The sequence below is a fragment of the Oncorhynchus gorbuscha genome, linkage group LG26 (assembly GCF_021184085.1).
Source record: "Oncorhynchus gorbuscha isolate QuinsamMale2020 ecotype Even-year linkage group LG26, OgorEven_v1.0, whole genome shotgun sequence".
Lineage (NCBI taxonomy): Eukaryota > Metazoa > Chordata > Actinopteri > Salmoniformes > Salmonidae > Oncorhynchus > Oncorhynchus gorbuscha.
In genome coordinates, this window is record NC_060198.1 from 10,027,911 (window position 1) to 10,172,089 (window position 144,179).

The following is a 144,179-nucleotide window of genomic DNA, read 5'->3' on the forward strand; positions in this document are numbered from 1 at the left end:
CCTCCAGTATTTATGCTGCAGTAGTTTGTGTCGGGGGGCTAGGGTCAGTTTGTTATATCTGGAGTACTTCTCCTGTCCTATCCGGTGTCCTGTGGGAATTTAAGTATGCCCTCTCTAATTCTCTCTTTTCTCTCTTTCTTTCTCTCTCTCGGAGGACCTGAGCCCTAGGACCATGCCTCAAGACTACCTGACATGATGACTCCTTGCTGTCCCCAGTCCACCTGGCTGTGCTGCTGCTCCAGTTTCAACTGTTCTGCCTGTGATTATTATTATTTGACCATGCTGGTCATTTATGAACATTTGAACATCTTGGCCATGTTCTGTTATAATCTCCACCCGGCACAACCAGAAGAGGACTGGCCACCCCACATAGCCTGGTTCCTCTCTAGGTTTCTTCCTAGCTTTTAGCCTTTCTAGGGAGTTTTTCCTAGCCACCGTGCTTCTACACCTACATTGCTTGCTGTTTGGGGTTTTAGGCTGGGTTTCTGTACAGCACTTTGAGATATCAGCTGATGTACGAAGGGCTATATAAATACATTTTATTTTATTTGGATTGCTAAATTAATCTTATACCTGTAGCAGCATGGAATGATGTTATGATTTGTATTATTGGTGTGTGGAACTTTGATAGTCACCTCTCTATTCAGTAGGGTGAAAAGCGCAGAGTTGGGGACACTCAGGCTCTAGTATGGTTGTTGTCTCTTGGTACTCCCATGTCAGACTGATCATCGCTGTAGCATTTAGCATACGTCAAGTCATGCCTTTGGAAATGTCACTTTGAACGGAGCGGCAGCCACCGTCTGCATTTTGATTACTCCTAGGCCTAATCTCCAGACTGGAGGATTCAGGATTCATGATCAATACCAAAAACCTGGCCTATCATCTATCATCCTGCACCAGACAGGGAACCAGTGATGGGTTCCTTGTCTATTGCATATAGTGCATTAGTTACAATTTTCTTTACATTATTTTTTATTTTATTTAACCTTTATTTAACTAGGCAAGTCAGTTTAGAACACGTTCTTGTTTACAATGACGGCCTAGGAACGGTGGGTTCAGGGGCAGAACGACAGATTTTTACCTTGTAAGCTCGGGGATTCGATCTAGCAACCTTTCGGTTACTGGCCCAATGCTCTAACCACTAGGCTACCTGCCGACCCAAAATACTAAGTAGTGCACTATATAGGGAATAGTGTGCCATTTGGGGTCAAAAGTAGTGCACTATATAGGGGATAGGGAGCCATTTCGTGTCAAAAGTAGTGCACTAAGGGAATAGGGTGCCATTTTCAGACGTAATGACAAGGGAGGGAGTGTAAACAAAGATTCACTTTTTGGCTTGTCGTTCAGTGAATTGTTTGGCTTTTCACCCGGTCATATTTATTTTGTTAATTCCTAATTCCACAAGATAAGGCAATTAACTGAAAATTGGGAGAGGGGTTTTCGTGTCGTGAGAACTGATAAATTGTAGACTTTTTGGAAAAGCTGGATTGTCATTTATATGTACTTTTCTTCTGACCTGGTTCAAGATCTGTTTCTGCAGTCTTGAGAGCTTGAATGTTTAGCTCTCCAATGACCATAGGAGATGGCAAGACAGCACAAACAGATCTGGGACCAGGCTAGTATTCTTCATCATCATAACACATGGAATATCTCTGTCTGTTTCTTAAAGAAACGCCAAACCTATTGAGATTTGCTTTGGACAATTGGTTCCTGATTGTGTCTGTCTCTCAGTTTTGACTGTCTAAAAATGTTTCAGAAGGGAGTGATACTTCCCCTCATGGCAAGCATGTTTAAAGTATAACATTTTTAAAATGTTAAACTGTAGCCAAAGCACATGCATCAAATATATATGTAGCCACAATAGTGTGTGGGCGCAGATATACAGTAACTTGTGTGTGGGAGTGTCTCTGCTAGCAAGATCTCACGGCAGGCAAGAAATGAAAACCTTCTGTGGAACACACGTGATTGAACTGGAATTAAAACAAAAGACATGATCACAGGGTGCTTAAATGAAGAAAAGAAAGAATGGGAAAGAAAGACTGAGGAGAGGAGTATCCCAGGAGAGCAGAAGAGAGGAAAAAGTGAGTGATTGCCAGCGCCGCAGTCCATCCGCCTCACCTCATGTCTGGATTTCCTCTTAACAGAATATCAACCAGACCTTTCTCATTGCCGCCCCTCCATCAGACGGCTAGCTTAAATGTGAAAGCAATTAGGGAAATTGGCCCTAGTCAAAGAATCATCCGAGACACCTAAAAAAAAAGAATTGCAGCACTGGTTAAGATTGTCCCGAATGGCACCCTATTCCCTATGTAGTGCACTACTTTTGACTGGCTCTGGTCAAACGTAGTGGACTATGTAGGGAAAAGGGTGCCATTTAGGATCTAAACTCAGAATAGATGTCAGTTGTTTACCCTTTTGTTCTTCTCTGCATTCACGTCCAGCTACTTGCCACTCACTATTAAAGTGGGAGGTGTGATGGTGTCCTACGTGGGGGCATACATCTCCATCTCTCTTTTTAAAGTGCACTAATGACTTTGTGGTGAGAGTTCTGCAAATGTGGATGTTAGTTCTGCATTAGCCTGCCTGGATGGCAGGCTTGCTCTGATGCTGGCAGGTGCTTGCAAAATGCACTCTACAAAAGTGCAGTATTGTAATGTGAATAACCTCACACCTACCTACAGTATATACAGTGACCTCAAAGTATTGGGACAGTGGCACATACCCCTCCAAAATGCTAACCTCCCCTGTTATTGTAATGGTGAGAGGTTAGCATGTCTTGGGGGTAGGATATTTGTGCATCAAATTTTCTCACTCATCATTATTCACAATTAATTCAGGATTCATGGTAGCATCCACATTAAAGTAGAAGTGTTTAGAAACATATATTCTTATTTACAATAAAATTGAGTCTAAAATGACATAACTTTATTTACAATGAATTTCTACGGGGCACAAGATAATCAGAAACTTAACCAAAACAAACAGCAAATGCATCCAACAAATGTGTAGTCACAAGTTTGATGTAGTCATTGCCCTCTGAATATTGGACTAAATACTTAATTTTTTACTACTTTAATACACAAGAAGTGCATTTGTCCAAATTATTTTTGTCCCCAAAAATGGGGGGGGGACTATGTACAAAAAGGGTTGTAATTTCTGAACTGTTCACCCAATATGGATGAACATACACTCAAATGAAAGTTAGCAGTCTGCACTTTAACCTCATAGTTTTACTTTTGGAGCTCACTGTATGTGTGGCAGTATTACAAGTTTGTTATCACATGAAAACTCCAAGGAATGCAACCTTCTCTGCTCACCTCCCTTAACCCCCAAGATTAAACAGCTGTTTTTCCCATTCAGCTAGAGTTGGCTTTCGCAATAGCTTTGCGCAGCTTGCCTTGAATAGGAATAAACTTTGTCTGGGTTCTGGCTTTCTCATTGACAGTCTCTGCTGTGATCTATGGGGCTGTGCAGTCTAGTCTAGGCTGTTCTCACTGGTCAATTCTCCCCTTTGTGGACCACAACTTTGACCTATTCCCACTGTGTGCATACTGCACGATGCATGGTCATTTCCATAAGAAAAGAGGCATCGAGAATGAGTTGGGGCCACAATCCTTTCTTGAATCTGAGAAGCAGAACAAGGGGAATAGTCGTCCTTCATCAATCAATTGTCAATTAGTCTGGAATTGAAATATGCTCCTTCTTGGTGGACTTCATGTGACTTCAAGATTTTGAGGAAGGTAATGTGATAGAATCAAGGGCCCTTGTAAAATTATTTATTCTTCTAGCATAAACTTCTAATTTGCAAACTAATCACATACTATTTTGATACATTATTGAAAGCATTTAGCCTTTTGTTCACATTACTAAATTTGTTTTGCATTGCTGTAAATATAAACATAGGCTGTGTAAATCACCAATAACAGAAATAACCTATATGGTAGTCACTGCCACATAGTGGGGTTCTGTAGCTCAGTTGGTAGAGCATGGCGCTTGTAACGCCAGGGTAGTGGGTTCAATCCCCGGGACCACCCATACGTAGAATGTATGCACACATGACTGTAAGTCGCTTTGGATAAAATCGTCTGCTAAATGGCATATATATTATTATTATATATTATTTACCACACATATGCAACTGAATAGTGTCCAAGGTAGGCTGCAAATAAAACATGCACTATTTTATCATCCTCTATCTGTCCCTGTCCATCATTTATTCTGGTGAGCAAATCAGACTGCCATTGTCAAGGGTACGACGGGGCGGGATCATGCTGTGTTGTTAGTGGGAGATCGCGTGGATTGGCTGCTTGGGCATGGGGGCCACTTCCTACATTATTTCTGCTCAGAGGAGAGAGCGAGCGGTCTTAGTTTGAACAAAATGGCTGCAAGAACGCTGTCAACGAGAGCTCACTGAACGCATTATGACTGTCCACTCCTACATTTGGATTTTTCGCGAATGTATTTTCTTGGATTCGTTTTTCAATTTGCATTCGTAGTAGCAAGGTCGTCGGTCAGATGTTGTTGCTAACCTGCTAGCTCCTCAGCTAGCGGCCTAAACACAACTTATTTCATTTTGCACTTTAACCCAAGTTGGATAGCTAGCTAGCAATTTTCGTCGACAATTTACTGAAATCTGCCTGTTTTCTTTAATTTGCAAATGACTCCTTACAACAGTCGATGACTAATGCCAACTAGCTAACATTAACTCCGCTACTTTTTGAGTCGAATTGTTTCTGTTGCTTTTTCGTTTAGCTGCTTTTTTCGATCTTTTTTTTCTATAACGTGATACTTTTGACGTTTAGCATTGTTTTGTGTTGCGAAAATTGTCCTTTTAGTGCATCGTTGCGCTAAAATGCAAAGTTCTTGCTGTGTGTTTGTCAAGTATCGATCTCGGTATTTTTTTGTTATGAAGCTGCTCTAACTGTTATCCAGTCAGTCAGTAAGCCCCATGCAGCAGGAGAGCTGACGGTGGCTAATGCTAGCTAGCTGGAGAACTGCGAAGACTGAATTCCTGATTTGTCATTTACGGGTATTTTTTTTTTTCGGGAAAGGCACAGCAGAATGCTTTTCTGCATCATCTTCTGCCATGCACCGACTTTGTATTGAAAGCTGCCAAAGCTCAACGTGTGATTACGCAAGGTAATGAATACTTTATTGATATCCAAAACCACAGCTTGTTTGACAAGCGGCCACATACATTGTGTTCTATTATTATGTGACTCGAGGACTTAACACTGCCGTTAGTGTTGTTCTACTCTTCAGTTTTCATAGTTACGTTGCTTTTATTTACTAACTTATATTAACTGATGACTTGTAGCAATACGTTATGGGAAAGGGTAACGTCAGCTATATTGTTTTGCTTTACAGTCAACGAGCCAATGTCAATGATGGTAGCTAGGCTGATAAGACTTGATGCCAACAAGCTGAAGCTTTAAATATAACTACAAGGGTAGCGTGCATTGCTGATCGGCTTAGCTCCACGGTTATAAAGAATTTAATGAGAACTCGTTAGTAACGTTAGCTGTTATTGACAGGGCTTGCCTTCTCTAAAACACACCATGATTTATTTATCCATTGGTTTGGATGGAAATGCACGAGAGTTTTGTTTTCAGAATCGCAAACCAGGAACACCGGAGGCAGGTTATATCATCTAATTAACGGTCAGTTTAGCGCGGGTTGAAATGGCACTGGAATGGACTGGCTGCCCTTGTTCGAGCGAATACAATTGTTGTAGGCAAAGCGCAGATTTTGGGAATACTTTCCATGTCAAATAAGTCAGTTGACTGTCCTATTCATCCTGGAATATAGGCAAAAGGCCACACAGGCCCCCACACACCGTCATATTTGAGACGTTCATTATTCCTCTGATTCCATTCCATCGAATTGCTACAATAATGTGGACTGCACTGTGCAGTGTTTGTGTATTTGTTAGACATCACTACCCCCTTTTCATACAGTAGAGGAAGATATGAGTTGATTGATTGCTTTCCCCCTACTATCCCTATGCATCCACCCATCCCAAGGTGCTGGAGTAAATCCTATAGCCTCCACCACCCATCTTATCTCAATCTTCATGCACCAGTGGGGCAATAATGAAATGCAAAGCGACCGGGGAGTGGGGGACATGGTGGGTATATAGAATGCTTAACGCGCTTACCGGGAGGAGTGTGACCATTTCATGTCAATCTGAAGGCTCTGGCTGCCAATTGGTTAACGTGCTGCAGTTCTTAATCAGTTTGTGAAGATTCCGCCCTGCGGAGCCCTAGCCCAACTGACAGCCCCCAAACCGAACCCTACACCCCAGCAACCTTTCTCTCCCTGTGTCAGGGGGACGGGGCCCCCCTCCCTCACCACCCCTGTTCAACCCCCCTGGGCATTCATGGGGGAGGGGATGGGAAAATTGTCAAGACGTTTTAGGGGTCTGTAAGCACTCAGTGGAAGTGAAAAGGGTCTGTAGGGGGGTTAAGGGGCGTTATGTCAGTTGCCATACTGTTTGGTGGCTTAAGGTTTCTGCATGCTTTGGTTCAGCTGGCCGAACGAGTGTGCTCGCATACTCTCTTAAATGACCTTCACTTGAACATCTTAAAAAGGCTGAAATGGTACTTTGTCCCTCTGGAGATGCCGTAACAGTATACATTCCTCAAAATAGTCTGAATGAATCTAGGATAACTCCACAAATGTTGATGTTTTTGCCAAGGAGATCTTAGTCACGCAATTTGACATCTATCTAAGATGTTTGGTGCAGTATTTCTCAAGTGTGTTTTTGAGAAAATATTGCACCACACATTGTTTATGGACAACAAACACTTAATTGAAGAATCCCTACTGTTGACTGGCGAAGGGGCGTAGACTTCAGCTCTGCGAACAGCCGGGGAAAACCCTTGCAGAAGACCAAAACGAGAAAAAAAAGTCACAATTGTCATCATGTATGCACAAACGGTTTGTGATTGGAAGCATGTGGACACCATTAACCTCTCCAGACAACAGCAGGTGATAGGGCAATGGAAAGGAAGGGGCAGTCTAGGGACCGACTGGGCATGTTTCTTAACATAATGAGGATGTTGGCTACTTATGACGTTCCTGTAACCTACAGGTGTTATTTCGACCTTCAGTTACAATGTTATTTTTTTCCCAGGTAAAAAAGCATGATTTTATTAAACTATTTGACTTGACTATTCTGGTAGATGTTATAAAACGGTGTAGAGCTGTGCTTGGGGAATGAAATGTGCATGGGACTGGAGAGGGAGCTGTTTCATTACCAGACTGATTACGACATGTTTGTTTTGATTAGAGTCTTGTAAAGGAGCCGAGGGATGGCTGCCTAGCAACACTACACCAAAACCCTTATCTCCTGTTCAGAAGGATCATTTGTTTGAAATTAGAGTGAAGGCTGCCTGAGGCGGATGTAAAAACACAAGCCGCTTTGGATTCTCCGTCGATGTCCTCAACGGCCTTGCAGACAAAACGTCATGAGCAGAGTAGGCAAACCCACGGGGTGCCATTTGCCTCAGTCTATCCATCCAGATCCCACACTGATCTCGGTCTCGCCCAGGCTTCCGCGCACCGCTGCAATACTAAGCCTGGCGATTACGAGCCTTTAAAAAAAAAAACACACAGGCCTGATGGATAACATGCTCTCTCTCTGTGCCAAGGGGTCGTCATGGCTGAGGCTGGTCGGGGGCTGGCGGTAGAGGGGCGTCAACAGTGAAATCAACTTAATTCAAAGAAGGCTTCTGCCAAACCCATTATCCTATAGCAGTATGGTGTTCTTGATAAGTCCCGGGGTAAAGCTTGAGCCAAACAGCTGTTGTCTGACTGGTGTAATGTAATCAAAATTGGAATGAATTGAAGATCTTTCAATGGGGTGGGCGGTGGTGGCTAGTTTAGTTCCTTTCCTGCCAACACTTGTGTAAGTTCTTACAAAGCCAGTCTTCCTCGAAAGTAAACAAAATCAATATGTCATTACTTCAAGGGGAGTCGGCCTCTTGTGTGTGAGGCCAGGAGAGGTTGAAAGTGGGAAATGGAAACCCTTCCCTCAAGGACCCCAGTGCCATAACCGTTGCTTATGTGGAGGGGGTGGGTGAGGTCGATCGGCCAGGACCCCTAATGTAGAAGGCTGTAACTTACTAACTAACCATGGTACAGCCTGCCTGCGCTAGTCTGGTCCATGTGAGAGGGGAGGGCCTGGCAGGGGCACAGGAATGGGGGTCGGAGTGGGGAGCCCAGGCAGGAACTGTGTCTGGCAGCGATCTAGGGGAATGTCCAGTCGGTTTCAAGGCCGGGGCTGGTGGGGGCCTCCCTCTCCTCCCTGTTATGTTGGCTAATTGGAGAGACGTGAGGCAGAGGGGCATCATCACATGTAGAGGGCAGAGAGAAGCTGGACTGAGCGTACTGTTTCTGTCAGACTATTAGACAATGTAATGACAACTTACATTTGGGATAGCCCATGTTTGTTTGCAGTTATGTGGATAACTTAAGTTATATTAGGCTACATGCTGTGGGATAAGTCTTGTGTGTGCGCTAAGGCTTTTCCAGGTTAGGTTGAGACTTTGTTTATTTTGAACATACCTGTCAAATCCCCACCTGCATCTTCATTGATGCTTGTCTGAATCAGCCCAGTGACATGAATGGCATTCATACTTGGCATAGTTTGACTGCATAGTGTTGAGTGCTTTAAGCGTACATGGCAATTGAGTCTTGTTTGTTCACTTCACTTTTGAATGGCAAAATATTTCAACATTGGCTTGCATTTCCAGTTGGAGTTATTGTTTGTTTTTAGCCTACATTTTTATTTGATTTATTTCACCTTTACTTAACCAGGTAGGCAAGTTGAGAACAAGTTCTCATTTACAATTGCGACCTGGCCAAGATAAAGCAAAGCAGTTCGACAGATACAATGACAGAGTTACACATGGAGTAAAACAAACATACAGTCAATAATACAGTATAAACAAGTCTATATACAATGTGAGCTAATGAGGTGAGAAGGGAGGTAAAGGTAAAAAAGGCCATGGTGGCAAAGTAAATACAATATAGCAAGTAAAACACTGGAATGGTAGTTTTGCAATGGAAGAATGTGCAAAGTAGAAATAAAAATAATGGGGTGCAAAGGAGCAAAATAAAGAAATTAATTAATTAAATACAGTTGGGAAAGAGGTAGTTGTTTGGGCTAAATTATAGGTGGGCTATGTACAGGTGCAGTAATCTGTAAGATGCTCTGACAGTTGGTGCTTAAAGCTAGTGAGGGAGATAAGTGTTTCCAGTTTCAGAGATTTTTGTAGTTCGTTCCAGTCATTGGCAGCAGAGAACTGAAGGAGAGGCGGCCAAAGAAAGAATTGGTTTTGGGGGTGACTAGAGAGATATACCTGCTGGAGCGTGTGCTACAGGTGGGAGATGCTATGGTGACCAGCGAGCTGAGATAAGGGGGGGCTTTACCTAGCAGGGTCTTGTGGATGACATGGAGCCAGTGGGTTTGGCGACGAGTATGAAGCGAGGGCCAGCCAACGAGAGCGTACAGGTCGCAATGGTGGGTAGTATATGGGGCTTTGGTGACAAAACGGATTGCACTGTGATAGACTGCATCCAATTTGTTGTGTAGGGTATTGGAGGCTATTTTGTAAATGACATCGCTGAAGTCGAGGATTGGTAGGATGGTCAGTTTTACAAGGGTATGTTTGGCAGCATGAGTGAAGGATGCTTTGTTGCGAAATAGGAAGCCAATTCTAGATTTAACTTTGGATTGGAGATGTTTGATATGGGTCTGGAAGGAGAGTTTACAGTCTAACCAGACACCTAAGTATTTGTAGTTGTCCACGTATTGTAAGTCAGAGCTGTCCAGAGTAGTGATGTTGGACAGGCGAGTAGGTGCAGGTAGCGATCGGTTGAAGAGCATGCATTTAGTTTTACTAAGAGCAATTGGAGGCCACGGAAGGAGAGTTGTATGGCATTGAAGCTTGCCTGGAGGGTTGTTAACAGTGTCCAAAGAAGGGCCGGAAGTATACAGAATGGTGTCGTCTGCGTAGAGGTGGATCAGAGACTCACCTCAGCTGTTTTTCTCAGCCTTTTCCAATACTTCATGGATTTCCATGAGTAGAACACGGCACAGAATGACAAACAGCTTTTGCAATAATAATGGGTAACTTCAGTATCTTGATAAGATGGCCTCTTTGTCCTATTGCACATTAGCTAAATTCCCATCCATCTTGTCAGCCATGAAGGCATTAGTAAGTTAACAGATCCCCCCCGTCTGTCTCCTCGCAGCACCTTTCAAACACATCAGATCTGAGCTATATTATTTTTCCTCTTTCTCAGACTGTTTTTTTATTTTGACAGATCCTGTCTCTCTCTGCTGTGGTTGGCAGCAATGAAAGGCAGACAGTCAATGTCAGAGCAACCTTGAGGGAATGTAGTCAACTGGCTCCATTCAGGAGACCAACTGTTTGCCTTTTTCTTCTGTCGGTTTCATTTCGTTGAGTCCTCGACGCTTTGACAGTTTTATTAGACTATAGTAGTACTGGAACAAGGCAGTCCAATGCCTAGTTAGTAGATACTAGTCTTCGCTTTGCAGCTTTAGTTTACATTCGTCTTGGTCCTGATAAACATCTTGATCTGTATAGTTATCTTGCTGAAGTAATAAAAACAGCATATCATTAACAAAAGCTGAAGTTGTTGAGGTTAAGGTTGCTTCAGCACTGTTGTCAACCAGCCAATGTTCCACTCTATCTTGAGTTGCAGTAGAATGACCGTCTCACAAATAGACCCACTTTTCTCTCACCTCTCCAATGGCCTATGTGGCTTGTCAACCCAGCTGAAGTACAGGTTATCAGACTACAGTGCTCTACTAAGAGCTTTTCTCAATTACCGTTATGGTCATGTAACTCTTCTCAGCCTAAGAAAAAAGTACTAGGTTACTTTTCCTTATTGTCGGCGTCACGGTCCACAATCCACATTTCTCTGGCTGCTTTTAGACAGGCAGCCCAATTCTGGTATTTTTTCTCTCCTTCTGACCAATCGGATCAGCTTCGAAAAAGATCTGATGTGAAAAGACCAATTAGTGGGGAAAAATATTAGAATTGGCCTGCCTGTCTTAACACAGCCATTGACAGCCTCGTCCTTTAGGCTCCCGAGTGGCGCAGTGGTCTAAGGCGTCACCGCAGATCCTGGTTCGATCCCAGGCTGTATCACAACCGGCCGTGATCGAGAGTCCCCATAGGTTGGCACATAATTGGCCCAGCGTCGTACGGGTTAGGGGAGGGCCTGGCCCGAGTAGGCCGTCATCGTAAATAAGAATTTATTCTTAACGGACTTGTCTAGTTAAATAAATAAAATAATAAAAGTCTAGAAACTGACGGACTCCCCATGCCTTCTCTATACACTGCAGTATCCCCGATAGTCTAGTCTATATGCCTTCGGCACAACAGAAGCTTTTTTATCAACTTAAAGTTGGAGTTCTTTACCTAATGAACTGCCAGAACATAAGTTCCCTGTTGACTTGGCGAGGAAGCAGCTAGCGAAGACATTGACGTCTAATTTCTAAAAGAAAACTTCAAAGAAATGTTATTCTTAGCTTTCCGTTGGGCTCTCGCCGGCAGCCAGCAACCAAGAGTATGAAAACCACCCCCCTCTTTTCTATTCATTGAGTCAGCCCAGCAGCATAGTTGAGATAGCTGTTTGTTCCCACTCATAAGGGCAGGCGGCATATTTCTACATGCTGATCTCCACCTGGCTTTAAAGCAGCAGGCCACTGGTGCCTGGAATGAGCGGAATGCTCCAAAACTGAGATTGACACTGTTTTTATTCAGTTGGGGAATTTACAGGCGTGTTTTCCCGTCCATCAGCATTAAAGCCGCAATGAGCCGGTGAAACAATAACAAAGCCAACTCCCCACCCCGGTTTCTGTAAAAATCTGAGGGATGGGGCTGGAGAAATGTAACCACCTTCAAATTCATAGACAGAGCTATGGATGCAAGGACTGACCACCCATGACATTTACTTGTTTACAAACATTGAATTAAAACAAGCTTATTTTTGGTTCTGATGTGGTACGACAGTTAAACTACGGGCATGAGGCATTTATAAGTATATTTCTCAAGAATCAATGGGTACATGTCATTCATTTAGAAGTGTAAGCCCGACTAAACGAAGGCTCGTGCCAGAGCTGGTCAAAAGCTGTGCACTTTATAGGGAGTAGGGGCTCTTGCCAAAAGCAGTGCACTATATAGGGAATGGGGTGCCAATTTGGACACAGCCTAAGACTACTTTAGTCTCCTCATTCTTTAATAGTGGCTGTTTATTTATTACTCTCCAGCCAGGTTGTGGCTAGCCACCCTGGATAATGGCCGTGTGAAAGGGCTCAGGAGAGCTGTGGCTTTTCTAATGCCTGGCTGCAGGAAAGCAAAAGGAAGGGGGGTGGAGACTGGTGGCTTCACCCCCCTGTCTTCCCTTCCTCATCCTCCATGGCTTTGCTCCGTTGTTCGTGCAGTGTTAGCCGGAAGGGCTCCGGAGCACGCCGCAGCACTGTTTGCCTTGCGGCCATCGTGGCAACCTTGTCTCTGTGTCAGGGACGTCTAGTTCTGCTCTGCACACTGCCCTACAGCCTGAGCCGGGCTCTCTCTCTCTCTCTCTCTCTCTCTCTCGCACGCACTCTCTCGCCCCCTCTTCTCCTCAGGCTCTCCTCCTTGCTTGCTCACCCAAGGTGCGTGGATATAATTAAGCTTCTCTTTTCTCCATATCTCTCTTTCTCGCCTTCCTCTATCTTGCTGTGTTTTTCCTCTGCTCCACAGTGAGCTTTCGCTCTCCCTTCACAGATGCTCTCCTCTCTCCCTCTGCTCTCCTCTCTCCCTCTGCTCTCTTCTCCTATCGCCCTCTCCCTCTGCTCTCTTCTCCTATCGCCCTCTCCCGACGGCTGTCGTTCTTAATTGGTGTTGCTCTGCCTGTCTTTTCATCCTCCGGTTTTCCCCTCTTCCTCCCCGGTGTGAGCAGCAGCTCCCGCATCTCTCTGTGAACATGTCTCAGACTCCCTGTGCCGCTGTGCCTCTTTCTCTCACACACACACACACACACACACACACACACACACACACACACACACACACACACACACACACACACACACACACACACACACCAGTTAATCCCTCTTAACAAGCGCTGCTATTTTTGTATAGCAGGATCCTCACAGACCATATAAGTCTTTCCTCCCTGTTATGCTTTCTGTCTGCTTTGATTCTGGTCATGCAGAGTTTATATGCGGCACACAGATGGAAGGAGACCTTTGCAATGCGACGCCCTTGAATGCTCAACTCCGCTACTATTTTTATCCAAACACAATTGTTAGACGTGTGCTATAAAGCTGCACAACAAATCCATCTGTATATGAGAAGAGTGTAATCCAGAAACATGGGGAAGGGCGATATACATGTATCTAGGCTATAGGTCTTCCACAGTATCCAACACAGGCATATGACACTGTATAGACTTACTAGACTGGAGTGCCAGGCAGGTTCAGAGAGCGCTGCTTCACCAGAGTATGTCAGCTTGTCGCTCGCTGTGTGGGGTGCCTCTGCCAGGCAGGTGTTGGGTTGGCTGGGGATCAAGTTGCGTGTCAGCCTGACTCTGGGGGTGACGGTGTCAGCAGCTCAGTGGGGACACAAGGGCACAGTCACACTGCCCTTGTCATTTCCCCTGAACTGGTGCCCCCTCTGTCTGCATTGCTATCTCTCTGTCTTGTTCTGTCATTGGACAACAATGCTATTTCATCATCTATACTGTACATTTCTCTTTCTCGCTTTTCATTCTCTCATCCCCTTTTGCTTTTCTCGTTTTCTTCCTCTCACCTGGCTCCCTTGAGGGTAATTAGAAGTGAGAAGCAGGGCACCATGCTCACCACCACCCCTTGTGACTCTGTCCTGTCTCTGGAGGGAACTCCTGTGAGGAGGAACTCCTGGGGCAGCCAGAGCGGTTGCTTCAGCGTCGTAGCTGAAGACAGTACAGTCTCTGTCTTAGTCGGCACAATTATGCTGCTTTTTTGGCTCTTTTCGGATTAGGCCCAGCTGCTTGTTAAATCTTCAAATTGTACTGTGCTTTCTAGGATTTAGATTGAACGGCAACTACTTTGGGTTTAGTGTGAGACAGTTACAACACTAAGACTCTGTTAGGGACAGAGCACTGGCACCGTGCTGTCATGTTAAATCTCTGGCTCAGACCAGACGAGTAGAACATTGACTTGAATGGGGATGCCTGTTCTATTGAATCCATTTCTATGACGGACATTAGTGGACATTCGGCACAATAACAATAAATGATTTTCATTTGGTCTGTGCTGCGGTGCAGAAAGTGATATCTGTGGCATGATATTTGGGAATAGCCGACATAGGCTAAATGTTTTATTTAACCTTTTAGTTTGACCGGAAGTCGTGCTGAGACCACGGTCTCTTTTACAGACGAGTCCTGTAATTACCCAAAATATAGGCTGCACATCAATAAATTAGGTTTCGATTTCCAATGCTTCTCCTATGGAGGAGTGGGGCACAGCAGTGAACAATGGCTTGTTGTGATCTTGGATACAGGACCAGCCAGGTGGTTGTACTGTACCGCGTGGTGTGTTAAGTCAACCTCTACTAGCCTGCTACCAAAATAGACCGACCATCATCCTTTATCAGTTTCCTTAACCGTGTATTATCTAGGATTATGAGGTCAATAAATAAATACGAGCGGTGTGCTATTATTGTCATAACCCTTCCCCCGCTTCCGTCTCCTCCGTCATGAGCTGGCCCACCAGATGGGCTGTATGGGAGATCCCATGTTAACAACAGCCAGGACGGCGGTAGGCTAGTAGTCACGAAGCAGTAGATGGACTGAGTCGGAAGCTCTCTTTCTGAAAATTCCAGCACACAAAGGGTTCCGCCGGATATTTTTATGTCCCGATCCAATGTCCCCTTCCCCCTCCTTCCACCCCTTTCTATTCCGAGGGTTATTTCAACATTCAGAACAGTGCCAGCTAGCCTGCCCCCCTCCCTTCCTACTTTTTGGACTGGTGCCAAGGAATATCAGAGCAGGGGGGATGGTGGGGTGAGATGCCAGTTAGACTGACGGGGCATTGTGATTGGTCGAGGGGGTAGTAGGGGGCTGGTGAAGGGGGAGTGGTAGCCTATGGGGCTATTGGATTGTTAGCGCCCTGCAGGAGCGCTGGTCTGGTTAATAGGCAGATCTGAGAGAGGAGACACTATTGAGCTTCTACTTATTACCAGGCAGAGAACCAACCGGCCTTTCTGCCTGATTAGATACTAGTGCACCACACACACAGTTCCCCCTAAAAATGAATGTGTTTGATAGTGAGTTGTACTGTCCTCCCTCAGTCATTACAGCTGTATTCGTCCTCTTTCAGTATTCCCTACTGTTAAGCAGTACACTAGCTGTACTGTAGATTGACAGTTGTTAATGGCCATGCCTGCCAATTTCTTTCTCTCACAATCTCTTGTCTGTCTCCCTCTCTTGCACTCTCTCCATTTCATTTAAGGGGCTTTATTGGCATGGGGAAACATGTGTACATTGCCAAAGCAAGTGAAATGGATAATAAACAAAACTGAAATAAACAATAACATATTTACAGTAAACATTACTGTAAACATTACACATTACAGTTCCAAAAGAATAGACATTTCAGATGTCTATATACAGTGTTGTAATGATGTACAAAAGGGAAAATGAATAAACACGTTGTATTTACAATGGTGTTTGTTCACTGGTTGCCCTTAACTTGAGGCAACAGGCCCCTCACTCTCTCTGTGTCAGAACATGGCTGTCCCTGTGGACATTCCTCCCCACCATTACTCACTCTTAGCCTGCCTCTGCCTGTCACTTTGATTGACAGTTCCATTCCCCTACGAACAGGCACCACACCGGGAGACGTGCCTGTCATTACTCTCCGTTCATTATTATGATAATTCATCAATGTATTCATATGCAGGCCCCTATGGACACGATCTGCAGACACTTTGTCTGAGGCTGGAGGAACTCTGGTCAGCTCCTGTGTGTGTTTGTTTATGCCCTTCGTATTCCTGAGGACAGAGCACAATGCCCGAGTGTGTGTGTGTGTGTGTGTGTGGAGGGAGTTGAAGAGTACAGTGAGATCCCAGAGTCCCACGATAGTATGCTGGATTTGCAGTGAGAGAAACAACCAGGCATTTGGAAGGTGTCTAGTATTGCCCACACTTGAGTTTCCCCATTGACCAGATGATAACCAGAATGTCCACAGTGAGTGGCACTTACTTAGCTGGCAACACTGACCAGATTGGAATAGCTAACCTGCATTAGCAGGCTTTAGACACACAAACACAAACGCACACACAGGCTCCCCCAGTCCTCTCTTCATACCTTTAATAGTTTCCAGGAACCGTCACCAAACTTCAGCCAAAACAAATTAAGGCTTAAATAAACCACTTTCTCTCGCTGGCTCTCCAGCTATCTGGTCTCTCCTTTGGCTGCCTGGCAGACCACTGCAGACAGACTTTGGGAAAGGTTTTGAGTTTGTTCTTTTCTCATTCTTTCCTATTTTTTCTATCCCCCCCCCCCCCCCATTTCTCCCTCTGTCAGTTTCCAGGTGTCTCTCTATCTCCCCCCCACCCCCAATCTCTCTCTAGCCATGAAGGAAATTGCATTTAAGAAGCAAATCGATGTGTTACTTCTGCAATGCTGAATGTGCTTGGCGTCTGAAGGTCTTCTCTGGAAAGTGTTTGCTAGCTCTGACATTGACCTCTAAGCAGATGAAAGGGAAATTGTAGCGCTAGGTTTCTGAACGTAAAGCCTGCTGCTCCTCTCTGCCCTGTTCTGAAAACCTCTCCCTTTCTGTTTGCAGCTGAGAGACGCTAACAACACGAGAGAGAACCATTTGATGGAAGAAAATAAAAAGCAAGAAAAGACCAAGAAGGAAGCTGCTCAGAAACAGGTGAGTTGTGTGTGTTAAGTCTGTCTCTCTGTCTCGCGCTCTCCTCAAACCGAGTACCTCCTTCTGAAAAATGTCTCCATCAGTTTACACCTTCTCCCTCCCCCCTCTCCTCCATTCACCTCTTCCCCAGGTAGGTGTGTTCAGTATAGTCCCTATATGACTGAGTGTGGGAGTACCTCGCTAGTTTATCCTCGTGGATTATCCTAGAGCCCGTAACCCTGTAGGCAGCTCACTGCCAGGTGTATAGACTCTATTTAAAGACCGATTAGAGCTGGCACGGTAGCTACACACACTGCTCTGTTGGAAACACTAGAGCCTGGCTCTGGTAACCAAGGAGATGTTGCTGTCGCACATAGACACACGCCATTCACGCACATTCATACAATTGTACACACAGGCATATAAAAACACAATGATATGCACAAACATACACTAGAGCCCGACAGATAAATCGGTTGACCGATTATTATCGGACAAATGCGCTGATATTATATACGTAGAAGGAACGTTTTCAATGTTTGCCCGAAGAGGGCGCTCTAAGAGCTACTCCTTGAACATCCTTCAGCCCGCCAGGACGCGAGATAGTGGGCATGATGGCTTTCCACAGCCAGCGACGGTGTATTTAAATGAGTAAATACTCAATGTACCCTTTACCAAGCAAGGAGCACTGTCCTCATCGTGTGCTCATTTAGCTAGCTAGCCAGCACGGTAGTTAGCCTAGCTAGTTAGCTAGCAGTCTGCGCTACTTATGTAGTTCTTCTAGCTAGCAATCTGTGCTACATATGCGCAAACACTGGACTGACGCCGGAGTGAACACTGACTAATGCGTGAGATATCTGAGATATCTGTGAACATGTGTGACTAAAACTTTAGATGCACTATTGTAAAGTGACTGTTCCACTGGATGTCATAAGGTGAATGCACCAATTTGTAAGTCGCTCTGTATAAGAGCGTCTGCTAAATGACTTAAATGTAAAAAATGTAAATGTAAAACCAGTGCGGCAAGCATTTTCCAGCATGAGCGTTTTCAGTCATCAGCGCATGCCATTTGCTGTTGAAATATATAGCCAAATACATACATTATTGTATTGAATAACATTATAATTCACATTATGGTTTCAGTAAGAACATTTTTTATAATGTACAGCTAGCGTGTGCTTTGCGAGGTTGCCATAGTGTTTCTTTATTTACCTGTTGTAAAGCACTGTAGGGAATCAACTCAATTCAAATGCTGACATCTAGTGGCGACATTAGGAACTTTCAGCCTTTTTTATTAATGTGCTTATGGTGCTTTAGTTGTACCTACGGTCAACTGAACAAGTGTTTTTGTATTTACTTTTGTATTCATAGAGGATATAGTGGCTTTTTGGTGGTTATATAAACCACAACTAAAATGATATTTTAATAATATAAATTTTTATATTTAGTTAATAAATAATAATTTATAGCATCTGTAAAAAAAAGTTTTTCATTCCTCCACCTAAAAAAAAACAAAAAAACATTGGAACGTATATCGGTAATCGGTGACCTTTGCCTCCCTAGAATCAGACCCAAAAATCCCATATTGATCGAGTTATCACTTCCCATATAGACAAAATCCCATATAGACAGTCTGTAGTTATCACTTCCACTAGCCAGCAGCCATGCCAAGGCACTTTCTAGCAGTCTTCCCAGGTGGGGTTGTTTTGCTCTTGAAGACGGAGGTGTTTTACCTTGCATGTCTCGTCAGGCCCACACAGCCTACTGCCAGTTGTGTCTCAATGTCTCAGAGCCCTACATTTTCAACTCATTTCAATCGGATTTTCATTTGAGATGTTTAGCCATTTGTTGTATGTATATATGTGATTTGTGGGCTGCATCCAATTTGGCAGCCTGCAATTGTAATGATCTACTGGGAACATAATTTCTCATGTTTACTTTGATTATGAGTTTAACAGTTTCTTTTCCTGTTGTGTAAAAGTACACACGTTGCTTCCTGTAATGCGCTAATGTTTTAGTTAATGACAAACTTTTATGACGTGCCTTTTTGCTAGCTACACATTAATCATTGAACAAAAGCAACATGTTTACAGCTGTTGACTTTCTCTCTCTCTCTCCCTGTGTGTCTTCTAGGCTGCTGACCTGAAAACCAAAGGTGAGTGGAATGACTAACTGCCACTCATAGCCGCACAGCTTTTCTTTCTTTTTGTTTGAAATACTTGAAAATGATTGAGCCACACGGCCCTAATCAGCTCTGATTAAGGGAGGTCACATAAAGGTGTGTGTATATATACAGACAAGGGCTGTGTAGTAGCAGGGCCCCTGTAACCTACAGCTATCGAGTCAGTCCAGCGTCCTCGAACACACACTGATGCACAGTGACTACTCCTCTGAGATCAGCAGTGCTGGCCAATGATTTGTGAGGCGGGCACCCAGGTGGGAGCTCCTAACAGTGGGGGGGGGGGGTTGGGGATGAATGGGGATGGTAAGGAGTTCAGTCAGTTCCAGGAGCGACAGTCTTTAAGGGGCATCTTGCCTCACGGTACCTTGATCCACGCTGTCCCAGCAGCATGTGTGGTCACATCGGTAGTATGTGAAGTATGTTTGCTATTTCTGCGTCCGTTTCCATTTGGCGTGTTTTTTTACTTTATTTAATTTAACCATTTAACTAAGCAAGTCGATTAAGATCAAAATCTTATTTACAGTGGTGGCCAAACCCTCCCCCAACCCCTGACGACCCTGGGCCAATTGTGCGCCGCCCTATTGGACTCCCAATCGCGGCCGGTTGTGATACAGCCCGGGATCGAACCAGGATCTGTGGTGATGCAGTGCCTTAGACTGCTGCTCCACTTGGTCCCCCATGTCAAACGTTTCCTATTGTATTTAGCCAACGAATTAGTCTGGCGTGTGTGAACAATCTGTGTCATTGCGTGTGAAGAAGCCAGGGGGTCGTTGTTAGTGCGTGTAGGTGTTAAACCCCTGCAGGCAGGCATTAGACAGATGGGGGCCAGGGCTTTGGTCCACTCTAAAGCCAATTAGAGCATCTGTTCAGGTTGCATTGGTCAGCACCTCGCCCTCTAAAAGGTGTGTGTTTGTGTTACCAGGGATCGGCCCCAACACACACCAGGCGGTCTAACCGCTAACTAACGGCCCTCGCCAATAGCCATTGGGGATTGGTCCGTTGGCGTTGTGTAGAGGTCAATGGCCCTTTCTTGACCTCTGACCTCATTTAGGTCTGTCTCAATATCTCTGTGGGGGGAGGGTAGACTCTGCTCTGTCTGGTGTTGGTGAGTCACCCAGTGTGAAGGGACCATTTTAAGCCGAGGGGTGACTGAGGGTGTCTTTCAATAGACTGAGAAGGTTAGTTTGAAGTCAAATGACAGGGGTGTAAAATCTGAGAGGGAGAAAGGGAGGAAGGAAGGAAGTGGGTGAGTGAGAAAGGAAGTGGGGTGAGTGTGTTCAAGCGTCAGCCTACAGAGAATATGATCAAAAAGGAACTTGTAGAGCTGAAACTAATAAATGGACACCGTACAGCCTACTTTCAAAGTAAGCAAGAGAAAATGCTCTCCGCTTAATCTGCTGCAGGGCCCACTAAGTAGCATATGACTGTTTTACTTCAGTTAGCATCCATGTGTGTGAGGGCAAATCAGTATGCAGCTGTGATGTCTCTTCATTCATATTAATGATCACTCAAACATAACGTGGAACAAAGAAGTTTGTACACCCCCCCCCCCCCCCAGCCTCATCACCTCTCCCTCCTCCCTTCCTCTCACATTTCAATTTGTTTGTGGTAATCGATCTTGCCTGGCGCGTTCATATGTATGAAAATTAGATAAGGCGCTGCGGAATTAACTCCTGTGCCTCCCCCCATTAGCCATGGAGCTCCAGTGAGACCGGGGACCAGCCACCAGACGTCCCCCATCCAGGCAGTCCCTGTTGGGGTAGAATGAGAGCGCCTCAGCCCTCTATTAGTATGGAGGGCAGGTGAACGCTGATTATTCCCCACAATCAAACCCCATCGTGCTGCGCACACACACAATAATGCACAATGCCCCCCACCCCCACACACACACACACACACACACCTAGCTCCCCCATCCCTACAGGGACCGGGAGACTTTCAATCCAGTTCTCCCTGTAATTGGAGAAAATGCTTAGTGTGGAACTTCCCAGGCAAGGATATGCTTTTAAATCCATTGCCACACTAACTTTCTGTATGCACACGTAAACACACACATTCAAAAAGTTATGAGAATACACGGAACTGGCCCAGAGTGATGCAAATGCAATTCATGGAAACAGGTGGCTGCTTCCGAGTTTTCGTGAGCGAAAGCCATCAGTAATACCCGGGTACACGTGACTCGTTCTCTACCCAGCCCTGGTGTGATCAGAACAACAGCGCCTGCCTTTTTAAAGTGTTGAGGAACTAAATGTAATGAGTGTCAAATTCCCATCTACATTTCCCATTAAGGCGTCGGCATGCTTCATTTCGGCTGGCTGCTAGCCGAAGTCGGCTAGGCGACCCGAGCGAATGTGCTTGAATACTCCCTTAAGACATTCGCTTGAAAAAGAGAAAAGGGCGGCAATAGTAGTCCGCATTGTCCATTTTGAGACGCTGTCGCCAGTATACACTTCCTTAAAATAGCCACAATTAATCTGAGAGCTCTTAGTTGTGCATTTTTTTACATCTAAGCATGACGTTTGGTGCAGTATTTCTCAATGAGGAAATGTGCAGGAAAAAGCGTTGTCTCTCGTTGAATCCCTACTGTTGACCAATCACCGACGAAGGGGCGTGGACATCGGCTACTGACTTTGGCTTGCCTCTGGAAGAAAAAACAATTATGTGCATCGAACTGCCCCAAAATAACCTTACCAAATAAAAACGATGAACAGAAACAATGTCGTATTATTTATTATATGCACGTACTCTTCCGAACTGTTTTCGGGTGGGAAGCATGAGGACACCGTTACCCATGCTGTTTTCTCCCCTTCCCGGGAGACCCCCTGCCCTGCTACCATGGCGACCCACCAATTGCCACGGTGACTGACATATTTACACGGCGTCACCGCGGCCACAGGAGAACTGCATTATTTCCACACGGGAAACCGGACGACATCGCGTCGTCATATGCATATTGGGATTAATTTGCGATTTCACATTCAATTAATTGTGTCAACACTTTTTAGTCGTATTTCTTGAATCGCAATCTAATTGGGGGATAATTGACTTTCCCGCGGGAGGGAGGGGCGCCGTCGCCTTCCTGTGTCGAACTGCAACATTTAATAAATACTCTGTAAATTAATAGTGAGTGACTGGGTCCTGGTTTACGTCCCGTGGATTTATGGATGCGAAGGATAATTGTTTTCTCTTTGCTTGCATGTCAAGTCGAGGGGGTTGATTAGGGGTGGAGAGGAGGGGGTGAAGGGAGGGGACAAAGAGAGAAAGAGATGGGGGGGGGGGGGGGGTTCTGCATGTATTCATGTTGGATTATCACTCACACGCTGCAGACAGAAGAGGCAATTCAATACCCCCCCCCAGTTATACCACAGCTGAGAGGGCTCATGTCACATTTAAAGGCAGATTAATAGTGAAGTGTATTTGCTGATGTTAATGGTGTTTAACGAAGAGGCTTCTTTGTATGGTGGAGAGGGTGTGTGTTGCTGTGCAGGGACTTCCTGGTGTGTCTGGAAGAGGCAGTCTTTTGCTTCAGGTTCTGCCTCTTCATGTCCAAACCACCATTCAGCCATTTCTTTTGTGTGTTGACGAGGATTTACTGACTCATCATATCTACGTGGGAAGCATTGGCTCGGTGGTATACACCCGACTCCTAAGGCACGTGGATAGAAGCTGTCCTTGTGCGCATATCGAGGATCAGCTTACCTTCTCACCATAAGGTGTAGAAAATACACATCTGACCTTAGATCAGTCTTTGGGCAACCTTCTACTTTGGATAAACTGTATGGATAAGGAAAGACTGACTGAATCCTATCTAAGTGTGGGACTTGGTGTTATCTACCCATAGTGAATTATAACAAGCCATCTCTATGAATAGTCTCTATGGATCAACCAGACTCCAAAAACACTTAGAAAGTGTGGAGAGAATGGGTCGACACTGCAGAGAGGGGGGGGGGGGTCACAGGAGGCCCACAGAGCAGAGGTGCATTAGGCATGGGAACAGTGCTTATCTCCATGGTGATGGCCTAGTACCCAGGGAAGGGTGAGGGGTGGAAAGCTGTGCCTTTTTAGTCTGTGTGGGGGGGTTCTCTGACCCGCTACAGGGTTTACTACTGACAGATGGAACCTCAGGACCCCCCCCCCAAATGGTACGCACTCTCACAAGACACTGTCTGGGTGTATCTTAACAAGCAACCATCCCAACTCAAAGCTACTGCTCCTTCACTACCATTAAAATCTATAGCCCCTCTTAACCTTTAGTACTGTCAGTTCTCTCAACTACCCTGTATGCACATTAAACAAGGCCACTAAACACACACGCCTCATCAGTCAAATGGTTTAGTTAAATCTCCGCCACATCACAGTTTCCAACGTGTTTCTTGGATGTGTCTTTTTCATGAAGTCTCATAACGTTTGATTTTCAATGAGAGTCGTGTAAACTCAATTACAAGAGGTTGAAAAACCTCTTCTGTAGTCCACTCGTGTGTTCCACACACAGCCCTACCCCGCTGTAAACACAGTCACGTATTAAAATGTGTCCTCACACAGTGGCAGCACGTAGCTAACCTCTGACCTGGGCGATTCCCAGAACCCTTCAAAGCCAGGCGCGCTCACTCCATAACCGAGCCAATCACAATGGCTCCTTATGCACCAGGGCCTGCCCTCTTGACCATCATCCTTTTCGTTCAGGCTTTTTCTTCTCTTTCGGTGTAATTAACCATTGAGAGTGGGGGACAGGAGGCCATAATTACACCTTTGGCTAGGAGGGATTCTCCATTGAGGGTTTAATGGAATTTACAGTGCGTCTCATTATAATGGTTTATTTAATTGACTCTCCTTTGAACATCATAGTGTTTTTAAGGCTTTAGCGACCCCCAAAGGGTCTAGTATTGCAGTTTGTTTGCTCCCCATCTCGCTCTCACACTCATTTGCGCTCTCTGATTCTGTGTACCATTCTCTGACTCGCTCATTCTCCATTCATTGCCTATTTCATTCTCTACCTTTTACTGTGCCTCTCGCTTTCTGTGTGTTCCTACTATCTCTCAATCTCCCCTCTAAGTCTTTGGTGTATGACAGTGTCACACGTATCACCTGCTATCTCTCCCATCAGATATGCAGGTGAATCTCCCATATATATAAAAAAAAAAAGAATTATCTCACAAATGATGGTGCTAGGGTACTTGACTAGACGGCATTTTAAGATGGCTTTCTCTCATCCTGGTGAAGGGATTTGGTTTCCCCTCGCCTCGGAAATCTCCCACAAAGCACTTTAGCGTCCGTTATGGATTAAAAAGGAACTCTTCCCCAAAAAGGAAAAGACTAATGTTTTGCTCAATCGCTTTGTTTTGAGCTGAGACGTCCTATCGCATCGTAACCGCCACTCATGCTCACACACACTCTCTCGTACACACACACACACACACACACACACACACACACACACACACACACACACACACACACACACACACACACACACACACACACACACACACACACACACACACACACACACACCTACTCTCTCCCGAGATTATTCCAAAGATGGCTACACATTACCCAGTTGGCTGGAATAACAGCAATTTCACATAGACTAGATGAACTGTGATCATTTACACACACCACATAGTGCTTTAATAGCTATTTCATTGTGTTGTAAAAGCACCCGTGTTGTCATAAACAGAGGCTACTGGAGAAGAGAATGGAACACACACCGAACCCCCGACACACTCGCATAATGTGGGCTATCCACACTCACAACGTACACCCCCCCCCCCCCTACGTCATAGAAGCTGTGATTCATAGTGTGAGAGAGAGGCTGCTGGCCTCTGTGTGAGCAGTAACAGCCCAGCAGTCCATCTGCTTCCTCTAATGGATTCAGAGCAGCAGTGAACAATGAGAGAGGCTGAATTGGATGAACGGGGGGAGCACCAGAGAAAGGGAGGGAGGGACCGGTTGAAGGGAGAGAATGCAATGGCTGAGCGGAGGTAGAAGCGGAACAGGAGAGGGTGGGCAATGTGAAAGGCAAGAGAGAGTAGGATGAAGGAGAGGGAGAGAGCCGAGGGATGGGGTGGGCAATGTGAAAGGCAATAGAGAGTAGGATGAAGGAGAGGGAGAGAGCCGAGGGATGGGGTGGGCAATGTGAAAGGCAAGAGAGAGTAGGATGAAGGAGAGGGAGAGAGCCGAGGGATGGGGTGGGCAATGTGAAAGGCAAGAGAGAGTAGGATGAAGGAGAGGGAGAGAGCCGAGGGATGGGGTGGGCAATGTGAAAGGCAAGAGAGAGTAGGATGAAGGAGAGGGAGAGAGCCGAGGGATGGGGTGGGCAATGTGAAAGGCAAGAGAGAGTAGGATGAAGGAGAGGGAGAGAGCCGAGGGATGGGGTGGGCAATGTGAAAGGCAAGAGAGAGTAGGATGAAGGAGAGGGAGAGAGCCGAGGGATGGGGTGGGCAATGTGAAAGGCAAGAGAGTAGGATGAAGGAGAGGGCTAGAGCCGAGGGATGGGGTGGGTTTGTGAGGACGCAGCACCCTGCCTGCTGATTGGCTGTGACTGCGTCAGGCGGGCGGGGGCTGAATTCAATCAGTTGTGTGCGTCACCCACTGCCTGCCTCAGCTCCCAACCAGCTAGCTAGCTCCTGCTGCTGGAGGGTCCAGCTCTGACCAGAGAGGGAGGTTGATCAGTATGCAGTTTGTGTGAGTGCGAGAACCTGGTTGTGTCTGCGCGTATGCCTGGTTGTGTCTGCGCGTATTTGAAGAATATTGAGAGTGTGTGTGTCAGAGGCACAGGGTTGCACAGCTCATGTGCAGAGGGTGCTCTCTTTATAGAAACTGTGTTGGCAGTGGGACAGGCCATTGGCAGGCAGAGGGAATACGTGGGCCTGCCTGCAGTGTTTGCTTTAACCCAACGCTGCTGTAGCGCAGGACAAGCTAGTCAGCCACATCAGTCCTCTACTGTTCTTTTGTGTGGGATTCTACACAGTCCCACCCTGTTAGATATCTCTGGGGTCTCAACTTGGTCAACATGAACCAATGACAGAAAAGCTGCAGTTGTCCTAATTGGTCAGACTGATATGACCTCGAATGTCATTGTGTGCATTTGTATGCGTGTCTTGGCACGAGTCCTGACAGTAGCTCCCGTGTTCCCAGGAGAGTGACATCTGTTCCCTGCTAATCTGTTGCCTGCTAATCTGCATCTCTCCTGTGCCAATCCCTTCGCTTTCTCTCTCGCGCTCTCCGCTCTTCTCTTGGCTGTCTGTGTTGTCTCCTCTCTTTTCTTTCTCCTCCCCTGAGGCATAGCTGCCAGCCAGTTGTTTTTAAAACCGGCCTATGAATTGTCCTCTGCAGCCACCTAGGGAGTATAGAACCACAACGAACAGTATTCACAGTCACCAAACTGATGTAGCAGCTCAGCGCAACACTGAGGTCAGGAAGTGTTGTGAGACAATATGGCTGCCGTGCTCTTCTGCTCAGCATGGACAGGGAGCATACCATATCAGATATGTAGGGTGTTAACCTCTTTCCAATGCAGTTGCTTAATGCTCACACACGCTTGTGCTCCATAAGCCTTGGTGCGGACACACACACACACACACACACACACACACACACACACACACACACACACACACACACACACACACACACACACACACACACACACACACACACACCTGTGCTTCCGTAAGCCTCTGTGCCTTTTCCACTCCAGCCCTCGCGGTTAGCTCTTAGCCTGTCCACCCAGAGGGCTCGGCTAAGCTCCTTTTAGCTACAGTAGGCTGACCCCAGTAGGTCCTGCTAGTACCGACTGCTAATACCACTCAGCCTGGGCAAGGATTGATAAGAGGGCTGTTCTCTCTGGGGAACTAATAGACCAAAGAATGCACAGGGCCAGGCAGAGGTGAGTGTGTGTGTGTGTGTGAGAGAGAACTTGCCCTTTCATGTTGTCTGGGCTGTTTGTCGGTGGTGTTCAAGCACAGGCCGGCTCATAGGGAAGGTTATTACTAAGACTCTACTTTGGAAATGCTAACCACATTTTGCTTGATTTCTACTTAGTAAATAAGGGAAATGTTTTCAATCCATGTTTTTCAGATATTTGGGGTGTAACGTTTTTGAGACTAAAACCTTGCCATATATATTATAAGATTGGAGGTCATTTAATGTTTCAACCTGTGAACATCGGTTCAAATGATCAGTGTGTTCATGTCGCACTCGATCAGGGATATAACACTAACCTCATTCAACCAACAATGTTGTCTTGTAAAGTACAGTGGATTAGTGATGTGTGCTGTGCAGCATTAGCTAATACCTTGCTTCCTGTGTTGTTTGCGTCCTCCTCCAGAGCCAGCTAAGCCCAGCCCCGGTCCCCTCCACCACCCCACCACCTGTGTGACCCTGCCCCAGGCCTCACACCCCCCCTCCTCATCCTCTTCAGTCAGAACCAATGGGAAGCGTGCCCACCCTACCACCCAGCAAACACCACAGCAGCAGACCCCACCTCAGCCTCCGTTGTCGTCCTCAGGCCCCCGCTACCCGCCCCGTGAGGTTCCCCCGCGTTTCCGCCAGCAGGAGCACAAGCAGCTACTGAAGAGGGGCCAGCCACTGCCCGCCGGAGCCCTGATTAGCCTCACCGTGACCCCTGCCGCCGACCCGCTCACCCCCAGTGCCCCTGCTTCTTCTTCCTCCGCAGGCAAGCGCCACACAGGTCAGTTCCCTGCTTATTGAGTGTCACCCGTGGCTCCTTGGCTAGATCTGGTTCCCCAGTAGGAATGTGTCCTGTTTCTCCGTGTAACTTGATAGAGAAGCTGATGTTACTAAATTGGTCCCATGAAATGAAGTGTCACAGGTCATCGTGGGAGATGGGCGAGGCTGTTCAACACGGGGCTCTACGCTGACCTTTACAAGGCACACGTGTGCGCTTAACTTGAAAGAAATGTAGGCGCACACAAATACATTTAGGAGCGCTACGAATAATATTTGAAATATTAAAGCTATAATCCCAAAATGTTCTAGGTGCGCTGAAATTGAAATTCCAGGTCGACAGCAAATATTTAGGCCCATATGCGAGAAATGTTTGCGGTGTTAGAGTCCTGCAACAGGTTGGGGAAGAAGGGAGCGAATCGCAAATCCGTATGATGGGTCCATCTGTGGGTCAGTCCAAATAGCCTTTTTGTTACTGCCCCTGTTCTCTCTATACTCGAGCACTGACATTAGGGAATTGATGATGGTGTGTTACTCTGAGAATCTCCTCCACTCTGACCCATTGGTTCACCTGTGTTTCTACATGGGCTCTGTGCACTGCAGAGAGGCGTTCGCTTGACCCTATTGAAATATGGCCGTGATGGTGTTGAGCCACTGAGTAGGTGCTGTGGCGATTGGAGAGCGCTCGGGACCTTTACCGCCCGCGGTCACCTTTAGTACAAATAATAACTCCCCAGCGACCGGGTCTGTGGACAGCGGAGAAACCTGCCAGGGGGCTTTGATTTAGGGCGAAAGAGAGAGTGGGTGGACAAACAATATGAGCCTTGAGTAGATATGTCTCCAGCATCGTTTCTCCTCCAGTGAGGCAGTGGAGGCGTCACTGCAAGCTGTCTGGGGAACCACTGTGTTAGCCTACAGTCTTCCTTTCTGTGCCTTGACCCTGTGTTAAATGCAGAACATGCAGATAACCGCACCGTGAATGGTTGTACGGCACTTAGAGGACGAGGGCGGAGGGAGACCAAGAGTTTGCTGCGGGTGTCTGTTCACATACTGTTTTATTTTACTCCTCTCTACCCCTCCCTCTGTGGTGCTGTCTTCCATTACTGACTCCCATGTTTACTCTGAGGGGGCTGCCTGCAGCATCACTGTAATCACAATTTCTCTGCAGAGCCCTGGGCAGCACAGGGCATTACAAATGTTGCCACACACACACACACACACACATGCAGTGTGTGTATACGCACTCAAGCGCACACACTGATGGTCTGATAACCTTTTTTTTCTTTTTACTGACTGGCTGGACAGCTCTCCCAGGGGCCCTCTGCGCAACACCGCCCCAGGCAGGAGAGGCCCGAGCTGGGGAAGGCTTTAAGTCCCTGGGGGCTTCTGATCAACTGTCCTTCCCTCTGTCTGTCTGCCTTGTCGTAAATAGCTTATTTTTTCCCCTACAGATGTACTCTACTGCCAATTACAGAAAGAGATACAGCATTAGTTTTGGCATTGACAGTCAGGAATACAGATTTGGGATGGATGCAGTTTTGAGAAGCATGCATTTGATTTTGGTATCGAAATAGGCCAATCTAATTTGTCCCCAGGCGGAATGTGCGACACTATGTATGGAGATGAGCTCTGCTTTTGTGGTCAGCTTCCCTTTGACCTCCCTGCTAGTGAAGTCATCATGGTTCACAGTACAGAGAGGACACAGGCGCTTCCAGCCCCACGAGGCCTACTGTGACTGGACAAGAGTCAGTGAGGAGATCCACTGTTACTGCCTTGACCCAGTTAAGTCCTCTCACATCTGTCTGCCCACAGGCCCAGCTGGCAACACACTAGGACTGGATGGTCCCAACACAATCAACCAATTCAATAATTAATTAATTTTATCTGACCATTTAAAAAAATGCACAAGACTCGAGTGAGAACAACAATGCATAAAAAATCATAGTGAACACAAACACGAGTCATAAGCCTATTTCCATTGTGGCCCTCATTAGACACAACCCCCTCCCCCCTATCCAATACAACAGCTGATGGCATTACAGCCCAGTGAGTGCTGCAGCCTGTATGGCCTCTCGTAGCATAGCAGGTGCTGTAGTGGGGGTCTGAGATGCAAGCCATGCTGTGGGAAACTCACTCAGTCCTCTACAACAGCTGGTTCATTCATGGTTCTCTGTCTCCTATAAGACCCTGGGTGACGTAGCATGTGGCCAGAAGGAATACTGTTGGCTAGATGTTACAATGCGTTGGCCCTGGGCCCTTGGCTTTGTCTTCAATCGCCTGGATGGGGTGGCATATTTGTTCTTTTGATTCCAGTTGCAGACGCTATTGTTTTGTCTGCGGATAAAGACCAATGCGTAACACGTCCCATTGACGACTGTTCAGCCAGGTATTCCCATCAGTGATCACTGCCTAATGTGCTTTAGCCGTAAGGCTATTCCTTTGACCATCGTTGTCAGGGCCACGTAAGTGAAGAATGTTGAGGTGCAGTGCTGTGATAGTATTTGCCCCCTTCCTGATTTCTTTGTTTTCTTTCATTTTTAATCACATTTTCTGGAAAGCTGAGTTTTCAATTTCACAAGCCACACCCAGGCCTGATTACTGCCAGACCTGTTGAATCAAGAAATCACTTAAATAGAACCAGTCTGACAAAGTGAAGTAGGCCAAATGATCTCAAAAAGCAAGACATCATGCCGCAGGCCTCGCTTGCCATAGTTGAGGTCAGTGTTCATGACCCAACCATAAGAAAGAGACCGGTCGAAAATGGCATCCATGGCAGAGTTCCAAGGCGAAAACCACTGCTGACCAGAAATGACAATCGTGTCTCACTTTTGGCACACAAAAAAACATCTTGATGATCCAAGGCTTCTGTGGATTGGCAAGACAAAAGTTGAACCTTTTTGGAAGGTGTGCGTCCTGTTACATCTGGTGTAAAAGTAACACAGCATTTCAGAAAGAACATCATACCAACAGTCAAATATGGTGGTGGTAGTGTGATGGTCTGGGGCTGCTTTGCTGCTTCAGGACCTGGACCACTTGCTGTGATTGATGGAACCATGAATTCTGCTCTCTACCAAAAAATCCCGAAGGAGAATATTCCGGTCATCAGTTCGTGACCTCAAGCTGAAGCACACTTGGGTACTGCAGCAGGACAATGATCCAAAACACACCAGCAAGTTCAACTCCTGAATGGCTTAACAATAACAAAAAGAATGTTTTGGAGTGGCCTAGTCTGGACTTGAATCCGACTGAGATGCTGTGGCTCAAGAACCCTCCAATGTGGCTGAATGAAAACAATTCTGCAAAGAAGAGTGGGCCAAAATTCCTCCACAGCGATGTGAAAGACTCATTGCCAGTTATCGCAAACGCTTGATTGCAGTTGCCGAGGGTGGCACAAACAGTTATTAGGTTTAGGGGGCAATTACTTTGTCACATAGGACCATGAAGGTTCGGATAGCTTTTTTTATCTTAATAAATAAAATCATCACTTAACTGCAATTTGTGTGTACTTGGGTTGTCTTTGTGTAATATTTACATTTGTTTGACCTGAAACATTTAAGTGTGACAAATGTGCAAAAAAAAATCAGAAATCAGGAAGGAGGCAAATACCTTTTCACAGCACTATATGAATGACACTGATTCCACTAGTCAATGGAGTTGGCTAAAGCACATGCCGTTCGAAAGCCAGACTAGGCTAGAGAGAATGCCAGCCCCGCTCTCTCTCTTTCCCCTCTCCTCCAGCCCCTAGTGGCCTCATTAGCCCAGACTCTGCCAGGGAACCAAGAGGAAACTACCTCTCCGGTTTTAAACCCTCCTGTGCCCACTCTCTCTTTTTCTCTCTCTTTGTCTCTCCATTTCTGGAAAACAAACTAGAATCTTTTGATCCCAGAAACCGGAACTCAGAAGTTCCTGAAAGGGGAAAGAGGGTCTATTTTGAGAACAAATGGGATTAAATGGTGCATTTATTGCTTGTGGTGAGTCACGGTGAGGTTTGGCTAGAGATAATGTGGTGAATTGGCAGTGTTGAATGAATGGGAGAATAATGGCATCCGGTTCGGTCCCATTCGTGTGTCTCCTGGCTGCATTTCACAGCTAGCTCCAAGGCTACGCTATTGCTCAAGATGTTGATTACAGGCACTTAATCCTTTTTGGTGCACCGTGTCTTTCTTTTTCTTCATACATATGCCGTCTCTCTGTGTCTCTCCCTTTGCCACTGTCAACCCCTCCCCCCTTCTCCCCGTCACCCTGGCTTTCATAGGGAGAGAAAGGCAGTGTCTAACTTTTGGCTACCTGCTAGTAGCATCCTCATTATCAGCAGCAGCCTGATCTCCTGGTAGTTGTTTCCCCGGCAGGGCTACTGGCATCACTGTCGCCTTGTCTTATTCTGAGTAGTAGACTAGTGCTCTATGATAGGAAGCTGAGCTGCTATATGAAGTGATGTTGTAGATGTAGATGTGTGTGTGCGTGCTGTCACAGCACTGCATCTTTGGTACCAGGGAGCTGCATCAGAACCAAAGAACAGAAGCAGTGTTTTTATTTCTGTCGCCGCTATTCATTCCGCGAGCACCATCGTTACCCACTGCCCTCCTAATTGGGACCAGAATGGAACCAGCTAGACATTACTGACGGCTGAACAGAGACGGAATAGAATTGTCCCCTTTTATTCCCTTGTTGCCTTAGCTTTGGTTTTGTCCCCCGTTTCTCTCGCGCACACCTTTTTCCCCGACGCAGGAAGATTTCTCACTAATCTATTGGAATGCCTACCAGAAATAAGGTTGTACAGAGTTGTAAGGAAAAGAGTGGGCAAGGTTGAGTAGACATACACACTACGCAGCCAGCCTCAATTTCTTGGCATCATGTCAAGGAAGCAGTTGCGATGCTTTGCAGCGAACAGTAGCAGACATATTGAATGGAGGATGGCGATGGCTGTAGCGCCTCACAGCATGGTGTTGCAGCAGCACCAACTCTCTTCAGGTATTTTTCCACTCTACCCCTGACCCCCTTTACAGCTGCCATCAGCTCTTATCTCTTCTTTCTTTCTTTCTCTCTACTCTGGGGTTATTTTGTTTCGCTCGTGGAGTTGTAGTGTCTGTGACAGAAGAAAAAAATAGGGCTGAACTGCACGCTTTTCTGTATAGTTATATGATTGATTTATCATGCAACCTATTATGCCCCTTCAGAGAAAATGTGCGAGGGGGGGGGGCAAATAAATGAAAGGGAGAAAGCATAGGGCAGAGCGAGACTTTCTTGCTGCAGGCGGCAGCCTCTGAGCTCTTGGCTGAGTTTCAGGTCTGCCCGATAAAATGGCGTTCCTTGCTGCTCAGCGGGCTTGAAGACAGACAGACAGAGAGGGGGAGCGACGCTTGTGTGCGTTAGAACCGCTGGTGTTGTCGTTCTACTCTCCACACACACACGTGTGTGTGTGTGTGTATATATATATAAAAATAAAGGGAACACTTAAACACAATGTACCTCCAAGTCAATCACACTTCCGTGAAATCAAACTGTCCACTTAGGAAGCAACACTGATTGACAATACATTTCACATGCTGTTGTGCAAATGGAATAGATAACAGGTGGAAATTATAGGCAATTAGCAAGACACCCTCAATAAAGGAGTGGTTCTGCAGGTGGTAACCACAGACCACTTCTCAGTTCCTCTGCTTCCTGGCTGATGTTTTGGTCACTTTTGAATGCTGGCGGTGCTTTCACTCTTGTGGTAGCATGAGACGGAGTCTACAACCCACACAAGTGGCACAGGTAGTGCTGCTCATCCAGGATGGCACATTAATGCGAGCTGTGGCAAGAAGGTTTGCTGTGTCTGTCAGCATAGTGTCCAGAGCATGGCGGCGCCACCAGGAGACAGGCCAGTACATCAGGAGACGTGGAGGAGGCCGTAGGAGGGCAACAACCCAGAAGCAGGACCGCTACCTCCGCATTTGTGCAAGGAGGAGCCGGAGGAGCACTGCCAGAGCCCTGCAAAATGACTTCCAATAGGCCACAAATGTGCATGTGTCTGCTCAAACGGTCAGAAACAGACTCCATGAGGGTGGTATGGAGGGCCCGACGTCCACAGGTGGGGGTTGTGCTTACAGCCCAACACTGTGCAGGACGTTTGGCATTTGCCAGAGAACACCAAGATTGGCAAATTCGCCACTGGCGCCCTGTGCTCTTCACAGATGAAAGCAGGTTCACACTGAGCACATGTGACAGAATCTGGAGATGCTGTGGAGATGCTGCCTGCAACATCCTCCAGCATGACTGGTTTGGCAGTGGGTCAGTCATGGTTTGGGGTGGCATTTCTTGGGGGGCCGCACAGCCCTCCATGTGCCCGCCAGAGGCAGCCTGACTGCCATTAGGTACTGAGGTGAGATCCTCAGACCCCTTGTGAGACCATATGCTGGTGCTGTTGGCCCTGGGTTCCTCCTAATGCAAGACAATGCTAGACCTCATGTGGCTGGAGTGTGTCAGCAGTTCCTGCAAGATGAAGGCATTGATGCTATGGACTGGCCCGCCCGTTCCCCAGACCTGAATCCAATTGAGCACATCTGGGACATCATGTCTCGCTCCATCCACCAACGCCATGTTGCACCACAGACTGTCCAGGAGTTGGCAGATGCTTTAGTCCAGGTCTGGGAGGAGATCACTCAAGAGACCATCCGCCACATCAGCAGCATGCCCAGGCGTTGTAGGGAGGTCATACAGGCACGTGGAGGCCATACACACTACTGAGCCTCATTTTGACTTGTTTTAAGGACATTACATCAAAGTTGGATCAGCCTGTAGTGTGGTTTTCCACTTTAATTTTGTGTGACTCCAAATCCAGACCTCCATGGGTTGATACATTTGATTTCCATTGATAATTTTTGTGTGATTTTGTTGTCAGCACATTCAACTATGTAAATAAAAAAGTATTTAATAAGAATATTTAATTAATTCAGATCTAGGATGTGTTATTTTAGTGTTCCCTTTATTTTTTTGAGCAGTGTATGTATGCATGTACACACACACACACACACACACACACACACACACACACACACACACACACACTAGCAGCCTTGCAGGTACATGGATTGATATTGTGGGTGTCAGCGACACAATGAGCTTGTGTATGTTAGGTTAGCGGTTAGCTATCTCTGCGATTTGACTGAAAGGCAGGCAGGTGTACGGCACCAAAACAACGGCATTGAAACGGTGCCAAACCTACCAAAGCAAAATCCTGCCAAAGACACTGAATCTTTCTCACCCACACAGGGCTCTGTTGGAACGACTCCTAAAATATGCACGTCATGCAAAACCTCATTGGTTGTTGTGGGCGCTGGCCACTGACATTAGATGTTATGTACTGACTTTGATGTGTTTGTTCTCGAAGGCCGTGAGGAAGAGGTTGTGGTTCAATTGTGGGTTTAAGATGTTACATACCGGGACTATTTAAATCAATGGACAGTTATGATCAATGTGGTATGGATATATGTATTCCTAAGTGAACAAAGCCATAGAAAAGTTGTCCCAAATGGCACCCTATTCCCTTTTTATAGTGCACTACTTTTGAACAGAGCATGTAGGTTGCTTACATAAGGATCCATGGTGTGCTTACATAAGGATCACTCAGCCTAATGCACTCTTTTGTTATATGGCTGGTCTGTCACTGTGCTTTGTGGGATGTGTCTTGGACGTGCAGCTCAGCTTGACCCTAGATGCCCCAGATGTTATTTTCTATTTTTAGTTTTGAAGGAGGGCGGAACCTAACAGCCGGCGGTGCGGAACCTAACAGCCGGCGGTGCGGAACCTAACAGCCGGCGGTGCGGAACCTAACAGCCGGCGGTGCGGAACCTGACAGCCGGCGGTGCGGAACCTAACAGCCGGCGGTGCGGAACCTAACAGCCGGCGGTGCGGAACCTAACAGCCGGCGGTGCGGAACCTAACAGCCGGCGGTGCGGAACCTAACAGCCGGCGGTGCGGAACCTAACAGCCGGCGGTGCGGAACCTAACAGCCGGCGGTGCGGAACCTAACAGCCGGCGGTGCGGAACCTAACGGAACCTAACAGCCGGCGGTGCGGAACCTAACAGCCGGCGGTGCGGAACCTAACAGCCGGCGGTGCGGAACCTAACAGCCGGCGGTGCGGAACCTAACAGCCGGCGAACTTGTTTTTTTTTCTCAAATGTTATAGGAGAAACTTTTAATGGGAAATCTTTTTCAAGTTGAAGTTAGGATTTGAGATGGGAATTTTGTGGTACCTCTGGTTACACTTTCTAGGAAGTATAACGCTGATTGCAGACTCTCTCTGTGTGTGTGTGTGTGTGTGTGCCTTTCTACACACACTGACGACCCTGTGTGATAAGGCAGTCTGAGAAGAGGAGATAAGTATGTTGAGGGGAAAATTGCATTTGGAGGGACTCGGAGGCGCGTTGCGCTGTATCTTAAGCCTAACCACATATCTGTCAGTCAGTGTGTCTCTCAAACGGAAGCTAGTCCCCCACTCACTATTTGACAGGATTGTTTTGACCCAAGCTTTATCTGTGATGGATAAACTCCAGGCGATCATGCAAATCACGGAACGGTCTGATAGAATCCAGTGGACTCCAATAGCGAGCTAATTGAGAAGGTAAGAATCTCCATTTGAAATGGGGTGATGACCAAATATGACCCACCCCACTGTTTCACACTGTCAAAGGAAAGCTGGAGGCTATATGTTTTCTATATGTCTAAGACGACTTTGACATTGTAAATGCTTTTGTTTCATAGATAATATAGCTAGCAATGGGATACCATTTATTTTTGATAAAGCAATTGATGAGCTAATTGGATTTGTGAATTACAAAAACAAATAGATTATAAGAATACAGCCTTCAACAATATGCAGTTTCATAACGTAAGCAGGGTTGAGGTCAATCTCATTTCTATTCAATCTGAATTGACTCTGATTGAAATGCAATTGGCCCCGGCCCTGCGCTAAAGTCATGAAGATGAGTGGTAACAACCGTGTTCTTAGGTCCTCTCTGTAGATAAGACCAGTTTAGTGGTTGGATTTGCATGGTGGTTGGTGGATCAATACCTCCTCTCTTCTCTCCAGCAGCATTAATAAGGCCATTGATTACCTGCCTATTATTAGTTGTTACCGGGACTTGTTTTTCTCATCGGCTTTAATGAGTGTTTGTCTGTAGGCTGAGGCGATGTTCCACAGTGTGGGCTAGACTTATCTTGTTTTTCTCCTGCTTTTAGTATGAGGAAATAAAATAAGCATTTGAAAGATACAATTGAAGAAAGCAGAGTAATGTGTGTACTCTGCAGTAGAGGTCGACCGATTTATTGGATGACCAAAAAGCCGATACCGACTAATCGGCCGCTTTTTTTTTTCTTTTTTCTCCCCCCTCCCCTCTTCCCCCAATGTATTTTATTTTACCTTTATTTAACTAGGCAAGTCAATGACGGCCTAGGAACAGTGGGTTAACTGCCTGTTCAGGGGCAGAACGGCAGCTCGGGGATTTGAACAACTCGGATTTACAACAATACTGAATGAACACTTATTTTAACTTAATATAATACATCAATAAAATCAATTTAGCTTCAAATAAGTAATGAAACCTGTTCAATTTGGTTTAAATAATGCTGTGTTGAGGAAGAAAGTAAAAGTGCAATATGTGCCATGTAAGAAAGCTAATGTTGAAGTTCCTTGCTCAGAACATGAGAACATATGAAAGCTGGTGGTTCCTTTTAACATGAGTCTTCAATATTCCCAAGTAAGAAGTTTTAGGTTGTAGTTATTATAGGAATTATAGGACTATTTCCCTTTGACTATTGTATGTTCTTATAGGCACTTTAGTATCGCAAGTGTAACAATATAGCTTCCGTCCCTCTCCTGCTTGACGCACAACGAAGAGCTGCTGGCAAAACGCACGAAAGTGCTGTTTGAAAGAATGTTTACGTGCCTGCTTCTGCCGCCAACCACCGCTCAGTCAGATACTTGTATGCGTGCATGCTCAGTCAGATTATGCAACGCAGGACACGCTAGATAATATCTAGTAATATCATCAACCATGTGTAGTTAACTAGTGATTATGATTGATTGTTTTTAAAAGAAGTTTAATGCTAGCTAGCAACTTCACTTGGCTTGCTGCATTTGCGTAACAGGCAGTCTACTTGTGGGGTGCAACGAGAGAGAGGCAAGGTCGTATATAGCGTTGGACTAGTTAACTGTAAGATTGCAAGATTGGATCCCCCGAGCTGACAAGGTGAAAATGTGTCGTTTTACCCACCATTCCTAGGCCGTCATTGAAAATAAGAATGTGTTCTTAACTGACTTGCCTAGTTAAATAAAGATTACATAAAGGTGAAAAAGAAAAATGGCCAAATCGGTGCCCAAAAATACCGATTTCCGATTGTTATGAAAACTTGAAATCGGCCCTAATTAATCGGTCTGCAGTCTCCACAGTGTCAGTGTTGCTGGGTCTAGTGCTTTTTGGGGACCTGCTGGAGCGTAGGGAGTGATGGAGGGAGCTATCTTGGTTTCATTTCAATAAGTGAGCAGCTTTCCACTTGGGCTTCCTTTCACAGCCACAGCTAGGGGAGACTGATGGGCCTCTCAGTTCAGGAGGAGACTGCGAGAGCAGGTGGGAGGAAAGGGAGAGGGTTCCATTTCACCCACTCACATAGAGGGAGAGTAGGACGGAAGGAGGGTTAGGGGGAGTGAGTATGAGAGGGAGGGCTCCTATCACTCACCCAGCCACTCCACATCTGACTGCCCCAAAGCAGGAATATATGGATTTGCCATAGCTAATAGGATATGGGGCATGGTCTGCTGTACATTCTGATTAAGGCAGGCATCTGACTGGAGAACAGACCAGGAGAGCGTGACCGTCGCTCTCCTCTGACTGCTGCCATGTCGGATGGTAACAGTTTAACCAACCAAGGGGAGACAGTACAATGACTTCTTCTAGGAGCTGAGGGAGTTTATTACATGGTATTCTCTCACTCACACATATAAAATATTTATATACAACTTTCTCTCTTTCTCCTCCAGACCTGCCCTTTCAGAGTGGTCCTGGTGCCCAGTATGAGAATCCCCACTGGGGAGCCTTACCACCAGCCACTGACAGCAGCAGCAGCACCACCAGTAGTAGCTGGGATCAAGTGATCATCGACGGGAGCGACACCGAGGCCTGGCCCTCCATCAGTCGCAGCAGCGACAGCCGACCAGCGAATCCTTCAGAATGTGCCACAGCTGCTGACTGTACGAACCCAGAGACCAGCAGCAACATGAGCATAGCCGCGGGGGCTACTAGCCAGCAGGCCCACTACCCCTCTCTCAAAGCTAACGTCACCAACATGATGCAGCCTGGCGGTGGCCAGGGAGTTGGAGCCATCGGCAGCAGGGGCTGGGGCACCGGATCAGGCCCCATCACCATGGGCCCCACTGAGGGAGCAAAACCCGATGGTCTAGGACCCAACATGGGTCGGGGTGGAGGAGCATCCGGCTGGAACTCCCAGCCCAGTTTTAGCCTGAACCTGAACCCCAACGCCAACCCCTCGGCCTGGCCCGTGCTGGGGCAAGAGGGGGCTGGAGGTGGCCCCAACCCCGCCTCACTACCTCCCAACGGCAGCCTGGGCAACGGTAGCCTGGTAGGGGACGAGAACAGCAGCAGCACCTGGGGAGGCATGATGAGCCCTGACGCCCCGTCCTCCAATAAGAATGTATCTTTCAGCAGCATGGAACATCCCAACCTTAACACTGACGGACAAAACAGCCACCACACTAAGCAGCCACTCAGCCCCATCCATGGCCTGCCCGGCTGGGGAGGCCAGTCTCCTACAGAGTCCTCCCAGCTCAACGGAGACGCAAGGAGCTCCGTCTGGGGCAACGGAGACACCAAGACTTCCGCTGACTCCAAAAACTCAGGCTGGGACTCGGCACCCTCTGGAGGCATGTCCGGCTGGGGCCACTCTGGCAGCGGAGGCGGCGGGAGTGGCGGTGGAGAAGGAGGCTGGGGGAAGCCCTCCAGCGATGGAGGCGAGGCCAAAGGAGGCTGGGATTCCTCAGATGGCCCGGCCCAGGACCAGCAGGTAAGCTCCTGGGGCCAGCCAACCCCGGCCCCGACTAGTGAGGGTAGCGGAAGCGGCGGCAGCGAGGGGCGCTCCCACCGCAGGGACAGGACCGGCAGCGAGGACGGAGGCCCCCCTCCCCTGCCTCGGCAGGACCTGGACCCCCGGGTGCTCTGCAACACAGGCTGGGGCCAGACACCCGTCCGCCAGCACACCTCCTGGGAGATGGAGGAGCAGCGTGCCGCCAACGAGAGGAAGACCAGCGAGATGAGGGGTGGTGCTGGAGGGGACACTTGGAAGGGCTCCAGCAGCCCCTCTTCAGGATCCCCACCTGACCCCCGGAACGGGGGAGCCAACCCCAACCTGGGACCATCTCAGAGGCCAGGCTCAGGGGGTTCCGGAGGTAAGAGCGAGGGCCCCTCAGGCTGGGGAGGCCCTCCACCCTCAGGCTGGGGGGAGCAGCCTGTCAACAAGGCCCCCAACGGTTCCGTCAGTGGTTGGGGGGAGCCCATGGCCCAAGGCCACAACACCACAAACAATGGCCCCAAGAGTGGAGTTCAATCCTGGGGCGTCCCTGAGGGGAAGTCCTCCCCTACCTGGGACGAAGGGCCAACCAAGACCCAGCAGAACCAGTCCCAGAGCTGGGGAGAGGGTCCCAAGTCCTCCCACGGCTGGGGCTCTGGCCACGGAAGTGGCAGCCGTGGCTCCAATGGCTCCAACGGCTCCAATGGAGGAGAGTGGAGAGAACCGGCCGAGGTGAAGAAGAATGGATCCTCCAGCCACATGTGGGAAGGAGAAGGAGGAAATGGACGAGGAGGAGGGTGGAAGGACAGCCCCAGAGGAGGTGGAGGAGGAAATGGGGGCGGCTGGGCGTCGAAGCCTGCCCCTGCTGTTGGAGGTGGTGGTTGGGTGGAGACCCAGCATCCCAACGGCCCAGCACCAGGATGGGGCTCCAAGCCCCAGGAAAGCCCCAACGGCCCGGCACCAGGATGGGGCTCCAAGCCCCAGGAAAGCCCCAACGGCCCGGCACCAGGATGGGGCTCCAAGCCCCAGGAAAGCCCCAATGGCCCGGCACCAGGATGGGGCTCCAAGCCCCAGGAAAGCCCCAACGGCCCGGCACCAGGATGGGGCTCCAAGCCCCAGGAAAGCTCCAACGGCCCGGCACCAGGATGGGGCTCCAAGCCCCAGGAAAGCCCCAACGGCCCGGCACCAGGATGGGGCTCCAAGCCCCAGGAAAGCCCCAACGGCCCGGCACCAGGATGGGGCGCCAAGCCCCAGGAAAGCCCCAACGGCCCAGCACCAGGATGGGGCGCCAAGCCCCAGGAAAACCCCAACGGAAATAGTGGAGGTGTTGGAACAGGAGGAGGCAGCATGGGGTCCTGGGGCGGCCCTGCATCTGTAAGGCAGAGTTCCAACCCCGGCTGGGGCCCGGGGAGCTCCGGAGCCAAACCCGACCCAGCGATGGAGCCCACCGGCTGGGAGGAACCCTCTCCTCCCTCCATCCGCCGCAAGATGGAGATCGATGACGGCACGTCCACATGGGGAGACCCCAGCGCCTACAACAAGACCGTGAATATGTGGGACCGCAACAACCCCACTGGAGGTAACGGTAACCAAGGCAACACCCCCACCCAGCCGCCGACCATTAAGAACAACGGAAACATGGCCGTCAACAGCCACAACCACTCCTCCGTCCCCCCTAGCAACAACAATCACCACCACATGAACCACCACCACCCGCACCACGGACAGCCCCCGCCACACAGCCAGCACCACGGCAACAACAATGGATCCCCCAACACCGCCGCCCCGCACCAGGGCAGTGGACCCCAGGGCAGACCACCTATGGCCAACCCAGGTAAGAAACTGACCCCACTCACTTTTCTGAAATGTCTGTAAAACAGGTTATTCTGCACCGCTGTAATGTATTGTGGTATTAGCCCTGTGATTCACCTATACTGGAAAGGACTACAAGTGAGAGACTTGTGTCTGAGGAAATATCCAACGTTCAAGTATATATTTTGTCATTGAATATTGGTGCATTTCGTCGTTTTTTTTAAACAACAAATTGAGCGACATGGTTCAATTGTTTAAATTCCATTTTGTTTGGGGGTTTTCTGTGAGCTCAATGTGCACATTGCACAGTTTCTTTAGATATCAAACGGATGACACCCGAACTGTGCGACGTGTTAGGGAGTTTGGTAATTACCTACAATGACCATAATCCATTATGTGCCTACTGGTCCTGTCTGTTTCTTTTACACCTGCTACATAAGAGACCGAAGAATGTGTGCTCAAGAGAGAGTTGCATAGCAAGGTCTCTCTACCTGAAAATGTGTGATCTAAGTGATAGCTGCTATTCAGCAGTCATTATAGTACACCTTCATTTACTTTGAAGAACTACTAAAATAGTGGGTTTGTCAGACAGTATAGACAGCAGCTCTATAGAGATGAGATGATCATTTGGAATGAAATAATTGTCATCAAATAAAACCCATTTAATTAACACAAGTGAAATATTTGAGTAAAGTCATGTGAATGAAGGTTCATAAGCAGTTAATGGGCTGTCAATACCATCATGGGACTTTTATTAATTGTTTTATTCTATGTTGCAGCATTCAACCCACATAATGCATAGTGCATTTAATGTTAAATTATTGGAATTGAAAATGTGTAGAAACCGAACCGACCTTAAAAAGCACTAATCGCTCAGCATTCTAGAACATGCACAGTGCCATGGCTTGTCAAGGCACCCCACTGCAAAGACAAACGCTTCAGTGAAAGCTGACTGTGGCACTGTTCTCGCTGAAAGGTTATGGATGAGAGTGAGACCAGTGCCCCCTGCTGTTTATCTCTGTGTACAACCCCAGTAACCAGAGACTGATCAGCCAGGCTTGGCACACACTGCTCTGGTCTGCCTGCTCACAGTGCTCCTCGGTGGACTCAGCCAGCTCAGACAAGAGGGTCTGGGAGCTGGGCCAGGAGTTAAACAGTCACGGCCGTCCTCCTCCTCCTCTGCCTCCTCTCGCCCTCTCTCTTGGCCGGACTCTGGTGTCGTAGGCTGAAAGCACTCTGACTATATATAGCAGCATCATGGCACCGCATCAACCTATGCTTACGTCCAAAATGGCACCCTATTCCCTATATAGTGCACTACTTTTGGCCAGAGCCCAAAGGGCCTTGGTCAAAAGTAATGCACTATATAGGGAATAGGGTGCCATTTGGTACACAGCCATACTGCCCCTGATTAACATGTAAAAACTTGGCTCACTGTTTTACAAGGAGGAAAAGCCTGAGGATTGAGAGTAGAACGGGGTGTAGTGCAAGTGAATGAATGGAAGCTAGCACACACTGTTCCTCAGTAGTTTTATGGTTCCATTTTCATCAGTAATGGAACCAGTTGGCTGGCAGTAAAACTAGACTGCCAGACTGCAACTGCTAACAATATGTCTGTTGATCACTGTTTGCTGGTCTTGTAAGTGAATATACTTGCAATAAAGTGATGCACACATCGCTTTAAAGCATACATTTATAAATATGTCCTTCCCTCTCTTCTCCCAGGCTGGGGGGAGCTGCCCAGTGTCCAGCAGCCCAAGCCAGAAATGGCATGGGGGGAACCCGCTGGCCCCTCTCCTGCAGTGGACAACGGCACCTCTGCCTGGGGCAAACCCCCCGGTGTTCCTGGAGGCTGGGGCGATGGGGGGCATGAGCCCAATGGACCCTACAGGAGGGGCAACAACGGACCCTCTGGACCTGCACCCTGCAAGCCAGGTTAGGCCCACACGCCATGGTGTACAAACATGGTCAACACTCACTCATCAGTAAATAAAAAATACTCTATTGTGTTTGTAAGCACCTGAAAGCTTCTGTTAAAGATTTGCTTTTCTAGATGTCTTGAAGAACACTGTCACTGCTATTTCTGCTATTGCATGAATTTTTATACTAGAAGGCAGACAAGAAAAGGAGGGACTTGTGTGACAATACTGGCACCAAGTGGTTGCATTCCAATTGCACGCAAAGGGGTTGCCCTTGATCTTTGCAAGCATTCAAAAGTCAAATCAAAGTGTATTAGTCACATGGTACAGTGAAATGTTTGCTTGTCTATGTGCTACGGTTAGACTTGACTGCAGTATACTGGTACAGCAGAAACACAGATACTAAGGTTAGCTTGATACTACTGTTTGGGCACTACAGTCAGATTTCAATGAACCAGCTATATTACAACAAGGCACTTACTAAATCACTTTTACTTGGTATTCATATCCAGGACATTTACCCTGCACTGCTCCTCTTCCAGCCCCCAAATCTATGCAAGATGGCTGGGGAGGCGGGAGGGAGGAGGAGATGGGCATGTCTTCTGGCCAATGGGATGCTGATGCCGGAGACATGTGGAACAGCCCCGCCTCCCAGGAGAGCAGCACCTCCTGTAACTCGTGGGGCCAGCCGCCCAAGAAGGGCCCGCCCAAGGGCAAGATGGGCAACCAGCCAGACGAAGCCTGGATCATGAACCGTCTCATCAAGCAGCTCACGGACATGGGCTTCCCGGTATGAATGTGAATAGTTTTGCAATGGCAGAATTAGACCTGGGTTCAAATACTATTTGATATATTTCAACTACTTTTGCTCCAGCCTCCTGGAGTGCCGGGGGGGAGGGTGTAAGGTTTTGGGATAATTATTTTGTCCTTTTCAGTCAAGCACAGCAATTTCAGTCAAGCACAGATACGAAGTATTTGAAATGATTTCAAATGGTTTCAGAATCCACACATTTAAATGTATCAAGCATGTAGTCAGTGTATTGTATAGTTGAAGTTGTCACTGACTGGGTGTCTCGTGTTGCCATTGTGTTACAGAGGGATCCTGCCGAGGAGGCTCTGAAGAGCAACGACATGAACCTGGACCAGGCCATGAGTAGGTTTTCCCTGTGTGTGTGTGTGGGCGCACATCTACGTGTGTTTCTGCTTGTTGCTGTGTATTCACATTCCATATTTATCTGACCTCTCTCCCAAGGCGCTTTGTTGGAGAAGAAGACTGAACTGGACAAGCGAGGCATGGGCATGTCTGACTACAACAACGGGATGAACAAGCCGTTGGGTTGCCGTCCCCAGGCCCTCTCCAAAGACCCCTCCTCGGACCGCAGCCCATTCCTAGACAAGGTACTATATGAATGCCACTAGCATTGTATCGGGAATCGACAGCCGTCATGTCCAATAGAAAGACGGCTAGTGAAAGACATGTCCATTGACAAAGGATTAAACCACAAACGCACGTGCCTATGAATGGTGAAAATACAGGGGTCTTGTTTCAGTCCCACCTTTTCTTATTACCGCGATTGGGATTATGAGAAGTTGAGTGTCCTTTGTAAAGCGTGCCATACACAAACAAAAGTGATTGATTTAACTGAAATGATTGATCTTGTCTCCCCTCCTCCCTGGCTCCAGGACGGTGGTCTGTCAGACGACGTCCCCTCCTCACCGTTTCTGCCTTCTCCCGTTAGCCTGAAGCTCCCCCTGATTAACAACCTTCAGCCTGGGCTGGCCCTGGGCTCCCCGGGGCTCAACATGCAGAACTTGAACAACAGACAGGTGAGGGGGGGGGGGTGAAACGCATGCGCTGTACCTCAGTCTCGTAATGAGGTAGCCCTTCCTGCGAATAGTGTCACCCTCGGCCCTATTATGGCTAACGGTTAAGACGTTGGTTCAGGTCCCGTCTGTGACACACACACAAATAGATGTATACATAACCACAAACACATTGAGTGTAGATAAGTATACAGTAGCACATACACAACCACACACACACGTGCTTACATTACAATCTCTCACAACACACACTCCATGAACCCATTGCCAGGAGCTGGAGAATAGAGGGGCCTCGATATGCGACACTAAATGGAAAACACTTTGAACGTAGTTGAGAATTCCATTCAGCTCTCCACCATTCTCTCGAGGGTCGTTACGTCCGTAACCTTGCCTGCGGAGCCCATTGAAATGGCATAGTTTTTGGATCATCAACTCTACAGAAAGGAGCTGCCGTAGAAATACGAGTCCTTTAATAGAACATAAGAGTCCTTGAAAGCCCAACAAAGCACTGTAACTCTGTCATAACAGTATTGAATTGAACAACTTCTTGTCTGACACTGAACATAATTCAATCCCAATCATAATCCCAATCATAATCACAATCATAATCACAATCATAAACCCAATCATAAGTCCCATTTTCCTTTATTGGCATATTGCTGGGGGCATTTTTTGCACTATCATTTAATCACAATCACCATTTAATCCAACTGAATGCATTCCAAATGTGCCAGTTTCTCCAGTATTGGTCTGTGGTTCAATGCGGTAGACCTTAGGTTTTCAACTATTTTCTTTCAAATGGACCCTGGATGATTTGGGAAGTGGTGGAGAAATAGCTTGTCTTTATTTGTGGTTTCTCTGAGACTGTGTGAGCCAGAGTTGTGTATTGTGAGGGACATCCTATTCATCGACTGTCTAGAGAGAATGAGTGGATTGAGTGATTGCCATGTCAACTCTTATTGACATTTAGTCATTTCCTCTCGTGTTTGTGTGTGTGTCTAGATGCAGATTGGAATGTTGGGCAGTAGTGGAGCAGCACTATCCCGGGCCATGCAGCAGCCGCCTCCTCAGCCGTCAGTGCCGCCTCTCGGCTCCTCCCAGCCTAATCTACGCGCTCAAGTGCCTCAGTTTCTCACCCCTCAGGTATACACACACACACACACACACACACACACACACACACACACACACACACACACACACACACACACACACACACACACACACACACACACACACACACACACACACACACACACACACACACTATGCCTCAGCCAAGTTTCTCTCCGTTCACACACACCACGTTTTCTGTCCCCCAGCCCCAGGCTCTCTCCATGACTGCTTTACTCTGTTGTTTTAAGATATTTTGAGATGTTCTGAACAACTCTCATCTGTCTCCTTGTCCTCCCTCCAGGTTCAAGCACAGCTCTTGCAGTTTGCCGCAAAAAACATTGGTCTGAACCCTGCACTTTTAACCTCACCAATAAACCCTCAACAAATGACCCTGTTGTACCAACTTCAGCAACTGCAAATGGTGAGTACAAGCCAAAGGCCCCAGTCTGCCTTAGAAACAGGGTTCGTTCTAACTGAACCAGACCGGATGGGCCTGTCTGCATTAGAAACAGGGTTTGTTCTAACTGAACCAGACCGGATGAGCCTGTCTGCATTAGAAACAGGGTTCGTACTCCCAGAACCAGGCAGGATGAGCCTGTCTGCATTAGAAACAGGGTTCGTTCTAACTGAACCAGACCGGATGGGCCTGTCTGCATTAGAAACAGGGTTCGTTCTAACTGAACCAGACCGGATGAGCCTGTCTGCATTAGAAACAGGGTTCGTACTCCCAGAACCAGGCAGGATGGGCCTGCCTGCATTAGAAACAGGGTTTGTTCTAATTGAAACAGACAGGATGGGCCTGTCTGCATTAGAAACTGGTTCGGTGAGTACGAACCCTGACAGGATGGGCCTGTCTGCATTAGAAACAGGGTTCGTACTCCCAGAACCAGGCAGGATGAACCTGCCTGCATTAGAAACAGGGTTCGTTCTAATTGAACCAGACAGGATGGGCCTGTCTGCATTAGAAACAGGGTTCATACTCACCAAACCAGACAGGATGAGCCTGTCTGCATTAAACAGGGTTGGTACTCCCAGAACCAGGCAGGATGAACCTGTCTGCATTAGAAACAGGGTTCGTACTCCCAGAACCAGGCAGGATGAACCTGTCTGCATTAGAAACAGGGTTCGTACTCCCAGAACCAGGCAGGATGAACCTGTCTGCATTAGAAACAGGGTTCGTACTCCCAGAACCAGGCAGGATTAACCTGTCTGCATTAGAAACAGGGTTCGTACTCCCAGAACCAGGCAGGATAAACCTGTCTGCATTAGAAACAGGGTTCGTACTCCCAGAACCAGGCAGGATGAGCCTGTCTGCATTAGAAACAGGGTTCGTACTCCCAGAATCAGGCAGGATGAACCTGTCTGCATTAGAAACGGGGTTCGTACTCCCTGAACCAGACAGGATGAGCCTGTCTGCATTAGAAACAGGGTTCGTACTCCCAGAACCAGGCAGGATGGGCCTGCCTGCATTAGAATCAGGGTTCGTTCTAATTGAACCAGACAGGATGGGCCTGTCTGCATTAGAAACAGGGTTCATACTCACCAAACCAGACAGGATGGGCCTGTCTGCATTAGAAACAGGGTTCTTTCTAACTGAACCAGACAGGATGGGCTATTCTTATTGTATTGTTTATGGACACCCTCAGGGGTACCCCAGAGTCTTTTGGATAAGGTGATGACCCTTTCTCTCTTTCTCTTCGTCTCCCTCTGCCTTTCGCTCTCTTGCATTGACTCTTTCCGTCTCTCTTTCTCTCTTTCTCTGTTTCTAGGCGTACCAGCGTTTACAAATCCAGCAGCAGATGATGCAAGCTCAGCGCAACGTCTCGGGCCCCATCAGACAACAAGAGCAGCAAGTAAGAGGCCCCTGTTTCAACCCCTATACATTCTCATCACTGTGTGGCCCTCTGGGTCATTCCATTTGATTACATTCACTTTTTGATTTTGAACTAAACTTTCCATACATATTTGCCCATGGTACATGTTGTCAGAAAGTGAGAAGATGGAGGTGCTCAAAGTTGACCCATTTTGCATACCCTACCTACATCCATCCGTGTCTTCATCACTGGAAAAGATACTGTTGAGCGTGATATCATTTAAAAGCTTACAAACTATTTTATAATTTCAAGAGAAAATGTCAAGTATAAAAAAATTACATCCTTTAATGTTGTTTATCTATAACCTCAACCTCGATTGATTTTATATATTTTTTAAAAATTTGCGTTTTTGTTTTTGCATTTCGGGCATATGTTGTAGCTTAGACACGATATGACGTCATCTGAGTCTTTTTTTTTGTGCTCGCAATCGATTGAGATGGCATGCTCTTGAAATCGAGGTGTGTCATTTCAATCCTAGAAACAGAATGGACATATAACCCTTCAAACCGGTGTAATTTAGCTGGTATATCATTGACATTTGAATTGAAATGTTTACTTCCAATTGCTCTGACAAAGATGGCCGCTGGTCCACCCACCATTGAATGTCAACATAAAACAAATAATAGAACAGACATTTATCTCTGTTTCCTGTGGAAGACTTAAAGTATAATGTAAAACAACTGATATATCCCATTCAAGTCAACATTCTGATGTGTGGACCTGCTACCATTTTGAAAGTTGACATTTTAAAATGTATTCCCATTTCAGAACATCCACCCTGTGTTGAAGAGCATGGTGTCTCAACCAATGGCAGGCACAACTCAAACACCAAAGATAATATCAAAATCGGGTCTAAGCTACAACATCTGCAAAAATAATCCGCGTGCACAGTTTTTGATCATTGACAAAGTTAGAAATGACGATTTAAAGAATCTATAATACCGTAGATATGTGCTATAAAATGTATTGTTTACGATTAGTGTTGAACTCGACCGGATATGCTGACTTAGTTGCGTGTGAGTCAGGGGAAATGTGTTTGTCAAAAGCACCTCCAGTTGCTCAAACTTGCTATTTCTCTGGAATGTATGGAGAAGTGGTTACAGAAGTTGTTTGCTTGTGTGGTTGGATCCTTTTCTTCTTTTTTCTTGCAAATTGAGAACTTCTGTAAAATAATCTGAAGACACTAAATTGGGGCCATGGCAGTCAATTGCAAAACATTCTGACAGTTTCTGTTTTGTATTCTCAACTCACCATCACATACTTTTAATGTGGGGCTATGAGTCAATTACAAGTGAGTCTGACATAAGATAAATGATGTCACCACCACTAATGAGGTGTGCTTGATGCATGTCGCGTCTGCGCTTCTCAAAGTCGAGGGGTGTGGTCCGCAGTGCGCACCTCATCTCTCCTGTCACATCCAACCTGGATCGATATTTGTTTTTAGTGCAGACGAACGCACTGAATCGGCGTACTATGAGTTTTAATTCTTGGAGGGAGACGACACGGTATTCCTTTTTGAGTCAGGAACCGAAACTCCTCAATAGTGACCCGTGAATGCGTTGTCTGCAACATACGGTCACATCGACTGCATGGCCAGGCACGACTCCTACACCATCATTAAGGCCTGATCACCGACAACGACGAGACAGCCTATAGGGAGGAGGTCAGAGACCTGGCCGGGTGGTGCCAGAATAACATCCCTCGACGTGATCAAGACAAAAGAGATGATTGTGGACGACAGGAAAAGGAGGACCAAGCACACCCTCATTCTCATCGACGGGGCTGTAGTGGAGCAGGTTGAGCGCTTCAGGTTCCAACCATCTATCATGGTCCAAACACACCAAGACAGTTGTGAAGAGGGCATGACAAAACCTATTCCCCTTCAGGAAACTAAAAAGATTTGGCATGGGTCCTGAGATCCTAAAAAGGTTCTACAGCTGCAACATCGACAGCGTCACTGCCTGGTAATGGCAATTGCTCAGCCTCTGACCGCAAGGCACTACAAATCAAATCAAATGTATTTATAAAGCCCTTCGTACATCAGCTGACATCTCAAAGTGCTGTACAGAAACTCAGCCTAAAACCCCAAACAGCAAGCAATGCAGGTGTAGAAGTACGGTGGCTAGGAAAAACTCCCTAGAAAGGTCAAAACCTAGGAAGAAACCCAGAGGAACCAGGCTATGAGGGGTGGCCAGTCCTCTTCTGGCTGTGCCGGGTAGAGATGTTCATAAATAATAATAATCAGTAGATGTCGAGGGTGCAGCAAGTCAGCACCTCAGGAGTAAATGTCAGTTGGCTTTTCAGAGCTGATCATTAAGAGTATCTCTACCATTCCTGCTTTCTCTAGAGTGTTGAAAACAGCAGGTCTGGGACAGGTAGTTGAAACTGGAGCAGCAGCACTACAGAGGGTAGTGAGTACGGCCCAGTACATCACCGGGGCTAAGCTTGCCTGCCATCCAGGACCTCTACACCAGGCGGTGTCAGAGGAAGGCCCTAAAAGTTGTCAAAGACCCCAGCCACCCCAGTCATAGACTGTTCTCTCTACTTACCGCATGGCAAGCGGTACTGGAGTGCCAAGTCTATGACCAAAAGGTTTTCAACAGTTTTTACCCCCAAGCCATAAGTCTCCTGACTAGGTAAATGGCTACCTGGATGTGTGCCCCCCAACCCGTCTTTTTACGCTGCTGCTACTCTCTGTTCATCAATAATGCATAGTCACTTTAACCAGATCTACAGGTACATACTACCTCAATCAGCCTGACTAACCGGTGTCTGTATGTAGCCTCGCTACTGTATATAGCTTGTCTTTTTACTGTTTTATTTCTTTACCTACCTATTGTTCAACTAATACCTTTTTTGTGCTGTTGGCTAGAGCCTTTAAGTAAGCATTGTATTCAGCGCACGTGACAAACAAACTTTGATTTGACATCGCAGCTCGGTCAGCTGTTCCATTTCACTTACCGACCCATCAACTGATCCAGGATCACAAACGGATTTCGCTGATTTGGTCACTCATCTGTATCCTTTTTTTCCCTATTTGCCCTGCATGGTTGCTTTCAGTTTCCCAAATATGTCTGTTACATAGGCAAGGAGACATGTTTAATTTTCAGCTAAGTCTGTTTAAAAAAAAATTAAAAAATGTAACATCCATTGCCAATGACAATTTCTCTAAATTAAAAAAAAAAATCTTTCCCACACTCCCCCTCGATAACCACCAAGCCTCGGTTTGAAATGGAACATTGTCATGCTCTGATCCCATATAGCCGCAAAAGTTTGGGAACAGGCGTGTGCGATGTAGTTCAGTCGAAGTTACCTGCTGCTTATCGGAGTTCTGCACTCTTGCTGCCAGTTGCTTTCGGTGTACCTATTATAACTCAGTGGGTGTATCATACAATGCGTCCATATGGTAGAGGGAGACTCATTCATAACTAGAGTGGAATCCGTTTTTCGTCAATATAGCCACGCTGAACATCACCTGTGCTGTTTCATGCTCGGGAATCGTGAGACAGAACAATATGTCCTCGTGTATAGCATCCCCTGACAAAAGTCAATGCACCTCGGCCCTCAAAGCTAACGTCCATTTGGAGAGAATAAAGTGGAGAGTGAGTCTTTCAGTCAGTTTCCTCTTGATTGCTAACTATAGCATCAATTCAGTGTTATCCATTTTCATAGACCCCTAGTTTGGGAACCGCCAGCATATAAGTGACTGTTGATGAGGTGCTGATTGTAGGAGTCATGCCACGGTCTGTTGGTCTTGGTCATTGTAACCTTATGCCCTCACTCTTTCTCTCTCCTTTGTCCCCCTCTTTCTCCTGTTCTGTTTCTTTCTCAATCCCCCCCTCCAGGTTGCACGTACAATCAATAACATGCAGCAGCAGATCCAACAGCACCAGCGTCAGCTGTACCAGGCCCTGCTAATGAAGCAGCAGCCCCCCGGCTCTCACTCCGGCCTGCACCCCGGCCAAGGCAAATCAGCCCTGGACTCGTTCCCAGGCCACCCCCAGGCACCGGGCCTCTCCGACCTGCACACCAAAGAGCCGCAGTCTTCTCCCAACTCCTACAGCCCCTACCCCCTCTGTGAGTCCAGCACTCACACTGTCACTCACACACGCACTCCTTCAGCCCCTACGCTCTCTCTACATCTCTCACAAACAAGCTGTTTGTATAACTAGTAAGCCTTAAATACGTCAGTAGAAGTCCCTGCAATGTCTTATCTATCTGGTTTGTGTTGAGCTGTGTATTCAATGTTAGATGTTTTCTCTCTCTTAGCTGGACTCAATCCAAACATGAATGTAAACTGCATGGAGGTGGGGGGCCTGTCCATGAAGGAGCCTCCCCAGCCCCAGTCCCGTCTGTCCCAGTGGACCCACTCCAACTCCATGGACAGCCTCTCTGGAAACTCCTCCCACATGGAGCCCAACCTCAATAAGCACGGTAGGAGGAACGTTAGGAACTTTGAAGTCTCGTTTAAATTCTGTTGTTCCCTCGGGGGGTGGGGGCAATAAATAAACATATACACGCTGTCAAACAAGAAATCAATCTATTACTCATCTCGGTAGAAAAATGGGGTTTTCTGCTCACTTAGTTGATTTTCTTCCCCAACATAGTGACTTATTTGACTCGCTCTGAATAACATTAACGTATTTCACACCAACTCTCTCACCAGCCAACAGACATTCTCTGGGTTTCTTTCACACAGTTTTGCATTCACAACAGACACGTTAACACTAGAAATTGAACGTGTGAGCCACAAACACCACCTCCCCTAACCTCTCCCACTGTGTCGCGAGCAACAAGCTGCTGTTCTGCCCTTATAGTAATCAACTTGTACCAGTAAACAGGGGTTGTTATTACTCGGAAGGCTTTTGTATGTTTCCACATATCTCAGTGATGAAACGGTGTGGGAAATCTCAACTGGAAGTATTCAGTATGAAATCAATGGTTTCTCTTTAGTGTCTGACATTTAAAATTACTTTTTAAATCCATTTCTATTTCTCAAGTGATGTCTCAAGTTGATATTCATCTGGATGTATCCTTGCGACCCAGTGTTAAGTGTTTTGCCCTCCATACTCCACTAAGAGCAACACTGGCAACCACTCTTACTTTGCCATGTTTTTAAGCCTTTATGATTGAGACATCTATATACATTACCAGTCAAAAGTATGGACACACCTACTCATTCAAGGGTTTTTCTTTATTTTTACTCTTTTCTACATTGTAGAATTATTGTGAAGACAAACTATGAAATAACACATGGAATCATATAGCAGCAAAGTGTTACAAATCAATATATATGAGATTGTTGAGAGTACCCACCCTTTGTCTTGATGACAACTTTGCACATGCTTGGCATTCTCTCAACCAGCTTCACCTGGAATGCTTTTCCAACAGTCTTGAAGGAGTTCCCACATATGCTGAGCACTTGTTGGCTGCTTTTCCTTCACTCTGCGGTCCAACTCATCCCAAACCATCTCAATTGAGTTGAGGTCAGGTCATCTGATGCAGCACTGCATCCTTCTCCTCCTTGGTCAAATAGCCCTTACACAGCCTGGAGGTGTGTTGTCATTGTAGTAGGTAGAATGATGCCGGGGGGATGGTTTTACGTGCTCCTAAACAACTGTGCTATTTTGATCTGGGTTTTTTTTTGCATTTAACTTACCTATTTTGTACATAATGTTGCTGCTCTTATGACTGAAAAATAACTTCTGGACATCATAACAGCTGTATTCTTTAACATGTCCGTTGCAAAGGATATACTGCTTTCTCGGCAGCAGGCCCAAATCCCTGTCATTTGCACGAAGAAAAGCCTGAGAAAAGGGGGGACGAGTTCCGGCAGCCTTCTGAGAATTCATAAGCGAGTGAGCAAACCCCCACTGCCATCCCGTTCTATTGGCCAACGTGCAATCATTGGAAAATAAAATCAATGACCTACGATCAAGATTATCCTACCAACGGGACAGTAAAAACGAATGTTTCATTGAGTCGTGGCTGAACGACGACATGGATAATATAGAGCTGGCGGGATTTTGCATGCACCGGCAGGACAAGAAGCTATGATATGAGCCTTCAACGGTTTCTCCCCTTATCAGTACTGTCACATGTGATTGTTTTCCCTGTACTCAGCCCCTCCTAAGCTTTATTATGGGCATACCTCATGTCTCTTGTGTAAATAATGTTTCTATAACAATGTTCAAAGTTTACTCCAGACTCCCAGCACTATCTACCAAGAGTTCTCATCTATATTATTCCTAGCCGTCTATTTAACACCACAAAACGAAGCTGGCACTAAGACCGCTCTCAACCAACTGTATAAGATGATAAGCAAACAAGAAAATGCTCATCCAGAAGCGGCGCTCCTTGTGGCCGGGGACATTAATGCAGGCAAACTTAAATGTCACGTGCAACCAGAGGTGGAAAAACTACCACCTTTACTCCACACACAGAGATGGATACAAAGCTCTACCCCGCCCTCCCATTTGGCAAATCTGACCATAATTCTATCCTTCGGTTTACAAACAAAAACTAAAGCAGGAAGTACCAGTGACTCGCTCAATACGGAAGTGGTCAGATGACGCTGATGCTACGCTATAGGACTGTTTTGCTAGCACCGACTGGAATACGTTCCGGGATTCATCCAATGGCATTGAGGAGTACACCACCTCAGTCATCGGCTTTATCAATAAGTGCATTGACGACGTCGTCCCCACAGTTGACCGTACGTACATCCCAACCAGAAGCCATGGATTACAGGCAACTGATGAGCTAAATGCCTACTTATGCTCGCTTTGAGGGAAGTAACACTGAAGTATGCATGAGAGCACCGGCTGTTCTGGATGACTGTGTGATAACACTCTCGGTATTGATGTGAGCAAGACCTTTAAACAGGTCATTTTCACAAACGAGGAGCCAGACGGATTACCAGGACGCGTACTCAAAACATGCGTGGACCAACTGGCAAGTTCACTGCCATTTTCAACCTCTCCCTGACAGTCTGTAAAACCTACATGTTTCAAGCAGACCACCATAGTCCCTGTGCCCATGGAAGTGAAGGTAACCTGCCTAAATAATTACCGCCCCGTAGCACTCACGTTGTTAGCCATGAAGTGCTTTGAAAGTCTGGTCATGGCTCACATCAACAGCATCCTCCCGGATACCCTAGACCCACTCCAATTTACATACCGCCCAACTGATCCACAGATGACGCAATCTCAATTGCACTCCACACTGCCCTTTCCCACCTGGACTAAAGGAACACCTATGGGAGTGTGCTGTTAATTGACTACAGCTCAGCGTTCAACACCATGGTGCCCACAAAGCTCATCACTAAGCTAAGGACCCTGGGACTAAACACCTCCCTCTGCAACTGGATCCTGGACTTCCTGATGGACACATTTTCCCCCTCAAGATTTGGCATGGGTCCCCAGATCCTTAGTTTTACAGCTGCATCGAGAGCATTCTGACCGGTTGCGTTTACTGCCTGGTATGGCAACTGCTCGGCATCTGACCATAAGGCGTTAGAGGATAGTGTGTATGGCGCAGTACATAACTGGGGCCAAGCTTCCTGCCATACAGGATAGAGGTAGACCAATTATTATTCTTTTTTATTTTAGATTTTTAAAATGCTTTTCGGCGAAAGCATGAGAAGCTATTATCTGATAGCATGCAACACCCCGAAATACCTGAAGGGGACGTAAACAAAATAATTAGCATAGCCGGCGCTACACAAAACGCACAAATAAAATATAAAACATTCATTACCTTTGACAGGCTTCTTTGTTGGCACTCCTAGATGTCCCATAAACATCACTATTGGGTCTTTTTTTTCGATTAAATCTGTCCATATATACCCTAAATATCGATCTTATGAAAAGTGTGTGATCCAGGAAAAAAACAGTTTTAAAACTCAACGTCATTTTTTTAAATTAAAAAAGTCGACGATGAACTTTCACAAAACACTTCAAAAGACTTTTACTAATACCTAAAGTTGGATTACAAACGTTAATAATCTATCAAATTGATCACTGGGTGATAGCTCCACGTCTTCAAATCTTGGTCGGACATTTCTCCTCAAACATCCTGTCGGAGACCGGAAGGAATGGGCTCTCTCTTACTCGTTTGACCAAGAAACAAAGCCCAGGCAATTGACAAGACTGGCGACATCGTGTGGAAGCTGTAGGACTTGCAATCTCAGCCCCATGTAATTTGCTTTCCCATAGACCATACATGCAAGTGGCGCATGGATATTTTTCCCAGTTTTCGGTGATCAGTTTTTCTTGCGCTTTTCGATTAAACACACGCTCTGTTATAGTCACAGCCGTGATTTAACCAGTTTTAGAAACGTCAGTGTTTTCTATCCACACATACTAATCATATGTATATACTATATTCCTGGCATGAGTAGCAGGACGCTGAAATGTTGCGTGATTTTTAACAGAATGATCGAAAAAGTAAGGGGTAACCTTAAAGAGGTTTTAAGTTCCTTGCTCAGAACATGAGAACGCTGGTGGTTCCTTTTAACATGAGTTCAATATTCCCAAGTAAGAAATTTTAGGTTGTAGTTATTACAGGACTATGTCTCTCTATACCATTTGTATTTCATATACCTTTCACTATTGGATGTTCTAATAGGTACTTTAGTATTGCGAGCCTAATCTCAGGAGTTGATGGGCTTGAAGTCATTAACAGCGCAATGCTTGAAGCATTGCGAAGAGCTGCTGGCAAACGCAGGAAAGTGCTGTTTGAATGAATGCTTACTAGCCTGCTGCTGCCTACCATCGCTCAATCAGACTGCTCTATCAAATCATAGACTTAATTATAATATAATAAAACACAGAAATACGAGCCATGGGTCATTAATATGGTCAAATCTGAAAACTAATTTCGAAAACGTTTTTTCTTTCAGGTGGCATCCATAAGTCTAAACATTGCTGTTACATTGCACAACCTTCAATGTTATGTCATAATTCCGTAAGATTCTGGCAAATTAGTTCGCAACGAGCCAGGCGGCCCACACTGTTGCATATACCCTGACTCTGCGTGCGATGAACGCAAGAGAAGTGACACAATTTCCCTAGTTTAATATTGCCTGATAACATGAATTTCTTTCAACTAAATATGCAGGTTTAAAAATATACACTGCTCAAAAAAATAAAGTGAACACTAAAATAACACAACCAAGATCTGAATGAATTTAATATTCTTATTAAATACTTTTCTTTACATAGTTGAATGTGCTGACAACAAAATCACAAATTATCAATGGAAATCAAATTTATCAACCCATGGAGGTCTGGATTTGGAGTCACACTCAAAATTAAAATGGAAAACCACACTACAGGCTGGTCCAACTTTAATGTAATGTCCTAAAAACAAGTCAAAATGAGGCTCAGACCTCCCTACAACGCCTGGGCATGCTCCTGATGAGGTAGTGGATGGTCTCCTGTGGGATCTCATGATGTCCCAAATGTGCTCAATTGGATTCAGGTCTGGGGAATAGGCGGGCCAATCCATAGCATCAATGCCTTCCTCTTGCAGGAACTGCTGACACACTCCAGCCACATGAGGTCTAGCATTGTCTTGCATTAGGAGGAACCCAGGGCCAACTGCACCAGCATATGATCTCACAAGGGGTCTGAGGATCTCACCTCAGTACCTAATGGCAGTCAGGCTCCCTCTGGCGAGCACGTAGAGGGCTGTGCGGCCCCGCAAAGAAATGCCACCCCACACCATGACTGACCCACCGCCAAACCGGTCACGCTGGAGGATGTTGCAGGCAGCAGAACGTTCTCCACAGCATCTCCAGATTCTGTCATGTGCTCAGTGTGAACCTGCTTTCATCTGTGAAGAGCACAGGGCGCCAGTGGCGAATTTGCCAATCTTGATGTTCTCTGGCAACTGCCAAACGTCCTGCACGGTGTTGGGCTGTAAGCACATCCCCAACCTGTGGACGTCGGGCCCTCTACCACCCTCATGGAGTCTGTGTCTGCTCAAACGGTCAGAAACATGCACATTTGTGGCCTGCTGGAGGTCATTTTGCAGGGCTCTGGCAGTGCTCCTCCTTGCACAAAGGCGGAGGTAGCGGTCCTGCTGCTGGGTTGTTGCCCTCTTACGGCCTCCTCCACGTCTCCTGATGTCCTGGCCTGTCTCCTGGTAGCGCCTCCATGCTCTGGACATTATGCTGACAGACACAGCAAACCTTCTTGCCACAGCTCGCATTGATGTCCCATCCTGGATGAGCTGCACTACCTGAGCCACTTGTGTGGGTTGTAGACTCACTCATGCTACCACTAGAGTGAAAGCACCGCCAGCATTCAAAAGTGACCAAAACATCAGCCAGGATGCATAGGAACTGAAGTGGTCTGTGGTCATCACCTGAAGAACCACTCCTTTATTGGCGGTGTCTTGCTAATTGCCTATAATTTCCACCTGTTGTCTATTCCATTTGCACAACAGCATGTGAAATGTATTGTCCAGCAGTGTTGCTTCCTAAGTGGACAGTTTGATTTCACAGAAGTGTGATTGACTTGGAGTTACATTGTGTTGTTTAAGTGTTCCCTTTATTTTTTTGAGCAGTGTATATACTTCTGTGTATTGATTTTAAGAAAAGCATTGTTTATGATTAGGTACATTCGCACAACGATTGTGCTTTCTTCGCAAATGCGCTTTTGTTAAATCATCCCCTGTTTGGCGAAGTTGTCTGTCTTTGTTAGGAAGAAATGGTCTTCAGTTTGCAACGAGCCAGGTGGCTCAAACAGCTGCATATACCCTGACTCTGTTGCAGATTTTCAAAATATGCTTTTCAACCATAGCTACACAAGCATTTGTGTAAGAGTATTGATAGCTAGCATAGCATTATGCCTAGCATTCAGCAGACAACATTTTCACAAAAACAAGAAAAGCATTCAAATAAAATAATTTACCTTTGAAGAACTTCAGATGTTTTCAATGAGGAGACTCTCAGTTAGATAGCAAATGTTCAGTTTTTCCAAAAAGATTATTTGTGTAGGAGAAATCGCTCCGTTTTGTTCATCACGTTTGGCTAAGAAAAAACCCCGAAAATTCAGTCATTACAATGCCGAACATTTTTCCAAATTAACTCCATAAAATCGACAGAAACATGGCAAACATTGTTTAGAATCAATCCTCAAGGTGTTTTTCACATATCTATTCGATGATAAGTCATTCGTGGCAGTTTGGTTTCTCTTCTGAACCACATGGTAAAATACACGCAGCTGGAGATTGCGCAATAATTGCAACGGAGGACACCAAGCGGGGCACCTGTTAATGTAGTCTCTTATGGTCAATCTTCCAATGATATGCCTACAAATATGTCACAATGCTGCAGACACCTTGGGGAAACGACAGAAAGTGTAGGCTCATTCCTTGAGCATTCACAGCCATATAAGGAGACATTGGAACAAAGCGCATTCAAAATCTGGGGCATTTCCTGTTTGAAATTTCATCTTGGTTTTGCATGTAGCATCAGTTCTGTGGCACTCACAGATGATATCTTTGCAGATTTGGAAACATCAGTGTTTTCTTTCCAAAGCTGTCAATTATATGCATAGTCGAGCATCTTTTCGTGACAAAATATCTTGTTTAAAACGGGAACATTTTTTTATCCAAAAATTAAGAGCGCCCCCTATATCGAAGAAGTTAAGAGTGATTGTTTTTTATAAGATACGTTTATTGCTAGCTAGCACCTTAACTTGGCTCCTTACAGCACTCTCATAACAGGTAGTCAGCCTGCCACGCAGTCTCCTTGTGGAGTGCAATGTAATCGGCCATGATCGGTGTCCAAAAATGCTGATTACCGATTGTTATGAAAACTTGAAAATCGGCCTAATTAATCGGCCGACCTCTAATCCAGGACCAATATATTAGACAATGTCAGAGGAAAGCCCCCAAAATTGTCAGATTCCAGCCACCCTAGTCAGACTGTTTTCTCTGCAATCGTTACTGGAGCGCCAAGTCTAGGTCCAAAAGGCTCCTTAAACAGCTTCTACCCCAAAGCTATAGGACTACCGAACAATTATACCATGGCCATCAGACTATTTACATTGACCCCCCCCCCCCCCCATTTGTTTAGTACACTGTTGCTTGTGTTTATTATTATTATTAGTCAATTCACCCTTACCTACATGTACAAACTGCCTCGACGAACCTGTAACCCTGCACATTGACTCAGTACCAGTACACCCTGTATATAGCCGTTCTGTTACTGTTTGGGGGGATAGAAATCTTAACTCTTTCTTGACATAATTGTTGTATTTGGCGCATGTGACAAAGTTTGATTTTGATTTGTCCTGTTGAAAAACAAGTGATAGCCTCACTAAGGGCAAACCAGGTGGGATGGTGTATCGCCGCAGAATACGGTGGTAGCCATGCTGGTTAAGTGTGATTGAATTCTAAATAAATCAGTGTCGCCAGCAAAGCACCATCACACCACCACCTCCATGCTTCACGGTGAGAACCACACTTGCGGAGATCATCCGTTCAGCTAATCTGCGACTCACAAAGACAGTGGTTGGAACCAAAAATCTAAAATTTGGACTCAACAGACCAAAGGACACATTTCCACCGGTCTAATGACCATTGCTCGTGTTTCTTCGTCCAAGCAAGTCTTCTTCTGATTGATTTCCTTTAGTAGTGGTTTCTTTGCAGCACTTCGACCATGAAGTCCTGATTCACACAGTCTCCTCTGAACAGTTGATGTCTGTTACTTGAACTTTGACGCATTTATTTGGGCTACAATTTTAATGTAATTTTTTTTTGTCCCTATTCCTCCGCTATTTCTTGGTATCCAATTGGTAGCTTAGTCTTGTCCTATCGCTGCAACTCCCGTACGGACTCGGGAGAGGCGAAGGTCGAGAGCTGTGCGTCCTCCGAAACAAGACCCAGCCATGCCGCACTGCTTCTTGACACAATGCCCGCTTAACCCGGAGGCCAGCCGCACCAATGTGTTGGGGGAAAAAACGTACACCTGGCGACCGTGTCAGCGTGCATGCTCTGGCCCGCCACAGGAGTTGTTATAGGACAAGGACTTCCCGGCCAGCCAAACCCTCCCCTGACCCAGATGACGCTGGGCCAATTGTGTGCCGCCCCATGGGTCTTCCGGACGTGGCCGTCTGCGACAGAGCCTGGACTCGAACCAGGATCTCTAGTGGCACAGCTAGCACTGCGATGTAGTGCCTCGGTGGACTGTAATTTCTGAGGCTGGTAACTAATGAACTTATCCTTTGCAGCAGAGTTAACTCTGGGTCTTCCTTCTGTATACCACCCCTACTTTGTCACAACACAACTGATTGGCTGAAACGCATTAAGAGCGCAAATGAATAAGGCACACCTATTGATGTGTCCAAACTTTTGACTGGTACTGTATGCATTTTATATGTCTGTCGAATGAATTAATGAGTTCCTTAATTGTCCTAGGTGCCATATCTGCTGCTTCTAACCTGGGCCCCCCCGCGGAAAGCCCCCCCACATGGATGACTCCTACAGCCCATACAGTATGATGGGTGGGTCTGAGTCTCCCACCTCCCCCCCTGGTTCCCCCTGACAGCTGGGGCCAGGGACCAGGAAAGAGCCCCAAGGATCAGATCACCAATGGAACGAATATCAACTGGCCCCCAGGTTGGTAGAGAAGACTGACATTTCAATCAGATCAAACGTTATTTCACACGTGAGATTTAAACTCTTCTAAACTGTTTTGATTTTAGAGAGAAAAAGATTTAGAAAGTGAAAAAATCTGATTTTAAATTGTTCCCCACAACATCAGTTGAGTTTAAAGGATAAATAACCATTTGTCCTCCATGTTGTCTCCTCAGAGTTCTGTCCAGGCGTGCCCTGGAAGGGCCTGCAGAACATTGACCCTGAGAACGACCCCAACATGACCCCAGGAAGCGTTCCCAGCGGCCCCACCATCAACACCAACATCCAGGACGTCAACCGCTACCTGCTCCGGGACCGCAGCGGAGGTGAGGGGGTCAATCAGAGAGACGGGGTCTGTAGTTAGTTGGCTTTAAGATACACAGACTGTATATGCTCATTAACAACTGCTGTTGATTCTCAAACAGGTGTTGACTTGTGTTACTATATTGACAACTTTAAGCTTATATCCTATTCCTTTCCATGGCACTGAAGGGGTTACAGTACTACCTCACTTGTTGTGACCGTGTCATCCAGTAGCACAGGCCCTGTTGTATTTATACACGTTCTTTAAATCAAGTTGTACATGTTTCTTTCCCCACCACCCCCTCTGTCCATAACAATGGGCCACCACGGCTAGGCTCCTCCCCTCCTTCACCGCCTCAGAACGGTGCTCTGCCCCCCTCCACGGACTGGCCAGTCAGTGGCTGCTACACTAGCTCTTTCAGTCTGTCCTCCCCGGATGAGGAGAGTGCAGGTACAGGACATGCTGACCCATGGTCCTCAAGCTTGACCCCCCCCCCCTCCCCTAATTACCACCATAGCAACACACCTTTATCCTATTGTTTGTGTGTGGTCTGTGTGTGTTGAGTGTTACGGTAGATAGATCCTTCCTTTGCCTAATTTAATCCTACTACCAACTACCCAGTGCCGGTGTATCAAGTGCTCCACGATGGGATTGCATTGTATTCCTCGTGGAATGAAAAGTTTGAGTGTTTGAATCAAGAAATGCTTTGAATGTTGTGGCCCTAGACCCCTATGAATAAGTATGTGTTGACGTGACATTTTTGTTGCCGTTAAGCAACCCACTGACAATTGCTATGAATACTTGAAAAATGTCCCCCTTTAAATGTCTGAGTGATCTGCATTCTCTTTTTACATTCATGTTTCCTGTAGTCCTCAATGCGTTCTCCATTATGACTCATATAAACCCATGAAGTCAAGATTAAGGTTTCTTGTTGATGAACAACTGTTAATAGGGGGCATATTTTTAAAACTTTGCATCTGCCCAAAGTTAGATTTCGAAGAATCTGTTATAGAACATAGGCTTCATAGAGGGTCTCCATCTCTACAACAGGATCTCATAGGTTCCCCTCTTCTCTCTCTCGCTCTCTCAGGTAAGCTATCTGACATGAAGTCCACCTGGTCCCCGGGGCCCATCTCCCACCCCTCCCAGGCCTCTCTATCCCACGAGCTGTGGAAGGTCCCCCAGGGGCCCCGTAACAACACAGCCCCTTCAAGGCCACCTCCCGGCCTCACCAACCCAGCCAAGCCCTCATCCACCTGGGGGGGAAACTCCCTGGGCCTGGCCCAAGGCTGGAGCAGCTCGTACACCTCAGGTGAGATGCCACAGTACAACTCCTCAGCCTGAAATATAGATCGGCGGACTTCCTCTGTAACAAGACTGGAAAGACTTAAACCTGGTAATATACCTAGTAGAGGAAAATCAGTCGTTTTGAGATCGATTGAAAACCATTGACTGTGGATTTGAGCTGACCTTACTTTGTGCTGTGTCAACATCCTACCCTAACATGTTTTTGACACATTTGCCTAAAGAAGCATAGCGTAGGACACCACAAGCATGTATTGTTCCTAGGTGTGGTTGTTGTAGAGTGTGATTCTCCCCCGTGTTTTGTTTTGAGCTCCTCTCCTTGTCACTCGCTGTAGTAAGGTGGAGCAATTACACACCCCGCTGTGTGGTTAGAGGCCCTTGTCATACTGAAGTCTTGTGGCTTACAAGAGAAGACTTAAAGGACTGTTGTCATGGCTTCAAAGAGAGCCTAAACTGTGTGTGACCTTATTTTGGCATGAGTCTTAAGGTCACACTGAGGTGGTAGTAGTACAAGTGTAAAAGTGCTTACATGAGACGATGCAAATATGTTGTTTAAAAAAAATAACATGCATAGACAATGGACAACGTATGTACATACAAACAAATATGTTGTCATTAATAGAAGACAAGTTATTGACCAAAAATGATTGATTTATATTTTGTGAGGACCTGAATATTGACTGATCATGTTCCCCTCTCTGTTTCTCTCAGAGGGCACCACCTGGAGCACAGACAGCTCCAACAGGACCAGTAGCTGGCTGGTACTGAGGAACCTCACCCCCCAGATAGACGGCTCCACCCTGCGGACGCTGTGCATGCAGCACGGCCCCCTCATCACATTCCACCTCTTCCTGACCCAGGGAAACGCTGTGGTGCGATACAGCTCCAAGGAGGAGGCTGCCAAGGCCCAGAAGTCCCTGCACATGTAAGACTCCTGAACTTGAAGGGAAAAAAACCTGCATCGCCATGTGGCCGGTGACACATTTTCTTCTTGAAAGTCCAATATCTTGAAAACTTGACTGCTGACATGAAAAAGCATTGTGGGACTGTATCAACGGTGGACTAATGAAAAAAATACCAAAAGAATGAGTGGGTTTTCTTTCACCCATACCCTATGCTGTTTAGGGTAGTGATTTTCTCCGTCTGACCTAAAACGAAACACAAAATATTGTCTCAACCTCTAGGCTATACACATCTCACTGACAAATTGTCAAAGCCTGTCAATTTGTCAAAGCCTATAAGGAAATACTTGTACTGTACTTCAGCAGGTGTAAGAAAATCCATGTTGATACTGTAACACTTGTAAGTATGTGATGTATAACTGAGCCCTGTCCTCTTAGGTGTGTGCTGGGGAACACCACCATCCTGGCAGAGTTTGCTGGGGAGGAGGAGGTGAACCGCTACTTTGCACAAGGCCAGCAGCAGCTCCCGCCCACCACCAGCTGGCAGCCCAACCCAGGCACCAATCAGACGCGCATGGGAGGAGGCGGGGGTTCGCAGCAGCACGCTATTGGCCATCACTGGAGCAGCGGCGGTGGAGGCCTGGGGGGAGGAGCCAAGACGGGCGGAGGCGGAGACCTCCTGTGGGGGGTGTGCCCCAGTACTCCAGCCTGTGGGGGCCCCCTAGTAGCGATGACAGTCGCGGCGTCATCGGGAGCCCCAACCCCATTAACACGCTGTTGCCAGGCGACCTGCTGAGTGGAGAGTCCATGTAGGACAACACACTAACAAACCAACCATGAGGATGGATGTTTCAATGCTGGAACAGACAGTGGAAAAATAATAATAAATACAGACGTACACAAAAAAAATGACAATGAACAGGAGTAAAACCAAGCAAATCATGTGGCGATAATCAGTATCAACGGAACTGTGAATCGTGTACCGGAAGGCTGGGGGCGACGACACAAGACTGCTGACCCCTTACACCCTTCGGTTTTTACGTTTTCTTCTTTTTAGTTGTCTTTTTAAAAGGGGATTTTGTTTTTAGTATTTGATAAATTGTTGTAGGCAAACAAAAATGAAATGTCAAAGACTCAATGAAGAGAGAACCGTTAAGTGTTTTTAAGTTCCATGAATATCGCACATTCTGTGTGAAGTGTTTTTAAGGAGAAGCAATCGAAAAAGCTGCCATTTTGAATCTTTCCTTTACCCACGAAACTCCAAATTGATTTTTTTTAAATACCATTCCCAGCATGCCCGTGGCCAATGACGTGGTTCAAAGACCTTTTACTTATGTTATTTTTTTGTTTCCAAGCACTAATATTCGCCTTAAGTGCTCTACTGCGGCCCAGGTCCTCCTTCAATCTCAAGCCTTTTTCATTGTTTTGAAACAGAAGGAAAATTGTATGAGTTTAAAAGATTGCACAGTTCCCATCTCTGAGCCAGTGAATGGATCAGAACAAGTGTGATCAACCAAGGTCGTATTCACTAGGAACGAAACGGAAGCAAGCGGACCGAAACTGAGGGACTCCCTGAACTTTGTCCAACAAGAAAAGCTTGTTTTCGCATTCTGTTGCAAAACATTTTGCCACGTGTGCACTAATGAATACAACCCCCCCCCAAGTCACTCGGCAGTATGAGGCCTGTCAACACTGACCCAACCAATCATCAGTTAAAACCTTTTCCGTTTTTTTCGTCATTCATTTGTTCTTAAAGGGATTTACACTGCTGTTTTTGTTCTTTTTGTATATCTAGGCGCATTTTTATCATATCTATCGCAACATAAACTGAGATTATTACACATCGACCGACCTAGCTGCGTCTGTTTTGTGTGTGTACTTGAGTATATGTCTGGAACCTAATCATTCACGTCTGGGAGTTCAGATTACCACTGCTCAGAACTACGACTTCAGCTATATTCACCAGGACTTACAGGTGCTTCTTGTCAATTAACATTATTAGTTGATTCCGTTGTTGACCCTCTCGTCCCCATTATGGTCCACCAATTTCTGGAAACAACGACAAAAAAACGCTTCAACTTGATGTGACAGTTACATTGTGCAATATATACGCCACAGGCCCTTCTTCCGTCCACACTCAAGTCAAAGCAGGAGCTGGTTTCTTTACATTTTTCGTTCTTGATTTGTATTGTCGTTGTTGATCAAAGCAAAGAACTACAGAAACGTTACCTTTTCTCATTTTTGATTCCCACCAGGCCCCACTCCCTAAGAAACTGTTGCGTTAAGTCTTGCGGAGAGGAGGAGCGAGGACGGTGTTACTATTATAACTGTGCGTTCAGAAACGGTCCCTGCAGCCCTGAAACTCCTCATATTGAACTGGGGTACATGAGAAAGCCCTTCCTCTCTGCATTGCCACACCGAACAGGGTGAATCCAGATGGGGGAGTCACTGGAGGGGCACAATACCAAATAAGAGGGGTTTCTCCTAATGCAGTAGATCTACTACGAGTGTTCCTTGTATTTGGTACTGTACAAAAATGTGAGAGAGACTAACCTTTTGTCTATATCAAAGGGTTTTATCATAGCACTTATGAAGAAAGCTAAACGCTTCAACTTGCAAACCAATAAATCAGACAAATGGAGCAGCAACATTGAAAACTGAAAAAAAGAACTTGCTCTTTTTGTACTGTATCTATACTTGGAAATAACTTCTGGTATTTGTTTGTTCCTCTTTGGTCCAAGGACTTGTATGAACTTTGAAATGGTAGCAGGATGAGAAAAAAGAGAAAAAAAAATGGAAATCTACTTTTATCTGATTTGTTTTTTTTCTAAAGACATTTTCTTTTAACTATATCAAAGTGAATATCACTGTTACTCCATAATGTTTAGCCTTTTTCTTGTCTGGAGATGCTAGACATGCAATGTTACCTGTCTCCGGCCAACGGTTGGTCGCAGTGGGGAGGGAGATGGTCACGGTCCGCTGAGTGCCTCTCTGCTGTGGTGCCCATGGTGACGGTCGCTAGGCAAGGCTACCCCCCACAGCAGCATTTCCTCCTGGGCTTGCACCAAGCTCTCTCATTGGACACCCTCAGCCCAGCAGGAAACCACGCTCCCTCCAAGACTGGCCAATCAGCACAGAGCTAGCTAGCTAACGACTGCGCCAGCAGCGCTCGACCTAGTCTCAACCAACCCTCTTCATTTCCCCTAATCTTCTTTCACACAAAGATCACTTTAGCTGGAAGTCAAGAGACAGTCAAATTTCTGGAATTTTGCCAGTGTTTGATGCATTTTATTTAGTTTTCATTTGACGACGTGTATTTTTTGGTTTATTTTTGTCTACATGCAGTGGTCTTTTCAAGGTGGCTGCTTGAAACTAGCCCTTTTCACTGTTCATATGCAGAAACACTTTGGTCAGAGGTGCCTCTGTATGTTCATCCTGTGTATTGAATGCAAACGAGGATCAATTCTACAGCCAGTCATTGATTGTCTATTATTAGTTAGTATCTTAACTGATTGATTGATCATTGCTTTGTTTTGGACAGTATGCTGTAGTACTTCCAGGTAGTATCTCAAGATGTGTAAGTTAGACCAATAGGGTGTCTCAGATGGGTGAGCGTGTCCTGCCTGACCCTAGCTGCTCCACCTGGGTTCTGCCAGGGCTGTCCCCTCGCCCCCTCACACAGCTGCTACGCTACACCCTCCTCCAGTCCCCTCCAAAGCAACCATGGCCCTCCCCTTGACCAGACATAAAAAGCGACTCAGTTCTGTTTCTATGCAAAAGACTAGAGGCTGCGGACCCTTTACAGCCAACGTGCCAATCCTGCCCTAAAGATTGAGCACCGACTCGGAGCTCGAACCAACGACCTCCTGATGTATGTACCCTTCAGCACTTAGAACATGTCTGCTCTTGGTCCTTATAGCTGGGTTTAAACCACAACACTGTCGTATTCCAAACTTCCACCCTCTATGGGGAGTTAGTACCACTGGAGTGGAGGTATAGTAGGCCTCTCTTTACTGTGCTGAAGAAGACTGATCTCAGCTTGATCTCAGGGTAGGAGACGACGTTAAAAGATGCAGCTCTCTCTGTATGTATGTCCTTTTGCTGTAGTGTAAGAGAGCCAAGTTCTACACTAACTAATGGCAAGCTGTGCAGTAGTAGTACTATAGACTTGTATTGGCTGGATAATTGTTTTTTTGGGAATGGAATAGTAATGAATTCCCTTCCCAAATATGGGCCTACTGTAATGTTACAATGTAGAGGCCAATGTTATCCTATGTGCCAATACCCAAAAATATATAGATCTATAAAACTAGCCCATGTTATATGATCTGGAGAAAGAGCTCTTCTCTCTGGATGGAGGATCTTTGATAACCTTTGTGATGGAGGATCTTTGATAACCTTTGTGATGGAGGCAGGGGGCAGGAGGGATTAAACAGATGGGTGGGGGCAACACACCTCATCCAGAACTCCTGAGATAATATGGCTGTGTCTCAAATGGCACCCTGTTCACTAGGTTGTGCATTATATAGGGACACATAGGGTGCCATTTAGGCAATCTATGCTTTAGTGGGGAATGCCCCGTTGTTGAGGATAAAATCTTTACTGAGTTTGCGGGATCCAAGTATGCTACGGTGCACAGTCAGTTTGACGGGTAATCCCGGGTACATATTTTTTTTTAAACCAAAAATGAAATTCTTCAATTTTAATGTCATTTTTAATATGAAGTTTGACACAAAATCTTTTTAAAAAAATATTTTTTTTAAAGTACAAAAATCAATAAAATATCTATAATATGTTAACTAAAGCTCTGCACTTCTAGCTGAAATGTCTCCAGTCCTCTAGCTTCCAGAATGCAGGTTGGGGGAGCCTTTTTGTGGATGCTATATTTGATCCTATTTGTTAGTGTTTCCGCCCAAAGCGGGCCCACAACTGTATATTTCCAGAGACCCAGATGGCTTCGGGCCCACTATCAGCCCAGGTCGCTCACCTCACTGCGTCTGCGGTGGGCAACGTGAGGGGGCGCATTTCAAAAAGGTACAAAAATTCTTAAAATAAAAAAAAACTAAAATGGGATAAGGCTACCTTTTGGGACTCTGAGGTGTCCTGCAGCACACTAGCAAAAATCACTATTGCCTGTTTCTGTAACTGCCTTGATCCAAACTGAGACCAATTAGCCGGGTGGGGGCCTCCAAACGTCCGATCTGTGTGTGGTGCTGCACCAGCATTGAGGGGCACGCCGTGCACTCTCTACAGCTTAACTATAGATAGATTGTGTGTGTGTGTGTGTGTGTATATACACATATGGATATGTACGTATGGTGTGTGGTAGGTAGCACATCAACAGACACCTTGGATCTCAACCTCCTAAAACCTTTTGTTCCTTTTAAAAGGTCTGGGTTCAATACAAACTGAAAATGAGCAATATTTATTCCCCTCCGGAAATAAGTGATCTGAAGGAAATTAAATGGGGTTAGGGGTTAAACTGGTACTTAATGGATCATGAGTAATGTCTTTCCTACCTGGAGTTGGATATGCACGTTCTGGATTTATGAACATTTTACAGTAAGTACCTTGAAGTACTTGTACTGTATGTGAATTTGTCTAAACAACCCAACCTGAAATCACCTGTTTTTTAAATGTATACTTTCCCAGCAGAGAGAAATATCATTAAACATATCAACACAAAAATACACAAATACTTGAATCAAGGAGCGCCAATAACGTAATGTGAAGTCTTTTGTATAAAAAAAAAAGAAAAGTAAAAAAAAAAGAGAAATTAAAGTCTGACTTGTACACTTCCAAGCTTTTTTAGGTCATCAGTTTAAAAAAAATATATAAAAAATGATTTAAAAAATATTGGACAAAAAAAATGTGCAAAAATAATTTTGTGTGCTTGAAAGTCAAATGTATGTGTGCAAACGACTGTGTGCTTGGCAGGCTTAGGACTGCTGTCATGTTCCATTCAGTATGTTGTGTATTAACATTGTTGTCTGTCATTTTGTTCAGTTTATTTTTTTGCTTGTCAACTATATTTTGATAACAATGTCTATCTTCTAACATGGCACTGAGTGTCTTCTACCCCTCACTCAGCTAATCGTAGACAAACGAGACTAAGTACTGAGGGGAGAGGGTGATAATTCATGTGTAAATGTTTACTCAAGGACTTAATGGGGGAAAAAAAGGTTTTGTTTTATCTGTAAAATGTTTATCTACCTTATAGTGGCTTTTTATTGTGGAATAATCCAAAACAAGGATTATCATTGAGTATTGCACCATTTTGTTCTGATTACATACAAATGTAATGAAAAAATGACTACAAAAAATGAACAATCTAAGATTTGTGGCCATAGATGGTAGGACTAGTAATCCCCATGTTAACTTCATGGAGAAATGGAAAGGGATAATGTGGGGATGTGAGTTTGTTACAGGACTCATTTCAGAGGTGCCTATTTCTTTTTTTTTCTTTTTTTTGCAAAGCCACCTGTCGTTTACAAACATTTCATTTGTCTGAAGTTGAGGAAAAATTGATTTTATAATGAAAATGTTGAAAAAGACAAATTCCATCTTCCATCAAATGAATATGAACATTAAACCAACTTTGCAAAATTAAGATTTATGCTACTTTCAGAACTCTGGGATTGATCAGTGTTGTCGTATTTTTTTTCTATATCGACAGACGTATGTATTGATTCATTTGAATTTTGTCTTGTAAAAAGGCAACGCAATCTGCTTACTATCTTGCACACTCGTAAAGATGTGGATCTTGTCTCGGGAAGGCCAGGATTTCCAGAGTTCGAACTCCACCATTTTTATTTAAATTTGAGTTTTAAATTAGAATAACTTTGAGAAATCTAACTCCAAGCACTGAAAGTTAGGGATTTAAATAGAATATGAAATACCATTGATTCTAAAAATCCGTAGCGGTTACATATTTACCAAATAAATGACTGAAAATGAACTTTTTGAGAGAGAAAAAGTGGAGTGCTTTACATGTAAAATCGATGTAGAAATTGCTTTACATTGAAACAAATTATGGTTTTAGTTTTACTTATGTATTTTCTTTGCGGTTCCATCCTGTAATGTTCAGGAGCATTGTGCATTACTCTCATGTCTCTGTTCCTGTGGCAGGTATTCAATGAGTTAATAGATGGGTTTCAGGAGAACGATTGGAAGTGGGGGGGGGGGGGAAACTGGTTTTTAAAGGCTCATGATCTATGCACAAGTGGGAGGGAGAGTCCAGGCCTGCTTTTCTCTTGGGGCCCGGGACTGGTACTCTGGGGTTCAGGGTTTGATGTAGGGGTGTGTCATTGTTGTGCTATGTTAGATTTTCTTCCCCCTCATCAGATTTATGGCAACTTTATTGCTTCACCATGCTGTGTAATCCTTAACCAATGAGCGCTTATCCTTCTGCTAAAGCACTGTGGGTTATACTGAGAAAAAGCCCATGATTTAAGGCAATCCAGTTTTTGTAAAGGGGAGGAGGTGGTAATCTGCCTATCGCCTTTTTTATTTCAAAAAAATGTTAAGGAGAAGTGTCTGTGCTGAGAAAGTTCTGGCTTTTAATGCTTGTTTTTTTTCTCCTCATAGAATGTAATTGTTAATGATATGCACCGGAAAAAAACATGTTTCCATAAGTTATGGCGCTTCTTTCGGACTATATTAATAAATTGACATTTTTCTTGGCTGTTAAAAAGTGTCTTGTAGATTTTCTTGTGTAGTCTTCACTGTGGGTTTGATTTTTCATGTGGAGATTTAGTTATTAATGCACCTCCTAGAGACAAAGAAACCACAGCATTGACACAACCTGCAGAGAAAGCTAGTAACTAGATGCGGACGGATAAGGAAGCGACCTTTAGACAACTCACCCACACAATGAAGCCACTAGACTATTGAGACACACCACTGAGGAATCCACTTAACTTCACACTTGAGAAGCACGCCTTGTTAAAAGTGAGTTTTATTTTTTTACTTCTATTTTAGCTAGACGCTCATTGGTGCTATAACAGATTTATACGCACACGACACAGTCAGGGACTAATACGCTTGACTACACCGCTCGCGTTGCAAAATAAATGTAGAAATCTGTTATTCAATTACTGCTCGCGTGCTTCAATGGCTAAAATATAACTTTCTGGCACAGATCACACTGCAAGTCATGTCTCTCCCATCTCATTGGCTTATAGAAGCGGGTACCCACGTTCCATCTTCAAAGATGAAAAAGCCTGGAGGGTGGAGAGATGACTAGAAATTATTCGGTTGACCGTTTTGTGTGGATTACATGGCGGAGTAGAGGACCTTGTGCATTTCAAGGAAAATAACAGCCTAATGTTTATATCCCAGGACAAATGAGCTAGCAATCTAGATACATTTCCATACATGTTTAATGCGTTTCGACCTGTCCCCAAATTAATAATTGGTTGAGTTTGTTTTGATATTATCCTGCATTTGGTGTAGGGGACAAAATAAATTTATTCACTATGGCACACGCGCAACCGGTTTGGGTTCCGTGTCACGTGATCAGAAATCTTAGCAAGCAAGTCGCAGCAATGCATTGAGTGCGTGTCCATGCGAAGGGGGGGGATTACGGCACATCAACGAGTCGTATAACGTTACCAGTTAATACTATAGCGAATTGGTTAGTTACTCACGTTAGCTAGCTGTCTTTGTTAGCCAACTCATTTTTTAAAATTAACTCTTATTTGATCAGCTAATTTGGATAATGTTGCTCAACATTTATCTGGCTAGCTAACAGATCATTCGATCTAGCTGCTACACTAAGTACTATAGCAAGATACAATACTAACAATACTTGTTCCACCACACTTTCTCCTCATTTTCCAAATGCAAGTTATTTTTCGGTTACAGCTCCTGATGTAAGTTTCATCACCTCACCTGCATCCCTGAAATAGTTTTTGTAAGTCCTGGTATAATGGGATGGCCACGATTCTTGTCTGTTTCCAGCACTGATCCAGCAGAAATATTAAGCCCATCTCCATGATTGGCAATAATAACAGTTCCCTGTGGACTGGACAGTGAGGATTGGGCATGGACACATGTAAACGTCAAAATAATACAACACTAATCAAGACAAGTATTACTTTATAAAAAAAAAAAATGGAATACCATTCCTTTAAAAAAGCAAAAGCTACAACATTCAGCTGCCAGCATTTACATAAAATACAAAAAATCTCTGATTAAAACTCCACAACAGCATTTACAGTACAACAAACTAAGGTGGATGTTGGTTGTCCAAATTGAAAGTTATGTAAGTTGTAGTTATAGTTCAGACTCCAGTTTATAAATGAATAGTTAAACACAGTGTTGGTGAGATTGGGCCAACCTCGTTCCTCACATCTCCCCAACAGTTTCAGATACTAGCGGTACCCCTTCAGGCCTCTCATAGTGGTTTTCCTGTCGAGACCTCAGAGGGGGGGGGGTGTCATAGGCGGAAGCATCCTTTTCCTCCAGGTGAAGGGGGGACACTTTTCCATTCCGGTTGGGGGGCCGCACCCCGACCATCTCCTCGTAGATGGAGACCTGGTGGGGCTGCGGTTTGACACGGTCGCCTCGGGTCTTACCCTGACAACAGTGGACAGAAGCCAAATCAGAGAAGGTAGCAGGTGAAAACAACTAGTGAAACTAGTATCTTTCCTGTGTGAAATTCTGTGAATAGTAAGAGGATGGATGCTTTGATTCAAAGTGGCATCCTTCCTCAATTTGATGCGTTTGACAAATCACTGGTACATTGTCATACCGGTCAGAAATCAGCGTTATGGTACTGCCACATTTGTCACTTGAGGAATACAGTAGCTACCAAATGAGTAAGTATCTAAAAATATTACAATATCATGTCTCCCCAGTCTACAACAATAGAGGTTACAGGTGTGGATGTAAAAGGTTAGAGTGTGGCTTTATAAACTCGGAGCGAATAATGGTTTGATTTCAAGAAAATGTATGAGAATTTTGCAGAATGTGAGGTTGTAATGCTTTTTAAATTATGACCTGAAAGCAGCAAAAAACTGGAGTGGCTACCATTTCTATAAATAATATTCTGTGTGTCAATCGTTTTGTCCATATTGAGTAGGTTACAGTCCCACTCACATAATGAGCCACTCCCAGGGCCATAACGAAGATGAGTAGCAGTCCCACAGTAGCAGAAAGGGCATAGAGCAGTGGAGCGTAACCCGCACAGCTACACCTAACATCTGGCGAAACAACAAAATGTGGTGTCAGACTTAAGCCTTTCACAGAATGTCAGCTCACTACAGGAATTAAAAATACATTGACAACCCTTCAGATACTGTGTATGGTGAACATTACATGAATTACTAATAGAACATTGACTGTTTCATAATTGTTATCTGGGTTACTAAATTGGCTACCAGAGTTAACAATACAGCGTCATAGAAACAGCTTCCACAGATAAACTGGACATTTTCAGGCATGAATTTACAGTTTAAAAGGGAGAGTTTGGGATTTTGGCAGATTAATTTGTGGATACCATTTTATGTCAGTGTGCAGTTTGAATCATTGCGCTAACTCTAGCTAGTATTGTCTCGCGAAACTACCGCCGACTTCCCCTTCATACTAGACGCAGACAAAAATATGCACGAGTTTATCTGACTCTGGGGAAGTAGATAAAGACCCACCTTGCACAGATACAAAGTATACGTGTCTCCCTAGCCTGGCACTGTTGTCGGGCCTGCCGGGGAGCAGCAGCTCACAGCTGTAAAAGGCGCTCTCTTCCGGCTGCATCTTGAGCAGGGTGAGGTTGTAGGCCAGGCCGCCCAGCCCCGTGCCCAGGTGAAGCCTTTCTTCTGGGGGGAACGAGGCGGAGGAAAAGGGGCGCTTTGAGTGGAACAGCACCTCCACTGGAGCCCGGCCCCACCGCCTCTTCAGGCATACCCCTTCCATGGCCGAGGGGGAACCGTAGGGGGCGAGGCAGGGGAGAACAGCTGACCCCCCGGCGCACGTCTCTATTAGGCCTACATCCATCTTGCTGTCTGGGGCATCTTCTCCACATGGGATACAAACACTATAACTGTCTATGAGGTTGTGGGAGATGAGAGTCTATTGCTATAGCCAGGGCTATTCTAAAGGAGGAAGCAGTGGCAGGATGCATAACATGAACAGTGTGGCTCAGCTATGGTATCTGGAGTAATTAACAAAAAAGGGGGAAACTGGCAGGCTACTGTGACTGACACATCATGATGTCAACAACTCCACTCGCAGCAAGAAACATTAATTACATCAATGGAGGAATCCATAAAGAATACTCACCAGCATCGACAACGTACAGAAAGAACTCCATCTTGCTTGGAATCTTTTGATCTAAGCTGGAGGAATCGGGGAAGACAAACTCACAGTAGTAGAGGTCTGTGTCTGTTCCCTTCAGCTGGCTGAGGGTCACGTTGACCAGGTGAGTACTCGGGTCTCCCATGACATGGATGCGCTCTTTGACGTCAGGGTGAAACACAGGGTTTTGTTCAGTATATATGAACAGGACCTCTCTGTTGGGCTGCAGCCACTTTCGTTTCAGGTAGAACCCAATGGGCTTGGAGGCACTGAACTCAGAGATACAGTAGAACTCTATAGAGTCACCCTGCGTTCTCTCCAGGAATTCCATTTCACAGAACACTAGGAGACAACATATAGAGAAGGTAATACAACGTTAGCTCCCCGTTTTTATTTTACTTTTATTTAACTAGGCAAGTCCGTTAAGAACAAATTCTTATTTACAATGATGGCCTCCCCCGGCCAAACCCAAACCCGGGCGACGCTGGATCAATTGTGCTCCACCTTATGAGACTTCCAATCAGGGCCGATTGTGATACAGCCTGGAATGGAAACAGGCTGTCTGTAGTGACGCCTCTACCACTGAGATGCAGTGCCTTAGACCACTGCGCCACTCGGGAGCCCCGTTAGTGTCATTGGTCGTTTTTTTTAGTGGCTTGTTGGTGATCATAAGGGAATCTCATTGTACTGACAGCATAGTTTAGCTCTCCCTAGCCTGGTCAAGAAAGCACCTGCATAATGATCAAAGTAATGATTCTGGAACAGTTGCAGGGCTCTGGTTAGACAAACCAAACAAGTGCTGTTTTGATAGGCATTAAAACTACTCCCTAATGAAGTCATCAAAAACATGCAATGGCAGAAAAAAAAAACACCACAGGTTGATGACACCTTAATTGGAGGACAGGCACGTGTTAATGAGTGGAATGGTATGAAATAAATGAAACCTGTGGTTTCCAAGTGTTTGATGCCATTCCATCCACGCCAGCCGTTATGAGCCGTCCTCCCTTCAGCAGCCTCCTGTGGCCAACAGTTCCCAATAAACTAAACCCACACCAAAAGTTACAAAAACACAACTTACCCAACACAGTACATGTCATGAGCAGCAGCCAAACACCTGTCAGATGAAAAGTCATGACTTCCCTTGTTCTTATATGATGCTATCACACTGAGCAGCATGCAGTGAGCCTCAGACATAAGTGGAGTAGTAAACTATAATTATTGAGTGTGGTTCACTGACTGGGGGGGGGGGGGTCTCATCCAGATGAGGGGAAATTGGTGACTAGTTACAGGAAGTTCTAATATGCTCCACCCCAAAACGTAACGCTAAAGAGGAAGAGAGGTTTCTAAATGACTATCACTAGTGTCACAGCAAATAGCCACGCCCACCATTACTACAACATAGATCTGCAAAGATGAGATGGTTCTGCAAAATACTGAAGCCAGACAAAGTGTGTTGACCTTGTACTATGAGTATAAAAATACTGAGTTCTTAGCCATTGGTAAAGCTGCAAAATCAGTCAATTTCAGCCAAATACTGCTACTAAGAGAATATATTTAGGTATCAACCAAACAACTTCAAAGTAACTAAATGTGAAGGTTTCTAAAATGTTTTAAAAAGTTACAACATACTACAAGACTAACTGTTCACTGTAATGTCGTGGGAGATATTGGAAACAGTTCTTTTGAGAAAGTCAAGTTCACGACCCAACAAGACCATCTAGTGGTACTCTTACAAAGATGCTTCAGATGCGTCCTGTTCCTGATATAAAATGGGTTTTTAAAATAGGCTTGAAGAAAAAGACACTGAAAATTGTACAGTATATACACATGATTTATTATACAGCAAGTGTTGATACAAAGCATTTGGATTCTTATATTAGGATACATGTAATGCACATCAGCAAGGGGAGAGCAACTGTGATACTGCCTACATGGTCTTGTGAAATAACATGTCCATTAGCTTTATGTGAAATGTATAGTTAATGAACAAACAGGCACAAAGGTTGAACAAAAGTTCCCTTTAAAAGGGATGTATGTTGACCATTTTCTTTTAATAAATGGGGAGATTAATTATAATGGTGAAGCTAATCCTAGTAACAGCTTTATGGAGTATTGTGGAGTAACAGTATTAATGACAGCAGCATATCCGAGAAAGTTGAGCATTGTTTACGAAAGTTGGAAGACGAGTTCGGACTCTTGTTGAGAACGACATCTAACAGGTCAAATACTATAATCCATAATTATTAATAATCTATTAATCTGTAAACAATAATCATAACTTGGGGAAAACTTTTTTTTACCGTAATATTGTTTGGGAGTGTTTTCAAATGAACTTGTCAATCATTATTTTATAACTGCAATCGTCAGCAAGTGCCTTCCAAAAGTATTCACCCCCTTAACTTTTTGTACATTGTGTTCCAGCTTGAATTTAAAAATGGATTCACTTGAGATTGTCACTGGCTTGCACAATACCGCACAATGTCAAAGTTGAATTCTTTTTTTTTTTTTACTTTATACTAATTAATTCAATGGAAAGCTGAAACGTCTTGAATCAAAGTATTCAACCCCTTTGTTATGGCAAGCCTAAATAAATTCTGGAGTAAAAATTTTGCTTAAGTCACAATATAAATTGTATAGACTCACTGTGTGCATTAATAGTGCTTAACATGATTTGAATAACTACCTCATTCATGTACCCCACACATACAGATAAAAGGTTCCTGAGCCGAGCAGTGAATTTCAAAACAGATTCACCACAAAGACCAGGGAGGTTTTCAAATGCCTCGTAAAGGGTATCGGTAGGTGGGTAAAATTAAAATCAAAAGCCGGCATTGAATATCCCTTTGAGCGTGGTGAAGTTATAATACTTTGGATGGTGTATCAATACACCCAGTCACTACAAAGATACAGGCATCCTTCCTTACTCAGTTGCCAGAGAGGAAACCGTTCAGGGATTTCACGAGGCCAATAAAACATTTGAGTTTAATGGTTGTGATAGAAAACTGATGATTGATCAACATTGTTACTCCATAATACTTACCTAAATGACAGCCTGAACAGGAAGCCTGTAAAGCACTTTTTTTATGTGGCAAAGAAATAAACTTTATGTCCTGAATACAAAGCATTATGTTTGGGCCAAATCCAACACAACACGTCAATGACTACCCCTCGTCATATTTTCAAGCATGCTGGTGGTGGTGGCTGCATCATGTTATGGGTATGCTAGTCGTCGGCAAGGGCTAGGCAGTTTAGGATAAAAATGAAACGGAATAGAGCTAAGCACATGAAAACACCTAAAGGAAAATCTGGTTCAGCCTGCTTTCCAAGACACTGGGAGACAAATGTACCGTTCAGCAAGACAATAACCTAAAACACAGGTCAAATATACACAGGAGTTGCTTACCAAGAAGACATTGAAAGTTCCTGAACGGCCTAGTTAAGAGTTGACTTACAAAATCGGTTTGAAAATCTATGGCAAGACTTGAAAATGGCTGTCTAGCAATGATCAACAACCAAATTGACAGAGCATGAAGAATTATAGATTGCACACCTGGATTGTATTATATTTGTGCAAAGCTGAGACTTACCCAGAAAGACTCAGTTGTAATGGCTTCCAAAGGTGATTCTAACATATTGACTCAAGGGTTGAATACTTATGTATGAGATATGCATTTCATTTTCAAACGTGATTTCACTTTGTCATTATGGGGTATTGTGGGTAGATCTGTGAGAATCTATTTAATCCATTTTGAATTCAGGCTGTAACAAGGGGTATGAATACTTTCAAAGCGGATGTGAAATCCTACTTACCAAATGAGTGGGATAAAAATGTGTCCAGTTTCCACCGAACAGCCCCCTTCACCACCAGACAGAAAGAGGCAACAATGGCACACCACAGCATTCAACATTCATTACATTTGTATGCAACGAAATGGTGTCACAAATCTTGAGCAAGTACTTTAGAATAACTCTACAATAGATACAAATCTTGGAAAACACCCAAAATGCATGATTTCAGATTCAATAACTAGTTACTACTAAAACGGTACATCCGGTGCAAGATACAGCCACACTATGGTAAGGGAATGGGTACTTACAGATATAACTGACCTGTTTCGCAAGAAATCTGTGTTTTAGGCTGAAAAGCAGATAAGGACATTACCATCAAAATAGACATGGGCTTTAAAAAAAAGTATAAAAGTAATGGTTTTTCGATTTTAATATGCTATGCAGTGTTTCCCCTAGTATTTTTTTCCAACAGCGGTGGCAAAGTTAGCGTGTGGGGGTAGTGGGCATGGCAAATGGCACATTTTAGAGGCCCTCCTCTCAGCCAGAGAAACTGTAGCTGTTCTAAAAAGCAAGTTTACTGCAATTCTACACATTTTGCCATTAATATTTTACAGTTTAAAGCTATTTCCTGCAATTCTACACATTTTGCCATGGCTTATGAATTGTTCTTAATTTATCTAAACGACTCAAACAAAATCAAACGGGGACCTATGTCATGACATTTTGGAATTTTAGATACTGTCTAGTTATTTTGCCGATTTTTAGTTCAAAAACATATTGCTCCATTATTGTTTCTATATTCCTGGTTTTAGTCATTTAAATATATATTTTTGCAGTGGTGGCCACTGTTTACCAGCGGCGTTGTGCTGCTGCTAAATGCATATAGGGGAAACACTGATGCACCATAGTGAACGAACACCAAATAAGGACCTCTGACTTGAAAAGCTAGACAACCGGAGGACATGAGCAGGTGGTTTAGGAAAAACACACCTGACATCAAGTAAACTGTATATTTATCATCAACTACTCACACACACAAACACACACACAGCATAGAGCACTTGCATGCAAATGTTAGTGAACCTAAGGTGAGGAAGGTAAACTAATTCAGGGTGCAGGTATTAAATGACTGGATTACTGTTAAAGAAGGTCTAGGCTATAAACTTATCTGCATCAATACAATTTGTATATTAAAACATGTTTAAAAAAAATACCAGAGACCTAGGAAGTTGATATCCTATTATTTGAGCAATATTTCATAAATACAACATTTATGTACAAACCTTCATGATGAAGGTACTAACCTTCATGGTACAAACCTTCATGAAGCCTCATCCCCATCCACGGGTCAGGAAGAAAACAGTGTTGGATTTTAAGTGAGTTTTATTACAACATAGATTGCTTAAAACAGTACAGAGAATAAATCCACACAAGTTACCCTTTTGATCATGGAATAAACCTGAAATAAGAATGAAGCTAGAGACTGATAGATAATAATCCATAGATCTGGTGGTAAACTCCTAAACAGTTGGAATCATCATCATAAAGGAGGACCCTCACCAACCATATGGTTGGGGACAGGGCGTCCAACAACACAAAGTGTGCTGTGAGGGCCTCGTCACCGACTTACTCTACACAACAGAAAATCATATATTTACAGGAAACTTGCCTTTTTGTAAAGGGGGGGGGGGCGGTACGATCATGTTACTCCAGCAGCGAGCAGTCAAAATAATATGAACCATATTTAACACACTTCACTTCTACAAACCTGAGTGAAACATGAGAAGAAAAACACCTTACATGTATCAAATCTGCACAACGACAAAGTTGTCATTATCAACAAGTTGTTTTGTGTGTTTTGTTGTTTCTATGTTTTTTCCCCATTAAAGATGTCATGTTAAATGTCCATGTGCTGCGTATATATATCTTTTTTCATCAATACTTTTCTTCACCATCACTGGTTGGTCTTACAGCTCATTGGCTTGGGCTAGTTTTAAAAAGCACAAGGTGAGAAAAGGTTTAACCACCAAACCTAGTGAGGGGCCAGGTCGTTGCGACTTCTTCAGTATCGTCCCGCAGGAGACATGACGGGGGGCCTCATGCCCATGGGAGGCCCTCCTTGGTATCCCATCGGAGGGCCCTGCCCATACGGAGGCATCCCGCCCTGCATGTAGCCAGGCATGCCCTGGGGGGGACCACCATACTGACCTGGAGGGAGGAGGAAGTATATTGAAACATCACAGTCACAATGCAAGCAAATGCAAAAAAAGAAACATGTTTTGACTGGTATGATACTTGAGTCTTTCATGCCATCAAAGGCTACAAGTTTCTGGTCTAGTGATGCCATAAAGTCTCCTACCGTGCATGGGGTGCCTCATGCCAGGCTGCTGGGGGGGCATGCCCTGCTGTGGGGGCATCATGCCGCCCACGGCCGCCACAGGAGGAGCAGACATGTGGACCTGCCCCTGCCTGGGCACGTTACGCTGGTACCGGGGCAACTGAGCCCGTCGCTCCTCCTGTTACCGGGCAGACAAACACAGAGAGGATTCTTAGACAGGACACAACACTAGCCTATCCCTTTCAGTGCAACGGCAATGACAAATCACACAACTAACTCAATTATATTAGATTTAACTAATTTGCTTTAAACTAATATTACAAGTATCAAAACAGATAAATGTACTTTCTCATTCATTACTTACTGTTTAAGGGCAAAATGCAAAGCAGGAGCAACTTACCAGTGAGATATCCTCATCAGGGTGGATCAACTTACTGGTTGCACTCATGGTGGTGAGGGTGGCTGGCTTACTGGTCACTGTGGCGGGGGGCTTGGCAACAGTGTTACTAGGGGGGTTGGAAGAGGAGGCAGAGGACTGGGTGTAGGCGGGGAATGTTGCTTTGGGAGGGTCAGAGGAGGTGGAGGGCGCGTTGTGGGGCACAGCTCCAGAGGCACTCTGCTGGGCCTGGGAGACAGGAAGGAAGAGGCACCGTCAGATGGGTGAGCGACTCCTCATAATCACACACAGATTACAATGCTCTCCTCTCATAGGAATCAGTTATTTAGACATTTGACCTATTGATTCCTTAGAAGCGCGTTCTAAACAGGATTTGTCCCATGATTTTTGATCACAACAAGATTGGTTGATTCCTCAGATTTTTATAAGCAGAATGCACTGTACATCTAACGCTGAACCAATTAGCACTTTAAATGACTGGAAAATATCAGGATTCCACAGGTGGTTATATTCACATAAAATTGCAGTTTGAAAAAGTGATTGAAACGTCATTTCAGCTGAAACACGCAATAAAAACTTGTCATATCACATATTGCTGATGAGCATTGCATTGTGCGAAATACCATCTGAGGAAATCATGCTAACAAGTCAGGGGAAGGGAAAAATTACTAAAATGCAAGCTGTGCCTAAACAAAACACATTTAAATCACCAATCCAGGGCTAAGAATACTAAGGCAGGCCACACACAGGCATGCAGCAAGTCCTCCTAAGGGAAAGCCGACCGGCAGCTCATCCTTTTGGTGGAGCGATTCATAAAAATGCATAAGAAATGACAAAAAGCCAGCTGAATATGTTAACTTATGTATATGTCAGAATACAGACATTTTGTAGCATTCCCAACCAAATCAAGAGGATATGCTGCATGCCACAAGCGTCTATGGGACATGGGAGTGAAAGAGTCCTGCCTACTTGTGGAGTGTTAGAGAACAGAGGCTTAGAGGCAGCAGACTGAGAGTCTGCAGTGCTACTGGGAGAGGCTGTGATGGTGTTTGGAACATGAGAGCCCATCTGCAGCATAAAGAAGAGAGGCAGAGTGTGAACAACACTAGCAGAACCTAGAGTGAATACTAGCAGCTCTTGAGAAGAAATCGAGAAGAGGGCAGTTTGATAATGAGCTATAGTTGACTATTGTTCCGTACTATGGATGCATTACCAATACAACTTTGCTTTTGCGGCGCCATATTAGGCTTGGACGGTATACCATATACCGGGGTATATGGAAATAGCCACAGGATGGTTTTTCAATATCATCGAAATGATTTATTTGGAGATTGCATAAATGTGAATATTTGTTGCTACATTCCAAGTAAATATCTACAGTCAACTTGTGCAATGATTGAGTATTTAATTTCACTTGTCAGAATTTTTTATTATGAAGCTTACCTCTAGTACCCAGTCACATGGTGTTTGTTTGCAAGCACACAATAACGGGATCAGAGCCTTGTGAGTCACTCATTGTTGTGCAGCACACGCCAGGTGATCAGGTTACAGTATGGAATTCACAACTAAATGTTCACCAGCTAGATGTTTCATAACATAAGTAAACTTTTAAGTAAAATGTGCTAAATGCTCTGTAGCTATACATTTGGTTTGCTAATTTAGTAGCTAGTTAGCTATCTAACTAGGTGGTTAGCTTCTTACAAAATTAATTATACTGCCGGTAACAGCAGAAAACACCCTCTTGGATCAAGAGCCTTGCCGTCTAATAATTGTGCTGTGCATGCACCAAACTGTAGCATATCTAAGTTACTTTTATAACTTTGTGAACTGGGATGTCTCTCCTGAAAACAGATTAGGTCAGAGGCTGTCTAAATGTTCACGATGTAAAATCCCATAGAATGCTAAAAAGCACATGTACTTGTTAGCATTGCTAACCTTTGAATTACAAAAGCTTAGCTGGGGTTTGAAAATAGTGCCCCTTGTGTTCAGTGCCGGTATTACCAAATATACCGATATGGCACATGTTCGGTATGACAATCTGGATACCGCCCAAGCCTACTCCCCATCATTAATGATGATACTCTGATAGTATGCATGTGCCTGAGATGAGCGCACCAGTATAACCATCTTACTACAGAGGAAATCCTCTTGGTGAATTATTCATTGGACACCATTTAAAATGAAGAAGGTAAACCAATGAGACACGTATGACAAGCTACAGCTCCATCCCACCTCGCCTCTAGGCAAGGTGACCCACCTGTACTGCGCTGGGGAACAGGGGCTTGCTGACGGCAGCAGGGGCTGCTGCGGCGGGCCTGGGCATCCCTGCCGGGGTGGGGGCCTGGGCCATGTGAGGAATACCAGGACGGTGACCCATGTGAGGTGGCATTCCTATAGACAAGACATCAGGTCTCAATATCAAATCACAGTTCTTTCTCAAGGAGTTAGGGGAGCAGATGGTTTCTAGGTCATGATAGAATGTAGTGAACATGATTTTGTGCTACTAGAGCCAGGACGATAAACCGAAAATGATCGACATCGACCACTTATTAGTGGGCATTTTGCTGATATCGTTCATTACAATAAATAACCTATAGGGCCCTACTAGAGAAATGTGATGTTTCAGCAAACTTATTTTGTTTCATATAGGTGACTGATAACTGAACAATCGATAGCGACAACATTCAAAGTAGTAGTATTTTTTACAGGTAATATTAAAACAGTGGTGGTGCACATTCATGTTTCAAGCTTATAATTAAATAGTTTTGTCCATGTCGCCCAGCTCTATGCACCATTCTATTCTTGTGAAATTGTCAACTCGCTCAATCACAAGCCTCATATAGGAGAACAGTCCTAGATCAGAGGAGAGAGGGCCACGGTGCTGTATCCCCTGTCAATGCCAGACCACCCCACAGAGTAGAGTGACTGGAGTAAGGGAGGGGAAGAGGAGTACCTCCTAGGACAGTGCTTACCTGGCGGCATACCGGGCATCCCTTGCATCATTGGAGGCATCATCCCTCCCATCCCGTGCATCATGCTGTATGGAGATCAAACCAACAGGTGTGAGTTACAATCTGAATGATCAAATCTAACTGTCTGAAGCTTTAATAAGTCAGATTCTGCAACTATGGACCAGTTCTGGGCGACATTTAACTCCTGCAAAGAGTGAGCAAACGCATTGAGAGATGAAAATGTCGCCCACTGAGTAGTACGAGTTAGTACTCACCCTGGTGGCATTCCGTGCATACCAGGGGGCATCCCATGCATCATGGGCGGGACACCGTGACCTGGCATCATAGGGGGCATTCCTGCATTGGGGAGAAAAGGGAAAGAACTAGATTTTAAACACCAGGTATAGCTTATCATCCATTATATGGTGATTAAGGGAATGTATTTTTTTCCAGTTTGTGGTTTGTTCAGAATGGGCATGATTCATTCACAATTCAGAGCAGTTGAACATTTTTGCCAATCATCATTACTTGATGCAAATGTCTTACTGGCAGAACAGAGCAATCGTATGGCCATTCAGCCCATGTTCTACCTGAGTAAGCTCCTGGTGGCATGCCTGGAGCCCTGGCCCCGGGGGGGGATGCTGGGCTGGGCCATGGGAGGGACATAGCTAGCCTGGGGCTGGGCAACAGGCATCTGCTGCTGAACGAACGAAGGGCCTGGAGCATCATCATCGTCGTCATCCTCGTCAGAGTCGTCCTGATTCTGCTTCTTCTTCTGGCTCTCTGAACACAAGGGGGTATTTTAGCCACACAATATTTGTTTAACATGATTTGTTCTGGCTGTAGATTTCTATGGTCTAACCCCCCCCCCCCCCCCCCCCCCCCCCCATTTACAGATGCAGGAAATGTTAACACTAACTAACCCTGCTTTTGTTCCAATGTCCGTCTCCTCTCCTGCATATCCTTCTCTGGAATTCCTTCCATGCCATAGATTTCCAACTCTATGTCTACCCTTCCAGGTATAGCGTTGGGGACCCCGTCGATGGTCTCTTTGTGAACCTGAAACACACACAACCCACACCATCATTGATTCATATCACAAATAAAAAGGTATGACTAAACAGATGAATGAATAACCAACATGTTGTTAATGTGAATACCAACCTGCATACAGTGAATTGCCAGCCCTGGACCAGTGTACAACTTCTTGTGACATATATGGCACTTAAAATGTTTGGCCTTTTGATGTTGGATGAGGATCTTTTCATCATCGAAATCTCGATTACAATACCTTCAAGTTGTGAACTAAGGAAACGTCAGAGTATAAACTAACGTCAGCAAGCTAGCTAGTTGGTTTCAGTTCATTCAATCGATGGTGCTCCCTGCTATTAACGCTACTCCTTTATTTGAACGTAAGGTATAGTTACTCTCTGAACACAACTTCTGACCACCATCTATGATAGACAAAGTATGCCGAGTAAGCGTCAAACTGGGTAGTTGTAGATAGCTACATAATGAATACAATAAGTTACTTTGCTAACTAATAAACCCGCTGGCTAGTTAGCGAACATACCTAGATTTCCGGTATAAATGTTCGACAATATACACCATTTAGGTTAACTTTGTTGAGATAAAACTAAAAGAGAATGTTGTAAACTTAAATTGCCACAACAATATTACAAACATACGACAAAGTATCAAAAGTCCGAACGGGTCTGGTGAGGCCTACAGTATCTTAGTAGCTACCTTGCTAAGCACTCGAGCCCTCACTTTCCTTTCATGATTTGCGTTTGGTCTATTCCCCAAACCAAAGGATACCAGCACCATGGCTTCATCTGCTTCTTCTTCTTTCGCCCCATCTTTCAGATAGTACTTGTAAAGCTAACGTAGAATAACAAACACTGAAATCCGTTCTTATTATGTCATAAACATTAGCGACATGCTGTGTGACAACGCCGAAAATGGCGCTTCTTCAATTGGAGGAAATGGATTATGATTTGCACCCACAATGCTGTGCTGATGGAACACGTGCACTAAACAAAAGTGATTTAAATACGTCTTTCCAGCATTTTGACGAAGTTGTACATTTTGGGGGATTTGATCCGATATAATCGGAATTTAATCATCACACCACATTTTCATATTATTTTATGTTTTTCTGCTCATTTCGCGTCATTTCAATTTATTCTGTGCTGATGTAATAACTGTAATGTCCACATGGGCGCGACATTGCACTACCACTATTGTGTGGTGATGAAGGCGTCAATGCTGAAATCAATTCAAATGTAGATCAATGTAGTCATTGACTGAGACCTGCTGACTGATATCGTGACTTGAATAAATACGAACATATTGAGTTGCGGACCTATCCCTCCTTATAATAGAACAACAACAACAACAACAATTAAGCAATAAGACATGGGGGGTGTGGTATATGGCCAATATACCAGCGCTAAGGACTTTTCTTACGCGGAGTGCCTGATAGCCGATTAGGCGTGGTATGTTGGCCATATAGCACAACCCCCGATGTGCCTTATTGCTATTATAAACAGGTTACTAGCGTAATTAGATAAGTAAAAATACATGTTTTGTCATACCCGTGGCATACAGTCTGATATACCACGGCTATCAGACAATCAGCATTCAGGCTCGAATCACCCAGTTTTAATACTGAACAGCACCAACTTGCAATGCATGCCATGCATTATGATATGGATGTTCAATTTCATTTGATTAAATAAAATGTTCTATAAAAATGTATTAGATCAGTACATAGACTCAATAGGGCCTATATTGTGAGTCCCCCAGCCCTTGCATATAAGCCAGACTAATATTGTTATGCAGGTGAATGAGGACCCAAAAGCGACTTGGCGAAAACAGAGTCTTTAATCCAGTAAAGTAAAAATACAATCATAAAGCACAATTCCACTCGTAATGACAAGAACAGACTGGAGACTCGATCTTGAACTGCAGGTTGCCTCGGGAAGGCACTTGAACGTAGCAGACTCAGACACCTGCTCACCACGCAGCATCTGAGGGAAACACAACACGACAGGGCGATACACAGACACAGCACGGTGAACAATAGACAAGGATCCGTCAGGGCAGGAACGGAAAACAAGGAGAGAAATAGGGACTCTAATCAGGGAAAAGGATCGGGAACAGGTGTGGGAAGACTAAATGATTGATTAGGGGAATAGGAACAGCTGGGAGCAGGAACGGAACGATAGAGAGAAGAGAGAGAGGAAGGGAGAGAGAAAAAGGGGAACGAACCTAAAAAGACCAGCAGGGGGAAAATGAACAGAGGGAAAAGCAAAATGACAAGACAATCTAAGACAAAACATGACAGTACCCCCCCACTCACCGAGTGCCTCCTGGCGCTCTCGAGGAGGAACACTGGCGGCAACGGAGGAAATCATAGATCACAAACGGTCCAGCACGTCCCGAGAAAGAACCCAACTCCTCTCCTCAGGACCGTAACGAAAAACGATAAAAAGGGAAACTAGGGTACTACTCTAAAAAAAAAATGAGACACGGGTAGAGAACTGAAAGCTTTAGAGCAAACAGGACCAAACAGGCCAGGAGAGTAACAACAAGGGACAGACTGAGACACAGCAAAGGCAGGAACAAGAACAGGAGAGATGCGATGGCAGGGAACAGACTGAGACCCAGCAAGACCAGGAGCAGAAGCAGAAAAAAAATTACCAGACTTCTTCTGCGCAGCCACGAAACGGCGCGTGTCACGCTCCTGAGTAGGCCACCAAAACCGCTGGCGAATAGAAGCAAGAGTACCTCGAACGCCGGGATGGCCAGCTAACTTGGCAGAGTGAGCCCACTGAAGAACAGCCAGACGAGTAGAAACAGGAACGAAAAGAAGGTTACTAGGACAAGCGCGCGGCGACGCAGTGTGCGTGAGTGCTTGCTTAACCTGTCTTTCAATTCCCCAGACTGTCAACCCGACAACACGCCCAACAGGAAGGATCCCCTCGGGATCGGTAGAAGCCACAGCAGAACTAAAGAGACGGGATAAAGCATGAGGCTTGGTGTTCTTAGTACCCGGGCAATAAGAAATAACGAACTCGAAACGAGCGAAAAACAACGCCCAACGAGCATGACGCGCATTCAGTCGTTTGGCAGAACGGATGTACTCAAGGTTCCTTTGGTCAGTCCAAACGACAAAAGGAACGGTCGCCCCTCCAACCACTGTCGCCATTTGCCTAGGGCTAAACGGATGGCGAGCAGTTCGCGGTTAGCCACATCATAGTTACGTTCCGACGGTGACAGGCGATGAGAAAAATACGCACAAGGGTGGACCCCATCGTCAGTATCGGAGCGCTGGGACAGAATGGCTCCCACGCCCACCCCCGACGCGTCAACCTCAACAATAAACTGTTTAGTGACGTCAGGTGCAACAAGGATAGGAGCGGATGCAAAACGCTTCTTAAAGAGATCAGAACAACAATCATACGACCGGTGAGGAGGAAGGGAGTTGGTTCTGGACCGACTGAAGACCGTGCGCAGACCATGATATTCCTCCGGCACTCCTGTCAAATCACCAGGTTCCTCCTGAGAAGAGGGGACAGAACATACAGGAGAAATAGCAGACATTAAACACTTCACATGACAAGAAACGTTCCAGGAAAGGATAGAATTACTAGACCAATCAAAAGAAGGATTATGACACACTAGCCAGCGATGACCCAAAACAACAGGTGTAAAAGGTGAACAAAAAATCAAAAAAGAAATGGTCTCACTATGGTTACCAGATACAGTGAGGGTTAAAGGTAGTGTTTCACATAATATACTGGGGAGAGGACTACCATCCAAGGCGAACATGACCGTGGGCTCCCCTAACTGTCTGAGAGGAATGTCATGTTCCCGAGCCCAGGCTTCGTCCATAAAATAGCCCTCCGCCCCAGAGTCTATTAATGCACTGCAGGAAGCTGCCGATCCGGTCCAGCGTAGATGGACCGGTAAAGTAGTACAGGTACTTGACGGAGAGGACCGTCTAGTAGCGCTTATCAGTCGCCCTCCGCTTACTGATGAGCTCTGGCCTTTAACTGGACATGAAATGACAAAATGACCAGCGGAACCGCAATAGAGACAGAGGCGGTTGGTGATTCTCCGTTCCCTCTCCTTAGTCGAGATGCGAATACCCCCCAGCTGCATGGGCTCAACACCTGAGTCAGTGGGGAAAGATGGTAGTGTCCGAGAGAGGGGAGACACAGTTAACGCGAGCTCTCTTCTATGAGCTCGGTGACGAAGATCTACCCGTCGTTCAATGCGAATAGCGAGTTCAATCAAAGAATCCACGCTGGATGGAACCTCCCGAGAGAGAATCTCATCCTTAACCTTAGCGTGGAGTCCCTCCAGAAAACGAGCGAGCAACGCCTGCTCGTTCCAGTTACTGGAGGCAGCAAGAGTACGAAACTCTATAGAGTAATCCGTTATGGATCGATTACCTTGACATAGGGAAGACAGGGACCAAGAAGCTTCTTTCCCAAAAACTGAACGATCAAAAACTCTTATCATCTCCTCTTTAAAGTTCAGATAATTGTTAGTGCACTCAGCGCTTGCCTCCCAGATAGCTGTGCCCCACTGCCGAGCCCGACCAGTAAGGAGTGATATGACGTAGGCAATCCGAGCTCTCTCTCTTGAGTATGTGTTGGGTTGGAGAGAGAACACTATATCACACTGGGTGAGAAAGGAGCGGCACTCAGTGGGCTGCCCAGAATAACATGGTGGGTTATTAACCCTAGGTTCCGGAGGCTCGGAAGACCCGGAAGTAGCTGGTGACACGAGACGAAGACTCTGATACTGTCCTGAGAGGTCGGAGACCTGAGCGGCCAGGGTCTCAACGGCATGCCGAGCAGCAGACAATTCCTGCTCGTGTCTGCCGAGCATCGCTCCCTGGAACTCGAGAGTAGAGTAGAGAGAATCCATAGTCGCTGGGTCCATTCTTGGTCGGATCCTTCTGTTATGCAGGTGAATGAGGACCCAAAAGCGACTTGGCGAAAACAGAGTCTTTAATCCAGTAAAGTAAAAATACAATCATAAAGCACAATTCCACTCGTAATGACAAGAACAGACTGGAGACTCGATCTTGAACTGCAGGTTGCCTCGGGAAGGCACTTGAACGTAGCAGACTCAGACACCTGCTCACCACGCAGCATCTGAGGGAAACACGACACGACAGGGCGATACACAGACACAGCACGGTGAACAATAGACAAGGATCCGACAGGGCAGGAACGGAAAACAAGGAGAGAAATAGGGACTCTAATCAGGGAAAAGGATCGGGAACAGGTGTGGGAAGACTAAATGATTGATTAGGGGAATAGGAACAGCTGGGAGCAGGAACGGAACGATAGAGAGAAGAGAGAGAGGAAGGGAGAGAGAAAAAGGGGAACGAACCTAAAAAGACCAGCAGGGGGAAAATGAACAGAGGGAAAAGCAAAATGACAAGACAATCTAAGACAAAACATGACAAATATGAATAACTGAAAATAACTATACCCAAAGCTGTGCTCAGCAGTCTGAGCAGAAAGGAAACAATAAATCTACTTCAGGCAATGTCCATCTTCACCCTCCCTCCCTTCTCTTTCTTTCTCTCCCTCCCTCCCTTCTCTTTCTTTCTCTCCCTCCCTCCCTTCTCTTTCTTTCTCTCCCTCCCTCCCTTCTCTTTCTTTCTCTCCCTCCCTCCCTTCTCTTTCTTTCTCTCCCTCCCTCCCTTCTCTTTCTTTCTCTCCCTCCCTCCCTTCTCTTTCTTTCTCTCCCTCCCTCCCTTCTCTTTCTTTCTCTCCCTCCCTCCCTTCTCTTTCTTTCTCTCCCTCCCTCCCTTCTCTTTCTTTCTCTCCCTCCCCCCTCCCTCCCTCCCTCCCTCCCTTCTCTCTTTCTCTCCCCTCCCTCCCATTCTCTCTCCTAGGTAAATGATTAATTTGGAAATGAGATATTCATGCAAGTGAGTAAACACAACAGAAGCCAATTTCAGGGCTCCTAATGAATGTTAAATTGTATAAATTGGGAGCTGCTGTTGATTCCCATAGGCAGTGACTAGACTGAAGAGAGACCACAGTGGCAGGCCTCCCTTCTCTGAATATGAATTAGGGCCGACTCTTGTACTCAAGCATTTCTTTTATTTGTATATATTTTATTTTACTTTTATTTATTTTTTTACAAAAAACAAAAACACACATTAACGAAAACAATAGACAACTTAACTTTCTACATACATTTCCACAAATATGAATGATATCCCACTTGCTCAGACCCACATGTTCCCACCATATCCACACCCAATGTTGTTTCTAATGCTTGTAAGACTTCAAATTGTTTTATGTAGTTTCTGTCTGTAGCCAGATTTTCACATATATATTTAAATAATAAGGCATGTAATTTCGTTCATTATGTTCCAACACTCCCTCCATCAATATCAGTCATTTTTAAGTCTTGGTTCCAATAGTTTCTATATGTTTTTAATAGATTGTCAGTTGAATAGGCTTTCTGCAAGGTTTTGTACATCTGGCCTATCCAATGGCGACCCATCATTTTCAGCTAATGTTATTTTTGCATTAATACGTGTCACATATTAGTTTGCAAACAATGTAAATCAAATGAAATAAATAATTGAGTTAATAAAGCCACATACAAACTTTTTTTTGCTTTCTTGAGTAAGGCAGCTCCAAAATGCAGGTGTTTCAGCCTAACTCAGTACTTTCTGTGGTGGTGGGGCAGCCAGCGGAAAATACAGAGCGTAAGAGTTTGTAATGTTCTCTAGTTGCGCAGTGATTGGCTCAGTGTTCTGTCACTCATGGGGAGCTCGAAAACTCAAGCCCCTTGAGGTGCTGCCATAGAGTTACATTAGAAGTGCCCATCCAAGAAGACTCAAGGTCTTTGGCCACAGATAAAATGACCTCAAATCCCGTTATGCACAGCTGTGAGCTACAATTTTAATGAAGTCCTTTTACCCCTCTTTTATTCCTCTTTTTCTTTTCTTTTTTTCCCCTCTATTATTAAAACAAAACACCACAAACTCATGTCGGGAAAAGGGCATTCAGCCTCGGGGGATGCCCTGCTGACCACACCCTTCTTCCTTGTTCCTGGCCTGCCCTGCCTCTTCCACTAATCCAATTGTTTCTTATGTTTGTTTCTTATGGACAGAAAATAGCAGAGGCTCTGAGCTGTCCGATCAGGTCCATTGTCTACTTGTTATATCTACAGTAGCTTTGATTGGACTGATCATGTCAACATCATACTTTCATAATCTTAGCTAGCAGTCATCATCATGAATCAAGATGACAATCTACTGGCAAATCCTTTTTAATCCTTGTCATATGAAGAGAAATAATGAAGAGAAATTATAGATAAAACGTATCGGTGCACATCGGCCATTGGACCTAAACATTACACAACAAGTTGGAAATCGCAAATTCAGCAATGAGTGGTTTGGAAGGAATCAGTGGCTAACTGCAAGCATTGCAAAGCAATCACCAGCCTGCTATTCAGTGGTGGCTGTGTTGTCCCAAGTCTGGGTTTAAGGATCTTTTTTTCCAAGCTTAAAATGATAAACATTCAACATTGGCCATGCTGTCAATCCAGCATAATTTCTGTCGCGCTCAAAACAACTGTTAACTCGTAATTGGGAAATCTCACCAGTGAGTTCAAGTCAACTGGGAAAACAGGAAAAAACGAGCTCCGGCTGGGAATATACTTTTTGAACGGTCATCCAACTCGGAATTGTAAATCGGAAACTCTGGCCTTTTTCTAAAGCTACGACCTGAAGATCACTGACGTCATCATCATTCAACCATTCAACCTTGTATTGAAAGCACCATAAATCCAGAGAATGACAGACTTTGATGACTAACTTTGATGACAAAATCTGCCCACAAAGGACCGCCGCCCCACCTTCCTGTTCAAGTGAGCACAGCACAACAAGGTGAGTCCAAAAAATGTCTTGTATGCTGCTGCATAAATTATGTAATATTCCAGGGAGATATGTATACTGTAGCTTAGAAAGTGATACTAAGTGTATGTTGTGTCATAAGCTGTTAGTAGCCCATGTGCCGCACCCTAATAATTTGGTCTATTTTTCCCTCAATTAATTTCACCTAACATTACTGTTTTGACTTGGTGTACAGGGAGAACATTATAAGAACGGCCCATGTTCTGAATTCTGTCGCTGTATATTTCAAAAGTGCTGAACAAATAGTTATATTGACTACGTCCGTCCTAGCTCGCTCATTAATGTCTTAATTGACATTACAGATTGCCTCTTATCCGCTTGTCGTCCCCTTATGCCATAGTTTCTACATCTCAATTGTCAGTAGAAACAACATTTGTTTAAGCAAGTCAGCTCTATCAGCTATGTTTTTTTAAAGACAGCAAATGAGGCTGAATTAACAGTTTGGATGCCAGACAAGGCTCCGCTGATAGCCAGGTGTAGCAGTGGTAAAGTGTTGGGACTGCTGTTGTGACTTTGCTTTTGGGACAGTTTTACAGTGCATTCGGAAAGTATTCAGACCTTTTGACTTTTTCCACATTTTGTTATTACGTTACAGCCTTACTCTAAAATTAATCCAATTATTTTTTCCCCTCATCAATCTACACACAATTCCCCATAACGACAAAGTGAAAAACGTTTTTTATAAATTGTTGCAAATGTATTGAAAAATATCAACTGAAATTCCTTATTTACATAAGTATTCAGACTCTTTGCTATGAGACTCAAAATTGGGCTTAGGTCAATCATGTTTCCATTGATCATCCTTGAGATGTTTCTATAAATTGATTGGAGTCCACCTGTGGTAAATTCAATTGATTGGACATGATTTGGAGAAGCACAAACCTGTCTAAGGTCCCACAGTTGACAGTGCATGTCAGAGCAAAAGCCAAGAACACAGTGGCCTCCACCATTCTTAAATGGAAGAAGTTTGGAACCACCAAGACTCTTCCTAGAGCTGGCCACCTGGCCAAGCTTAGCAATCGGGGGAGAAGGGCCGTGGTCAGGAAGGTGATAAAGAACCCAATAGTCACTCTGACAGAGCTCCAGAGTTCCTCTGTAGAGATGGGAGAATCTTCTAGAAGGACAACCATCTCTGCAGCACTCCACCAATCAGACCTTTATGGTAGAGTGGCCAGACAGAAGCCACTCCTCAGTAAATGACACATGACAGCCCGCTTGGAGTTTGCAAAAAGGCACCTAAAGACTCTCAGACCATGAGAAACAAGATTCTCTGGTGTGATGAAACCAAGATTGAACTCTTTGGCCTGAATGCCAAGCGTTACATCTGGAAGAAACCTGGCACCATCCCTAGGGTGAAGCATGGTGGTGGCAGCATCATGCTGTGGGGATGTTTTTCAGTGGCAGGGGCTGGGAGATTAGTCAGGTTCACCTTCCAACAGGACAACGACCCTAAGCAACCAGCCAAGACAACGCAGGAGTGGCTTTGGGGCAAGTCTCTGAATGTCCTTGAGTGGCCCAGCCAGAGACCGGACTTGAACTCGATCGAACATCTCTGGAGAGACCTGAAAATAGCTGTGCAGTGATGCTCCCCATCCAACTTGACAGAGCTTGAGAGGATCTGCAGAGAAGAATAGGAGAAACTCCCCAAATACAGGTGCGCCAAGCTTGAATACTTCCCGGATGCAGTGTATGTAGGCCATAACAGTTTGTGGGCACCATTTGTCACCTTTATAGTGCAATTAATGTATTGGTTAGGGTTGTGTAGAGGCTTTGCTGGCATGCACCCCCCCCCCCCCTAAAAAATGTTTTGACCCACCAAGATTGACATTCTAAAATTGCTACTGGACCTATCTATCATATGAGTCTCTGTTTCTGACTCAAGTAGAATTCCCTCAACGTTGCTCTGATGTCCAAAAGCTCTTAGGTCAACATTTAGTTGCATATATTTGAAAATGTCTACAATGTTCTGTCCAAAATGACTTTCTAATTCTGCCATGAAAACGTTGCACTTTCTATTAGCATGTCATTTACGATTTCAATGTCTCCAGTTTTCCATGTGAGCCAATTTATCGGTCAATTCTCAAAAGCTGTCCACGGATTGGTCCATACGGGTGTGTTTTCAGGAAGTGATAGTGGTTCTTGTAGAATGCGTTTAATTTTCTTCCATGTTGTTATAGTGTTCTTAACTGTGACGTTGTTCACGTTTTTAGCGTCATCCTTTGAAAACAGACACGTGAAAAGATTCTGGGGATAAACATTTAGTGCATTTAACAATATATCGCAGGTAAAAGCCTCAGGTGGCGAGTTGATACAATTCCAAATCTGGAAGTTCAAATCAAATCAAATGTTACTGGCCACCTACACATGTTTAGCAGATGTTAATGCGAATGCAGCGAAATGCTTGTGCTTCTAGTTGCGACAGTAATATCTAACAAGTAATGTAACAAAATTACAACGACTACACATAAATGTAAAGGGACGCATAAGAATATGTACATATAATTATATGGATGAGCAATGGCCTTGCGGCATAGGCAAGAGTCAGTGCATGGTATCGAATACAGAGTACATAGATAGAGTACAGTATATACATAAGAGATGAGTAATGTAGGATATGTAAACATGATTAAAGTGGCGTTATTTAAAGTAACTAGTGATATCTTTATTATATACATTTATTACATTTCTTAAAGTGGCCAGAGATTTGAGTCTGTATTTTGGCAGCAGCCACTCTATGTTAGTATTGGTTGTTTAACAGGCGGCTGGCCTTGAGATAGGAGCTGTTTTTCAGTCTCTCGATCCCAGCTTTAATGCACCTGTACTGACCTCGCCTTCTGGATGATGGCGGGGTGAACAGGCAGAGGCTCAGTTGGTTGTTGTCCTTGATGATCTTTTTGGCATTCCTGTGGTGTAGGTGTCCTGGAGGGCAGGAAGTTTGCCCCCGGTGATGTGTTGTGCAGACCGCACTATCCTCTGGAGAGTCTTGTGGTTGTGGGTGGAGCAGTTGCCTACCAGGTGGTGATACAGCCCAAGAGGATGCTCTCGATTGTGCATCTGTAAAAGTTTGTGAGTGTTTTAGGTGACAAGCCAAATTTCTTCAGCCTTCTGAGGTTGAAAAGGCACTGTTGCGCCTTCTTCACCATGCTGTCTGTGTGGGTGGACCATTTATGTTTGTCCGTGATGTGTAAGCCGAGGAACTTAAAACTTTCCACCTTCTCCACTACTGTCCCGTCAATGACGTTGAGTGAGAGGTTATTCTCCTGACACCACACTCCGAGGGACCTCACCTCCTCCCTGGAGAGGGCTGAGAATGCACCCTTGTGGGGCCCCAGTGTTGATGATCAGCGGGTGGAGATGTTGTTTCCTATCCTCACCACCTGGGGACGGCACGTCAGAAAGTCCAGGACCCAATTGCACAGGGCGCGGTCGAGTTTGGAGGGTACTGTGGTGTTAAATGCTGAGCTGTAGTCGATGAACAGCCTTCTTACATAGGTATTCCTCTTGTCCAGATGGGATAGGGCAGTGTGCAGTGTGATGGCAATTGCATAGTCTGTGGACCTATTGGGGCGGTAAGCAAATTGGAGTGGGTCTAGGGTATCAGGTAGGGTGGAGGTGATATGATCCTTGACTCATCTCTCAAAGCACTTCATAATGACATAAGTGAGTGCTACGGGGCGATAGTCATTTAGTTCAGTTACCTTAGATTTTTTGGGAACAGGAACAATGGTGGCCATCTTGAAACATATGGGCACAGCAGACTGGGATATGGATTGATTGAACATGTCCGTAATCATACCAGCGAACTGGTCTGAGCATGCCCTGAGGGCGCAGCATGGGATGCCGTCTGGGCCGGCAGCCTTGCGAGGGTTTACACGTTTAAATGTTTTACTCATGTTGGAGGAGAGCTCATGGTGAAGGAGAGCTCACAGGCTTTGGTAGCGGGCCGTATCAGTGGCACTGTATTGTCCTCAAAGCGAGCAAAGAAGTTGTTTAATTTGTCTGGGAGCAGGACGTTGATGTCCGCGATGGGGCTGGTTTTCTTTTTGTAATCCGTGATTGACAGTAGACCCTGCCACATACGTCTCACGTTTGAGCTGTTGAATTGCGACTCTACTTTGTCTCTAACCTCCCTTAGACTTAGGGAAATATAAACCTTTCCTATTTATTCTCTGAGTTTTATTTGCCCATATAAAGTCTGTTATGGCCAAGTACACAAAGAATGTCTCCTGTGGGGTAATTAGTGTTACCGAAAACAAATAGAAAAACTTCGAGAGCCTTGCCATTCTAGAGGTTTATTCTACCTTTAACATTCATGGGGAGATTGATCATTTTAATTAGATCCGCTTTCAACTTGTTAAGTAATGAGATAAAGATAACTTTATGTATTTTTTCTTTGTTTTAACCTACTACGCATCCTAAGTTTTTCATATTTTTTGTGGTCCACTTAACAGATTGCTGTAGATCATGAGTTGTTCTTTTTATTTTTCCTATTGCCATTATTTCAGTTAAGAGTACTTCCCAAAAATATTTTTAACAAAGGAGACAAACTCAATATTATTCAGGTATATCAGGAGATCGTCGGCAAATAAGTTTAGTATATATTCATGTGTACCAATACCAGTTACGTTTGGGTCCTGTCCAATTATTTCTGCAAGCGGATCATTTGCCAGTGCAAACAGGAGGGGGGAGAGAGGACATCCGTGTCTTGTGACCTTTTCTAAAGCAATTTCTTCAGATAATGTATTATTTGTGTATATTCTTGCTTTAGGGTATTTATATAATATTTTTATGAAATGTATCATTTCCGTTGGAAAGTTGAATGTTTACAAAGTTTTGAATAGAAAACACCACTCAAGACGGTCAGTCAAAAGCCTTTTCCACTATTTGGAAAGTTAATCCGGTTTTGTGACTGACAAGGAGGTCTTTTCGCACAACAGCCCTGACCACAGAGAAAGACTGGTGTGTGTGTCTGGACACTGATGTTTGGAGCGAGGCAAAACACAATTGGGTTCGTTTAGATATCTTCACAACACTGAGGCCTTTTCTCTATTGGTCCCTTGTTGTCTCCATGGTTTGCCTATGTGAAAGAGGCCTTAGTCTACTCTAGACAATCAGTTTGCTGAACAATCATCTCAGCTAAAATGTGTTGCTAAAAAACTGTCTGGCTGGGGTAGTTGTGCAATAGGGTTATTGTATGTGTGTATGTGTTTGTGTGTGTGGTTGGGGGGGGGGCAGTTCAACAAAAGGCATTGAATGATAATGGTCTTTCAAAACACATGTGCAGGTTGAATCATAAATAACACCAAGAGGTCAGAATACATTTCATTATAAAAACAGTTGATTTTATTCCAGTATTCAGTATTTACATATCAAATCTACAAAATATGCATTGTTAAAATATTGTCAGTTACCACTATGTTCCGTATCAGACCTTATAATATACAATCAACAAATGTTAAATACACAGGATCATTTACACATCACATTGTAGACCAATTCAAGAATCAACAACCGGCTATTGTATGTTAAAATATTAATTTGTTAATAATTAGTCTTTCTTATCATTTATTTTGTGTGAAGCAGCATAACGTGAGGTTAATTTAAAGTACACGCTTGAGCTAGCCTTGGTACCAGTCTGTTCCTGGTACCATGTCAACTCCATGTCACTCATTGTCAAGCCAAACATCTGTGGCTTGACAATGACAGCAATGGAGTTGGTAAGAGCACAAACAGATCTGGGACCAGGCTAATTTGAGCCTTGGCTGGTTGAGATGTGACGTGTTCTCCTGTTGAAGCAAACACAGCATCCAACACAACATGGCTTAGCTTTCTCCTTAATAAGGGCATTGACAGTACAGTACTAACTGAAGGCTAACTCTGGAGAGAGGAACCTATTCACATGTAGCACCATTTCCACAGTCTGTAACAGAGTTCAATATTGAATACCTATCACTAAGTCTGTGCCAGAGGGAGAATGCTGATGTTCAACTCAACCAGTACTCATCGCAGAAGGCAACATATTCCCCTATTAATAAAACAGTACATGTTCTCTGTAGTGCTCTGTCTTTTGTATGCTATTGGTTAAGGGGCGGTTTTGGCAACAGTCAGGAACACAGAGGGCTTGAACATCACATATATCTTCGTTTCAACCTCCACTTCCATTTGCACACGACAAAATAATGTAAGTCAGTGTAACCCGGATGATACTGTGCACTCCTCCAATACTGTCCACTCCTGCAAACGGCGCACACACACACACACACACACACACACACACACACACACACACACACACACACACACACACACACACACACACACACACACACACACACACACACACACACACACACACACACACGTAAGCCAATTCTCCCTGCAAATATCTAGCTCGAGTACCGATCTCTTTCTGCTTTAGCCATTTGTCTTGCCAGACGTATTGTGAAAGGCAACAATGTAGCATCGTTGAATGTATAAACAGTCAGGTAACCAAAGAAAGATCAGGAAGTCGGAACAAAACCAGATCACGTCAGATGCACTCAGTACAGTGTAACATGTCAACAGTGGAACATTTCATAGCTTCAGTCCAGACTTACAGGTAACAGCACTAATAGCATGAGACGGATCGGAGACATGTGTATCATAACAATCTCCAACCCTATGAAATTGTCCTTCATTGAAGCTAGCTGTCATAATAACCTCTTTCTTACAGCCATAGGCACCATCGGGTTTAAGAGGAGATGCTGCCATAGTCTGTTCCATACGGTACTCTAAAATGAAGATACAAATTCTGAAGTCTTAGACCTAGATAGTTATGTTCCATTGGATCTGAGGTACGTAGTTGGCCCTCTCAGTTTGCCCTCACAGGCGGGGAGAGGTCACGGCGTGGGGGGGAGCCGGACGTCCAGCAGGCTGTAGGCGAAGACGTTCCAGAAGACTGCACAGAGGACAAAGAGGAAGTAGACGGAGAAGAAGATCCAGAAGAGAGACTGCTCTTGGAGACGCTGCTCGTAGTTCTGGAGGACTACAACCCCCAGGGTGAGCCCCACCATCACACCCCCCAGGTGGGCCACAAAGCTGGGGTTGGGGCAGGGCGGGAAGGCCGGCGGGTAGAACCGCAGCCACACGGCACGGCCGAACTCCACACTCACTGACGGGGGTGGAGAGAGAAGGGTTACCAAAATGCTGGCAATAGTCCTGTTTCCATAGTGAACAAGTGATATTGTTCTTTTTAGTTTATTGTAAATACTGCTGTGTTTATCTCTTACAAATCACGGTAACTTGCCAAATTGTACGCGTATGCTTATACTAAAGTGAAAAATAAGAAGTTGGATATGTACTATAAAAGGTTGAGACCACAACAAACCCGTCCTCAACGCTCACGTTAATCTTACATGAGTGGGTATGTTCTTTCTAAGCTTCTATTGCTAAGCCACAGGGCCCTTCCTGTCTCCTAACCTACATCCACCACGGTACTAACTAGGTCAAGAGCAAGGTTATTGTAACAGTACGCAAGACCGGAGGTCCCTCTAGCGACATTGTTTTTTAATGATCAAAATAAACCGTGTGCTGCTTTTGGTTACCTGCAGGCTGTGGCTAGTCACAAAGTGGTGTAGGGACTGACTGGGGTATCTCAGATAGGATTTGAATATAGAGAAACTTCAGAGTTTAGACAGACTTACTGCAGACCAGAGCCATGGCCATCCGGAACAGCTTAAACTGACATTTCATACCCGACCAGTTCTGGGGAGAGGGGAGCAGAGTGAGTTGATGAGAAAAGGAGTGAGAGAGAGAGAGCAAGATAAAGGGTTTATGATTCAGGCCAGGAATTTTCCCATGTTAGATGGACCTGGGTTTGTCCCTGACCACTAAGCCTCTTTCATTACCTTCATAAGATAGTAATGTAACAGACACCTACATCCAAAGACACCTACATCCAAAGACACCTACATCCAAAGACACCTACATCCAAAGACACCTACATCCAAAGACACCTACATCCAAAGACACCTACATCCAAAGACACCTACATCCAAAGACACCTACATCCAAAGACACTTACATCCAAAGACACCTACATCCAAAGACACCTACATCCAAAGACACCTACATCCAAAGACACCTACATCCAAAGACACCTACATCCAAAGACACCTACAGCCAAAGACACCTACAGCCAAAGACACCTACATCCAAAGACACCTACATCCAAAGACACCTACATCCAAAGACACTTACATCCAAAGACACCTACATCCAAAGACACCTACATCCAAAGACACCTACATCCAAAGACACCTACATCCAAAGACACCTACATCCAAAGACACCTACATCCAAAGACACCTACAGCCAAAGACACCTACAGCCAAAGACACCTACATCCAAAGACACCTACATCCAAAGACACCTACATCCAAAGAGACTTACAGAACTGTCAACATTCAGAGTGACATAGATTACAACAATAACATATCTTTCCCCTTCCATGATAGCTTTCAGAGTCAACACAGATATCATGTGATGACCCTTGATCTTCTCCCCTTTCTTGCTGTTGTAGTAAATCAAATTTGTCTGAGAGGAGGAAGGACCACTGAGGATTGTATAAAGTGCCCACCGGTGTAAATATTTGATGACAGGGACCATCCAATCATATAGACAGCAGTATGGCCTTATCGGCCCCTACTTCTAAGGTTATGACTTTGTCGGGTAGTATGCATGGATCGAATCAATCAGAGCACAACTAAGGTCAAAGGTGAATTTACATGCAGCCTCAGAATGGGAGAAAATCAAGTTATATGACAATTATCTAATTACACTAACACTACACAGTGCACACACACTCACGTGCAACATACACACGCACATTCCACACTTTCAACACCAGATAGTCGACACACCTTTCCACTCTTTGTAAATGGGAAAGATGAAAGGCAGGAATGTATGGAATCCATAGACTGACAGAGCACCTGCTGGGCCCCAGAATGCCCTGCTTTGAAGCCACATGATGTATGTCTGAACATGATAGTCATCTCATGACAAGAGGGCTGCTCCTGCTCTGACTGACACACACACACACACACACACACACACACACACACACACACACACACACACACACACACCATGACGACGTTGGCCAGGTGTGCTGAGACCAGGGCGTAGACTCCTCCAGATGACCCCACCACCGGAGCAGTCATATCAGTGACAGACACGGCCAGGGAGCCTGCCAGGGTCAGAGGTCAGAGGTTAGAATCAATCAAATAATCAATCAACTTATTATTCACTGGATCAATAGAGCAAATTCATATTGAATATGTAAATTCATATCCATCGCTATAATGTATCTCAGAGCAGCTTCGAATAAATAGCATTCCCAGGTAGAAACAGTAGATACTGTATATGAACGCAGTCACTCCTGATGGTTTTTGTCGCTGTATTGAAGGACAAACAGAGGCTTACATTTGTCAATGAGTCCCCATTGACCATTTTAAGAATAATACGTATCAACACAGTCTGTTAGGAGATTCTTGGTGTTACACTGAATGGAGCTTACCACTGGTACCATGGTGGCACCTATTCACCCGCATTCACAGGAGAGTCAAACAGGCATTGATAGGAGTGAATATGGGGCAAGTGAAAGATTGAATACCCAGTGAAAATTGGTGTAATTACGCCCAGAGCAACAGACACGCCCCAGAGCAACAGACACGCCCAGAGCAACAGACACGCCCAGAGCAACAGACACGCCCAGAGCAACAGACACGCCCAGAGCAACAGACACGCCCAGAGCAACAGACACGCCCAGAGCAACAGACACGCCCAGAGCAACAGACACGCCCAGAGCAACAGACACGCCCAGAGCAATAGAGAACTGCTTGTGATCTCCACTGCGTGTGTGCGTGTGTAGGTATGGCTGCTGTCATGAAGAGTCTGCTCTGTGGGAGCTTCATTATAGTAGACCCCTTTCCTGCAGTCAAATTACCTCGCGGCCTCATAGGTGGAATGTTATTCATATTTTTCAGAATTTCATAATTAATCAACGTTATTTCAAAAATCACATCGAAAATCCGGTGTTTCTATTTCAAACGGTTTTGTTATATTTCAGTCTTCTGGGATGTATATAAAGTGTAATATTGGGATGTATATAAAGTGTAATACTGGGATGTATATAAAGTGTAATACTGGGATGCAAACTCAAAATGAAATACAATCAACTCTATATCTGACATGGTACACGTGTCCTTGTTTTTTAAACCCATAACTATGTGTGTGAGGTGTAGACTTTTGTTTCAAAGTAGATTTGTTTAAGACCACCAAGAATCACTCTGTGTGACCCTGATGTAGCCCACTGCAGTAAAAGGTTAAATCACCATACGATAACAAGTCATCACAATCAGGCTGCTATTACTGGAAGGAAAACAGCCAGGGGTGAGCCCAGCCCCCCCCACACACACACACACCAAAGTATGAATGTACTGTTTTATCTGAAATACCTGAACTAGCTGTAGTAGTTAGTGCTCTTCCTGAAGTAGGCTGTTACCAGGTGTCATTTAGATCAAAGCAGAGGAGGTGTGTGTGTGTAATTAAAATGTATTTAAGCATCAATCACTGAATGGAGATCTAAGCAGATGATTACATGTTTCCTGAGACACACACACACCACACACAGCAATACACACAGAGAGAGAGAGAGATAGCAAGAAATATAGAAATACACACACACACACACACACACACACACACACACACACACACACACACACACACACACACCTGTTAGACAACACACACCGCCCTGGTTCCTCTGCTCAAGGTGTGTGTGTGTCGACAGATGGGAAGACCACTATTACCACTATTATCTCTGATAATATTATTGTTTTATCACCGTGACAACCCCCACACCCACTAAAGGACTTCCTTCCCTTTGTAGTCTCTCTGGAGGCCCTCTGGGTCAGTTGTTGGGTGAGAAACTGACGTGTCATCTATCTTGTTTGCTGGTTAAACTAGGACACCAAACTAGGAACCCTGCTGCCAATGAGGGAATACTAAGTTTGGCCACATTAACTATACAGCATCAGTGCTACTCATCATCAGAGACCGGTAGAGAGTTCAAAGACACTGACTGTCCTTTAAAACTTCAGTCATCTTATAATTATCACAGATACTGAAGTAGTAATTGAGTGTTTCTTTCTCTCTCTCTGTGTGTGTGTGTGTGTGTGTGTGTGTGTGTGTGTGTGTGTGTGTGTGTGTGTGTGTGTGTGTGTGTGTGTGTGTGTGTGTGTGTGTGTGTGTGTGTGTGTGTGTGTGTGTGTGTGTGTGTGTGTGTGTGTGTGTGTGTGTGTGTGTGTGTGTGTGTGTGTGTGTGTGTGTGTGTAATCCCCAAAAGTAGTAAAACAAGAGGACATTTGGACGGCCCCACGAGGACAAAAACTATTTTAGGCTTAGGGGTTAGGTTTAGGGTTACAAATAGGGTAGGTTAGGAATTAGGGTAACGGTTAGGTTTAGGGTTAGGGGTTAAGGAAAATAGGATTTTGAATGGAAGTCAATTTTAGGCCCCCACAAGGATAGTAAAACATTTGTGTTTTTGTTGTTTGTCCCTGAGTTCGAACAAGAGTCTCTCTATGTGACTATTTGCATTGCCCCCCCCCCTCTTCTACAATTCTGTTATTATCTATGCATAGTCACTTTAATAACTCTACCTACATATACATATTACCTCAATTACCTCGACTAACCGGTGTCCCCTGGATACCCCCTGTCTCACTATCGTTATTTTACCGCTGCTCTTTAATTATTTGTTACTTTAATTTATTATTTTTGTAGGTATTTTTCTTAAAATTGCATTGTTGGTTAAGGGCTTGTAAGTAAGTATTTCACGGTAAGGTCTACTACACCTGTTGTATTCGGTGCATGTGACAAATAACATTTGATTTGTATTACAGTCTTAAAAATCCATATTGAGTATTGACCTCTCACTGGACACCTGAGTCCCTTTTGACCTCTGACCCTGTTGGTACAGCTGAGCACTCCTCTCCACCATAACAACATTTATCCAGACAAAACAACACAGAAGACAAACTCCCACACACACACACACACACACACACACACACACACACCTCCTTCTAGTGGGTCGATATCTAATGAACCAGCAGGTTCCCGTGGGGACAGTGGCCCTCTCAGTACCACCATTATCTGTGTTATCTGAGAGGGGGGGACCAAAAGTATTCTGTGTACACACCAGTCTTCATACACAAACAGATATAAAGCCTCATACATATATACAGTATTTATCTCCACAAACACACATGCCTATGTAAAACAAACACACACACACAAACTTTACACACACACGGAATGGGTCTAAGGCAGTGCATCACAGTGCTAGAGGCGTCACTGCAGACCCTGATTCGGCGCACAATTGGCCCAGCGTCGTCCGGCTGTCATTGTAAATAACCATTTGTTCTTAATTGACTTGCCTAGTTAAAAAAAGATACACAATTACACACTCTGCTGGCAATCCCTTAACCTGCCATTCTACAGCTTCTCCCCACCCACCCACAGGGCTGTTATGTCCTTGCTAAATATCCCCACACGTCTCCCAAACATCAACAATCTTCATCCAAGTATTTCCACTCCGAACGTTTCCTGAGCATTTAGTTTCCAGAGGGCAGCAGGCAGAAATCCCTGATAATGTTTGTTTGGCTCTAGAGGTAGTTTAAACTAAAGCTGGATTATCGCTCCACTCCTCATGTACACTGCATGATGAACACGCAGTGTAGAACATACCCCATGGTCATATGGTAATCTAGTGAGCACTGAGCTATACTGAGCCAAGTCGTGCTGGGCCAGGGGAGAGAGGAGAGAGAGGAGGGAGAGGGAGAGAGGGGAGCCCTGGGCGCTCAAATGACATTAGCAGCTAATGTCACAAGGAAGCTAGCAATGACATTTGCCTTCAAAGCCTCTTCCTCTCTCTGATGCATAGCATCCTAGTAGGCTTGGTCCTCTTCCTCTCTCTGATGCATAACATCCCAGTAGGCTTGGTCCTCTTCCTCTCTCTGATGCATAGCATCCCGGTAGGATTGGTCCTCTTCCTCTCTCTGATGCATAGCATCCCGGTAGGCTTGGTCCTCTTCCTCTCTCTGATGCATAGCATCCCAGTAGGCTTGGTCCTCTTCCTCTCTCTGATGCATAGCATCCCAGTAGGCTTGGTCCTCTTCCTCTCTCTGATGCATAGCATCCCGGTAGGCTTGGTCCTCTTCCTCTCTCTGATGCATAGCATCCCGGTAGGCTTGGTCCTCTTCCTCTCTCTGATGCATAGCATCCCGGTAGGCTTGGTCCTCTTCCTCTCTCTGATGCATAGCATCCCGGTAGGCTTGGCCCTCTTCCTCTCTCTGATGCATAGCATCCCGGTAGGCTTGGTCCTCTTCCTCTCTCTGATGCATAGCATCCCGGTAGGCTTGGTCCTCTTCCTCTCTCTGATGCATAGCATCCCGGTAGGCTTGGTCCTCTTCCTCTCTCTGATGCATAGCATCCCGGTAGGCTTGGTCCTCTTCCTCTCTCTGATGCATAGCATCCCGGTAGGCTTGGTCCTCTTCCTCTCTCTGATGCATAGCATCCCGGTAGGCTTGGTCCTCTTCCTCTCTGATGCATAGCATCCCGGTAGGCTTGGTCCTCTTCCTCTCTCTGATGCATAGCATCCCAGTAGGCTTGGTCCTCTTCCTCTCTCTGATGCATAGCATCCCAGTAGGCTTGGTCCTCTTCCTCTCTCTGATGCATAGCATCCCAGTAGGCTTGGTCCTCTTCCTCTCTCTGATGCATAGCATCCCGGTAGGCTTGGTCCTCTTCCTCTCTCTGATGCATAGCATCCCAGTAGGCTTGGTCCCTTTGCTCGCTCGCTCAATATTCATGGGCCTCCTATTGAACTTGAACAAGTCTCTCTCTCCCTCTCTCCCTCTCTCCCTCTCTCGCTCTCCTTTACCTCTCCCTCTCTCTCGCTCTCTCCTTTACCTCTCCCTCTCTCGCTCTCTCCTTTACCTCTCCCTCTCTCGCTCTCTCCTTTACCTCTCCCTCTCTCGCTCTCTCCTTTACCTCTCCCTCGCGTTCTCTCCTTTACCTCTCCCTCGCGTTCTCTCCTTTACCTCTCCCTCGCGTTCTCTCCTTTACCTCTCCCTCGCGTTCTCTCCTTTACCTCTCCCTCGCGTTCTCTCCTTTACCTCTCCCTCGCGTTCTCTCCTTTACCTCTCCCTCGCGTTCTCTCCTTTACCCCTCTCCCTCCTCTTCTCTCTCCTTTACCTCTCCCTCGCGTTCTCTCCTTTACCTCTCCCTCGCGTTCTCTCCTTTACCTCTCCCTCGCGTTCTCTCCTTTACCTCTCCCTCTCGTTCTCTCCTTTACCTCTCCCTCGCGTTCTCTCCTTTACCTCTCCCTCGCGTTCTCTCCTTTACCTCTCCCTCGCGTTCTCTCCTTTACCTCTCCCTCGCGTTCTCTCCTTTACCTCTCCCTCGCGTTCTCTCCTTTACCTCTCCCTCGCGTTCTCTCCTTTACCTCTCCCTCGCGTTCTCTCCTTTACCTCTCCCTCGCGTTCTCTCCTTTACCTCTCCCTCGCGTTCTCTCCTTTACCTCTCCCTCGCGTTCTCTCCTTTACCTCTCCCTCGCGTTCTCTCCTTTACCTCTCCCTCGCGTTCTCTCCTTTACCTCTCCCTCGCGTTCTCTCCTTTACCTCTCCCTCGCGTTCTCTCCTTTACCTCTCCCTCGCGTTCTCTCCTTTACCTCTCCCTCGCGTTCTCTCCTTTACCTCTCCCTCGCGTTCTCTCCTTTACCTCTCCCTCGCGTTCTCTCCTTTACCTCCCTCCCCCATTCTCTCTCTTTCTGGAGTGTGTTTTGAGATGATCCCCTTCCACTTCTCTCTGTTGTTCTGGACCGGTGGGGGAACAACAAGAAAGCCTGTCAGAACACAAGCCCATCTGTCCCAGACATATGTGTCTTCTGAATGACTGTTCTCCAAACACAATGGGGTGAAACCTGACAGCAGGGGGTTGAATATGCGTGTGCATGTGCATGAGTGCGTGCACCTGCGCCCTGTGTGTGTGTGTGTGTGTGTCCATCCGTCAGTCTGTGTGTGCACCCTAGTCCAGTACTCACCTGCCAGTACGCCACACACGTAGACCAGTCCTATCCTCAGCGCTCCATGGACCATCTCTAGAGGGACTCCCACCAGCAGCTGCATGGCCATGTTCAGACCCAGGTGTTCTATCCTGCTGGGACACGGCACACAGCCGTCAGTTCGACAGGACACATCCACCGTCATATACAGTTCATGGTCATATTATCTATTTGATCCGTGGAGCAATGTTTCTAACCTGGAAGTAGGAGGCCTGATCTAGGATCAGCCCCCCCTCCCCGTTCATGTAATCTCCTGATTCAAGATGAGCACTCCTACTCTGAGACGTTCCATGAATACTTGTTTAAAGCCTCTATATGTTGGATGCCTGCGTAGCTCTCAGAATCTGTTTGTAGGGGAGTAAGTGACATACAGTAATTGAATCTATGTCAGAGTACTCTCTAACCCCCTGTAACCTCTCTCTCAATGAACACCAGTCTCAACACCAGTCTAAATTCATTATTAAATTAGGCCAACCCGATGGTCGTAAGAAAGTGATGGATGGAAAGATGGATGGAGGGATGGCAATGTGTTGCTGAAAGATAATCGTGCCCACAGAGCATATAAGACATTTAACATATATTGATTATCCAGTGAACATACTGTAATAGTCTCCCCTGGGGGGGGGGGCACTTACAGTAGCTCTAGGAAGCAGCTCATACTGCCATTATCAACAACAACACATGACTAAGGGCCAATGGTGACTGTGGATAATAATCTTCTGGAGGGAAAGGAGTTAGCATCTAGGCTTTACTACAACATCAGAACTAGGCCAACTGTATTACAGCAGTGGTATTGGCTCTAGTGCATCAACATTCTGGGAACACACCAATGTCTCAGTATTGATCCAGCATTTTGCTTGGCTCCTGCTGCCATGTGCTGGCAGTTGACACATTTGATGCGTCATCATTGGCTGAGATTTCAGCTTTGTCCTCTCAGTCCAACGATGGTGCTGGATCCCTACCAGGCTTTTACAGTGTCCCTCCTCTCTCTATCTATCTATCCATCTATCTATCTATCTGACCGGCTGTGTAGTGATCTGTCTGACTGTGATAAGTCCGGCATATTACACCCCTCCACAATGTAATCCATTCACTGGGTCAACAACACTGCTGATCCCTTCCAATTGACAACACCACAAACAGAATGCACATATCAGTCCACAAACAGCACAGGACAACATTCCACTAAACCTACAACTATGTTTTTAGGCGGTCTAGGACAACTTTAGTAGATTACCCAAAGACCAAAGACAAAGACATTTCCCAGCCACTTGAAACGCATCTCTGTTTTATCACGTCTTGGCTGCTTAACTCCTTATGTTTTCATCAACGTAAAAGCAGGAATTGACTTACTTTCCCGCCTTTAAGCTGGCATTGAGTGTACAGTGCAGCAGCCCAGTGAAAACAGCATTGCATTCTTTGTTTTCCTTTGTGGTCGTCTAGACAATGACAGTGATCCATGTATTTGTCTGTGCCATTGTTAAGAGACAACGGGATGTCTTCTCATAGGAACGTGTGTGTGTGTGTGTGTGTAGAAGCATCCCTCTGGGACTGGTTAGCACTGGAAAATGAATAGTCCTTTTACTCTCCAGTGGAACGTCCTTGTGAATTTGGACAGGGCCTTGCTTCTCCACAAGCCAATCAATATCGCCCTTGTCTCATTGTCAACTAGAATGATTCTCTCGTTCTCTCACTACACCAAGAGGGCACTTGTACGCTTCAACAAAACAACTCGTAGATTTGATTCTGTTTGGGTGTTTTTTTTCTAGGGATACCTCCACTGTAGGGATTGTAAACCAATGTGTTCATAATATCTGAGGCTGAAACACACTGGGGGTTTTTGGCCTGGTTTTGTCATGCTATCGTTGCTATGGGATAAATGGGATGGTTAAAGTATGTCCACTAAGCTGGGAGAGAGAGAGAGAGAACTCAGAGAACTCCTGTGTTTTGGATTCTGCTGTGGCACCCACACGTGTCAGTGCTGAGTACAGGCCCCGTGGGCATGAAGGACACATACGTGGATTGTGTGTGTGTGTGTGTGTGTGTGTGTGTGTGTGTGTGTGTGTGTGTGTGTGTGTGTGTGTGTGTGTGTGTGTGTGTGTGTGTGTGTGTGTGTAGCAGTCACAACACTGAACAACCTCTCCTGCACACACTGCTGATAGAGAGCCAGAGCTTTGGGACATTAGATAGTTGGTTAAATTCCCAGCAGCCTCGGCCTCTCTCAGAGGTGTGTGTGTTTAGTGATGAATGACTTGCCTCGACCATGTGCTCTCATGAGGAAGCAGATGTGGTGTGTGTGGGAGCACAATCATTTGGAAAGGTGACAGCTGATACACACACACACACACACACACACACACACACACACACACACACACACACACACACACACACACACACACACACACACACACACACACACACACACACACACACACACACACACACACACACACACACACACACACACACACACACACACACACACACACACACACACACACACACACGAATAGATTGAGAATCACTGCTCTATAGAGCCATAGAGTAGATATAACAATATATATACAGTATACAGTGCGTTTGGAAAGTATTCAGACCCCTTGGCTTTTTCCCCATTTTGTTACGTTACAGCCCGATTCTAAAATGGATTCAATTGTTTTTCCTCCCTCGTTAATCTACACACAATACCGCATAATGAAAGTTAGGTAAAGTATTCAGACCATTTGCTGTGAGACTCGAAATTGAACTCAGATGTGTCCTGTTTCCATTGATCATCCTTGAAATGTTTCTACAAGTTGATTGGAGACCACCTGTGGTAAATTCAATTGATTGGACATGATATGGAAAGGCAAACACTTGTCTATATAAGGTCCCACAGTTGACGTCAGAGCAAAACCCAAGCCATGAGGTCAAAGGAATTGTCCATAGAGCTCTGAGACAGGATTGTGTTGAGGCACAGATCTGGGGAAGGGTACCAAAACATTTCTGCAGCATTGGAGGTCCCCAAGAACACTGTGGTCTCCAGCATTCTTAAATGGAAGAAGTTTGGAACCACCAAGACTCTTCCTCGAGCTGGCCACCTGCCAAAGATGCTTCAACAAAGTACTGAGTAAAGGGTCTGAATACTTATGTAAATGTGATAGTTTAAAAAAAATGCTTAATACATTTGCAAAAAAGTCAAGAGGTCTGAATACTTTCTGAATGCTACGTAGGACTGTATATGACTGTGACACGCACATCCAGGACTTTATGGACACACGTTACAGAGTCTAGGATTTCAAACACACTGGACACATTTATTTTCGCTTGAGGCCCCCATCATTGTCCAGATAATGATCATATTGTGCAAATACCAAAGTTAGACAGGCACACTGGGCTAAAAACGGACAAGCCCATCTGACATTCGCCCAAAATGCCAGATGGCCTGTCTGCCCCTGGGGAGGGCTGATCAGACTGTCCCAATATTCATACTTAGCATTAGCATGCATGGTCAATACATGACCATATACTAAGTAGTATGCAAATGTGTATATTGGGACGGTCGGATCAGCCCTCCCCAGGGGCGGACTGGCCATCTGGCTAGGTACCCACCCTGCGTGCATGAAGGCATAGCTGAGGTATCTCCAGGCCTGAATCCGTAGCTGGGGGTGGTAGGGCAGTGGGCCCCTCAGGAAGTGGGGACTGGACACCTGCAGCACCCAGCGGTCCAACTGCAGGCCATAGTACATGAACACTGCCACCTAGATGACGGGAGGGGTTTGAAGTTATTGTAGAGGAATATACGATCAAGCCTGGGTACGAGCCTAAGAGATACGTTTTAGTTTTCACGGAGATATTTAGGCTGTCTCCATGAAGAATGTAGAGTTTCACAGTAGTCTAGACTGATTTCAAAGGCTTATCTCGATGGAGAGTTGACGCCAAGGGCAAAAGATAAACGATACTGTCGCCATCTCCCAGTCCTACCACGTTAGAAGAAAAGAAAGACAAACTAAAGTTGAACGATAAGGTTCTCTTTGTTATCAAAACCAATGCTTTACAGCCTCAAACCCTCATCAGAGATGTTTGAAGAACCTAAGCACATCCTAACTTTACACTTCAGTTGAATATTCACTTAGTCTCCGATTGACATTCATGCATGACAAAGGGAAATTTGACTGAAGTAGAATTGAGGATTTATCCCTCCATGAGCGGAACCTTACCTCAGCGATGGTGATCGCCAGGATGAGCCAGGGTGGTGGGCAGCAGGTGTAGCTGTCGAAGTACCACTTCCTGTCGATCTCCCGGGGCAGGGTCTCATAGGCGATGTGCCTCACCAGCCTCTGGGACAGACCCAGACCCACCTCCTCCCCCAGGGCCCCGGCCCCCTTCAACTGACGACCCCCCTGGAGGATGGCCTGCCGGAAGCTGTTGCTGCGCTTGTTGGACATCTAGCAGGGAGAGGGGAGGGGGGAGGGAGAGAGAAGTACGGAGAGATTTATGGAGAGGGAGGGATGAGAGAGGAAGAGAGAGATGGAGAGAGATGGAGAGGGAGGGAGAGGGAGGGATGAGAGAGAAAGAGAGAGATAGAGAGAGAGAGAGAGAGAGAGAGCTAGAGAGTGCAGATGTCAGTCAAAATACATCATCAGCTACCCAATGTCCATGAGCAGGTCAGGGTTCAGGGACAGTCAGTCCATTCAGTGAGACTTTCATTGCAATAAGTGAGTTAGTTATCTTATGTGAGCGATACAAATTTCATAGAAACATGGCCATAAAATAAGTGTTTGTTTTCAATTAGCTGAAATTCCAACCTTACAGGTCTTGTAACTATTGCTGGATTCCCCTACAACACCCCAGTATGTCGTCATAGATCCCCTAAGTCGTGAGCCCCCCCATCCTTCACTGTGACAGCAACCACGCTGCCATATCCTCCCACCTCGCCCCAGCAACAGAATGCCTCCTTTATCACCTAGCAACCGCTGAGCTCTTCTCCTCGTCCCAAGTACTGGCGGCAGCTGCCTTCTACCGAGATTAGCAATTGTCATAGTCCTCCTATGGAACATGGAATGTGGACAAGTCCCCCTCTCTCTTTATCTCACTCTCCCTCTTCCCCTCATTCTTGTCCCTTTCACCCACTCTCTTTCTCCCTCTCTCCCTCTCTCTCTCGCATTCTCTCATTCCTCTCCCTCTCATTCCCCTCTCTCTTGCTCTCTCTCATTCCCACATCTCTCTCTCTGTCTCTCCGATTCTAAAAGTAGTTGACAATCACACCATTCTTCAATTTATAATGAGCATTCGAATTGAACAGATCTCCAATTATGTGAGTCTTGATTGCAGTCAAGAGACCATGTGGGATTCTTGATGACTGTAGGTTACCATGGCCACTCCCAGCCCAAAGCCAAACAGCGAGTGGGATCAAACGGTACCAAACACACACATTATGCCCCCCCCCCACACACACACACACACACACGTGGACACACACACACACACACACCTCTCTAGGTTACCCCACATGGCCCAAACCCATATAGACAGTCTTTTTTTCTTCCTGCAGTGCAGGGGCGATTCTTCCTCTTTTCTCTTCTTTTCAATCAAAAGAGAGAGAAAGGGTGTGATGTTCTATCTATTCACCCACAGCGAAGAAGAGAGCAGGGTAGAGAGAGATTGGTATTCATCCAACAAGGACTCTGGGACCAGGGACAATCTACTGCTGTACTGGGAGATGCTGTCAGGGAGAGGAGCGAGAGAGCGAGAGAGCGAGAGAGCGAGAGGTAGGGAGAGGGACAGAAGGGGCAGGGAGATAAAGAGTCGAGAGAGATAAGAGAGAGAGAAGGAAAAGTAGAAAGAGAGAAAAGAGAGAGCTAGGCAATACCTCCCAATCACGCTGACAGCTTTTTGGAATAGGCAACTGAGCAAAGTAAAGTTGGACCTGCAAATAAACCCCAGCAAGCCTGTATCTGTTTCTCACTCCTCCTCTCCAACCTATCCTTCCCTCACCCTGCTTGGCCTCTGTTTCCAATGAATGTGAAAGCAATGGGGGGTGAGGAGCGGTTTTTGTGGGTAACAATAGCAGCCGCACACCCACACAACACACACACACACACACACACACACACACACACACACACACACACAACTTGAGTACATGTTCCTCATTCCTCTGTCCCACTTCCAGTTCCTCACCCTGACCTTTGGCCTGTCACATGACCTGGACCGACCAATCAAAGATCCCCTTTCACAAGTTCCCACAGACCCATTCTCAGCCCACTGTACAAGACAATGGACAGCTTTGAAGGAAGCGGAGAAGACAAAAGAGAGAATAGGAGAACGGGAAAGTGAGAGGGGAGAGTTGGGGAACCTTCACAAACCCACCGACCACAACTTTACACATTTCCAAGCAACTGATTATTTCCCCAGATGACTTCACCGCCCGTGGTCAAGAGTTCACGTGAAACACAACAGGAGCTAGACGACGCGTGAAAGTGCAACTTTTAAACCAAGCTGTGTTGTCTTGACTAATAGTGTGGAATATCCATGGAGACCTGGGTGAGTAGAAGGATGATTGTGGTCATAAGACCACTTCCTCTCCACTGTACGTCTCAACATGACCAATCAGTGTACAGTATAATCAATGTTATGCTTATACAAATCACTATTATCAGTTACTATGGTAACAGGAAGTGACTCAGGACTCTCACCAGGTTGACAAAGTCCTGGTAGCAGATCTTTCCGTCCGCGTTGCCGTCGGCGAGGGCCAATAGAACCTCCAGCTTGTGAGGGTCCAGCTCCGAGCCGTGGGCCGCCAGCAGGTCTCTGAACCGCTCTGTACTGATGAAGCCTGAACTCTCTGAGTCGAACTGGAGCACACAGGGAGAGGCGTATGGTTAGAAGCTCCGTGGATAAACACAGAGACAAGGACATAGACACATGCAGGCAGAGTGACACACACGAGACTTGACAGATGTAGTCAAACAAAAAGCACATTTACAAAGACACAATGCACATACACACAAGCCTTATCGCATAGAGACACACAAGCCTTATCGCATAGAGACACACAAAGGTTGTTATCACAAGTGAATTATAAATTCATTAAGTATATGATCTCACAGTACAGCCTTGTACTGAACATTCAACACTGACAACAACAGAAAAACAAGCCAAAAAGATATAAAATAACATTTCATTCATAGTTTGAGCTACTTTGTAAAGAATTTAAATGAGCCTGAAAAGCTCATCTAACCGACGGCCATTTTGTTCCGTTTATTATTTTCATGAATCACATTCAGTAGCTGAGGAAAGATATCCACACTTTAAAGAAGTTCGCTAGCGTTGTGCGTTTCATTTTAAATGTCAAGTGTACTGAAACGGTCGGTCGCAATAGAAGCTATAACGTCAAAATACAGAGACACCGGAGTCAAAGACTCCCATCATCTCCTTCAAAATAGGTGTTCGCTTTTTCTCACGCCAAAATGTTCGTTGAGCAAACGTTCTTACGCGTGACCTCCGTCCTCTCTGCTATGAGTGACAGCGATTCCAACGGAACGCAAACAGAATTGAATGGAGCCACTTTAGACTTCAGACGCGTCTGTTCAACGGACTGTAAAATGGCCTAGATTGGAGTCCTCTTTCTATTCCTGGATGCGCTTGTGTTTGATTTGAATGTCAGGTTGTTTGTGAATAGGGTCAGAATACAGCTGTCACGCGTATAGTGTGTGTGTGTGTGTGTGTGTGTGTGTGTGTGTGTGTGTGTGTGTGTGTGTGTGTGTGTGTGTGTGTGTGTGTGTGTGTGTGTGTGTGTGTGTGTGTGTGTGTGTGTGTGTGTGTGTGTGAGAGAGAGAGACAGACAAACTAAATGAGCAGTGAATCTAATTCCATCGCCCTGAGCAAAGCCTCAGTTTGTTTGCCTTCTTCATGTGCCATGTTTGGCAGGCAGCACAACGGAAGACAGGCAGAGGACATAGAAATAACATCACAGACCATTGACTTGAATGAGGATTCTCCTTCTAGTTATTAGACAACCCAGTACGTCACTGGGGCAGAGCTCCCTGCCATCCAGGACCTCTATACCAGGCGGTGTCAGAGGAAGGCTCAACAAATTGACAGAGACTCCAGCCACCCGAGTCATAGACTGTTCCCTCTGCTACCGTCCGGCAAACGGTACCAGAACATCGGCTCTTGGACCAAGAGACAGCTTCTACCCCCAAGCCATTAGACTGATAGTCAATTAATGGTACCTGAACTATCTGCACTGACCCTACGCACACCATATACACACACTCACTAGACTTTATATACACACACTCTATAGACTTTATATACACACTCTCTAGACTTTATATACACATGCCATATACACACACACACTCACTAGACTTTATATACACACGCCATATACACACACACACTCACTAGACTTTATATACACACACGCCATATACACACACACACTCACTAGACTTTATATACACACGCCATATACACACACACTCACTAGACTTTATATACACACACACTCACTAGACTTTATATACACACACCATATACACACTCACTAGACTTTATATACACACGCCATATACACACTCACTAGACTTTATATACACACGCCATATACACACTCACTAGACTTTATATACACACGCCATATACACACTCACTAGACTTCGCAGGTCCTAATCCAGGCACTTGTCATCTCCCGTCTGGATTACTGCAACTCGCTGTTGGCTGGGCTCCCTGCCTGTGCCATTAAACCCCTACAACTCATCCAGAACGCCGCAGCCCGTCTAGTGTTCAACCTTCCCAAGTTCTCTCACGTCACCCCGCTCCTCCGCTCTCTCCACTGGCTTCCAGTTGAAGCTCGCATCCGCTACAAGACCATGGTGCTTGCCTACGGAGCTGTGAGGGGAAAGGCACCTCAGTACCTCCAGGCTCTGATCAGGCCCTACACTCAAATAAGGGCACTGCGTTCATCCACCTCTGGCCTGCTCGCCTCCCTACCACTGAGGAAGTACAGTTCCCGCTCAGCTCAGTCAAAACTGTTCGCTGCTCTGGCTCCCCAATGGTGGAACAAACTCCCTCACGACGCCAGGACAGCGGAGTCAATCACCACCTTCCGGAGACACCTGAAACCCCACCTCTTTAAGGAATACCTAGGATAGGATAAAGTAATCCTTCTCACCCCCCCTTAAAATATTTAGATGCACTATTGTAAAGTGGTTGTTCCACTGGATGTCATAAGGTGAATGCACCAATTTGTAAGTCGCTCTGGATAAGAGCGTCTGCTAAATGACTTAAATGTAAATGTAAAAATATACACACTCACTAAACTTTATATACACACCATATACACACTCACTAGACTTTATATACACACTCACTAGACTTTATATACACACTCACTAGACTTTATATACACACGCCATATACATACTCACTAGACTTTATATACACACGCCATATACATACTCACTAGACTTTATATACACACTCACTAGACTTTATATACACACTCACTAGACTTTATATACACACTCACTAGACTTTATATACACAGTCAGACTTTATATACACACTCACTAGACTTTATATACACACCATATACACACTCATTAGACTTTATATACACACGCCATATACACACGTCATATACACACTCACTAGACTTTATATACACACGCCATATACACACGCCATATACACACTCACTAGACTTTATATACACTCACTAGACTTTATATACACGCCATATACACACTCACTAGACTTTATATACACACCATATACACACTCACTAAACTTTATATACACACCATATACACACTCACTAGACTTTATATACACACCATATACACACTCACTAGACTTTATATACACACCATATACACACTCATTAGACTTTATATACACACGCCATATACACACTCACTAGACTTTATATACACACGCCATATACACACTCACTAGACTTTATATACACTCACTAGACTTTATATACACACGCCATATACACACTCACTAGACTTTATATACACACCATATACACACTCACTAGACTTTATATACACACCATATACACACTCACTAAACTTTATATACACGCCATATACACACTCACTAGACTTTATATACACACCATATACACACTCACTAAACTTTATATACACACCATATACACACTCACTAGACTTTATATACACACTCACTAGACTTTATATACACACTCACTAGACTTTATATACACACCATATACACACTCACTAGACTTTATACACACATATACTAGACTTTATATACACACCATATACACACTCACTAGACTTTATATACACACCATATATACACTCACACTACACTGTCACTCCTGCATAAATCCCTCACACATTCAAACACAACATACGCACACACACATCCATATCGACACAATACAAACACACATGCTGTACATACACAAGCACACACTGTTACACTCATCATTTGCTGCTGCCACTCTGTTCTTTGTTTTACTCTTATTATTATCTATCCTGATGCCTAGTCACTTTACCCTGCCTTCATGTACATATCTACCTCAAATACCTTATTATTATCTATCCTGATGCCTGGTCACTTTACCCTGCCTTCATGTACATATCTACCTCAAATACCTTATTATTATCTATCCTGATGCCTGGTCACTTTACCCTGCCTTCATGTACATATCTACCTCAAATACCTTATTATTATCTATCCTGGTGCCTAGTCACTTTACCCTGCCTTCATGTACATATCTACCTCAAATACCTTATTATTATCTATCCTGATGCCTAGTCACTTTACCCTGCCTTCATGTACATATCTACCTCAAATACCTTATTATTATCTATCCTGATGCCTAGTCACTTTACCCTGCCTTCATGTACATATCTACCTCAAATACCTTATTATTATCTATCCTGATGCCCAGTCACTTTACCCTGCCTTCATGTACATATCTACCTCAAATACCTTATTATTATCTATCCTGATGCCCAGTCACTTTACCCTGCCTTCATGTACATATCTACCTCAAATACCTTATTATTATCTATCCTGATGCCTAGTCACTTTACCCTGCCTTCATGTACATATCTACCTCAAATACATTATTATCTATCCTGATGCCTAGTCACTTTACCCTGCCTTCATGTATATATCTACCTCAAATACCTTATTATTATCTATCCTGATGCCTAGTCACTTTACCCTGCCTTCATGTATATATCTACCTCAAATACCTTATTATTATCTATCCTGATGCCTAGTCACTTTACCCTGCCTTCATGTACATATCTACCTCAAATACCTTATTATTATCTATCCTGATGCCTAGTCACTTTACCCTGCCTTCATGTACATATCTACCTCAAATACCTTATTATTATCTATCCTGATGCCCGGTCACTTTACCCTGCCTTCATGTACATATCTACCTAAAAATGCCCCGTACCTCTGCACATTGATCTGGTACTGGTACTCCCTGTATATAGCTACATTCTTGTGTACTTCATTTTATTTGACAATTACATGTTTAAACTCTGCATCGTTGGGAAAGGTTTCATAAGCAAGCAATTTACCGTACACCAGCTGTACTCGGAGGGCATGTGATACATACAAAGGGATTTGATTGGATTATATTCCTATGGCAATAGAATGACAGGTGGGGGTAAAGGGATGTTCCATTCTGCTCTTCAGTAAAACAACAGCGATGACAGTTGACTCTCAGAGTCCTTTTTTAATGGTGATTCCAAAAGTCATTGTTTAAAAAGATGCGGCAATGCGTTTGGAGCATTTTGGTGAAATGATCATTGATAACTATAAAAGACTGCGTCGGTGCTAAATAAATACATTGAAATCGGCCACGTTGACCCTTTCTTGATAAAATATCCATATACTGGGAAAACGAGGTCAGGCATCAGGATTAGGTGATACAACCTCAACCTCCAAGTTTCTCTCTCTCTCACACACACACACACACACACACACACACACACCCCCTCCCTGAGAGGGAAAGTGAACCAAACTGACCTTCTCCTGCAGGATGTCTTCCAGTTTCTGCCGGGGACATCTTGTCATGTCTCTGGTTTGTGTAATCCCAGAACCCAGAACCATATCTCACGTGTGTTCGCCAGTTAATAGTGTCATAAGAGACTACTGTCTGTGTTCTAGTCCAGTCCTACTGCTCTCTGTCTGTATCTACCAGACTGTCTGGTCCAGAATGGGAGCTTGTTTACCCCTCTGATGGATTACAGTCCCATACTGAACCCCCACCCCCTGAACCCCCACCCCTAAACCCCCTGTTCTCACCCCCTACAATACAACCCAGCCCCATACCCCATTTTAGCCTACATTCAGATCGCAGACCCCCACCTCTCTTAGACACACACTCCTACAACGCTCTCTCAAACTGATGCTAACACACACCCTCTCTCACATGCCTACACACTGTCACTAAGACCCACACATACACATTCCCACACACCAGCTCCACATCCAGCCCTTCATACTCCAGTTCACACTCTGCAGTCAACAGGCTCACTGGCATGAAGGGACGAATGTGATGTGGGGAACCCCTCCTTAACAATGGGGGCCTAACGGAAATTTCATGCACGGTTTACCCAATCCCTTTCCCCCAAGAAGACCCTGTTTCCCCTCATCCTTCTGAGGGATTCACATAAGACATAGGAAAGACACATTAGAATACGGGAACAGCACTGATGATGACATCGACACATTGGAATATAGCAACAGCACTGATGATGACATCGACACATTGGAATATAGCAACAGCACTGATGATGACATCGACACATTGGAATATAGCAACAGCACTGATGATGACATCGACACATTGGAATATAGCAACAGCACTGATGATGACATCGACACATTGGAATATAGCAACAGCACTGATGATGACATCGACACATTGGAATATAGCAACAGCACTGATGATGACATCGACACATTGGAATATAGCAACAGCACTGATGATGACATCGACACATTGGAATATAGCAACAGCACTGATGATGACATCGACACATTGGAATATAGCAACAGCACTGATGATGACATCGACACATTGGAATATAGCAACAGCACTGATGATGACATCGACACATTGGAATATAGCAACAGCACTGATGATGACATCGACACATTGGAATATAGCAACAGCACTGATGATGACATCGACACATTGGAATATAGCAACAGCACTGATGATGAACAGCACTGATGATGACAGACACATTAGAATATAGCAACAGCACTGATGATGACATCGACACATTGGAATATAGCAACAGCACTGATGATGACATCGACACATTGGAATATAGCAACAGCACTGATGATGACAGACACATTAGAATATAGCAACAGCACTGATGATGACATCGACACATTGGAATATAGCAACAGCACTGATGATGACATCGACACATTGGAATATAGCAACAGCACTGATGATGACAGACACATTAGAATATAGCAACAGCACTGATGATGACATCGACACATTGGAATATAGCAACAGCACTGATGATGACATCGACACATTAGAATATAGCAACAGCACTGATGATGACAGACACATTAGAATATAGCAACAGCACTGATGATGACATCGACACATTGGAATATAGCAACAGCACTGATGATGACATCGACACATTAGAATATAGCAACAGCACTGATGATGACAGACACATTAGAATACGGGAACAGCACAAATGTAATATAAACTAAGCCAGGACATGCTACTGCTTCCTCCTGACCATGGGGGTTGTTTTGGGCACAATAAAGGGGTTTGGGGTGTGAGACAAACCCAACGGATTGTTTCCCCCGACCAATGATAGAGTATTATGCAGACAAAGGCCTTTATTTGATACATACACACGCACGAGGGAACACATCCAGTAATCCTGCCAGTTGGGCTACTCCATAGCCCAGCTTCAAGGGCTGAGGAGAGGAAAGCAGAGGAGATGGCAGAAGAGGAGGGAGGGGAAGGCAAGAGAAGAGAGAAGAGAAGATTGGGGACAACACCAATAGCCTCATTTTCATAATGCTGCATATTAAGAAGCTTGAGGCAGCAGCCATGGAGAGTTTAGGGAGTCCACCAAGCCTAACAGCCCACAGGAACAGTCTGAAATATCATTGGTTCAAGTCTGATTGAGCAACATTTTTCCCTCTGTATGAGCCGACCACAAGGTCCTTCCCCCAACTTATTTAGATCTAACATCTTTGCAATATGTATCAAACAGATGAATCCATCCAGCACGTGGGAAATGTGATCGTTAGCCCCCCAGCCACCTTAATAAACAGTAGAGTGTTCAAGCAGCTACAGACACGTTGGAGTGATTGTAAACCAGTCAACCCTGATATAACGACTCTACCACATCCCGTATCCCTAACCTCACCCCGAGGAAGCTGCTCCACTCATCTAGTGACCTCTGACCTGAACTAACATGGGTCACTGTCCAACAGGCCCCCTGCCCTGCGCTGAGATAAACCCGTGAGGCATTTTCTGGAACAGTGACCACCACCTCAAAGGAGAGCGGTTAACTGGAGTGTAGGATAATGTTGGGTAATGATGTAGGATAATGACGTTCAATAGGAAAAGACAACTGACAACTCAGTTTTGTGCTCCTGGTTGCTCTGAAATTGGTATGTGGTTAGTTGATATTTAGGCAATAAACAAAACAAAAAATCACTAATAAGGCGCATTACCCTGAGAGCAGGGGTTCACAATTCACAGAACTGCGGTGTTACGGGACTAAATGTCCCCGCATAGAGATGCCAAAAGACTGCTGTGGAGCTGAGGGAGGCCATTAGTGAATCTATGTTTCCTTTGGGGGCTTCCTGTACTCTGATCTGTGAGGACCTTTAACCGGTGATTAGGCCAGCTGTTCGCTCAAGGCTTGTGAAAGTTTCACAAGACACCAACCACCGGAAAAGTCAAAATGTCTTCTCTATCCAGCTTTACAAAAGCTGAAGAAGCATATGATCTACGTTCTATTCTAGTGGAGGGTTCTACCCTATCCTATGGGCTTCAACTTAATGACATCGTCTACAGTAGCTACATGAAACGATAAGAGATCGGAATGCTGTATGTGACCCTCGATCGACCTCACCAGCTCAATCACTCAAGGCATGCAATGAATTATACTGCCGTAGGATAACACCTACACAGTAAGGTCATACAGAATTAGAAACACATTAACTTATAGGGAATATGTTTATCTGTAGGCCCTTAGTCTCCATAATGGTACCCTATTCCTTATGTAGTGCACTACATTTGACAGGAGCCCTATAGGTCGTGGTCAAAAGTGAGGGGCGGATTGGCCATCTGGGGCCTCAAGGGAACAAAATGGGCCGTTGTTGCCAGAGACAATTTCTGCATCCCAGTCCACCCCTGTCAAAAGTAGTGCACTATATAGGGAATATGGTGCCGTTTGAGACACAGCCTAGAAGTGTCAGCTGCAGTGGGCCATTAATACACATGTTCATTATGCCATGGATCAACAGTGAGCTACTCACTCATCATGATAGATGAAGAACTGGTGAGGGGCAGGCAGCTGAACATGCTGCAGGGTCATGGGACTGGGAGCCACACACACACAAACAAACGAGTTCACACACACAAACAAACGAGTTCACACACACAAACAAACGAGTTCACACACACACACACACAAAGGTAGAGTGTTCCCTTGACATGATCCAATTAGCTGGTCTAATTAAAAGCTACTAGACTGGTGGGGGAGAAGCTTGTTTCTCTCTCTGCTAATTACAGAGCAACACTGGGAAGGACAGGAGTGTCTCAGGGCTGTTATTCTCTCTCTCTCTCTCTCTCTCTCACACACACACACACACGCATTCACACACACACACGCATTCACACGCATTCACACACACGCATTCACACACACGCATTCACACACACACACACACACACACACACACACACACACACACACACACGCATTCACACACACGCATTCACACACACTCACGCATTCACACACACACACACACACACACACACACACACACACAATCCCATCTCTCCTGGTAAGGGATGTGATTGTAATGATCGCTTTCTCCAGTCATGGAGACTGATAGGATCTGACTCCCTGAGGGAGATGGAGAGGAGTGTGTGGGTTCCAACAGCACTCTTCACTTGGCTACATTTACTATTAGATCACTCACGGAGACACACACACACACACGGAGTGAGTGAATAAAGTGAGCGGCAGATGTACACTGAACAAAAATATAAATGCAACATGAAAAGTGTTGGTCCCATGTTTTATGAGCTGAAATTAAAGATCCCAGAAATGCTCCTTACGTTGGAAAAAACTTATTTCTCTCAAATTTCGTGAACAAATTTGTTTACGTCGCTGTTAGTGAGCATTTCTCCTTCGTCAAGATAATCCATCCACCTGACAGGTGTGGCATATCAAGAAGCTGATTAAACAGAATGATCATTACACAGGTGCACCTTGTGCCGGGGACAATAACAGGCCACTCTAAAATGTGCAGTTTTGAAATACAACACAATGCCACAAATGTCTCAAGTTGAGGGAGAGTGCAATTGGCATGCTGACTGCAGGAATATCCACCAGAGTTGTTGCCAGAGAATTTATTGTTCATATCTCTACCATAAGCCTCCTCCAACGGTGCTTTAGAGTATGTCCAACCGGCCTCACAACCGCAGACCACGCGTGTGGCCTCATGTGGGGCGAGAGGTTTGCTGATGTCAACGTTGTGAACAGAATGGCCCATGGTGGCAGTGGGGTAATGATGTGTCGCACTGCATGAGGTGGTGGTCACACCAGACAGTGACTGGTTTTCTGATCCACACCCCCTTTCCTTTTTTTTGTTTAAGGTTTCTGTGACCAACAGATGCATATCTATATTCCCAGTCATGTGAAATCCATAGATTACGGCCTAATGTATTTATTTAAATGTACTGATTTCCTAATATGAACTTGTAACTCACTAAAATCTTTGAAATTGTTGCACGTTGCGCTTATATTTTTGTTCAGTATATAGTTCTCTTAGGCCCATACACCACTGTTAGGTGTTTGACTCTGTAGGTTGGGGTGTTAAAGGGGTCAGCTGACAGCTGGGAAAAGGGACGATCCTGTGACTCAAAGGTTTTCGGGAAAGATGAAAAGGGATGGTGTGAGGCAGGGGGTAGGGTGGTCCATGACTAAAGAGGGGTGTGTGTGGGGGGGCCTTCAATCCCCATATTCTACGTCTCTTCACACATGCACGCACACGCCCACAAACATACACACACACTGTGGCTCTACTGCCATTCGAATGCTAATTCAGGGTTTCTAAGTGACCTTGACACCAGCAAGGGGCCCTTCCTGTGTGATATCTGCCTAATCCGAGTCTCTCTCTCACACACACACACACACACACACACACACACACACACACACACACACACACATATATATACACCACACAAACATCGCAATCTACAGCTGAGGCAACACTAATGCTAGATTACATCACTCCTCCCATTGGCTGGCTATACAACACCAAGAGTTGATCTGTACCTCCAAAGACCAGTGAGAAACATGGCGCTTACTCTCTCCTCGTTGCCGTCTAGGAGACTAGTTCAGCTTGAGTGCAGACAGCAGCTTGCAAGTGGGCTGGGAAGGGGACAAAAGGGGTGTGGCTAGGACCTGACAGCCAGGGTTGAAGGGTCATGGCTGTGACTGGCAACTGGGTCCAGAGAGTCACCCCAGACAGTCCTACAGACAAGATTGGGTGGCACCAAAAAAAATGATGGAAGGTAGTCCTGCTGTCAATGGGAACATGATGTGTGGTGTGTCAGTGTTTCCCATCTTGCACTAATATCTGACTCTAATCCCTCCGCCGTTGGTCTGATCCAAACCACAAGACCACGTTAAGATGTCTCATCCAAACCACGTAAAGATGTCTCATCCAAACCACGTAAAGATGTCTCATCCAAACCACGTAAAGATGTCTCATCCAAACCACGTAAAGATGTCTCATCCAAACCACGTAAAGATGTCTCATCCAAACCACGTAAAGATGTCTCATCCAAACCACGATAAACCACGTAAAGATGTCTCATCCAAACCACGTAAAGATGTCTCATCCAAACCACGTAAAGATGTCTCATCCAAACCACGTAAAGATGTCTCATCCAAACCACGTAAAGATGTCTCATCCAAACCACGTAAAGATGTCTCATCCAAACCACGTAAAGATGTCTCATCCAAACCACGTAAAGATGTCTCATCCAAACCACGTAAAGATGTCTCATCCAAACCACGTCCAAAGATGTCTCATCCAAACCACGTAAAGATGTCTCATCCAAACCACGTAAAGATGTCTCATCCAAACCACGTAAAGATGTCTCATCCAAACCACGTAAAGATGTCTCATCCAAACCACGTAAAGATGTCTCATCCAAACCACGTAAAGATGTCTCATCCAAACCACAAGACCACGTAAAGATGTCTAATCCAAACCACGTAAAGATGTCTCATCCAAAACACAAGACCACGTAAATATGTCTCATCCAAACCACGTAAAGATGTCTCATCCAAAACACAAGACCACGTAAAGATGTCTCATCCAAACCACGTAAAGATGTCTCATCCAAACCACAAGACCACGTAAAGATGTCTCATCCAAACCACGTAAAGATGTCTCATCCAAACCACAAGACCACGTAAAGATGTCTCATCCAAACCACGTAAAGATGTCTCATCCAAACCACGTAAAGATGTCTCATCCAAACCACGTAAAGATGTCTCATCCAAACCACGTAAAGATGTCTCATCCAAACCATAAGACAACATGTTTTCTTCAGTCAGACTGGGTGGTATTAATGGAACGTAGAGGCTATTATTGTCTGTGGAAAACTGGGCAGTTTCTAAGAACCTGGCTCTGTGTTCACCAGACCAGATCTGACACAAACTTCACACTCCAAGTTAAGTCGACATAGCAAAAGGTTGTGTTTTGACAGCTGCTGGCTGTCTGACACTGATGGTGTACAAGAATGTGCGTCAGGCACGATTTCGACATAGGGAGTCAATTCTGCAGAACAGAACAGTGCTTTTCATATCTCAAGGAGAGGAGCTTTCCAAGCACCATACAATAGGAGATGAGGGGAGTGTTGTTTTTTTCAGTGTGTGTGTGTGTGTGTGTGTGTGTGTGTGTGTGCTATTTGTTGTAATAAACCAACTTTCAAAGTTGCACAGTTCAAAGCTAAAAGCTCCATTCAAGCTCATTTGCGGGATAGATTCACTGTTGATACCAACAAATGGAGCTTGGCAGAACCAATATATCAGTCTAATAATTTGGTCCAATCCGTGCCAATGTATTAACATCTCATCCAATCAGTGCCTATATATATCAGCATTTTTTCCAATCAGTGCCAATCAGTGCTAACATTAGTCTTTTAATCAATAAGCTCCTATATGTTAGTACTTCATCCAATCAGAAGGCAGTATATTTGTCTTGCATCCAATCAGCACCAATATATCAGTATTACCATCAGCGCAGCTGCTGATGATTGATTAGCAGAATGAGGTGGCTCTAGGAGAAGGATATCGTCTCCAGACTGTCAATTACCCAGACATCATCTCTCTCGTCGCCAAACGTCTCGGCGGAAAGGTCAGCGTCTGGCTCAAATGGAGCCCTGTTAGCCATGCGTGTCACGACCAGGCTCGCGGACCTCCTACCCCACGGTGACTTGAGCGATGACTAATGGTTCGACAGGACACTAATAGCCTTTCAAATGCCATGCCAATGTCCGATAACGCAAGTCCACACTCACTAAGAGACTGTGGTGATCCATAGAGGACAGGAGGGAAGGTCTGTCTGTCTGTCTGTCTGTGAGGAGGTTCACTCGTTAAAAGAAGGGAGGAGAGTGAGAATAGAGGTAAAAATAGATGAGGTGATAAATGACTGTGTCTCGATGTGAGTCGTATTATCCCCCTGTGTACAACGCTGTATCCACCTTAGTGAGCTAGTTAATATGAGGCCTGAGCCCACAGATCCCTGATGACAGGTCAGAGAGTCTACGGCGGCACACTGACATCTACAAAGACTAAAGTAAGAACTTAGTGTTTTGAGGTAAGAATATGCTTTTCCTTTAGGGAAGGCAGAATGTTCTTTCATAAAAGAGATGTAGACAAAGTGCAACTATTTTAGTCCAAGTATAAAGCAACGTGGGGAAACCACAGCAATGCTACTTAAGACTTTCTCATACTGCAGATGGGAGGTTAAACAAAGATATGGGAGAGACAAAGACTCCATTCCATTCTCTCACCCGGACAGCATGACAAACCCACCATCCAAACATCCCATCCACCAACCCTTTCCAAGATCCCCACCTAGCCCCCACCCACCAAAAGGTGTTATCTAGAACCTAAAAAGGTTGTTCGGTTGTCCCCATAACAGAGCCTTTTAAAGAGCCCTTTTTGGTTCCAGGTAGAACCATTTTGGTTCCAGATAGAACTCTTTTGGGTTCCATGTAAAAAAAAAAAAAACTTTCCACAGAGGGTTCTACCTGGAACCAAAAAGGGTCCTCACATGAGGACAGCTGAAGAACCCTCTTGGAACCCTTTTTTCTAAGAGTGTAGCCTACATATTTAACGAGTGGTTACTCTAAGTCTTCTCTCTCTCTCTCTCTCCTTCCTCCTGTACCTTTTCTCTTCTACATCAAAGGAAAGTGGTTTTGGGTCCACTCTCCTTCTGCCATAATCATCTCTTCACACAATGAGCGGGAAAATAACAAAGTTAAAGTGCCCACCCTTCAGCACTTTTCTGTCTTTGACTGGGGTTCTGGGGTACAATGGAATAATTGTCAAGAGAAAAAAGGAAAAAGAGAGAGAGAGCGAGAGCGAGCGAGAGCGAGAGGAAAGGACAGTGTGTGTGGGAGACAAGGATTTTCTGTCTAATGAACATGGGTTAATTTAATGGAAGAGGACTGTGTCTAGGGCCTGTCGTGTGGGAAATGTCAGGTCAAACTGTGTTAGCACACCAGATGGAAGAAAACGGAGTAAAACATGGAGGGACCACATGGGGTTGTTTTGCTACGATGTGCTTTAATGAACACGACCTAGGAGAAGGATACAGTGTCTGACAGTATAGACCACCAATCTCCTTCCCCCTTCAGTATTCTATCCATTCCTACCGGCCCCTGATGAAAGGAGGAGAGACAGACAGACCGTCCCCGGCTACGAAAACACAGCATCATGATCTTCTTTATTGCATGGCTGGATGGGAAGTGAATAGAGATAGATTAGCCTGGCCTGGGGATTGCTTTCTCTCTCCAGGTGAACTCGTTCACTCTCCTCCCTCTTTTATTTGAATCTCTTTAAAAACACAAAAAGGCTGATAGGATTCATAACTCTGCATACAGTCCAATTTACTGGCTGAAATGGTTTTTCAGACCATGCACCTGTGATCTTTCTCTTTCCTCTCAGAGCTGTACAAGGGTAGTACATCGGTTGATTAGCTTGGTCCCAGATCTGTTTGTGTCGTTATGCCTGATGACCATATATTAGTTGGCAAGACCGCAGAAACAGATCTTGGATCAGGCTAGAGGTTTTGTGGGTAGTCCTGTTTTGGGTTATGCTGCTAGCGGATGGGGTGAGTGACGTGCCTTTCTGTCTGGTGTAATGGATGCTGGCTGGGTGTGTGTCGCCTCGCCCAGTTGGTCTTTTAGCAGTGGGTTGTGTGTGTGTGTGTCTGTGTGTCTGTGTGTCTGTGTGTCTGTGTGTCTGTGTGTCTGTGTGTCTGTGTGTCTGTGTGTCTGTGTGTGCCCGTGTCGGACTGACAGCATTTTAGGGTCTCTCATTCATCAGATCACTCATCAGTCTCCAGGCTTGCCGGCACAAATTAGCACAGCCTGTCGCACCCCGCCACCCGAAGTGTGTAACCTAGCAACACTGCCATGTTACTTGAACATGTGATAACTTCACCCTGAGGGACAGATCACAGCCAGGTACAAGTCCCTCCCTATGGAGAGAGGTTGAGATGTCAGAGTCTGGTATTACACTACTCTCTGGCTGTTACGTAGCCTAGCGGTTAAGAGCGTTGGGCCAGTAACCGAAAGGTCGCTGATTCGAACACCCAAGTAAACTAGGTGGGGGAAAATGCCGATGTGCCCTTGAACAAGGCACTTAACCCTAATTGCTCCTGTACGTTTGCTCTGGATAAAAGCATCTGTTTAATGAATAACATTAAAAATGTCAAATGTAATGTCCCTGAAACACTCCCACATCTTGATTAGTCTTCCTCGAACCCTGAACCACACTCATATATCACACCTATAGCTGAACAAGTCATGCCCTCTGATCCAATCACATCATCGCCTGGCTGTAATCATCCAGTGTAGCTGGGTCGGCAACCGACACAAGCAGGGATTTAACAGCATTATTAGGCCTCATCAACAAGTAGAACATGAATTCATCTGTTCAGTATGTGATCCATCCACTATTTCCAACCAGCAGCCCCAACCTGTACATCTAAAGGCAGCCAAGATCTATTACTGGGAGTGAGACGACATTTCGCCCACTCCTTGTCCTCCTCCTCTCAAAACCCTGACTGCACCAAGACTTAATTACCGTCTTATTGCACTGAGACATGTCCCTGGTTCAATTACGGGGCTGAGGCCTTAAACAATACACACACACACACACACAAATAAGGGCTGCAGGCCTAGTGTAAAATGGAGTACAGTAGTATCAAAAGGCTTAGACAGATGCTGCTCTGTAGCAACAACACAAAACGAAGAGGCTGGGGGCTGAAATGTAACAAACTCCTGCCTGGCTGTTAGCTGGGCTCTAGAGACCGGTGTGTGTGTGTGTGTGTGTGTGTGTGTGTGTGTGTGTGTGTGTGTGTGTGTGTGTGTGTGTGTGTGTGTGTGTGTGTGTGTGTGTGTGTGTCTAAAAATTGGGGTACCACAGAGGGGGAAACAGAGAGAAAGGAGGGCTCCTGTCGTAACAGGGATTAACACAGCAGACAGCTGGGTGAGTGGTCCTCCGCAGGTTCGCTAGCATGTGGGCAAATTCACAGTTTTACCCCCCAGTCGCTGAGTCTGAAAGGAGTGTGTGGAATATGCACACACAAACACGTGATGACTGATTCACACACACACACACACACACACACACACACACACGCATACATGCCAGGAGACACAAATTCAGTCTTGGTGAAACACACCCACACACACACACAAAAAAAGAAAAGTTGTGGAAGAAGAAAGAGAGGGTGATGGAGAGTCCATGTTGTTCAGACACAGGGCATGGGCAGGTCAGCACAGAGACAAAGACAGGAGGCCATAAAACTCTTCAAACAAATCTCCACATAACATTGGGGTGAGAAACCCTCATTACCAGCGGGCCAAGCCCTCATTTACAGCAACCACCGTCAGAGGCCATTTGGAGGCCATTCCGAGAACGAGGGAACAAAAACATTTATTTTTGGAGCCTTGTCTGTCTGTATTTCTCTCTATTCAGTCCTTCTTTCTGGGGGGCGCCCTAAACTGACCCCTTTCTATGAGGGGGCGGCGGCTCCATTCACCATAGAGATTTATGGTCTTTAATGGGGAAATGGACCCGGCCCGGGGCTGCCCTCAGGGGGGCCTGATTTAAATTCTACAAAAATGTAGGATAAGGTTTGGAATTGGGATTGGGGGGGATGGAGGTGGAGATCGGGGTGGGGTCCTCTGTCTTTCATTTTCAAGGTTGCCATCTGGGCAGGGAGTGGGAGCCTTCAACTGTCCGTCAACATCTCAAGCAACACAAGCCCCCCCTGGATAAAGCCGCAGAGGAGGAGAAAGGGAAAACAACATCAACTGGGGGAAACAGATGCCGTCTATCAAAGCCCTGGTGGTGGTGACTGCTTGTCCACCTGGGGCTTTTTCTCCACCCATAACAATAAGCCAGTCAGTCAGTCTCCTGATTTGTGGTGGCCTGGTTGAGAGCCCTGCTGCGGATCACCCTCTATTTCATAATCCTATTACCATAATCCCAAAAGGTCAGGGAGAGCAGAGCACTTTCGCCTTCTCTCTCCCACCAGAACACCTCTCCTTTAAAAGGTAAAAGGGAGCAAAACTTTGGCCCAGAGGTTTAAAGAAACTTCCAGAAAGGCAACTTAAAGGGGAGAAAAGTTGGAGTATGCTAATGGTTCTAACCTCCATGGGGCTCAGCAGAGTTATGACCTATAGACAACCACCAGAACGGCTGAAGGTCTCCACAGCTAGCCTGCCAGAGGTCACTGTGGGCTATAGCAGCATGAGGTTCAACCCCTTAGCCTCTCATATTAAGACCCAGGAATTTCATAAAAGTCCAAGATAAATGATGATCTTCGTGACTGGTTTCATTTTCTCACAGATACATTGGGAAGAAGCTGAGGATAAAATGAGAAGATGAGTGTCACAACCCTGTAATGAAAGACGGCCTTGTGCCCAAACTTTCAATCGAGGACATATATCTGTCAGGCTTTTCCCACAAAAAACACTTTTCTATTATGTAAAAGGCAAGAGCACAATGTCCAAGCAACACGCAAGGCATCCCTTCATCTGTAGCGTTGGTGTGAAAGATCCTCTTGGCAGACACATTCTCCTCAAAACGTCATAATCAAACTGTCACGGTAGACCTAAAATATTCAAACTATCATAGAAGCGAAGACCACAAAACTTTATATCAGACCTCATATTCAAACTCATATTGACACTTTCAAGGCAACTCCTTGACAGCAAACTTGATTAGACATTCCAGTTCTTATTATGTGACAACGTCCCAAATTGCACTCTTTTCCATAAAGTGTTGTATTTTTGACCATGGTCCATAGGCCTCTGGCCAAATAAAGTGCACTACGTACATACTTCGGTGCCTCTGCGGTAAAGCTAGTAAACCAGGAAGCAATCCACAGTTCCCAGGGCTCTCAGATGCTTCCAATTACACGCTTACCAGGATGACAGCCTTGAGAAACAAGATTCTCTGGTCTGATGAAACCAAGATTGAACTCTTGGGCCTGAATGCCAAGAGTCGCGTCCAGAGGAAACCTGGCACCATCCCTACGGTGAAGCATGGTGGTGGCAGCATCATGCTGTGGGGATGTTTTTAAGAGGCAGGGAGACTTGTCAGGATCGAGGGAAAGATGAACGGAGCAAAGTATAGAGATCCTTGATGCTCCAGAGCGCTCAGGACCTCAGACTGAGGTGAAGGTTCACATTCCAACAGGACAATGACCCTAAGCACACAGCCAAGATAATGCAGGACTGGCTTTGGGACAAGTCTCTGAATGTCCTTGAGTGGCCCAGCCAGAGCCCGGACTTGAACCTGGTCGAACATCTCTGGAGAGACCTGGAAATAGCTGTGCAGCAACACTCCCCGTCCAACCTGACAGAGCTTGAGAGGATCTGCAGAGACGAATGGGAGAAACTCCCCAAATACAGGTGTGCCAAGCTTGTAGCTTCATACCCAAGAAGACTCAAGGCTGTAATCGCTGCCAAAGGTGCTTCAACAAAGTACTGAGTAAAGGATCTGAATATTTATGTAAATATGATTTATCTTATTTTTATTCGAAAAAATGTCTGAACATCCGTTTTGGATTTGTCATCATGGTGTATTGTGTGTAGATTGATGAGAGAAGAAAACAAATTAATCAATTTTAGAATAAGTCTGTAACGTAACAAAATCTGGAAAAAGTCAAAAGGGTCTGAATACTTACATTTATGAACACAAACAAAATCATCATGGAAACGTATTCCAGTGGGTGTACGGAGCAAGAAGGCAGCAACTGCCGTGTCAGAGGTCAGGGTCAATATGGATAAAACATGACCTCATAGAAAGACAACAGATGTGGTCAGTGATCTGCCTACAACTCTGGCTGAACAATGAAAATACTTAAGACATTTTTTATCAGTTACACTCCGTGAGCAGTTAATGCCCTTTTGTTAGATAGGCCAGTGTCGAGCTCCTGCACGCAATGGTGCATGAACTCTGTACCATTAGAGACACCTTTCAGTCAAACCATGAGTCCCTGTGACAGACGAGCGCTCTGTCCAGGGGGTGTAGTTGTACATCAAGCTGCCTCACGCGAACAGAACGCTTCCACACCATAACACTGGAGCTGTGAATACTAAGCAATTCCTGTTGGTGGCTAGTTCACATCAGTGATGCGATGTGTAGAGAGAGGGGGGGGGGGGGGAAGAGCGGCACAGAGAGAGATAGAGACAGAGAGATGTAAGAGGAGACGGCCCAGCGGTCCAAGTGAAAGCTAAGCACCGTCTGCCGATCACCTTGGGTGTGTACTCAGCCGACGAGGTGACCATGACGATGACAAAACAAGAGGGGGGGACAGACGGCTTCCCAGAATAACAGACCTGAGACCTCCACAATGCTCCAAGACTTTGCAGAGAATTTGAAAGAGTGAAAAGACAATTCAGTTGCCACTTTGCTTTTTCTACCAAGGTGAATGAACAATCGGAGGTAAAAAGATATTCAGACAGCAACTCTTGGTAGGACAATGGAAGTTCAGTTAGAGGAGAGAAATAAATATGAGTAAGTATAGAATATGTTATTCTATTCTAAAAACTACAGTGTTCTATTACTATTAACTTCTCATGCTATATCTTTAGCTCCCCAGCAGATTAAAAGGCTTTCCAAATGGCACCCTATTCCCTATATAGTGCACTACTTTTGGCCAGGGTCCATTGGTGGTAATGCACTATGTAAGGAATAGGGTGCCATTTGATAACTGTTTCTTCACTCCCATATGAAGAGTGAGGAGTTAGGGGACAGAAAAAACTGCATTGGTTGCAATGAGAAAACGGATCTCTGCAATTATCACCTTATCTACAATGTAAGATGGCGCCGGAGGGTAGTTTGCTGATGACAACAGTGGTAGGCCTGATCACCGACAATGATGAGTCAGCCTATATGGAGGTCAGAGACCTGACTGTGTGGTGCAAGAACAACAACCTTTCCCTCAACGTGATCAAGACAAAGGAGATGATTGTGGACTACAGGAAAAGGAGGACCGAGCACACCCCCATTCTCATCGGCTGTAGTGGAGCAGGTTGAGAGCTTTAAGTTCCTTGGCGTCCATATCACCAACAAATTAACATGGTCCAAGCATACCAAGACAGTCGTGAAGAGGGCACAGGAGACTGAAAAGATTTGGCATGGGTCCTCAGTTCCTCAAAAGGTTTTACAGCTGCACCATCGAGAGCATCCTGACAGATTGCGTCACTGACTGGTATGGCAACTTCTCTGCCTCTGATCGCAAGGCACTTGATCGCAAGGCACTGCCATCCTGGACCTCTATACCAGGCGGTGTCAGAGGAAGGCCCTAAAAATTGTCAACGACTCCTGCCACCCTAGTCATAGACTGTTCTCTCTGCTACCGCCAAGAAGCTTCTAAACAGCTTCTAACCCCAAGCCATAAGACTCCTGAACAGCTAATCAAATGGCTACCCAGACTATTTGCATTGCCCTCTCCCACACTGCTGCTACTCTCTGTTATGATCTATGCATAGCCACTTTAATAACTCTACCTACATGTACATAATTACCTCAATACCGGTGCCACCGCACATTGACTCTGTACCGGTACCCCTGTACCGGTACCCCCATCTGTTTTGTCATCAAAGCCCCATATACTACCCACCACTGCGACCTGTATGCTCTCGTTGGCTGGCCCTCGCTACATATTCGTCACCAAACCCACTGGCTCCAGGTCATCTAAGTCTTTGCTTGGTAAAGCCCCGCCTTATTTCAGCTCACTGGTCACCATAGCAACACCCGCCCGTAGCACGCACTCCAGCAGGTATATTTCACTGGTCATCCCCAAAGCCAACAGCTTCTTTGGCCACCTTTCCTTCCAGTTCTCTGTTGCCAATGACAGGTAAGAATTGCAAAAATCACCAAAGCTGGAGAATTACATCTCCCTCACTAACTTTAAGCATCAGCTGTCAGAGCAGCTTACCGATCACTGCACCTGTACACAGCCCATCTGTAAATAGCCCACCCAACTACCTCATCCCCATATTGTTATTTTTTTGCTCTTTTGCACCCCAGTATCTCTACTTGAACATTATCATCTGCACAGCTATAACTCCAGTGTTAATGCTAATTGTAATTATTTCACCTCTATGGTCTATTTATTATGATATTGACTGTACGTTTGTTTACCATGTGTAACTGTTGTAATTTTTGTCGCACTGCTTTGCATTATCTTGGCCAGGTCACAATTGTAAATGAGAACTTGTTCTCAACTGGCCTACCTGGTTAAATAAAGGTGAAATAAGAAATACATTTTTTTTAAATATAAACCCCGCTATTGCTATTTACTGCTGCTCTTTAATTATTTGCTAGTCTTCTCTCTTACTTCTTTTTTAAGGTATTTCTTAAAACTGCAAATGAAAAGGTTTGCGGGTGGGAGGAAAAGGTTTGAGAGTGGGAGGAAAAGGTTTGTGGGTGGGAGGAAAAGGTTTGTGGGTGGGAGGAAAAGGTTTGAGAGTGGGAGGAAAAGGTTTGTGGGTGGGAGGAAAAGGTTTGTGGGTGGGAGGAAAAGGTTTGTGGGTGGGAGGAAAAGGTTTGGGTGGGTTTGGGAGGGAAAAGGTTTGTGGGTGGGAGGAAAAGGTTTGTGGGTGGGAGGAAAAGGTTTGTGGGTGGGAGGAAAAGGTTTGTGGGTGGGAGGAAAAGGTTTGAGAGTGGGAGGAAAAGGTTTGAGAGTGGGAGGAAAAGGTTTGTGGGTGGGAGGAAAAGGTTTGTGGGTGGGAGGAAAAGGTTTGTGGGTGGGAGGAAAAGGTTTGTGGGTGGGAGGAAAAGGTTTGTGGGTGGGAGGAAAAGGTTTGAGAGTGGGAGAGGTTTGAGGTGGGAAAAGGTTTGTGGGTGGGAGGAAAAGGTTTGAGGAAAAGGTGGGAGGAAAAGGTTTGCGGGTGGGAGGAAAAGGTTTGGGAAAAGGTTTGAGAGTGGGAGGAAAAGGTTTGTGGGTGGGAGGAAAAGGTTTGAGAGTGGGAGAGGAAAAGGTTTGTGGGTGGGAGGAAAAGGTTTGCGGGTGGGAGGAAAAGGTTTGAGAGTGGGAGAAAAGGTTTGCGGGTGGGAAAAAGGTTTGAGGTTTGAGAGTGGGAGGAAAAGGTTTGCGGGTGGGAGGAAAAGGTTTGAGAGTGGGAGGAAAAGGTTTGTGGGTGGGAGGAAAAGGTTTGTGGGTGGGAGGAAAAGGTTTGCGGGTGGGGGGAAAAGGTTTGTGGGTGGGAGGAAAAGGTTTGTGGGTGGAAGGAAAAGTTGCGGCAGGAAACGCCATAACCTTTGAATTGACTGCCACTCGTTTTATTTAATCTAAACCGTAAACTGTCCTCACTTCAACACTAGTGTAATGTATAGGGAGACGATACACACCGTGAGGTGTTTTAAAGCAGACTGCTTCCTGGCCTTGTGAACACAAGGGAAGTATTCAGTTACACTGGTTTGAGGTTTAAATTAAAGGCATATACACACACACACACACACACACACACACACACACACACACACACACACACACACACACACACACACACACACACACACACACACACACACACACACACACACACACACAGGTTTAGTGATTAAATGCATAATGCAGCATCGTCAATGTTACGCATTAACCCGTCAGAGAGAGAAACATCTGTAGAGGTTTTGTCTGCAGCCTCTGTTTGTCCGTGTAGTCAATGTACCATCTGTCTCAATAAGGACACAATTTTTCTACCGAGGGAGAAGATTTTGATATTGGAAGATGTTGAGTTGTACACGCGGCACTAATGGGAAATGCTTGAGGATGGGAGATTGTTCAGACACATATACACAAATCTGTCCACCACATGGATGGGTAAACACACTGTTTATTGTTGCAGAGTCAACAGTCCACCTGCATTGCTTCGGTGTTGAACCAGTAGGGTTTGTGGTGCAGGAATGTGTCACAGACAGACCGTGTGTGTGTGTGTGTGTGTGTGTGTGCTGATTCACTAGGCCAGTGGGCACCAAGGCATTCCTAGTTGATCAGCTAACATTTCTGTAAAAACAACGATAAAGCCTTGCCAAAGACAGTACAGTCTTAGGCTAAAACTGCTTCTCCAATAGAAATCCCAGATCACACTTGTAGTCTAGCTGCAGAAACACGTTGTTGGGTCTAATGGTCGTCTAGTGCCAAACTGCACTTCCGCAAGCCATCAAATCAAAAGGCACTCCTTCGATATAAAGTAGTTGTTATTTTATTTATTTTTTTAACCCAAATTGAGATATCCAATTGGTAGTTACAGTCTTGTCCCATCGCAAGTCACGTACGGACTCGGGAGAGGCGAAGGTCGAGAGCCATGCGTCCTCAAAAACACGACCCTGCCAAGTCACACTGCTCCTTGACACACTGCTCGCTTAACCTGGAAGCCAGCTGCACCAATGTGTCGGAGGAAACACCGTCCAACTGGCGACCGTGTCAGCGTGCATGCCCCCGGCCCGCCAGTTCCTAGAGGGGGACAAGGACATCCCAGCCGGCCAAACCCTCCCCTAACCAGGACGACGCTGAGCCAATTGTGAGCCGCCTCATGGGTCTCCCGGTCGCGGCCAGCTGCGACACAGCCCGGGCTCGAACCCAAATCTGTAGTGATGCCTCTAGCACTGCTGAGCCACTCAGGAGGCCCTGAGTTGTTTTTGACAAAAATAAAGAGGTGTCAGTTGTTCAGTTTCACGAAGTTGGAGCAATAACATGTTCAAAGATATTGGCGTGAATCTAGGTTAAGCATTTAGATGAGAATATTAACAACTAAGGAAGAATTTTTCACTTCTCTCATTGACTTCTCAAACCCCGGCCTGGTCTGCTTAGTCTGCTTCTCAAACATTCCCGGAAGTCTAGCGATGTTGCGTCTCTGGGTTTAGAAACTCTGGTCTTTCGTTCCTATATATTATTTTTATTATATAAAGTGGCACTCTTGGCAGTAGGTGCACTTGTTTCAGCAGTCTTAATACCGAGACGACAAAGTGTTCCCATTTTGAACCATTTAATGTTTCTGAAGGTAGAACTCCGCCTACCCAGCAGGCCCAGAGAGCAAATCACGTGCACTTATAGGCCTACCGCTGGCCAATCAGATAACTGCAGACACAGTGATCTGAGCTTCCTCGAGCCATAGACTAAAAAGAAGCCTCGAGCACACAGCAAATTTGATACTGTGAGATTTCTAAACTTTTAAAACCATCACTAGAGAGAGACTGTCAACAAATACAGCAAAGAGCTGCTGTTTTTATGAGTATATTCATGTTTAAGCTGTTATTCAGCCGTCAACACTTTGTTCAACACTTTGTTCAACACTTTTAAAAGCCAAGAAATGCACGTTCTCCCTACTTCCACTAGCGCTACAACCAGCACTACAGCTGCAATGAATGAGTAGCAAAGTGTTTCCATAAGCATACGTAGTGCTGGTTGTAGCGCTAGGAAGCTGCTTGACTTTTTTAATATCAATGAATATTTCACTTTCGCTGGTCATCGGAGTAACAACGTCGGTGCATGAGGCAGAAATAATGCAAATGCGACTTGAGTTTCGCCATCAACGGAAGACTGTGTCCCCAGAGCGAGGGAGAGGAGGGACGGTGAGTCGGGTGAGAGGCTGACTCACCGCTGCGCCCTCCCTCCCTCCCTTCAGACTAACCATCAGATGCAGCTCATCAGTCCAGTAAAACAGAAAGGAAATGATTATGCTCACCAGCTGTACCTCATAAGTAAAACAACAATTATATTACCAGTGTGGTCATATTCCTAAACTGTTGTAATATCATTTCTAAACGGTCTGAGAAGAACAACTTTGGCAGGAAGTGGCGGTTCTAGCTTGTAGGCCTCCCTGGGCGACCCCCCTCCAAAAGAACCATGACACCAGTCATTTTTATTCCGACATTTGGAACACAAATAATCATAACATTTAAAACTATATAAATACGTTTACATACAAAAATAAGTCTCATAAATATAATAAAGTAGTAACAAAGACAAATGGAAACCAATTGTAGTATATAAAAACAAATAAAAAATAAATTGATTTATTACACTATTACCCTATTGCTAACAAAAACCACACAAATAAACTAAATTGCACAAATCCTATATCATACAAATAGAATAACACACTTATAAAGAAGAGAACCTGATTATTACACTATAGGACTTCAAACAAGAAACACAAACTAAATTGCACAGCTGCCATCTAAACCATGACCTTTATTGCCTTCCTTGATGCAAAGTCATCAATTACATCATCATAAGAAATCAGCCCAGCAATTGCATGGGCAATACTGATGACAACAAGGCCACTAAGGCGTTCCTGTCACATGGTGGACCTTTCAAAAGCTTCTCTCTGCTTCAGCTGCGATCACTGGATGAGGAAAACAAATTCTGAGAGCAGTCCACAAATGTATATACATTTCTGAGAGCTCCCTTTCGTGTATCATCATCAGCGGATCAAGCAGGTTCATGGTCTTCGATGGCAAGTCAGGCAAGTTCTTCAGTTCCTGTGCAATCCAAGCCATCCAAGTCGGAGTGTTCTTTATAGTGCAGTGTCATACCTCACATTGTTCTGTCAGCTCCTCATTTGAGAGACTTTGGAAGGTTGACAGCACATTTTCCAATATGGAAAATCTTTCCCGAAGGGCTGAGGTTGCAGCATCAACAACGACATTGAAAAATGTCACCACCAGCTTCTTCAGGGCATCACTCAAAAGGTTCATCAAATGATTCGTATGAAAAGTGCCACGTTGTGGAACTCAGCCTTCTTGTGATGTAGAACGGCCTCTACATGCAAATATCCTTGGCTGGCGTTTGTGCGGTCATAAAGCCTGTTGCCGTACCACACCACTGTACAGATGCTGAAGCGCCATGATCCCACCTCCTCTGACAAGGACTGGGCCTCAATCTTTATCACAGGGTCTTTGGTTTGATCCCTCACCTCAATCAGTGCCTCGTTCACTGCTGCTGCCTGAGACCTCAGTGGCTCGACACTCTTAACTTGACTCTACCACCTCGTCTCAGTCCACATCTTCAAAGTGATGTCCACGTGTTTTTTTCAGGATGGCCAATCTCTGTGTGGAGGCTGAGAACAAGGTGTACAGTTTGTGTAAGATGCCAAAGTAACCTGTGGCATCGACAGAACATTTAGCAGCATCAGCCACGACCAGGTTCAATGTGTGAGCCCCACATGGCTCCAATAGAGCTCTTGGATTCATTTCCAGGAGTCTGGCTTGGACACCTTTGTTTTTGCCTCTCATGTTGGCCCCGTTATCACAAGACTGTCCGCTGCAGTCCTTAAAATGAATTTTTAGCTCCTCTAATCTTTTGAGAATCAGGGATGCCAAATGTTGGTCCGTGGACTCCTCTGCCTCCAGAAAAACCCCATCAAATGTTCCTGTGTGTGGCTCCTCCTTCAGGGACACAATTCTAATCACAACTGTTCAGTGTGGCTGAGGTGCAATCTAGAATGATAGAGAATCATTTTGCCAGCTTGGTGTCACTCACCGTTATTGAAATGATCTTGCTACTCAACAAATCAATGAGTTCATTCTGTATTTGGTTGCCAAGGTAGCTGGTGGTGTGACTCGAGGTCCCTTTTTGGACACGGATCAAATCATGACTATATCAAATTGTGCCATCAGTCCAACCTCTGAGGAAATTTCCATTTGATGGAGAGTAGTGTTTCTGTGTGTCTCCTTAGTGGCAGATTTCTAATTGCCAGAGACTACACAATAGCAGTCAGATGTGTCAACACCTCTCAGCCTCCATAAGTGCCATCTGGTGATCAATTGTTTCCCCTTTTGTGAGTCTCATTGCCAGTTCTTTCCATGTTTTCATGCAGTTCTGGTGTTCTGGACTGATGCCGTATGAAGTCAGCAAAGAACTTGCATGTTTCCAGTCAGTCAGTCAGTCCCGAGTTTGCTAAATGAATTTTCTTCTTAGAAAAGAGTTTGCAGCAGAAGCAGAAGAGGCTGTTGTTTCTTTCAGAATACACCAACCAACTGCTAGGGATTATTTCATCACTCACCAAGGTCTTCCTGAAATACTGGTAGTGGCAACTTCTTCAATCACTCTCATTCCTTGGGGAAACAAAGTCAGGTGGTACCTCACTTGGTCCTCTGCAAACTAGTTGTGTCTGAATTGTGTCAGTCAGAACTGAAGGCCAGTCAGCAGGGTCTGTAGACAGTGTGTCACGAGTTCCACCGAAGGTGTCTCCCCTGCCTGTTCGGGCGGCGCTCGACGGTCTACTAGCTGCCACCGATCCCCTTTTCCTTTTCTGTTTGTTATGTCTTATTGGTTGCACCTGTTTCTTATTTGAGTTTTGGTTCAGGACTAATTTAGGCCTGTTAGGTCCATCTGCTTTTGTGCGGGCTCGTTTTCTGTTAGTCTAGGTTGGTTACGTGTTGTGTTCCCTGTCTGTTTGTGCCCAGTTTTGGGTTGGACACTTGTCTTCGCCTGTTGTTTTTGGCGTTAATTGTGGATACCGCAATAAAGTTCGGTTTCCCCCATTTTCCTCTGCTCTCTGCGCTTGACTCCGCCCCCACCACTCCTGGCTGCGTGACACAGTGGTTCATCCTCAGCAGCAGGATTTGGTGAGGATGATGCTACAGGCATTTCTAATGGAAAGCACATGGGCATTAGTTTACACACGTTATTCACAGCC

The 144,179-nt window shown here is 45.3% G+C and overlaps 4 protein-coding genes and 1 non-coding gene across 10 annotated transcripts in view; 1 reads left to right on the plus strand and 4 right to left on the minus strand.

The window, feature by feature from the left end:
- The first annotated feature begins 4,348 nt into the window (after nt 1-4,348).
- LOC124016060 (trinucleotide repeat-containing gene 6C protein-like) lies at nt 4,349-72,248 on the plus strand. The gene is given in 24 exon segments (XM_046331582.1): nt 4,349-5,139; nt 16,856-16,945; nt 19,058-19,079; nt 27,436-27,798; nt 38,816-41,692; nt 43,396-43,605; nt 44,132-44,379; nt 44,685-44,742; nt 44,842-44,987; nt 45,273-45,416; nt 46,416-46,556; nt 46,831-46,950; nt 48,299-48,382; nt 52,249-52,480; nt 52,673-52,837; nt 61,835-61,878; nt 61,881-61,948; nt 61,950-62,035; nt 62,230-62,379; nt 62,691-62,807; nt 63,448-63,669; nt 64,374-64,587; nt 65,003-65,247; nt 65,250-72,248. Coding segments are annotated over 23 exon segments (6,138 nt in total). The 5' UTR covers nt 4,349-5,139; nt 16,856-16,891; the 3' UTR covers nt 65,378-72,248.
- Nucleotides 72,249-73,646: 1,398 nt separating this feature from the next.
- Nucleotides 73,647-77,091, minus strand: LOC124015872. Of its 3 annotated transcripts, none has more exons than XM_046331352.1 (5): nt 76,938-77,091; nt 75,845-76,201; nt 75,214-75,576; nt 74,666-74,769; nt 73,647-74,143 (listed from the first exon to the last, which is right to left on the minus strand). In XM_046331352.1, exons 1-5 carry the CDS (start codon nt 76,990-76,992, stop codon nt 73,913-73,915), a joined length of 1,110 nt encoding a protein of 369 aa, XP_046187308.1. In that variant the 5' UTR covers nt 76,993-77,091; the 3' UTR covers nt 73,647-73,912. The 3 variants fall into 3 exon arrangements, with proteins under 3 accessions (XP_046187308.1, XP_046187307.1, XP_046187306.1); XM_046331351.1 differs by having other exon boundaries at nt 75,214-75,579; XM_046331350.1 differs by having other exon boundaries at nt 75,214-75,609.
- A 3,922-nt stretch (nt 77,092-81,013) lies between these two features.
- LOC124015691 (BUB3-interacting and GLEBS motif-containing protein ZNF207-like) lies at nt 81,014-87,335 on the minus strand. The gene is given in 12 exon segments (XM_046331095.1): nt 81,014-81,856; nt 82,008-82,164; nt 82,387-82,611; nt 83,353-83,451; nt 84,641-84,774; nt 85,356-85,420; nt 85,610-85,691; nt 85,925-85,970; nt 85,972-86,117; nt 86,258-86,393; nt 86,499-86,625; nt 87,153-87,335. Coding segments are annotated over 12 exon segments (1,404 nt in total). The 5' UTR covers nt 87,194-87,335; the 3' UTR covers nt 81,014-81,710.
- Nucleotides 85,193-85,328, minus strand: LOC124016582. Its single transcript, XR_006835393.1, has one exon. It is a non-coding gene; the product is annotated as a small nucleolar RNA SNORA49 (small nucleolar RNA).
- A 12,286-nt stretch (nt 87,336-99,621) lies between the features above and the next one.
- The window catches only part of rhbdl3 (rhomboid, veinlet-like 3 (Drosophila)), a 54,115-nt gene continuing 9,557 nt past the window's right edge, over nt 99,622-144,179 (minus strand). For all 4 annotated transcript variants that reach the window (XM_046330093.1, XM_046330094.1, XM_046330092.1 and 1 more), the window contains 7 exons: nt 116,146-116,304; nt 113,668-113,895; nt 113,060-113,208; nt 109,445-109,557; nt 103,425-103,525; nt 101,982-102,042; nt 99,622-101,449 (listed from right to left, as the gene is read on the minus strand). In XM_046330093.1, coding sequence (XP_046186049.1) covers nt 101,178-101,449; nt 101,982-102,042; nt 103,425-103,525; nt 109,445-109,557; nt 113,060-113,208; nt 113,668-113,895; nt 116,146-116,304 — 1,083 coding nt within the window. In that variant the 3' untranslated portion in view covers nt 99,622-101,177. The remainder of the gene's footprint in view (nt 101,450-101,981; nt 102,043-103,424; nt 103,526-109,444; nt 109,558-113,059; nt 113,209-113,667; nt 113,896-116,145; nt 116,305-144,179) is intronic.

Coding starts and splice junctions, on each gene's coding strand:
- LOC124015872 (XM_046331350.1), bottom strand. CDS start 76,992: ATGACTTTTCATCTGACAGGTGTTTGGCTGCTGCTCATGACATGTACT. Junction 75,610..75,844: donor TCTGTACGTTGTCGATGCTG/GTGAGTATTCTT, acceptor ACAACCTCATAG/ACAGTTATAGTGTTTGTATC. Junction 74,770..75,213: donor ATACTTTGTATCTGTGCAAG/GTGGGTCTTTAT, acceptor TTGTTTCGCCAG/ATGTTAGGTGTAGCTGTGCG.